This window comes from Chelmon rostratus, chromosome 22 (assembly GCF_017976325.1).
Source record: "Chelmon rostratus isolate fCheRos1 chromosome 22, fCheRos1.pri, whole genome shotgun sequence".
Lineage (NCBI taxonomy): Eukaryota > Metazoa > Chordata > Actinopteri > Chaetodontiformes > Chaetodontidae > Chelmon > Chelmon rostratus.
Genome location: NC_055679.1, coordinates 13,022,851 through 13,156,391, shown reverse-complemented (window position 1 = coordinate 13,156,391; position 133,541 = coordinate 13,022,851). Strand labels below are relative to the sequence as shown.

At 42.9% G+C, this 133,541-nt stretch overlaps 2 protein-coding genes and 1 long non-coding RNA gene across 5 annotated transcripts in view; 1 reads left to right on the top strand and 2 right to left on the bottom strand.

The window, feature by feature from the left end:
* hgfa (hepatocyte growth factor a) overlaps positions 1-4,984 on the bottom strand; it is a 21,065-nt gene extending 16,081 nt beyond the window's left edge. For both annotated transcript variants that reach the window (XM_041963980.1, XM_041963982.1), the window contains exon 1: positions 4,747-4,984. In XM_041963980.1, the coding sequence (XP_041819914.1) occupies positions 4,747-4,810 (64 nt within the window). In that variant the 5' untranslated portion in view covers positions 4,811-4,984. The remainder of the gene's footprint in view (positions 1-4,746) is intronic.
* Positions 4,985-19,347: 14,363 nt separating this feature from the next.
* cacna2d1a (calcium channel, voltage-dependent, alpha 2/delta subunit 1a) lies at positions 19,348-120,338 on the bottom strand. 2 transcript variants are annotated; one of them, XM_041964332.1, is made up of 38 exons: positions 120,062-120,338; positions 97,677-97,758; positions 94,486-94,602; positions 76,833-76,892; positions 72,456-72,491; positions 71,582-71,717; positions 60,891-61,022; positions 59,777-59,846; positions 58,943-58,993; positions 56,417-56,516; positions 51,322-51,480; positions 50,682-50,786; positions 50,506-50,584; positions 49,901-49,950; positions 49,642-49,731; positions 48,346-48,408; positions 46,962-47,054; positions 46,781-46,855; positions 45,982-46,053; positions 45,769-45,840; positions 45,610-45,671; positions 44,959-45,035; positions 40,110-40,170; positions 39,868-39,974; positions 37,801-37,885; positions 37,493-37,555; positions 36,795-36,907; positions 36,012-36,083; positions 35,512-35,579; positions 35,378-35,416; positions 35,217-35,288; positions 31,914-32,066; positions 30,717-30,769; positions 30,350-30,405; positions 29,054-29,180; positions 28,282-28,394; positions 27,447-27,529; positions 19,348-24,138 (listed from the first exon to the last, which is right to left on the bottom strand). In XM_041964332.1, the coding sequence occupies exons 1-38, from the start codon at positions 120,139-120,141 to the stop codon at positions 24,016-24,018; spliced, it is 3,249 nt and encodes a 1,082-aa protein (XP_041820266.1). In that variant the 5' UTR covers positions 120,142-120,338; the 3' UTR covers positions 19,348-24,015. The 2 variants fall into 2 exon arrangements, with proteins under 2 accessions (XP_041820266.1, XP_041820267.1); XM_041964333.1 differs by lacking the exons at positions 19,348-24,138; positions 27,447-27,529; positions 28,282-28,394; ... (11 more) ...; positions 39,868-39,974; positions 40,110-40,170 and adding an exon at positions 44,252-44,277.
* LOC121625994 lies at positions 102,443-104,636 on the top strand. The gene is made up of 3 exons (XR_006007933.1): positions 102,443-102,555; positions 102,816-102,858; positions 104,386-104,636. It is a non-coding gene; the product is annotated as an uncharacterized LOC121625994 (long non-coding RNA).
* Positions 120,339-133,541: the final 13,203 nt, after the last annotated feature.

Below are 133,541 nucleotides of genomic sequence, written 5' to 3'. Positions count from 1 at the left end.
GTTACAGTTCCTGTGTCCTGTAAATAACGTTCACATGAACATCCACGTTGCAAGCATGACTGATCTTCCTGAAAGCTCTGAGTGCTTAATAATAGGGGATTGGCAACAGGCAGAACAGGCAAGCAAGTATGCATGATCACATCAGCCACAGCACCGAGCTATAACCCACATTTTATGGATATTGTGCTAGAATGTCAGCACTTTTAACCCTTTACATGATCAGCTTTTCGTGAATGCTTGCAAGCCTTAAACACAGGTTTCTTCCCCATCTCTACCCTCCATCCAATATGGCATGAGCGCTGCATACTGTAAGTGCTGCTACAAGGACTAATATCAACAGTATTGAATTCTACCATATTAATGTTATTAAAATATATTTATATATATATACATGTATAAGATAAAATATTGTGTTAAAATCTAGTTAAGCGTTTGTTCAACCAAAGAAAAACCTTCTGTTTGTATTCCTTTCAGAGCCTTTGCCACTAATAATAATATAAATAATTGTGCAATATTGTATACAATGATACCATGAAACTGCTATTTTCTGAGAGAGTTATGATACCGTGAAAGTCTCTTACCGTTGCTACCACACTGTGCTTTACACAGTTTTTTTTAATGGATCTGACCAGGGTGTCTGGATTCCTCACCTTGCCATTTACTTCCTTGTCATCACTGAATATCACTTTCCTCTACAGGATTATTTCACGGCATGTGGCTCAGAATAACAGAAAAAATAAACCATCTTTCAAAGAAACCATTTTAGGGGGCGTCTTGGTAGCCAAGGGGATCCCTGATCTGGTTCTGTCCGAGGGCCTTTGCTGCATGTCTTTCTCTTCCCTCGTTTGCTGACTGTGCAAAAAGACAATTTCTAAGAAACCATGTGGAATTATTATCCTCTCCACTGACAAAGCATCAAGCATTACTCATAGCCTGGGAGACATGGGCAGACATTTCACTGCTGCTGTCAAGGCGCTGGGGATGAAGAATAACTTGTTGAATCGATGAGAATATCAGTTTTCTCTTGGTTTGACTGTTGGAACAGCAGGAGGCGTGAACACCAGCAACAGGGTCTTGGCATGGAGGAGACGGAGCAAAGATGAAATTATGTCACTGTCATGCATTGAACCGGGTGGCCAGCTGTCACCGAAAGCATCCTTCAATTACAGTTTGCCTCCAGCCCCGTGCTTGTTGGCACGTTAGCATCCGCACTGCTGAATCATACTGAAACACCGCCGTGAAAGTCCTGAATTCCTCAAAAGCTGCATGGCCCTGAGAGAACATTTCTTTAGATCCTGCTTTGATCGGCCAAACCCGAGTTCAACAAAGCATGCATGAAGTGTGTCCAGGATATAGACTGTGCGGAGCTTTGCTGATGCTCCACTCCTTCTAATGACCAGCAGGGGGCGACTCCACTGGTTGCAAAAAGTCCAGCTTTATGTAAAATTTTAAGTAAATGACTCTACTTCTAACTTGATTAATTACCTTAGAAAACAGTTTTCTAATGAGTTTATGGTCTCAGTCTCTAGTTTCAAGTCTTCTTCAATACAGCATGATGTTCTTCTTGTAAATTGAGTTCCTATGTAGAGCAAAATAGACGATAAAGCAGGGTATGTGTTAGGACCTGGCTACATTTTGATTGACAACTCGCTATTGCAGCGTGTCCTCGGGTTCTCACTCAGACTAGGATAGAGGTGTAGCGATGCGTATCCCCGGCTCCACCCTGTTGTCCAACTATGGTCACTTCTGGCTCCAAACACCACAATGACCATAACGCCAAACTTGAGGTTTCAAAACAGTAGTCCAGAAATGGATAGGTGACGTCACAGTGGGTTTACACCTCCTCCAGGATCAAAGTCCAGCTCAAAAAGCCCCCCAGCACTCCTGCTTGAAGCCGCCTGAGCACTGCAGAGTGGGCGCTGAGCTGTGCAGACAGCCAAGAGAACAGAGTGATGTCCATCCAGCAGGCTGATGTGCTCCGGTGCCTCAGTCGGTGATTTAAAGCTCATGAAAGCATATCTCATATTTTACTGCTTTCAGAAAGGGCCAAAAATCAGCTGTCTCTCCCCACAATTTTTACTACTTTGCGGCATTTGTTCTGCTGCAGTTTCACGTTATTGTAGATAAATTCAATGGACGCCCGTGATTCCTGCAGAAAGCCCTTTCAATAACTTGCATTCATGACTCCTTAACAGTCTTCTTAGGAGTCCTGCTGTTTAACTGCAGTGACGTCGTGTCGTCATTTTCATTTCAAGCAACGAGGGTGATGTTTATTTTCAAGGGAACAAAACAAGATGCTGTCAGAATTCCTTTTCCCCCAGGGGGGCTTTAATGTATTTCACCATTTCTACAAACTAACAAAGCTTTATGTGTAATTCTATCAATAGTCTCTCAGCTATTGGCATCCAAAACATAGTAAAAAACATACAGAATGTGGAAAAATGGAAAACTGTCATTTGTTGAGAGCCCCTTCTTTGGAAGACGTACATCAAGAGCGAATGCTGTCATTGCAAAGACATAGCATAATGTATAGGAGAGCCAAGGGGGTTCAAAAGCAGGACAAAACCATATTTTAAGGCCAAATCCTCTGTGATATACAAATCATTCATTTTTACCTCGTGGAAAAAAGTTAAGAGCCCATCCTTCAGCAGAATGGAGCTCTACTGTGAGCGCTGTTTCTGAGTGCCACAGCAACATCTTCACACGCATTACGTGTTTAGTTACAATACTTTTCCGTTTATAATTAGGGGCAAGTGCGATATAAATCACACCGGAAAATCTCATGCTACCGAGTTACAGCTCCATGCTCCAGTGCCAAGACCCGACACAAGGCGTTGTGTGTGTACTTAGGATACTGTAAACTGTGGAGCGTTTAGAGGCTCCTCATGGTTGAAAATGGTTTTTGGGGAGAACGTGTTATTAATGTTTGGCCTCCACTGGACCACATCTGGCACTCATCACAGTGTTGTTCCAGCCCTGATGTCTGGCCAGGCTGCTCAATTAGATTTCACTTAGTCTCTTCCTCTCCTTGCAGTCAGACTCCTGCTATCTCCAAATCCCAAACATTTGCTGAAGTCGGAGATTATAATAAAATGTGCTCAATGGGCGAGTGCGAGGGAGGCGAGATTTAATGGGAAGAGGCAGCAATAGCTTCGAGGAACAGGTTCGAGGTCCAGGTTCGGCTTGAAAAAATGTAGAGAGGAAAGGTGAGGGACTCTGACCTTCCTCAGAAACTTCCACTTGGGTGCCCTTGAGCAAAGAACTTAAGTGTCAGCTGGATAAGTATTTTAGTCAAGCTTTCCTGCAAAATAAACTGTCTGATAATCACGGATTGTGGAGGGCAGCGTTGAGGAAAAACTGTATTATATGAACAACAGGAAAGTAGCAGGTTAAAGGTGTGCCTCTGTCTGGGAATTAAGCAGACATTACATCTGCTTCAGAGAGCAGAATGTGGAGCTGGGCTCAGCAGCCAGATGTTATCCCCCTCACCCTCTCGCTCTCCCTCACACACATGCACACACACACACCCCTTTTCTATCTCTCTGTAGGGACAGACGCACGCAGGCCGGAGCGCGCATTTTATACTTTCCCCAACTCCAGAGCGGTCAGAGGTCAGGGTCGGCACCCCTGGAGGTGGTAACTATGGATTCAGTGCTTTACCCAGTGACATGTCAGCGGGGCGGATGTTGGCCGGGACACCCTTTGTAAGCACATGATAATCTGGGCTTCATAAAACGAACCGGAGCTCGTTTGGATGAGCTTTAAACGACGCGTCGTGTGAGCGCCCGGAACATTACAAGTAGACCTGCGCTGCGTCCCCTCAGCAGCTGGCGTCAGGCCAACAGATGCAGCGGCGTCTATTCCTGAAATCACCATGACCTATATAAAAAGTTTAATGACAAAGCAGTAACATCAGCAGATGCACTTCAAACCGAGCGCTCTGGCACGGGTTACTACATTTTACGCAGCTGGAATGGCACGGTGCGCCGAAACTTTCCGATTGTCTAACACCACTGCACAAAGTAACTCAGATGAAGCAATTACACTGATCTTTACATTGTTTGTTACTGGCGACTAGAGCTAATGCTGAACTGAATTAATGAGATCTGCAAGGGGATCAATATAAGGAGGCGCAGAGTCGCTCAGTTCATTCAAAGTGTCACTGTACAAAACAGGTACAGAGACTCATCCTCTTTCTCATCCTCTTTCTCATCTATAGAATATATATATATATATATATATATATATATATATATGTGTGTGTGTGTGTGTGTGTGTGTGTGTGTGTGTGTGTGTGTGTGTGGTGTGTATGTATGTATATATAGCTTTAAGTGAGTTCTCTTCACAAACCTTACAATAATTAAGTGTGAGTGAGCCGAATTAACAGTGCAAGACAGGGCTTCTGATCAAGTTCATATAATTATAATGAATAAAGAGATTATATTTACACAGCAGGGTGTAGATCTTTTTAAGTAAACTGCTTCAACCCCACGTCCTCACTGACTAAATCCAGTTTTAAAATCCCATTTTTTTTGCCTACTTTTGCAACTTTTATTAAGTTTCATTTCTTTATTTTTCGGTGTCATTTCTTGACTCTCTCTCCTGTCTGCTTCTCACTTTCCTGCACAGAAACTATGCAAGAAAAGAAGGAAACAAATCAGATTTCAACATGTGACTAAAATTAGTCACAGCATACACACAGATATTCAGCATCCACCTATAGAAGCACAGCTCTGCTTGTCTTACCTGTATCCATGATTGTGACCACAACACACACCAGAGCTTGGTAAATCCATACGTTTGTCCTCATGGTTTTAGGAACTTGAAAGCTGGTTAGAATCCGGATTAACTGGGCGACAGACTCGCTGGTTGTGTGAAGTCCAGAGTGGCTGATGACCAGCAGAAGACTCCCTCACGCAGATGCCACTCTCCCAAGAAGCCACACGTCCTCGGTTCAACCCCCCCTTTACTTTACTTCAGCTTGTGCTCCTCTGTGTCAGCGTCTCTCCCTCCAGCGTCAAGTCCCCTGGAATAAATACTGCAACTTCCGGTTATAATTTCAAAGTAAAACCGGATGTGACTCACGCGCCTTTTTGTTCTGGTGTGGTGATATCACTGGTGATCCGACCAACAAATATTGTATGTTTCGCCTGATGCATCTTATTTCTGTATGAGTCACTCAAAAATCATTAAAACACACCAATGGGCACAATCCCACATACTGCACTGTCAGTGGCACCAAGTGTGTATTAATCCACATCTGAAAATAGTGCCCAACAAATGCATGATAGACTACTGAAAAATACAGGTGTTCTAGGAAGTTTCTGAGCCTTTTCTAATGGTCAAAATCAATCTCTTTGGGACCCATTTTTAAAGACTCACATCTTACCAAGAATGCCAGTCTTATTTTCTAAGGCCATTGAGAGGTAATCTGTAATAAACGGAATCAAATTCTTTTTACCTCAAATTCTCCCTATCATCAAAAGAATTTTTAACATATTTCTATAAGCATGTGGGCTTAAGCAAGATTCCATTCATCAAACAAGTCAGCCAGAATAAGCCAACAGTGATAGAATAATGGTTCAGCTGTTCTGAACACCCCCCTCCTCCAATATGTGCAGCTTTGAAATGAAACTTTGGTGATTTGCTTTTATTTTGAAAGTCACATTTGCCATTTGCCAGCCATGCTGTATTTTGGCTAAAGGAACATGTTTGGAGAGCACTTTAATCGTATTGTATGAGTGTATGTCTAATATGCCAGGCATGTGTATGGGTGGGAACACAAGGCATGACTACCTAATAAGGGACTCTTCATAAACGGGTTTATAAAGGAAGGACACATTTTAGGTTGCCAGGTTTTGAATAATCTCTTTAGCTCTTTTGAGCTCTTTTGTTCATCAGATAGACCTCTCCAATGTACCTTGACCTTTGACCTTTTGGTGAAGGTCAAGAGCTGGACCAAAATCTATTTACTGGCAACTTATTAACTTTTATAATTAAACAATTTAGATATTTTTATGATCTTATTTTATTAATTTTGACTGTTTCAGATGACTTTCTAATTTTTGCTACAGGCTCATAAACAAGTGAGAAACTTGTGGCCGTTATCATCATTTCTTATTAACTAAAGCTCATTAACCTTTATTAACAAACTCATGAAGGACTCTCTCTGACTCCCCAGCCAGAGAGATTTTCAAACAGGCCATCAAACAGGATCTTTTTGACAAGATCCTCTTCCTGTCTCTGCTCACTCGCCTCACTTTGGCTCAACTGAAAAGGCAGATGGGATTCTTTACATGTTGCGCCAAAGAGCACTTGGCACAAAGATGTGATTGCATCCTCAAAGGATTAACCAGTTGCAAAATGCATAATGCAGTACCAGACAAAGTGCACAAACATAAAGCATACAAACAAGCAGGAAAGAGCCAACTGAAGCCTCCTTAAACAAGCCACTGCAGCCACACTAAATCCGGCTGGTGCTTAGCTCTGGCCAACTGGCCCCGCTGACACGAACAGGTCCCGAGTCCCGAGACTGAACTGCACGAACCCGAATGAGTGATGCGCTGCTGTGCCACATCATGAGAAGGCATCTTATTTTCTCACACGGGTCAGCTGTTCTAATGAAAGTCACGTCATGAAAAAGATGAAAAATATCTATCAGGGACTGAGGGAATATTTGTCCTGCCGTTCAAACAATCCCTCTGAGAGAAAGAGGTATGGAGGGTGGGAGGCGGGGGGCGGTCGGTCATGGCTTATTCCAATGGCACATTTGAGACTGACCTTATACAGCCCCCATAAAGAACTATAATGTTTATATTATATAAGGCTGCTAATGGATAGAACACACTACAGCATGCAACTTTATAATATCCTACATCTTTATTATGGGAATATTACATTGATTATTGGAGTTTAAAAGTACCATAAAGGTGCAATAAGGTCACTATAAAGACAACATTAAGCACCACAGACACAGTGTAAATCTCTACAGGGACATTATAAGAGTTGTGTGTGTGTTTTTAGGTGGGGCAGCTGGAAGTGATCCTATTTAGGTACCAGCGTACAGGACTTTTGTTGGGCTCTAACCCGTATTTGACAGGAAATCCACACTTTAGCCGTTAACGGGCGGCGGGCTTAAAGCCCTCCAGAGAGAGCAGCAGGGGGAAGAAATGGTTTGAGGTAAATGCCAGACGCCCGGCCCTCCCTCATTAAGACGCGTGCAGGTCATTTAATTTTTCTTTGGTCCCTTTTCCTCCCTTTGGTCTGCGTGTGTGTGTGTGCAGGAAAGTACCAGCAGGTGTAGAGGTGTGCGTGTGTGTGTGTGTGCTCAGGGGGCTGCGAACAGCGGCTCTCGGCCTTGGCAACAGGCACGGAGGCGCACTGTGCACCGCACACACGTCGCACCCGTAATGTCAATCAGTGTCAGCGCAAAGAAGAAATCCAGATGCTCAGAAAATCTGTCTTGGAGCAAATTTTTCTAGATTGGTACCTTTTGAACTACAGCTAGCCCTGTCCCATGTGCTTCACAAGTCTCAGGTAAATAAGTTAAGTCTGACAGCTGATTATGCATCGAGGGAGAAGATGTTGGAAGTGGGAGTGCTCTTTCATAACAGACCAAAGCAATGGGAGTATTAACTTCCATGATTTATTTTTTCACTCAAAGCCCCGGGCCTATTGCAGACGATTCCAAGATGTCACTCATTCTGCCGCATAGTTAATTAGAGCATGGGAAGTTTGGTAGTGCTACGATGTTCAACGCTGATGAGCAGCTTTATTTGAATACCATCTTAAGATATGATCAGTGCAAGTGACATAAATTTCACTACTGCCAGCAACAATAGGGTCCAGCTCTTTGAAAGCACAATCCTTCTCATCAGACTGCAGAGTCATTCCCAGAGCATTTCCAGCTAATTTGGGATCACCCTTAACAAAGTCCAGCAAACATTCACGATTCGTGATTGATCCCATTGTTTCTGCATGTTTCAAGTGTGGACAAGGGGAGGGTTGGGCCTATGACAGCAGAGAGGTGTAAAAATAGGAAGAGTAGTGTTGTGATAACAGAACAGAAACAGATGTGGTCAAATCATGATGACTCTGGGCTGATCTCTGATCTTCTTCGGCTGGTTTCCCTGCTTTTGGCATCTTTTGCAGTTTGTTGGAGTTGCAGTCCGCTGAACAGGTGTGTGTGCACTGGGTGACCAGGGATGGCAGCGTCCACCTCTGAAATCTGACTAGCCAATTGCCACACCATTATCCTGAAGTATTATTGGCTATCATACAGGTGCAAGTCCAATGCAAACGCCACTGGGCGCGTTCCAGCAGCAGAGCGTTTTGCCTGCCTGATTTGTTGACTTGCTCAGATTCAGCTGTTTTGGTCATTTTTCCTTAATATTTGTGCTTCTAACATGGGCAGGTAGACTTCATATTTGAATGGTTCCTTTTTTTGTTGGTTTCAATTGCATTTATTGTTGATGTACAATCGCGAGTCTGCACAGGGTGTTTTCATTTGAAAAATGACTGGATTCTCTACGCTGTTCCTGTGCTTGACTTCCTGTCTGACTGGATCTGCTCTGCGTAGATTGACCCGTCGTCCTTCAAAAATAGGCTCGTATCCTCTGCATAGTCTCCACAGAGCAGACCAGAGAGCCTCTTTGGGGACGCTTCTGAAAAGGTGGCGGAACGCACTTGGTGGAATTCAGGTGTTAGTCCAAACCAAGTGTTTGTTTTGTATGTAGCCCACTGTAGTTATAATTATAATTTCTTTTTCTTTTTTTTTGGTACGACAATTTGCCTTTTGGTTGATTTTTTTTAACGTGTATTTTGTTTGGGGGGGCCTCTGGAAAGTGTGCATACTCAACATACTCTCCAAACCATAAGTCTGTCTGTTTTTTTTCCGCACAGGATGGTTTTGGAGTTTTTTCTACAAAAACTACAAATCCATCAGAACAAAGAAGGATGTCAAAAACCCATAAAAAATCCCCACATAATGGCTTTAGAGGATCTGTTTTTGCGTCCATCTCTGTTTTGCTCTGGCTTTTTTTCTCGGCGTTGTTCTCATGCCCACATAAACACACACCTATTTCATGGCCTGCTGAGCCACGTAAAGAGGTGTGGACAGGGGGAGCGAGGAGGCGGAGGAGGGTGACCTGGAGAGATGGGTAGTGTTCATCATCGGGGAGAGCTGGGAGTTTTTCGACATGGTCGGCTCCCAAGGCCAGAACCTGTCAGCACCTACGAAATGCAGCCTCATTCGACTCTTTTTCTAACTTGTTCCTTGCAGGGCTACGGCAACATGTGTTATTCTAAGATAATTTTTTTTTTTTTACATGCAGCTGATGTGCTTATCCAACTGGCAGCTTCAAGACTTTGGTTCCCGACATTGAGAGCAGTTGGCAGTCCAGAGAACCAAAACCAAAAATTCCAAGCAACCAAAGCATGAAATTACACTTTGTCCCTGCACGATTAAAGTTCTTAGTGGGAATGAAAAGTCCAGTGCATGCATACGGATCTCATCATGTACTGTGTCAAATATCTCGAGTTGCAGACATCTCCAAAGCCTCGGCGCTTATATCTCAATTGCTTCTTTAGAGATTTAACGGATTTCACCTGGACTCACCTTATCAGGGTCCAGGTGTCCATGCCTTGACCTGGGGTGTCATTAACAGTGCTGACCGTCCTACATGCAGGATTTTATCCCTTTCCCTCTAATTGCTTTACACCCCAGCTGCCCAACAAACACTCCCCCTGTCTCCGCTTCCCTCCATTCCTGCACATGAAGGAGGCTAATCACCGGTGTGATCTCCCCCTTTTCACCTCTGACCCCGCCCCCGACACTAGAATTACAACCACCATACCAGCCCCCCAACCCCTCGACGCTCCCCCTCCCCAATTAGGAGGGCGCTTTTCCCCTTGCAGATGACAGATGAGGGGTCAGGGGGTTGTCAGACCCCCTTGCTAGTTTCTCCCCGTGCCCACCGAGGGATGAAACAGGAGGACGTCCTCGCCTTGGGGAGTGACGAGGAAAACGGCTTAGAGATGGAAGTTGCGCTGACATAGATAAATGACTGTCGGAGAACTGGGCACGGGGGGAAGAGAAGGGAAATGAGACCTGCCGAATGGAGCAGAGGAGGAAAAGATGCTCAAGAAAGAGCTGAAAGTTGAGAGTGAAACGGGGGAAAATGAGAGAAGAGAAAGAGTGAGAACAACTGAGACTGAAAAAAAAATGCTTCGTGAAGAGAATCGGAAGTCGGAGACAGAGATAGAGGACGGCAGGATTTAATGATCGAAGCGAAAACAAATGAAAAGAGAGAACAAGGGAGGACAAAGACGGAGCGAGATAAGGCGTCGCTCGCTGCGCCGAAACACCGCGGCGAGCCGTTTTCCTCCGCTGCAATAAAAGCAGAGCTGCAGTCCAATGAATCAAGGCGTTGGGGGGCTTTGCTCTCTCTGTTGTGTGTTATGTCCACTGCTAATGGCCAGCAGATGTGGAGGTATTTCACAAGTGTGGCTTTGGAAAACATTCCCGCACATAAATCCAATTAGGCCGGACCCTGCACACGAGCTGGCTAGCGAGCGCGCTCACGACCGCCCAAACGCTCCACAGACACAGTTGACTTAAATAATCAGATTTCTCACAGCAGGTAGAGGACGATGTAGACTCAGTAATGGTTAAAGACGTTCTAAGCTTATGTAAACCAATGTTCTAACTCAGGATTTTGGGTATTTGGGTTTGTCTGGTTTGGACGTTGTGGTGGGCGATCAGCTTTGACAGATCAGTGTTTGCCGTAAGGGTTTTCTTTACACAGGTGGTCTAAAAAACACAGTTAAACTACAGGAGAGGGAAAAAGATCCATGAGACAATGCCACAGATTGCATTTGAAAGCAGACCCGGGGCCTCAGATTTCATATCAGGCCAAAGTTGTATCATCAATTGGAAATGCTCCTTCTCCCGGGATCACCTGCCCTGGGATCAAATAATGCAGCTCAAGTAACTGCACATGAACTCCGCACCAAGCTAATATACCTCAAGGCAGCAAAACTCATGTTTCCTCTGGGAGACGTTCGACAAAGCAGCATCAACCTCCCAGTCAGTTATTTGTTCCTGAGAGCACAAACCCTTGTTCGGAGACGGGACTGGTAGCCAGATGACCTCTGGCTTATATCTGTGATTCCAATACAAATGTGATTTTATGGGGTGAGGTAAATGCCCTGCAAGCCATCAGTATTCAACACATTAATGAAATCACGCAAGAGATAAACGTAAAGCGCTGGTCATTAGGTTCTTGAATTACAGAGCTGGCTCGCCTGCTTCATCCACTGCAGCCTGAAGCATGAATACTTGCACGGGACAGGCATCATTTCAGATCAGCCATCGGACTGACCCTATTGCCTGACTGAATCGGCTGTTCACTAAGCTACGCCTGCTCAGTTAATGTTGCGACGCTTGTCGAACTGCACAGTTGTAATGCTAGCAGATTTACCACTAGAAGTTTGCAGTAATAATGGCTTTTGTCGGCTGTAGCTAGCTAACACAAGCTAATGCTGATGTAAAAAAAACTCTGCGATTTGGCTGAAAACTTTGTCTCCAGCTGATTTTTTCAATGCTTGATGAATTGTTTAAAAATCAGAGCAAGATGATCTTTAATATGCACTAAATGGCTATTCTAAAAAAATGAGGGTAAAGCTACACGTCTAAGGCAACAAGTCGAGGAAATAAAGGAGCAGTAATGTCTGTCTATTTCAGGATAGTTAGCTCAGGTATTTAGGCAGTATTATAACATTTCCAGCTTTATGATAGAGCAGATAAACAAAGCTTTAAAAAACTCTATAATGAGCATTGGTTGAATTAGGGCCTCTTGCATAGGCTTTAAAAGCTTGACAGGCCAAGCTACAGTTGCTAACATATGATTGGTCAATCGCTGTTTGGGGGCAGGGTTTAGCAGTTTTTCGGCTGGCTGACATTGGTCTAAATTTGATGTTTTTAAAACACAGAAAAATATGATTGCGGCTCAGGAAACATGGAATTACCTGACATTATGCAACAATAACCGTTTCTAAATAAAACCAAGGAGGAAAAAGATTATGCGATTACGAAATCATGATTTATTTCGTGTCAGCGAACTTGAAAGTTTCACATCAGGAAATTGCATCTGGTCTCCAGCTGTCGGGCTCAATCGTCTCTCAATGAATGTTTTCCAGAAAAGAATTTGATATTAAAACAAGTTTTTGTTGTCTGTCAAATAAAATGTTTTACTTGCAAGCTCTGAGCGTGCGAGAGCTTTTTTTTCTCACCTTTTCGACACACCTGCCCACCAAAGCTTTGATGCAAAGCCTGCAAACAAAAATAGCAACAAATGTTCAGCCTGGCATGGCGAGCTATGGCTAACATTGCTGACAAGTCATACGGGCTGAAATCTCCTCAGGATGCTTTATGTGAGATCCAGTTATTGTCCAAACACAGCGGGAGCCAGGTCTTAAAAGAGAGCTGAAATATTTTGTCCACATTTGGGCTTGACCGCAGCCAATAACTTGTATAATTTTTTTTAAAAAAAGCAACAAACTGACCACAGTTCACATGACCCAGACGCTAACAACATCTCAGCAATTACACCAGTGCATACGATCTGACCTAGAGTCAGCGCTCGGCAGTGACTGCAGCCTACTGTGTCTGGATCATGAGCTATTGTTTCTAGTGTGGCAGCTGCTGCATGCTTGTCTGGCACCTCATTCACTGCTAACCGCCTCCACGTGTGTGTAAAAGGACAGGTCCAGATACGTTACATGTACACACACACACTCTCTCTGAGGTCCATACATACGGGCGTGAATGCACACCTCGCCACACGCCACAGACAGACGCACGTGCGCGCACACACACTAACTAATCCCCCCGGCTTTAGTGGCACAGCGGGTGTGCGGTGGTCTTGTGTGGCTTTATTAACTGGGGTGGGGCAGGGAGAGGTGAGATGGTAGAGTGAGGGATGGAAGGGTGGAGAGGGAGGACAGAAGAGGGGGGCGGCGGGGGAGGGAGTCCCACCAGGTGCTAATAGATTTCCTGCAGCTTTGAAACGTTTGCTCGCGCCGGTCCCCTGGAACGGAGTCGGGTTTCATCTGTGGCAAATTACCCGGACCGAGGATTGACCTCCCTTCAACACACACCCGAGACACACGCCTGCGACACACTTTCTGACACACACTTACCAAGCGGGACGGACGTGTGCACACACCCACAGTTACGCCTACATAGCACCAACATATCTCCTCTGTAGTGAAATCATATTCATATACATTTTCTCTTTAAAGGAATGGCTTTGGAAACATTTTGGGAAATAGGCAACACTTATTTGCTTTCATCAAGGAAGCTAAATGTGAGGATTGATGTCAATTATGTCTGGAGCTGAAATCAGAATTAGCTTAGCATAAAGACTGGAAGCAGGGGGAAAAAGCTAGCCTAGCTCTGTCCAGCGTTCAAAAGGTGCGTTTTCTTGAAGTTGTACAGAACAAATTTGTTTTAAGGGGTAGTTACATGGAGTAATTTCTTAGCAAACAATAGCTGGGTATATAAATTCAGCGCAGCATCCCTAAGACTGGTTACTCATCAGAGTAATTGTTGCCAGTTTTGGTAGTTTTATGGACCAAAACAAAACCTGTGTTAATCTGGTTCCCCACGCTGGTCAAAAGCTGCACAGAAGTACTGGGCAGATGGACCAGATGGCCTCCAATGCATAACTAAAATCACAAATTTTAAATGTCTAACATTACATTCGTGTGTGTGAGTGTGGTTAAAGATGCATCTTGTAAATCTGGGTAGGTTTATTTTTTCACTTTGGACAGAGCTCAGCTAGCTTTTCTCCTGACTATATGTGAAAGGAATGAACATATAATGTAATAAATAACAGTTCAACATTTTGGGAAATGCACTTCTTTGCTGTCTGGAGTTTGAGAGAGTTATAAACATGAAGCTGCAGTGAGCCACGGATCAGCTTAGTCTCTCCTTCAAGAGACTGCAACTGTTCCTTTAACTCTGTCGGCCACTTCCACTGCACTAATTATGCATTTACACACGCTTACTCAGCATCTAATTACCCCAGTGCCACACACACACACACACACACACACACAGGTTCAGTGCAGGCCAGCCCTTTGATAGATGTGGTGGGAGAGGTGCTGCACTTGCATGTTTGCATGCTTGTAATTTCTACAGCATGTGTTTGTGTGTGTGTGTGTGTGTGTGTGTTTGGGTGGGTCGTCCCGACTGGAGGCGAGGGTTTGTAAGTGAGTCACATTTGCTCAGGCAGATAATGTATGAAATATGAGTGTTTACATTTCCGCACGTGTAGGCGTGAGGATTTATAGGTCTGTTTATCTCTTGTGCGGCCGTTTTCCTGGATGTATGCATGTGTGTGTGTGTTAGTGTGCGTGTGTGTGGGCTTGTAGGAACTGTGGGATGCAGCTGTAGGCTAATTTAGCCACAGTAGATGGGGCTTCGCGTGTCAGAGGATCTTTAAGAGGGTAGACTTTCTGCGTGTGCCAGACCATGGCGCTTAATCACGCACATTGTTATTAGACACGGACAAAATGCTGACTCGCTGTCCTGATCAGACACCTGGGGCTCGCGGCGGGGGAAATAACTCACGCTCTACCAGAGGAACAGACGTCTGCCTGACTCCACGGCTGCCTTATGTAACTGACTTATATCTGATCTATCTGATATGTGTCCGTCTCTGTAACGAGACGCTACACGACTCATCGTTCGTCTCGCAGTCTTAGTCATTGTTTGCGACCGAGTCTGTTTGGGCTGACGGTAAGTGGGACAAGCAGCCAATCAGTCAGATGGGCAGTTAAAAATCTGTCTGCCAGAGCAGAGGGAACAATAGTCACAGCAGCAGGGGCCAGATGCTGACAAACGCAATTCACTATAACCATTTACTCACTTTGCATGTCTGATTCATGCTGCATCACCGCTTCGTCAACTGATTACTCTTTATCAACAGAGCCATGATCATTTCCTTGAAAGAGTCGGCTCATCCAAATAAGCATTAATCATGCTTTCTTACTTTTTCTCTGGAGGTATCTAACCATGAGAAGATGTATTGTCCTGGTTTTCAGATTACTGTTGCTGATATTTCTGCCACCGACCTCAAAACACTGGCTGTGAATGGAAATCTGTGGTTTTAACGAATAAAAGTCGTTTGCATGAATCTTCCCCATCAGGTTTCAGGAGCCGAGCTGAATATTTTTTTTCCCCTTTCCTGTTCGGACGCCATCATTTAAAGACAAAGTTTTGACAGCTTGTTTCGTTTTCACCTCGGGTCCGTCTGCAGATCTCTGTAAGTGCTCTCCTCTCCCCTGAGATAAGGGCCACTCATATTTCCAGTCAAGGACAGCTGATACAAAACCGTGGGTGATGCTGGTGATTCAAAAACCACATCAAACCTCTGCTGCTGGTCAGCGAGCGTCCCACGTGTGCCCCGGGTGTTTTTCTGTTTTCCCGATAGGGCCGGAGCCTCCGCTGTAGCTGCACTTTCTCTGCGGAACATTAAAGGAACATGAAAAGCCAATGCTACCAGACTGCTGCAATTACAACAAAGTGAGTGCACAAATGACCAGCAGATGAGTCACAAAGTAACAGAGCTCCCAAGTGGTGCTCGAGACGGGGGAGCAGGTGAAGGAAATCTGGAAGTCAAGCTGCTTCGGAAATACGAGGGAAAGACTTTGACTTTGCCAAGCCAGTCGTATAAACGTACGGTTTTCATGAAGCTTTTTTCCAATCCTTAATGTGGTTCAGGTTGCAGGAGGCCATGTAAATAATTTCTTTTGCTAATATTCTAAAGAACTGCACCACTGCAGAGTTGTTTGTACACAGGACAATTATTCTGAAGTTGCTTACACCATAATATACGTCATCAACGTTGCTTCCATCATGCAGGCCACTTTTGTTTACTGAAAATGGAAAATAAAAGACACAATTCTCTCTTTAATTCCGTTACTTTAACAATTTATGATTTGATATTTTCTTTTCTACCTCTTGAAGAACACAATGTCCCCTTCCTCGCTGCTGTAGTTCCTAGGTAGTGATTAAAATGTAATGTGACACATTCATCCCATGACGTTACTCAGTCTCCAGAGGGAGCGTGTGTGGTCTCCAGGCAATCTCATACGAGTTCACTTCCAGTGAACCCCAGACCGCCGGTTTGAGATGGACCCAGGACCGCTTTGCTGGCTTACACCTGGACTCCAAAACAGTCGTCACAGAGCACAAAATATACCAGATTCTGGGAGTATTGGGTGCATGGGCTGAGGGTCTCAGTATGCTTCAAACAAAGTGATTGTTGCAAAACACACAGAACAGAAAAGGTAATGTGCCAACGACTCCCAGAAAGCCATACGAGTGCCAGCGACAGACCTTCACTGTCATGATCCATCCACCCCCACCTTCATCTTACATGGACTTTGTAGCTCTTTATACATCACTGCTGTGGCCACTAGAGGCCATAAACAATAAAGGTGAATATGAGCTGCTTGCACAAACAACCTACTGTTGTGGGGAGGACAGCCTGTTGGAACAGCTTCTTCCCCCACACCTTGTGTCAGAATTTGCTCGTTTCAAGCATAATGAACCCTGTAGAATCCAGAGTCTGGAGATAGTTGCTTATTTCAGAGTTGAGTAATGATAAATAATTCATCACGCAGCTCCACGTGGTTATTATTGTGATGACTAAAGCCAAACTGATAAACAGGGATGGATGCTGCATCAGTGTTTTACAGTGTAATCAAAGGTATTTTCTTGTTCAAACTACGGGCTAACTGGAGCTGCTTACTGTCTGTGTGCATGATGAAACAATGCCATACTTTTACCGTAATCTCCTTCATCATAATCTAATATCTAAAAAAACATGACTGCTGACCCTCAGGGTACAGACTTTCTGAATAAGAGAGACACAGTCCATCCATCCATCCATCCCACTTATCCTTCAGAGGGTCGCAGGGGGCTGGAACCAATCCCAGCTGACACTCGGCAGGGGCGGGTTACACCCTGGACAGGTTGCCGGTCAGTCACAGGTGAGAACCCATGCAGGGAGAACATGCAAACTCCTCAATGCACAGCCACACAGTGCACAACAGTGGTAACCACTGCACCACTGCCAGAGAGGTACAGTGAAAAAAGATATTCTGTGGGGAAGAACAAGATATGCTAAACATATCAATCTCTTCCCTTGAAGAGATCCCCTTGTTCCTCGTAAGTATCCCAACATGTATGCTACAGCAGTTGTGATTGGGTTTTGAGCCTGGGCCAAACAAATGCCTTCATGAGGTGTTTGAAATTCAGATTAAAGGGTACGAACTTCATTTGGGATTTGGGTGATTACTCACAGCCAAAGCACAGAGTCAAAGTAGCGACCTTTAAAATTACACAGAAGAGCTAGAAGACAGGAGATGTGGAGACAAACAGAAACCTCAACAATGCCTTGGTGGTCTAATTCTTGCTCTTTGTTGTCAGCTGAGGTTCTGAATGCCGTTTCTTTCCGACCACAACCCTCAAAGTTGTTCTTTCTTGCCAACAGACATGCGCCTACTGGATCCTCTGTAGCCTGCAACCGTGCAAAGTTTTCTCAGTGGTAGTCAGCCGGGTTTGTCCTCAGCCATGAAACAGGTTTCGTGTGGGGACAACGTGCTCTTCGGTAATCCAAAACCAGTCATTCGGACGGATTGGTTCCACAGAATAGGAAGGGAGAATGCATATCTTCTTCATCTTGCACGGTGAGGAATGTGAGAGTAAGCGTGAGCTGAGAAGAGGGTTTTGAGAGCAGGACATGCATATAAATGAAGCAGTGAGCTACAGTATGCGACCACTCCTGTTCAAGTATATAGGGTCCAATTTTATCCGTAAGCACTTAAAGGTTCACTCTGGTGCACAAACGACATGCGACACCACCTCCACGCTCTGGAAAGCCTGCTTTAAAAAAACAAATCTGCCTGTGTAATGAGACTTTTAATACTTACAAATGTAAGTACTGACATAATAAACTTTTAATATTTACACTAGAGGAGGTTTACTTGCAAGACTTCAGGCCAGATATCAATCAGTGACAGAGGGACACAAGCCCAAAGACTTAGGATAACAATCAAAAACACAACAGCGGTGAACTCTCAGTGTAAACCGACTGGGTCATGTTGTTGCCAGACGCGAAATTCAGAGCCCTCGGCAGGAAATCCACCGTGTGCTGTTGACATCACAACTCATCCGTGACAGACAAGGAATAACACTTTTGGAAAGGGAGAGTCCGAAAAAAAAAAAAAAAAGCATCCAAGAGAGACAGCGCTGTCACCAGAAAACCGTTTTTTTTTTTTTAGCTTGATAATAAATCTTTCATACAATATTCACTCAAGGAAAGAATTTATGCAAAAAAGAGATTACACATTCTACGGTTATAAAAATATAACCATTATAGGTCAATATCTAAGGGGATTGAATTAATTTTCTGTGTTACATTGCATGTTGATAAATTATATTTTGAATTCGGGTTCAGTTTCCATGAAATCATACTTACCTAAAATGGCAGTTTCACAAAGTCCTGGTTGATGCTGCTGTAATCAATTTCTGTCACATGGTCTGTAAAATATATAATTTCACATTATTGGTCTCCGTGCAGTCATTCACCAGCTGTGCTACCAACAATAAAGGCCATTTTTTATTAAAACTAAATACTAAAGACATTGTAATTGGTCTCATTTAAAATGTCCCCAAGCACCTGAAGGATTTCGGCTTTCCTTCGCGGGCCCTAGCAGTGTGCCATACAGGGCTAGGGTGAGTTTTTAACGTCCATAATAAAGAGTAAAATGAGCCTGTAGTTTGTCTTTGGGGGGCAGTGAGGAATAGTGACTCTAAGAATCTGGGCTTGAGCACAGCTGGTTTCAGGTTCAAGTGTAAAGCGGGCTGCGCTAACGAGAAAGTCACTTACTATTTGATCAACATGCAATGGGGAAAACAGGAATTACTGCAAATTTATGACCAGAGAACATTACGGGTCGTTGTTAATGGACGTGTCCTTCAGCCAAATTCAATGTTGTAGAGAGATGTGGCTGGACCTACGCCTCCAGCGGTTCTTTTCCTGGACAGTGTTGATTTTGGCTGGACGTCAGTTTCTGATGTTGGCTAGACACTGGGAGAGCAGACTCGGGGTGCTTCCTTCTCATTCTCACACACATTTGGATGGGAAATGTGTGCTGGCAATGTGACAGAAGTTAGTAACAGAAATCTGATCCTCTGTGGAAAAAACAGAGACATTTTGCAAGAAAAGGACATCAGCCAGAACTCTAAAAGTAATGCAACAGATAGTAATCATAAAGTTTTATTCTGAATATACCTTTGCACATGAATAAACACGTTTTTCCTCCCCGGGATTATAAACATTGTTCTTTTTTCTTTTTGTTGAGAACAACTTGATTTTTTGTACAAATTTTTACATGACTGATTCTGGAGAATCAAGTTCCACTACAGTGTAACATATTAAAGCACAATCGAGGGAGACCGACAGAGAGGCCCACCAAGACCGTCTCGCAAGAGTCTTGCAAGGGGCGACTTGGTGGACGCTTCCATCAAGAGCCTGCCTTAAAACCAAAGGCAGGGAAAGATTGACTGACAGGCCCGCCAGTCGTCCGCCAAAGAGTGGCAGCAAGGTAACAGACACAAAAAAACACACACATTAAGCAATCGTCAAGATTCCTGAAAAAAAAAAAGGCCAACCCACACGATCCATACAGACAGCACCAACAGAATCAAAAACACTTCATATCACATCGAGATAATATTATTCCTGAGGTGACAGCATCTGATTTTAGCACTTAAAGAGTAGAATGGAACATCTGGATGAGTATGGAGCTCATGTTCGTTCTCCAGTTTTTTCAGGGCATTTCTAAAAGGATCCGGTTGGAGCATTTTAGGTGGTGTTAATTTCCACTAATTTCATATCTGTACGATGTAGGTCTGCCGAAACAGATCCAAAGGACCAGTGTTTTTGCAAGTTTAGCTTCTTAACTACAATTCATTTATAATTTATAGCCTACTACTGCCGACATTTCCAATTTTCATCATATTTCAGTGTGTTTTCATATTTTTCAGGCAGCCATTGGTTTCCATTCATTTTTGTGCAGCTTCAAAATCAATTATCAATCTCTTCACACTAGCATGAGAGGCTTCTGGAATCTACACATTTTCATACTGTGTGCAAAAAAATGGAAACAAATGGTTGCCTAGAAACAAGAAAAGCAAGTCTAGAGTTTGGTCGTTAGCATGCTGACGTTAAGCAGGTTATCTTTACCGTGTCCTTGACCTTCATTCAGTGTGTTAGCCTGCTCACATATCCTTTGTTTTCCCTTTTTACGCAAAGTACAGCTGAGGCTGATGGGAATGTTTCTCAGGTATTCATTCAAAAACCAAATTACTGGACACATTGAAAGTGACATAAGATAAAAAAAAAAGTCCAGGGATCACAAAAGTGATTAAAATTCATAAAAATTTACAAATATCTGAGACATGTCACTCAAAGCTAAAAATGTGAACCCTGTGGTTGTGCTAGAGTAAAAGTCACGGGACCAGCGTCATCAGGATTCATCATCTGGAAACCATGAATGTCTGTACAAATTTTCACAACAATCCATCCAATAGTTATATATATATATATATATATATATATATATATATATATATATATATATATATATATATTTCAGTGTGGACCAAAGTGGTAGACTGCCTGACCCCCAGATGAAAATCCAAAAGCCGAAACATGGTCTGCAACATAATCAGCAGTAAAGCAAAAATATTCATGATTTGCAGTAATTGCTCTCAAACTTGCTAAATCACTGATCCTTAAATTATGGTGAATCATATGTGGCTTGAACCAATCAGACAGATTGAGCAGTGCATTCAAACGTCACGCCGGCCAATCAGGTTCCCTTTCCCCAGCTGACTCAGACCAGTTTGGAGCCAAATGCTGTCCCCCCAAGAGAAAGGCAGTAATAGCTGATCATACCTTATCATATCATAACACCCATTATATAATGCTTCCCAACATTACACACTGAAGCAGGAGCACACCGGATACATTTTTTTTTGTTTGTTTTTTCAAATTGTCAGCCACTACCATGCAGCACAGGGAAACAATTTATAAGACTTACATCTTGCCTTGGTAAATTGCATAAATGTTCTATTACGATAATAGGTTTCTCCACAAGAGAACAAAAGAGTCCTATATGGCACTTGATATTTTTGAGTGTTAGTAAATGAGGAGCATAAATACCATGGTTAGTCTCACCACATTGTTTTTGTTGGGAGGTTATAGTTCAAGATAGAGGAGAACATTGAGAATAAAAAGTGCACCTCAGACCACTTGGAAACTTATGATGGTGGTGGTGGTGGTGGTGGTGGCGGTGGAGACATGGACAAACAAGCCCTCCCTGATCTGACTCGGAGGAACGCTCATACTATAAAACATTATTCAGTGTGATCTCACAGCAGCTCTTTAACTAAAACAACTCAAACGCTAGTGGTAATGTGGCGCACACAGCTCAGTTTCTGTGGTTTTCACTTCCCCTCAGAATTAAGCAGCTTCCTGCAGGCATGTGTCAGTGTTTATAGATTAGACTCTAATAAAAAGATGCACTCCCTGGTTTTGTTTTAGCAGTGCGTATGACGTCCCCCCAAATCCCCAAATCACTTCCCTTGTTGATGCTATGATCAAACACAGTTGAAGCTGAAAATGTTGGTGATTTGCGGGCGCTATTACAGAACCAGGAAGTGTACACTTCAATCTGATATCACCGCAGTTGAGACATTATGGCTGCTATTCTGGCGGGTTTCTGTCTTCTCAGTGAACTGATGAGGTATCACACACACCCTGCATGTGAATCACTTTAACCTGTGATTGTCAACCCTTGCGTGGAACCAAGACGCCGAAATAATGATGAAATTGTGGGATTGCTCAACGACAGGAGTGACAAACAAGCCGCCAAGTGCAGCTGGTTCAAATCAAAATGACACTTTTATACTGAGGATTTAAAGCTCGCAACAATCGCACAAGTTTTATGCCTGACATATTATTTCCTGCCTAATCGAATTTATGTCTTTTAATCGTCAATAGTTTGTAAATACACAAACTGAGCACAAAAACATGTCATCTTTTTCCGCATGTTGCATCTTCAGGATGGATTTTAATCCTGAAACTAATAAAGTGAGTTATTTCCGAGTGTTCTCACTGACCTAATTAATATTGCATTGACATTCAGTGGCTTTAAGAGTCCGGATTTGGTCCTCTAAAATGTGTTACTACTAATTATTATGGCAGATTTCTTTTGCTATGCAGCAGTGGTTCGGCTGATTAGTGCATTTCGTCATACAACTCACTATTTAACTGTTCCGCACTCTGGCGAACAAGGTGACGCTCTTAATAAAAACCACGGACAGAAAATCGCCTGTAATGTTCACACGTAAGTTAGGTTGCTCTGTATAACTAATGGAAAAGAAGGCACACGAAATGAAACAGGGTGAGCTCACATTGGAGAAAATGAAATACAGCAGTGGATAGGATCACAAGCATGGACTGACTGCAGTGATTTCTGCTGGGTGATATCATAGCACAGTATAAAAAACTGCAAGAGGGAACCTCGGGACTACACAGAGATAGAGGGTATTCTTCAGTCAGGCGATCAAACTGTGAAGACAAACAACAGCTGCACTTTGAATTGCAGTGCAGATAGTAGTCATTTAATTTACAAAGTGACAGCAGTGAATACAAATGTACTGTTTTTACTGTTTTGCTGACCAAAATGTCAAATACAAATTCTGACACCCCCTCCCTCATTCATTTTCTTTAGTGGTGGCAATAAAACAAACAGCAGCATGCTAGCCACAGCCTACAAAGCTAAAGGGTTCATCTGAGTCACACAGTCCACATGGCACTAGAGACTTTGTCCAATGAGCATGCATAGGACGCCAGCCGGGCTCACCCTGATTGGTTTATGCGCACTATGGCAACAAAGTTTTCATTGGAGCGATCCAACACCAAAGGCGGGGAATTCCAGATAATTTACCACTCTTTTTATCCGATGGTTAAAATGATCAGCTACAAAGTTAAAAATCCGTACACTAATAACCAGGCGCGCTGTGGCAGTGGAAGGGTCGGTTTCTGTGCATAAATATAACGATGAATATGATTTCCACACTGCAAATACAGCATCTACATGAAAGAACACAGGGGCGAAAGTAAAGACGATCTTGTGAACCCTCAGAGATACTGTGAAAATGGGTAGTGCTATCTAAAAATCAGGCTGCGACAACATAACTATCAGCCACCCAATGGAGGCAAGTGAAGGGCAAAAGCTCGTGATGTAATAATTTGGCATCTGTTACTGCAATCTCAGCCGAATTCGCAACCACAAAACAATAAATACCTAATAACTAGCCACAGCAAATCGAATCAAAATAAACCTTACGCTTGCAAAGGGCAGCGCTGTTTCTGGCAGTGATGAATAAAACTGCTCAACATCTTCAATAAACACCAAGCCCCCCCTCCCTCCCCACCGTGATTTAAATCTCTCTGATACTGTAAGGCAGTCCGATCTCTTTCATCAATGACATGAAGCCAGAGAAAGTTCAGAAGTTGCCAATCAAAATTAATTTCTGGACTCCTCTAATCTCAGCTGGCGAGGGCCATTGATGGGATGAACGACAGGCGCAGGTCAAGTTCTTCCTCATCTTGCAAGCCGATTTCTTCCAGTGCACATTTCTTTCGCCACTTGTACCCTTGCACCTGATGAATCGCCTGGACAAACCCCTGGAAATGAACGGAGCAAAAGAAGAAGTAGGCCGGATGTGGGGCTCGCAGGTTTTTGTTTGTTTGGTACAAGCCCTTCTCATCGGCGTTCGTCGTTTCGGTGGCAGCGTCGCATGCTGGTTGCCATTTTGGACATAATAGAGGGAGGGGAGAGGGAGGGTGTGATCAGGATGTTCAGAGGTCATGTGGGGACGGCGTGGTGTCTGGAGCCAGTCAAAACCCAGAGGAGCACCAGCTGAAGGGCCACCGTTAGCCAAAGGGAGGGGCTCAGGCCGGACGCCCCGCCACAGTCAGGGTCCTCCTCCTGGTGCCGAGCAGGGAGGAAAAGAAGTGAAGTCAGGGACTGTGAAAGCCAACACATCAAGCACCTTTCAACTGGCTGTTCACTAAACCCCTCCCCTCAACAGCAATTGGCCAATCATAGATTAGCAACCGTGAGCAGGCACAACAAACTTGTCAAGCTTTGGATCTCTCCGCATGCAATGATGTGCGTTGACCTGTGGTGGCAGCAAGACTTAATATGTGTAAGAAATCGATTAAACAGTGTTTTCATCTCTGCAACAAAAGCTGCGATTATTAGCACGTCCGGCTAACTGACAACATTTGCTTGTTGCGTCAAAAAAGCCCCATTAATGACGAGCACATCCACAGAGTGGAAGCCAGTCCTGTCAGAGTTTAGGCTAACGTTAGCAGCCGTGTCCTGCACTCAAGCTAACCCTGCAACGGCTAGCTCTCATCCTAGCACATTTTTCCCTCTTGTAACGTCAAAATTGACTAAATGCAAATAACTACGTAAATTAAGCATGATTGACCAAACTGCAATGATGTGTATTTTCATGCCCATTACAGGGATTATTGGCTAATTACTGAGAAAGCAGACATGTATCTTAGCTTTAGTCTTAGTCTCTTATGATTGCGATGAAGAGCATATTTAAGACGTTCTTACCTGATCGTCATTTAAAAGTTAGCCAGTGACTGACTAGCGTTCTGTAGCTGTTAAAGCATCAGTTGTCATGTCATTAGCGATAACTGATTGAGCTGCTGATAATTTCTAGTTGTAAATCTGCCACCTTAACACTGTAAGCTGCATATTGTACTGTATGCGCTGTGCAGCAACGGAAAGCTTGACAAGCGTGGCACACTAACGGGGGGGCTGGGTTTCGCAAACGGTCAGCCGCAGCTATGCATGGATCAAACATGAGGTCAGGAATATAAGCAAACTACAAAGTGTCTGTTTTACACTTGACTGCAAAAATGTGAGCCAATAGGTTTGACCAAACCGAATGGGACACTCTCACTCTCTGCATGCTTTGCATCTGGAGCGGTACAAGGGAAAGAATGTCTCGCCTTGATTTGTTTTTGGAGAGGGGAAAAAAAAGTTGAGGATCATGAAACGGGACGTGCAAGCGTCTCGATGCAAATGAGAAGTGAGCGGCCTGTTTTAGCTCGCGTCTGGCTACATCAGTAATCAGATGTCAGCAGAGACAGACGCTGGAGCCTATTGCCTGAGACGGATGATGATAGATGGGGAGAGATACAAAGAGCGCGGCTCGAAGTTCAACGTCAGGTGAGGTGGAGAAAATGTTGGCGAGAGATAGAAAGACACCTGGGAGGTAAGTTGGGAGGGAGGTGAAGACAGACGGTGAGGGAACAAAGGAAAGAGTGAGAGGTGAGAAATATAAGGGTTGAAAAATAATGCAAAAAGATATGAAGTAGTGGAGCAAAGCAGAAAAAAACTGATGTAAAAAGAGTGAAAGATAATGACATAATGTTAATGAAAGAGAAAGAGCGAGCGGTATGGGACTGACCCGAGACAGCACATGAACAGTGGCAGCAGTAACATGAGCAGAGAGGCAGCCAGTGGGGAGCCTGCGCTCCTTCGGCACATGGCCTCATCCTAACCATCAACAGCCAATCACAGAGCGAGGAGACAGAGAAAACAGAGAGAAAGAGAGTCATGCAGCAAAAGGTCCACACAGTTAGCAAGAAGTTAGAAAGCAGGAAAATTAGTTCAGACAACAGTAGTAAGTGCAAGACGGATGCGCTCACTTGCAAGACAAGAGTGTGAAGGGAAGAGTTAGTGTGCGTGGGCGGATGTGTGGATATTAGTGCGTGTGTGTGAGCGAGCAACACAGTGCAGGCGTAAGAGTTAATTCATAAGGCCGGCAAACTCCAACACTGGAAAAAGACTATAGAGAGAAAACAAACAGAGCATTCAAGCACAGAGGTTTCACACGCAGAGACTCTGCGCTGCTAATGAAAATGTTTGTTTAGCTTAGTTATTCATAGTCGAGGAAAAACCCACTGTTTGTCTTCGCGTGGGAAATGTGCGCACACGCGGCTTTCGAGGGATTGCAAAAAACACGAAAAAGAAGTGACACGCACCGTGTAAAGATATTAGTGGTGGAAAGGTGCCACGGGTAGAATTTCTTCACTGATATATTGTTCCCATATCAGGAGCGCAGCTTCAGGGTTTGGGGCTCTGCCCAGCGAGGCTAAAAGCTTTACTTTAAAAAAACAAAAAAACAAAACTGAAATCCTTCCTTAATTTTTTATGGGTCCCTAATATGTTGCTGTTGCTTATTTTCCAGGTGAAATGTCAAAACAGATCATGCTGTTTCATCTGGAGTATACATTTGGAAGGAAGAATAAAAAAAAAAGATCTCCCAAGAACAGGCTCTCGAGGGTTAAGCTGGATGATATAAACTTTTATACGACAGTAAATTGTCACACTGACCTCGATAACGTTAAATGTAATAATCACATTACCTTCCCTCATGTTGGCTGATTTATGATGCATTTGTCCTGATTTATTACAGTCAAACACTGATTGGTTGCTTGAACTTCTGGTTATAAATCATTGGTTGCTGTAGATATTCTCAATTTAAAGCTGCTCAAGACTTTTATATTAACAATGAATCAAATGATTATATGCAACATGAAAGGGGTTGATTTTAGTGACAAACCCACAGACCGGCTCTGCGATTCCCCTCAGCTCTGCGGAGCGTTTTGGTGTCTTTCAGCTCATTGTTTTGGTCTCTTTCAGCTCATTGTTTTGGTCTCTTTCAGCTCATTGTTTTGGTCTTCACGAGCAGCAACTTAACTGCTCTCATCAGTCCTGTTTCCAGCAGCATCAGGCAGCAAAAAGCACTAATAAACCAATATTTGATGTAATGAAGTGTGTAAATACACAACTATTTGCGAACAACTTCACCATAATAAGTTCATAATAAGTCAGTGTTGTGTTTTGAGCTTAATGTTCAATAATACATTTAAGATTTGGATCAACAGATGATTACAGTTCTGTTCTGCAATATTGTCGAAAAAATGAGTGAAGTTCAGTCCTGCAAGCTCTGATCAGGCCTAAATGTTCCTTTGCGATAAACTTAAATGATTTTAGCAGTGAAACCCGGGACGGTAGCCTCGGGGCGCACACTTCAATTTGAGAGGCTACTCTGATTTCAGGCTGGACTGCAAACGTCTAATTCTTGTGAGACCAGTAAAGCGGCGGTGTTACGTGAAACCCTACGCAGAGCACCTTTAGCAACAAAATTGCGACAGTTAAAATTGTTCTCAACCAGGAACATTCCAGGTCTGATGAAAACAACTTACGTTTTCAGTGTTATCAAAACAGACTGCAGGCCCTTTCCTGTACCGAGGATTGTGAGCCAGTTCACAGGGATCAGGACCATCAGCTGGGTGATTCAAGTCAGGAACTTGACACAGGTTCTGAGTGATTCTGAGCAAGTAATAGCAGCAACAAATTACCATTTTGCAGTAGATATTACTCTGCTCACCTCATGGGAAATTATTAAATATAACATTTTGATTAATGGGGAAAATCACTCGGATATATTACATCAGCTTCCAATCCAAGCACATCCAAAGGGCTGTTAAACTTTAAGCATGCCGTCTCTTTTTGGAGTTCAAGCACATTGCTCAATGCCGCAATGATATTGCATTCATTTTCGGGCATTGTGTTTTCCAGGATGCTTAATCTCTAATTAAGCACAGCCCCGTGTGTTTGGGAGAACATCATAGATTTGTTTGTAAGCTATTCAGCTGACTTATTCCGCACTCCCATCTGCGTCACAGACCCAGACAGAGACCCAGTGCAACACACATCTGAATTCTGAATGTCATTTTCTACGGAAATGCTCACTCATTATTAAGGCTGGTGGATTTAGGAGATGCAGATGAGGGAAATAATGAACAGTGAGAATTACTGATAACAGAAAACAGCCTTTTACATAAGCTTGGAGGAAGAATATTCTGTTGTTCATTGCGAGTTCCCTTTCAGGAGCCAGTGGTGGAAATATCTGCTTACGGCTACGTGTCGTGATCAGCGCTCATCCGCCGTTATCTTGTCAAAAACACGCCAGTTTGAAACATCTGTTCAGCGAATCAAAAGCTCGCCTTCTGTTGCCAGATGAAGGTAAAAGGATACACTGCTGTTCGTCCTGTATTAACGGCCTGTTGTCGCAGGACAAGCAGGTGAGTTTCGCATCAGCGATGATAAAGACCAGGTTCGTCTTGGGCAGCTTTTCGGCGTGGTACATCCTGGAGACGAGCAGACACACAAGAGACGAGAGAGGAGCTGTTGACACACAGGCTTGAGTCCAGGAAAGAAGGAGATAAAATTTCAGAGACATGCTCACAGGAGATGTAGCAAAGCTGAATATTTAACCAGAAAGCGTTGAAAGGAGGACACTGATTTTGGTCTGCTGCCGCTGCCCTACATGACTAAGCAACATTCTTTAAAACAACGAAAAGCACACCGTCTCTTAACTGCCTTTATTCCTGAGGGGACGCAAACCTGCGGTGCCACCCCACCTCCAGGACCTGCGCTGAATCCCACATGTCGTTGGCGCACAAATGATTTTCTCTGCTTTTTTTTTTTATGGCGGTCGTTAAAAAGAAACGTGTGCGCGGCTAATGTGCAGGAACGCCGCGCGGCATGCGGGCAGGCACTCCATTAGCCGGCACGAGGGGGCCTTAAAATGGCGTGCGTACACACACATCTGCACGGCCGCAACATGCCAGGACGGTGGTCCACACTAGTGGCTTGACTTCACCTTCATGGCATGTGAATTTTTACAGCCCCCTCTTGGCGCCACCTCCGGGGACTTCATTCTTGTCTCGCGGATGCAAATGAATCGCTGCAGGTCTGGACCTTGACTATCCTCCGTCAACGTCTGAGAGCGGGTGGACACGCTTACCTGGTGCAGTTCTCACAGTCGATGTTGCCTCTGAAAGTCAGCTGGTTGGTCTCAAAGTAGTACTGAGTTTGCTCTGTGATGCAGACATCTTTCAGCATGGCATCCGACGCTTCGTCATCCATCTCGGCTGCAAAGGCACACACGAGAACACTCATCTGATAAGACACCTCAAAATACAAGCATACAGTACATATCTGACACGAGACTCAAACATGAAACTCATTGCTAACAGATACAAGCAGGTGGTAGATAGCTAGAGCTGCCTGTCTGACTCCTGCTGTACATCCAGGTGCACAAGAGCAAACTGGATTTCTTATTTGGGACTCTGTGGTGCTTAAAGGGGCGTTTTCATAGAACTGGGCCGTCTATGCAGTAGAAAGACAGAAATATCCTGGAAATTGGTGCTACAGCAACCAGAATGCACTGCAATGCTCTGCTGGGTGAGGTACTGTGAGCTGGGCGCTGTTTGGTTTTGGCCCGGTTTCAAGCTATGGCGGGCTGACAAACATTTTTCGGCTGAACAGTAAACTAAAATATGTTTGCGAAAACATTTGAGGTGAGAAATCACCAATGTGGTACCAAAAGCTTGATTCGTATTTCATCGGCGCTGCCTGGTTTGACAGTTTGATCTGGGTTTTGCGTTGTGTGCGGGGAGTTCTGGGTGGAGGCAGCATGGAGGGAAGTGTAACATTGCTCATTTGCATTTACAACCGACACTGTAATGATACAAAGCTGGTTGAAGATCTGAAAAGTTTTCCTTTAAAAGTCACTTTCATGCTGTAAATCCATTTCTGTGCATAAGAAAAAGTGCATACAAATGAAAGAATGAGCGAAGTTTTCCCATTCACTCCTAATTCGTCAGATAAGACCAGTTATTTTGTTTTGGGTCTGTTGGTAATCTTTCTAATAGCTCTTTGGTAACCACACAAAATGACACACGCAAAACACACTCGCACGGTCTGAGTCAGGTGTGCAGCATCTCGCACGCATGGAATCCTCTGAAGATGAATGAGCGTTCGACTGTTCCTGCGAACAATACCGTTAGTAACGACATGTTCTTGGCACGTGGAGAGCGTTGCACTTGAATGTCAAGATAAAGAAACAGTTTGAAAACAGTGTGTTCAATATCTTTTAAGGCCTTGTCAAAGTAACTAAAAATGAACATGTATTACTATTTTATTTCCATAACGAGGCCGCTCGGGCCGTCCAGAACTCACTCAGTGTTGCAATAAAAAAAACCTTACTAAAACCTCAAAGCGCTATTGTTTCCCATGTGTTAAATTGACAGGAACTCACCTGCGTCCAGGAAATTGGGGAATGTGATGCTGACCAGTAACTGTTGCAGTATTGACCTAGAGAGCAAAAACAAACCCCCGAGGTTGAAAAATGTCTGCATTCATTGGAACATAATCTACAATAAACAATCTGTGTAAATGCTAATGCATCAATAAATCAGGAGACGGTTTTGTGGAATGTCATCTGTCCTGGGAACAGTTCAGATGCTATATGGCTGTTTTGGAGGGACAAACCTGTGCCTGCTTTCCATTAGTATCTGAGTTTCAGGACTTAAAATGCTTTTAAAGTGTATATTTGTGTCGTTTAATCACTTGAAAAAACACCAATACCAACCATAAAAGGAAAAAAGGCATAAAAAAGGACTCACCAGGCTGCAGCCGTCGCCCACCATCCTAAATTCAAAATATCTGCAATTGTGGGCTGAGAGGGGGGCAAAATGAGAGTTAATAACAGAAAAAGACAAAATCAAGTCTGTAATAATCTTCTGGCAAATCAAGTTAAGCTGGCTGAGCCAAGCCGAACATCCTGCTTGTGTTTACAGTGGCTGCAGACGGTCCAGTTCTGCCAGGCGCAGAGACCAAAAGGTCCGGCCTGAGATTTTATTTTCCTCCCTCTCGGAGGAAATTAGAACACAATCCTCCGCAACAGATGCGGGCATAAATATGTAAACAAAGAGCCAGTGAGAAAACAAATCAGCACACGGTTTGAATCAAAGGGCCAGCATGCTGCTTTGATTACGGCTAGCATGCGAGGGGCTTGTTTTGGTGAATCGCTGCTGTATCCTTTCTCCTCAGTGGATGCCGTGTTGAGTCATCAAGGAGTCTTAACCAACCGTGTTGGAGGCATCGCCGCCTATTGACAGGATCTTTGATCAGGAGATGTCTGCACCTTTCATCTCACCTTGGTCACTCAAGCGTGCTGTACACATTTGTGGGAAATCACATGTTTTCGGTCTGCTAACGAGGGGAATTTTTCCATCTATAAATACCTGCGATTAAGTGAATCTCTGTCTTAGGTATCAGTTTATAACCGCTGCCTCTTATCACCTCTCAGCATCTAAGAGAAATTCATCAGCACCACCGTCTGCATGACGTGTTTGCGTCATTTCGCTGCGAGTTGTTTTGTACATGATGAAAAACAGTGCCTCTTTCTACATCACTTGGTGTGTTAGCCAAGCATGCTAGACCACCTAATCCTGTTACTGTTACTGCAACTCCCACTCTAACGCTTTCACCATACCCTCTGCTTCCCTTCTCATCTGCTCCGTCCAGATTTATGGCTCCCCGGTGAGCGAAGGTTTGTGTGTGTGTGTGTGTGTGTGTGTGTGTGTGTGTGTTTGACCATTTTAAAGCGTGTGAGTAAGCAGGTACGGCCGCATGCGTGCTCGCATCGGTGTGTGTGTGTTCGTGCAGGGAAATGAGTAAACTTGTATGTGTGGAAATCAAAATGTGTGAACATGTAAGTGTGGTTGTGTACGTGTGGGTGGCTCTGTGTGTGTGTGTGTGTGTGTGTGTGTGTGTGCAGTCGGTTGTGTGTGCAGTGGCTTCTGGCTTATGTAACTCACCACATAGACAGATCGCGGGCCTGCAGCCGCCGGGCTCTCTTTCTTGCGGTCACAGAGCGACTGGTAGTCGAAGGTCTTCTTAAAGGTGTAAAGGGACGAGTTGACCAGGTTTTTCATGAGAATCGGGTCGATAGCACCAAAGAAACGCCCGATCTAAGGACAGGGGAAAAATATACTGTTATAGCACTTTTGTATCACATTCAGCAGATAGATTTCCAGTGTTGCAACTTGATTCTAAACAAATCATTTTAGGAATATAGGAAGAACGGCATCGCTTAGAAAAAAAGGTCTTAGAACAAGATTTAGACTGAGGGCAATTAACACAGTGAACCCTGGGAATTCAGTGCCACTGATGATGTGGGAGTCAATCCAGTCATGACTATACATTCAAACAAATGTATAAACACATTTTAAATCTGCTCATTGGCTTAATTTCCCAGTGTTAGATCAACACCGCTCTCACTTTTGTATTGTAAATATGGAGCCGGAGCAAAAAGCTGCCTAGCTTAGCTTAGCACAAAGACTGGAAGCAGATGGAAACAACTAGCCCGGCTCTATCCATAAGCAACAAAAGCGGTTCCGGCACGTAACCAGCCGAGATTTCAGGAAGTTACCGCTCCCGACCGAGAAATAGTCCGACACATAACCCTGTCCAGAACAGCGAAATGGGTCCGAAGAATCTTAAAGTTCGACTTAAAAAAACATTCACATGCCATTAAGGTGAAACAAAATGGGAGAAGGAAGGAGGTATAATTATATGTGAGGAAGAATGGACGAAAATATGGAGGTATCGATGGAAGGGTACGGCAGTTTGGGTGGAAAAACCTGACCAGGTATTCTGTTACACTCTCAGAAATCTGACCATGATAATAAGCTTCCTGTCTGCTGGAGGGACTGTAGAAATCAAATGCAAATTGCCCTACAGAACATTTTTAAATGTGAAATACCCCGAGAAATCAAGACCATATATTTTTGATATATACCTCAAGAATGGTTGAAAAGAGATAAATTGTGGCTGGTAAAACAAATCTTACAAGGAAATGGTTAAACCTTAAATGCATGAATGGAATTTATAATGGACATTTAGAAAATGAAGAAGCTCATAAATCGAGCTAACAACTTGATAGCAGAGGGTGTTTGAACCCTCTGTATGAACAAAAAAACCTTTGAAATGCACATTGTAGGTGTTTCTGACTGAGGTTTTCATTTACAGAGCACTTAAACACTTTCATACAGTCGACCCACCATTGTTAAATCTACGTAAAACACATGCAGAAGAACAGTCAAGAGCGCGTGGACGTGTGCCGACAATGTTCACAGACACACACACACACATGCGCGCACACACACACTCAGTAAATCACCCTCAAACCAGAATGATGGACTTCAGTATAATCTGATTAACACAGTCCACCAGGCAGCCATAAATTTCTTCAAAGAGGAAGTAGTTTGTCTCGGCATCTCAGAGGTGCGACGTGACCGCATGCATGGGAGTGTTTAAGCACTTGTGTATCCAGGAGGGAGTGTGTACAGTAAGTAGCACTCACCGACTCGCGCGCGTGTGTGTGTGCTGAAAGATGTGCACGTGTGTGCGCGAGGAAATGCAAACTATCCCTTCCCTTCCACTTTGTAAGGTCATCGTTAACAAGCCATCCTCCGCATATCCATTCCTCTTTCGTCTAACAGCCAAAGGATATATAAATCTTCCAATCCATAAGGCAAAGGGAGCCTTCTCTCCTTTCCCCGTGCAATAACACAAATAATGAATTAACAGTCACAGCCCCGCCGGCTGCAGACTCCCTGAGGGTTTCGGAGAAAGGAAAGGACCGAGCTAGAGAGAGAGAGAGAGAGACATAAAGCGGGAGAGAAAGCGAGAAGCTTGCAGAGAGAGAAACGTCGCTCCTGTAGGAAACATGATTGAGGGCACGCAGGCTTCTCCAAACAAGGCCTCAGGCCCCCGAGTTTTAGTGCCGCTGCCAAACTTCAGAGGGCGACTGATTTATCCAGCGCACACCCAGGCCTGATTAGGAAGGAGCCGAGGCCGCATGAAAAAACATTTACTCAGATGACAGCAGGGGCCCGCTCTTAGCATTTAGCACGGGGCAACTGTGTGCAAAGTGTGTGCGCGTACTGTACGTGTGTGTGTGTGTGTGCATCTGTTAATAATACGTGAAGATGGGTCAAACTGTGGTTCAGAGGCTTCATTAGCTTAATTTTTTTGTTTGGATGTTCAGGCCAAACTGAGAATGATTTAAGGTTCACAACAAGTTTGGCTGATCACACTAGTGTGCTACGAACCCTTTGGGTCCAACTGGGTCCTGTTCAGGAAAACATGATTTTAAAGATGGTTTCAGTGCATTAATCAAAACTGCGTAAGTGCAGTTAATTCAAAACGTATTTTCAGTGTGAAAGTTCAAGAATTAAAACACTTTTTAGACTCAAACAACTCAAGTTACTCAACTTACTAGCTTTTTTTCAGAGCTTTTAATTGGATTTCTTTAGTCTATGGTGATTGCTCAGTTTCTGTCGTCATGTGATCTGCGGAGGTCACGTGATCACAGGTAATCATACATGATTTTGACCACTGTTTTCGCTGAGGTAGTCTCTGCGATGTGGCCTGAGGCTCTGATAAAAGCAACCAAGTGAACGTCATGCTTTTGTTTGTCAGAAAAAGTGTTTTTGTCATTTTTATCGCTAGAAAAAATAAAAGTGTTTATGTTCTACAGATGGTAGACTCAGGAAATGAATCACAAGACAAACCTATTTGATATAAAATCCAAAAACATGAATGAGGGAACAACAAAATTGTAAATTTTTCCCACATAAAAAGATAATTGATCCATGATGTCAATATATTTGGACAAAAATTAATAGCATCCATGTCTGCTCTCTTCTGGATCAAGAAGCTATAAGTTACAACTCATAACAATATTATCCTGATAATGGTTTAGAATTCATTTTGTAATGATTTATAGAGGTTTTAAGCCAACAGTAAGAACTTTTGGGTTTCCGGTCATAAAAACTCCAGAATTATTGAAAAGTTAAAACTATTTGACCACTTTTTTTTTTAATTAAAAAAGCGCTGCAGATGAAACCCTAAATAAATTAGTGATTAGTAAGAAAACACAAGTTATAGTTTGTTCTTATTTATTGACCTGACCTATGACGCATTGGTGAAGTATTCATTAGTCATCGGTAAAGCCATTACTAAAACCATCACTAACTAGCCATTAACCTTTTTAAAGCACGCCTTAAAGTGGTACTAAAGTTTATGGCAGCGCAGACTCAGACTCACAGACCCACCTTAGAAATATCCTCATCTTGATTGGACATCACCAGGAAGCCCCCGTCATCCAGAATGACACAGTCTACGTACTGGAATCACAAAGAGGTTAAACCAGTGCAGTGCGCCCCTGACTCTTATTCACAAATAATAGCTGAAAATGTAGAAATATGCCTCTTACCGGGTGGTTTCGCTGACAGCCGCAGATCTCATCATTGCACTGAAAATACAGGAGAGCAGATGGAATCATGAAAAGTCACACAGCGGGTCCGATCGTCCTCGCTCCTACACGTCACGCCGATAGCATCAACTCACATTCATCCTCTGCGTAGTGTTGATGAAGCTCGCCATCCAGGCACTGATGTCCAACTTCACGCCGACCACTGCGATCAAACACAAAAGCCAGACGTCCTAGATCATGTCGGACCTCTGGGTCAACTTTACTCTCTGAACTTGGAAAATGCAAACTTGGCCGAGGATCACAGGAGACCAGACAGCTTGATGTGTGTGTTTGTGTGTATATGTCAGACGGAGAGGGAGAAATAGACAAACGAGGAGTAGCCGCCTGTAAATAAGAGCCTATCTGTGTGTGTGTGTGTGTGTCAGAAGATATGAAGGCATGAATAGGATTAAGGCTATAGGGCTGGAAATGTCGGTGTGTAAATAAGACACACAGCTGTAAGTGTGAGTGTGTTTATATGTAGGCGGCAGAATGAGAGAGACAACTTGAGAAATGAGAAGAATAAATGTGTAAATACAAGCCCTTTTTCTCTCATTGTGTGTGTGTGTGCGTGCGTGTGCGTGTGTGTTCTTACCAGCTGGTTTGAGGATGATGTCATTAATGTTGATGTCGACTGCTCTGCTCACCAGGACTGAGTCGTCACTCGCTGCATGAAGTATAAGAAGGGAACACTGTATATACAGTATATACATACACACTGAGACACAGGAAAATATACACACAACACACACACACACAAACAACTGTACTTCTATGCTTGTGAGGACCCTCATTAATGCATTTGCTAGCCCCTTACCCCGAGCATGACAACTCAATGTCTAACCCCAAGCCTAACTCTCACCATAAGCCTAACCTAAAACAAACCTAACCCAACACTTAGAAGTATCAACCCTCAAACAGCCCAATTGTCCTCAGTTTCTAAAAGTGTCCTCACTTATCAAAACTATCCTCTGTTGGTTAAAAACTTCTCACCATGTGGCAAGTACAAGTCTAAACAAACACGTATAGTCACTTTTGGGGACATTACATTGACTTACATTCATTTCTTGGAGACTTACCCTATCTATAAACACTATTTGTGTACTTTTAACTACAACCTTAACCTAAACCTAACCTAACTTTAACCCTAACCCATGCCCTCAACCTGTATGTAAATGTAATGATATACGTCAAACCTTAACCCAAGTCTTTGCCCTAAAATGCATTGATATACATTATGGGGACTTGTCCCCAAAAGTAAGGCGAGTCCCCACAATGTGACTGTGTAAACAGATTTATGTCCCTGCAAGGTTGAGTAATACATGGCCACACACACACACACACACACACACACACACACACACAGGCTTTTACTCACAGTTCTCTTGAGAGTAGGGAGTTGGAGTGAAGATGTACAGATCATTGTCCAAACTTCTTTTATAGAAACTTGACTGGTACGTCTCCGCGTCTTCTACCCAGGACAGCCCAGCACTGTCAAACACAAACAACACACACGCACACACACATTAAGTTTCCATTACTTTTCGGGACATTACATAGACTTACATTCATTTCCTGGAGACTTACCCTAACCATGACGATACCCACTACTTGCCTAATCCTAACCTTAACCAAAGTGTCTCGAGTGTCATCGTCTCCCTTGATGTCTGCGATAAATCCCAAAACTCAATTCCTCCCATACAAAAAATCATGACATGTAAGATGTCACTGTTTGACACTGGAAGAGACTAGATTACCCTAGGCCAGGTCTAGAACTCGCTGAAGGGATTCGTTTTCCTACCTGGCCCGGGAAACGTTTGGCATCCCCCTGTAGTGACTGGAAGAAGTAGCTCGGGTATAGGGGTAATGGCCTGTGGCCTGCTTTGCTTAACCTGCTACCACCACGGCTCAGACTTGAACAAGCGGCAATAGGTGGCTGGAATATAAAGCATGGGCAAGCTGCAGCTTTCTCAGCAGACCACACCATTATTCTTTATCAGATAATCCTGAACATATTATCTTCTCCTTCCCATGCTGCTAAATCAACCCTGCCTCCCGCGTGGGCTAGACAAGTACCTTTTGGGGTAGACCCGTGTGATCCCTCCATCGGTGGCAACAAATCTGGCCAAGACACCGTGCCTGACAAGCAGAGAAGATAAAGCCATAAAACATACACTTAGGAAAATCTGGAATGTCCTTTATGCCTGCATGACATTTACTGGTGATGGTGAAATATTTGAACCATCTGTGTTCAGTCTCCCCCACTTGGACATTCATGACCAAACACCAAGCAACAAATAACCGATGCCACCGTTCAGTTTGTTTGGATGGATCACAACCAAACATTGACGGTAAAGTAGGCGACACGTTGGCGCTTCACTTACTGCAGCTCGTTTTCTTTCCAGATCTTGATCAGTTCTGAGGTGATGCCGGCATCCAAGAGCAACCGGTTCACCAGCTCCACATTACCTGAACAGCAAAACATCACGTGAGCCTCAACACGTTACCTTCGACTGGTCAGAAAGAGTCAAATGTTTAACTGTCTGCTCTTTGATCAGCTTTAAAGTGCCTCATCTTTATAAGCTCAAATTTTCCTTTTTGTTGTTTCAGACTTGGTAGCCTGAAAAAGTCTAAGGAATCTGCTGGAATATGGAGGATAAATGCCTGTGGAGTATCAAAAGCCAACACGGAACGAATACTAAGAGAGAAAAGGAAGGAAAGGCATGCAAAAAGAAAAACAAACCCAGAAAGAAAAATAAGATTGTATGGACAGAGTATATATATGATACCAGAAAGACAAAGAAAAAAACAAAACAAGGGAAAGCTGAGAATATTTTAGCATCTACATCACACTTCAGGCATTCAAAATGAATTTCAAAGTGAGTGCAGCCTGGGAATAAGCTTCACTTGATATACCGCTGAGCTTACAAGCACCTGAAATGCAAGAAAAGTTGAAGGAACAAAGCAGAACCAACTGGGCAGAAGGTGGGCCGGTGAAGGAAAGGCCACATCTCGACACTGTCTCGTGAAACAAGACCGAAGCAGAGTCAATCATGTAATGAAAGTGACGGAATTAAATATGTATTTAAAGGAAAGAAATCTCTGGATGAATGTGCCTGGTGCTGGCAAGGCGTAGGTGGCGGGTTGGTGTAACAAATTATTTTTCGAGACATCCGACAAGACCACATGACAAACATAACAGGCGATAAAAGCCGTTCGCCCATTTTTTGGGCCGGGCCCGCCGCTTTGAACTCTCCGACGACCCGCTTCAGTCCATTAACATCGAGGCTCGTCGATATGCCCCCCCTCTCCCCACCTCCTCCAACCTTTATGACACACCACACACATCAGAGAAAACAGCTGGTGTAACACTTTATTTCCCCCTACCCCACCTTCCCTCCTCGTCCAGTGGTTTTCATTAGGGATTCTTTATTGAAGGCAGCCCAGGAATTCCTAATGTACTTCAACTTCTTCGCCACTACAGTGGCTTAACCAAGTAAACCGTGTAACGATACTCAAGCTGCCACATGGGCCATAGTCCCCTCCCTCCCCCTCTGAACTCCCCGTGGACTCCATTAAACTAGCAGCTAATAACGGTGAAAGTAATATTTCAATTGGATGAAAAGTTTTACTGGATTGATCATGCTTGGACCAAGTTCTCCCACTCAAATCCTCAAACCAAACTTAAAGGGGGTCTTTTATAAATATCCGGGGGGCCTTTCGTTTTGCTCAGTGGGCAAAAAAATGGGAGTGATGCATATCAATGAGCGTATGCAAGACGTGGCAGGGATGTTAATGCGTTGGTCAGATGTTTGGGAGAAGGTCCGCCGGCCCCTGATTTGTGTTTTATTGCTCCTCTCGTGCTCCTGGCTTGACGTGTCCTGCTCTTTCTCACAAACACACAGTAATTGGATGAGGTCGAGCGGCTATAGGCGGGGTGTGGAAGGCATATTACTGGTGAATGCTGTGCGTGTGCGAGCGCGTGTGTGTCACATCTAAGCCGACGTGCCTCACACATGTGCACTCAGGCGTGTGATGGTCAGACTTTTAGAGTTAGCATCAAATGGGTAACACGAACACAGGGGTTCCACATCACAAAGCTTTGCCTGGTCATGCACACCAAACAGCCAGACCTGTATTTCGCTGGAAAGAGGGACCTCTGGGAATAGGTTTCGGTTGACACTCCTCCATTAAATTTCCAATGCACACCTTAATGCCAAGCCAGATGGCTGAGATTCATTCATATATACATACTACAGCAAATACTATGCAGCTTAGCAGCTGTTTGAGATGTAAATAGGAGTCTGGAGTGAGAATATGGTCCAAGTGTGCTGCAGAGTACAACAAGATCCACTAGAAAAGTTTTGATTCTGGAGGAAAATTTCACAATTGACGGCACCAGGAGGTGAAAGGCATTTCAGACAATATCTATTCATTGTTCTGATACTCACACAGGGGGTGGTTTGGAGTCTTTGTGTCAATGTAGTGGTTGAACTCCATGAGGAACTCGGTGTTGTTTTTGTCCTTGTCTGGCGGCTTTAAGTCCTTACAGTACACTCTGTGGGAGACAAAACAGCTTCGTGGTGAACTAATGCAAGAAGAAAACAAGGCAACAACAAGGCTGAACTTCTATGCTGAGTCATGGTTGTCATGCTCGAAGTAACAGGGTATCTTCTTCAAATTTGCGTCTTACCTCGGTGCAATAAACGTGTAGCCATATTCATCAAACTTGTCCGCCAGCAGGCTTTCAGAAACTGGTGAAAGGTATAAAATATTAGGAATTTTCCTCCCAAATATTAGACAGGTTGAAATCAAACTGAAGCAATCATTTTATGCAGATGAGATGGTGCTCCACTGGACCACTGACACCTGTTGAATATTTAACAGTGCACCAATAAAAGAGATCTCCTACAGGGACCAAGAACTGAAATGAGATTTCATCTCTTGACAGACAGAGGAGAAAAACATTAGCACCATGGCTCCATCTTTCCTTTCCAAAAAAAACCTCACTCTTATGTGGAAGGTCCTAAGATATTTAGTTAAAATGCAAGGCAGCTTTGCAAAGAGAGCAGTACTCACAAAGGGAAAGTAGGAAAATTAAGGCTATGTTTGCCACATAACTCACAAAACTGGACTAACTGAAGCACAAGTTACAGAAATGGAACACTGTAAAGAATACAGTCTTACACAAACAGCAGAAAATCAGGTATAAACAAGAAGGACTACAATAGACTTGGCCAGACGTGCTGGGTAAAAGACCGACAAGGCTCAAGAACAAGAGGAGCGAGATGAAAGTAAAGGAATAAATACTTGCCATTTTTCCCTGGAGTGGAAAAAAATCCCAGCAGAGAGAAAGTGAGCGAACGAGAGAATCATCCCCCGGGGAGGAAAAGACGAGAGGGGAAAGAAAGGGGGAAAAAAGGCAGGGTAAAACCACAGGGGTCAAAGGCGACACAATATTTTATTCACAGAGCGAGTCCTGAATAGAAATATTGGATTCCAAACAAAAGGTTTTAGGCCTTTGGATGTAAATGGAGACAAGGCTGACGGAGAACACAAAGACGGGCTTAAAATGTGGTCAGAAGCTTCTGACGCTGCGATTTAGGCGCGTATTAGCATTCTTCTGGTGATACAGTAAATCTGCGGAGTGGCTGCACTTCAGTGATGCATTTGCATTACAATACTGCACACAGCAATGAAGTGAGGAATATTAACCACAGCTCATAACCTTAACGTTCCTCTGACATTCTCCAAAGCATGCCGTGTCGACAGTTGATTATACTGTACAGTGAAATTTCTCATGACGACATGGGCTACTCCTTGTCCTCTCTGGTGGTCATGATTGGGAAATAATTGCACCCATGTGCTTTTTCTTTGATATTTGGTCACCGCTTACTAATCCAACAAAGTATCTAGTAATGATGGATAGCAGGGAGATTTGGGGAGTGACGACGGCTTATATTTTCTGCACTTTCACACGCCTTTTCACACCGATGATGACATTCCTGCCAGTATTGTGAATAACTGAATCAACATCTAAGACATGCAGCTACGACCCCTCCAAAATGTGAATGGATTTCAGCATGAATCAATCTCACACATCAAACATGCAAGACAAGGACCTGCACTGACTTAACAAATGCATGACAAATGGATGTGGGAATTGGGACACGACTCTTCGGTTCTCAAATTGACATTTATATTCTCCCTTTAAAAAAGTGTAAAACAGACACAAGTCTGGCTTCAGTCTCAGTTAAACCACAGAGCTTAAAAATGTTCTGTGGACATGTTTGATTCAGTGTCCACAAACAAGACAAAACTGATGACAAAGCACACAGAAGGACAAACAGAAGAGATGGAGCTATGTGTTAAGAGGGGTCCTGTCTTTCATTAGTTCAACAAGGTTGTAAAACTCAAAGTGAGTCAAAAAAGAGAAAACAAGGAAAAGCACCAACTCATGTTTTGGGTGCAGACTCACAGCTTTCTCCTTTATGGCTTCACCTTTAAATAATGCAAACATCCTGTCCTTCCTGCTACAGCAGGTTAGTGCCAAAACCACATCTGAGGGCCATTGGAGCAGGTGGGGGTTAAACACATACATGCGCACGCACACACACACACACACACATACACCATCTGCGACACTCTGTGTGGGCGCGTGTTGCATGCGAAGCGCTGCCTCTGAGAGCAGACGCCAGCTTGATTCAGCGTAACAGAATTGTCATTGTTAATCAGAATCGGCTAAATGGAGAAAACCAAATGATGAAAACAAAATTCTTCTACGCTGGTGAGCTGGCAACGCCACACAGGATGAAGCAAGTCAGAAGTAAAGTTACATCCAAAGTGTGCTGGCAGCGTGAGCGTAAGAGGACAGGGGCTGTGAGGTAAAGCACAGGAGGAGAATACTTGCCCACAAACGCTGCAGGGGGTCCAACACACCGGGAGTGGTCAAGAGTTGAAGGAGGGCAGGAGAACAGGAGGAGGGAGGAGGAGGAGGAGGAGGAGGAAAAAAGAGGGAATTGGAAAAGAGAGCAGTAAAGAAAAAAAGCCAACAGGGTTACACAATATTTTATTCAAATGGACATTGAATAAGAATATTGTACACAAAAAGTGCAAAACACTGAGAGTTTAAAGGTAAACTATGCAGGAGGCATGGACTCATCCCTCTCAATCATTACTTCTGGCCCACTGGGAGTGTGTTGTGGTGTATTTCTCTGCCTGTATTTTGTCCTTTCTGGGCTGCAGCCTTTGGGCAGTGGGTGTGCAGCTCCCTACCAATAACAGCTGAGGTCAGGACTGTATTAAAAGGTAACAAACAGACTGACTCTGTAATCTGTGTCGTCTGTGTCTGAAGCTCAGGAAGCTAAATTCTCCTGTCTGGACACAACAACAATTAGTTAATGTTGCTGTCTGTAACTTTAGATTACAAGGCATTATAATTAGGTTATTATCATGACATGTAATTATGATCTATTAATAAGCCTATTAGCAAGCAAGACTGAAGATGGGTAAACTCGCTGGCTAATTAGAGCCAGTAATCCAACTATTATCTTAGCGGTTCGTTTGTACGCACAAACAACACAGCTGCAACGCTTCAGAGTCGCTGCTTTATGTCGCCATGTGATGCAGCGGGTGGCGCACTGGACTGTGTGTGTTCTGGCAGCTGTGGTCGGAGGTAGGGGGCGTGCACATCTGGTGGCGTCTGAATGTTGTGTTTACAAACAGTAGCCGACAATTCCTGCATAGTGCACCTTTAAGTAAGTTACCAGTGGGAGCTACAAGGGGTGTTTAAGGTAAATTAGGGTAAGACATCCTGTGAGTGTGTGTGTGTGGTTATGTGTATTAATGCCATGGAGACAAAACCGATGCATTAGGGGGACTTCCCTCCTAGTTGGGGACAAAAACTGTCTTTACTAGATTATTTCGGGGTTAAGAACTGGTTTTAGGCTTAGGTTACAGTTAGGTTTAGAGTTGGGCTTTGGCTTTGTTCTGGCAGTTAAGGTCAGGCTCCAGCGGCTAATTGCGAGTCAAAATGACAAACAACTGTGTGAGCGTAGGATCAGTTTTCACCAAATAAACACAGTGACATGTGAACGACCCCATCACTGGAGTCCATGTTTTAACATTAACAACTACCTTCATGCTGCCAACTACTCTTTCTGTTGGTGAGTTCATGCACAAATCAAGATTTCAGCCCGCTGCAAAATCACAACCACTTTTAATCAAAAGTGACCAAATTAATGCTATCTCATAAAAACAAAAATCCATGTTTGTGTGCGGTTGATTTTACCAGCTTTCTCGAGTCAAGAACATCTAATTCCTGACTAAAGGTGGGAAATTGGACTTAAAAGGTATCATATGCTTTGGAAAATAGTAATAATGTAAAGTTTTTTAAACAATACTAAACCACAAGTATGGTCATCTTAATCTCTACAAGCAGAAATCTGCATCTGAATAATCAATCTGTAGGGAAGAGAGAAGACTTTGGTATTGGAGACTTTCTGTTTTTTAGCCATCCAAGTTGCACTGACCAATCACGTTTGAGTTGGCTTTAGTTGTGCTCAGGTTATAAGTCCATGTGGAGAGAAAAAGAGGTGAAATGCAATCTTGGAATATAGCAGCTGTCATCTGAGGTCAATTTAACTTTTTTTTTTTTAAATTGATTTGCATTAATATGCGGATATCTGTTTATATAGATCAGCTGAAATGTCGTCCGACTCCATTCTTTAGTCTCAAGTTGCTAATCGGGCTGCAGACAATGACCGGAGCGTGGAGGAGGAGGTCTCGGCCCAGATATCTGGCTCCACTGGAAGCCTGAAACACTGGTCGGCTAAGGCTCGTAGCGTCCAGAGGCTAAATCACTGTCAGAGGACAGACAGAGGGACACACTCTAACCAGGGACGGCTCCGTCTGAACAGCAGTGAACACACACACACACAGGCTCACATACACACTATAAAACTGTCCTTTGAGTAACACTATGAGTCAATGACATCTTTTACTGGTGGGAACAGACAGGGCTCAAAAGAGACATGTGACGGCACACACATGGACCCTCGGATTCACTGCATAACATCCAACAGGCTTGAGTATGAAAACACACACACACGTACACACACATCGAGAGGTACGTTGCTGTAAACGAATTGATGAGTGCTGTATGTGTGAAAGGGGACACTGGAGCCACTCGTCCTGCCGTCAGGCAACAAAAACTTTGAACAGCACCACAACTGAGGGTGTTTGTGTGTGTGTGTGTGTGTGTTGCCATAGCGCACAAGAGGGGATGGCATGCAGGGGTGGTGCAGATTTATTTTTTTTTATTGGGTGTATATGTATATGATTACGGGCCACTATAAGTGATGGATGGAAACCATAAGCTGGGCACGAGTGTTTCTCAGCCTTACATGGAGAGCAGTAATATCACTGGGGAACATTAGCGGCCTTGTGTCTACTGTCTGTGCACGTGAACGTGAGGTAAATGTTGCTAAAATGGAAAAACTAAGAATGGCACAAGCGATTGAGCTGATTTAGATGGCACTTACATTTTGCCTGGGTGATCGTGTCGCCGATGTTGGCCTGGATGTAATGCATACTGTACTCAGGAAGGACCAGGGCCAGGCTGAGGGAGGACACACAAACCATAAAATCTCATACCAAAATATTAAAACAGTACGTTTTTTCTGCCATCTAAAATTTTATTTGTACATCCATATCCATTGTTGAATCAAGTAAGCACCTCTTTGTCTGAGACTTCAACTGCATGCACACAATCTTGCTCAACCAACCAATCCACATGCAAAAACACACCAATAAAAACATTTCCCCTCTCTGATTTGAGAAAACAAAAATCATCGTAGCATCACAGCACCGAGCAAATCTGTCAGTAAGTCCTGCTAAGCGTGTTTTAGCACGAGGATGAAATTTCCAAAGAGTGCACACAAGTTGTGAACACTGGGCCCCCATGGCTTCACCTAGAACACTCTAGACTTGAGCCTGGACTTTGTCCTGGACTTAACACCACCGCCCAGCTCCAGTCCCAATGAGAACAAAATGATTTGATGCAATTATGACGAACTGTGTCAGTGCAAAGCATCTGGAGCTCCTCTATTCCTGCACTGACGTTTGGTTAGAAGTACTTCACACATGCAATGGATTTATCGCTACATGAGACGAACTTAACACGTGATATTTACCTGTAATCTGTCCCCTTCACTGGTGCAAAGGTGTACGTCCTCTGACCTAAGTCAATGTAGCGCTTTGAGGGCAACAGTTTGGTCAGTACGCATAACAATTTCTAATCAAACATGTTTATAACTGTCATAGACTCCAACATCCTCTCAATATAAAGTTACCTCATCTTGAGATTTCACCAGCGTAGATATTGTGTTATTCCCTGTTAGACCGTCGATCATTTTTCTTCTTATCTGTTGACCAAACCAGCAAAAAACAAATAAATTAAAAAAGGAAAACAAGAATGAATCATGCTATATTCAGACAACACAGTGCTATCTGTTCTAATATGAGCTCATGGAGTCACAAGAGTTGGAGTAATCTATTTTCCAAACCTCCACTTTGATCTCATTCTCCAGCTCTGCATCCAGGAAGTCCAGCGTAACAGGTTCATGAAACTTGGCAGTCTGCATAGAAACGCATGCAATTAGTCTGTGATACACACTATAATTCAGAATAAGTCGGCTTTGAGTACAAAGGAGACAAATTAAGCTGTAGACTAAGTAATTGATCTTCTGTTTCCAAAACAGCCTCGAACAGGGAAGTATTTATGGACTAATTTATCTGTTAACGCCGACTTTTGAATGCTGTGATCATCTGTGACCAATCTGTGCATGTGTAGTTTACAAGAAGTGCACACATCTCAAAGGTCAACGAGAAACATCTTGCCGTGTTTCTACAAACAGCGCAGTGGACCCATATAATCAGGACATTAAAAAAAAAAAAAAGAACAGAGAAGACAGCCAAATGATACAAGCACAGTCAGTGTGGTAACTCAGGCTAACGCTGTATCTGCAGGAGAGATGTTGTGCCATGTTAGTTTGAGACTGAAATCAGATTTTCTCTGCAGGACAACGGAGATATTGAATGTTTCTGCAAACGTGCATGTTGTAACATGTCACAGCAGGTTGCTAAAACTCAGCACTGAGTAACAGGACTTTCCGACAGGCTGCGGAAGACAAGTATCTTTATGTACTCTCAGTCGAAGATGACGTTTTTCTTGCCAGTTGAACCAATATTAATGAGCAGCTACCGTTTTTTTTTTCAGCAAAGCAACTGCAGTTGTGACAGGACTGTCCTTAGAAAACAAAAACATCTGGTTGCTCTGATTAATATTCCAGTGGTTTGGCCTACCATTGGCTGGAGATTAGGGTGAAGAAGCACATATCCATTGGGGTCAATGGCAAAGTAGTAGCCGTTTGGTCCAAACTACAGGAAAAAGGATATTAGAGAGGGAGACATCTGTGAAAAGAAACCCAGGTACCAAATATGACATTTACTAAATAAATCGGCTGGTTTATGCATGTGTTCTTACAGTAAACCGCGGTGTCAGTCTCTTGATATCTTCCAGGGAGACGTCGATAGCCATGACACCCAAGATGAGCTGGTTCTGAAATTTCAGAGATTTCTGGAAGAGAACCACAGGGGAACTGGAGTTACTGCCTCATGGTTGTTTGCCTCCGACAGCCAGTTGTATGTATGTTGCCGCAAAGAAGCTACAAACTGTAAAACACTGCTGCTTCACGCACATCTTCATCTAACAGCACAGAGGGTCTGTACAATCAGCACCGCTTCAAGGTGGACACCCAAGATTAGTGTCAACAGTTCAATATCTGACCAAATGTGAAATATGGTCCTGATCTCGCCTTCTGTTCCTGAGTTATGGTGTTCAATAAGGGACAGAAAAGTGTTTTTTTGCAGAACATTATGACGTCACTGTGAAGCTGACTTTTGACCTTTTGGATATAAAATGTCATCACTTCATCATTTGATCCTATGAGACACTTGTGTGAAGTTTTCATAATTAGCGTGAATGAATTCCTGAGGTTTTTTTTGTGAGGTCACAGTGACCTTTGACCTTTGGCCACCAAAACCTGATCAGAGTCCAAGCGGACATTTGTGCCAAATTTGGAGAGATTCCCTCACGGCGTTCCTGAGCTATCGTGTTCACGAGAACGGGACGGCCGGCCGGACGTACAGTACGGACAGCCAGACGAAAACAGAGCCACTGTAAGATCCACTTTATGAGCCCTGCTGTTCTTTCTGGATGAATCAGGTCCCTCCGTGCATTCTGAATGATTTCAAGGAAATGGGGTGCAATAGAAATCTGGACAGTCTCATTCCCAAAAGCTTTACATGCCGCCATGAGTCACTGACAAAGCATTTCCAGCCTTCGTCTTCAGCCGTAGCGGAGGTAACCCTGAACTCCGAGGCAGACGTGTAAGCTCATCTTGAAGCACTTAGCTACCGGATCATTTGTCTCTCTGCTCCGCAGGTTTGATCTCTTTTTGATATTTGCTTTATGACATCCCAGATTCTCTTCCTGTGGAGGCTTGCGGGAGAGCTTCGAGGGACTTCAGCGTCAACAAAGGATACGAGGAAGAGCCACAAGAAAGAGGAGGATGAAAGTAAAGGATGCGACGATAATTGAGAGTATTCGCGTTGCATGTTTATTTATTTTTTTGGTCTGGTAAACATTATGGCGTGTCAGGAAACCGCAGACTTCAATTCTCTCATGGGGTCAAAGTATCAGACAGTAAATTCAGTCAGCAAGTCAACTGTGGACTAGACGGATGCAAAAGAAAGCAGACGGGGCGAGTGAATCGAGGAACAATCCAGGAATAAGCATGCATGCTATAAAACAGGTAGGACTTGAAATAACTGTGTGTATAAAACAAGTGAGAAGTGTCATGTTGTACCTTTGAGCCTGTGTTGGTTTTGTTGAAGACAGGCAGAGTTCCAGTGATCACCAGGCCAAGCTCCTGGGAGATCAAGCATACGACATATTGAACAGACATGAGGTGTGGAAGCAGCTCGGCCACGCCAAAATAAACGTTCATGGCAGAAATCTGCAGAAAACTCCAGGGTGTGTTATCTATTTTTGTGCAATTCCTCTGATTAATTAATAAAACATCATTAAACAGCTGCACAGCACTGACACCACATGGGCGTCACCGGAAAACCAACAGCTCCAGCTTGAAGATGAGATGTTTGCTGTAACCAGACATGGAATAGTACATTTACTCAAGTACTGTTCTTACGTACAACTTTGAGGCACTTGTACTTCTACTCTACATTTCGGAGGAAAGTATTATTTCCAAACTACAAATATCTTCTAACTTTAGTTTGCAGTTACTTTACAAATTACATTTTCGTGCAAAATTTACAATTACATCTGAAACAATTAGCCCATGAATTGATAATCTGCAACTGTTTGATGCTCTTTTAGTAATCCGAAAAACATTTTATGGTTTGAGCTTCACGATTGCGGCGACATTTCTCACCATTTTTTCAACCAATCAATTAATTAATTGAGAAAATAGTCAGCAGATGAATTCATAATGAAAATAACCATAAGTTACAGTTCTATATAAAACAGTTGAACAACAGTAAAATCCTGCTTTTACTAATAATGATCTAATGTCCCACAGGGGACATTTTTTCTGCATGCAGCACCATTACTTCTAATACTTTATGTTCTTGATTCTAGTTGCATACTTTCACTGAAGTATTTTTTACAGTTTGGTATTAGTTCTGGATCTGAAAACTTCCTCCACCACACGCTGTAACACAAGGCAGAGACATTTCTGGAGGTGATGAGGTCGCTACAGTCACAACAGCTGACAGCGTCTTATCAGTAAACGGATGACAACCGTTTTCCAGACTGCTTTCTTATCGGCACTCTCGTCTAAAATCTTGACAGAAGCTTAAGCGCCACGGAAAAATGACTGATGCAGCGTTTTTGACGTAAAGTGAATCTGTCTTTTCACAAATACAACCGGAGCAGAGTTGAAGTTGAGTTTACCGGCGTGACAAAGAGCAAATGTTGAGCATAACAGAACGAGACTTATCAGAAATTCTTCATCTGACAGGAAACAGATTACTTCTCATTCTTGCAGAGCTCTACATGCAACTACATTTCTTTTCCCACACTTGTCTCGAGACGTCTTCTGTCCTTACATAAACTTGTGTGCGAGCAGGTCTGCATAACGTACCAGTGCGTCCAGGTAGACGTTGGTCCACTGAACCTGCTTGGCCTTTTTGTTATCCTTAACCATAGGCCTGCCCAAAACATCCAGGTACTCCTGTGCAGAGAGGGCGAGAGCAGGGTTACAGTTTTAAATTGCACATAGTCATTTCCACCACAAGAGGGCACAATACACAACTGGACAAGTAAGCCAGGAAGAGAGCTGGAGTGAATGCAGCAGCCATCCATGCACAGTACACGGTTGTTCCATATGAATTGCAGTTTACCTGAGTGTTGATCCTGATGGCACCTATTGATGGGATCTCATAGTAGTACCCTGAGACAAAAACACAAGTTTATTCTAACATTCATTATGAGAACAGGAGCTTCTTTTAGATGAGACAACCCCGTCTAGTGCAAAACAAACAGTTCAAAAGACCGGACATGCAAGCGGAGGACAATTTCCATCATCATCAAGACGCCATATTTATATTCATTTAGTCATCTAATGTCATCGACTAGTAACCTCCCCAACCAGACTGAGAACTGTACCGAAAAACAAACCCCCACACACCTCCTCCTCCTCAGGGTGGCTAAAACAAACTCTGAGATGAATGTTTTTGATCACAATAAATGAAACACTGGACATTTTGTGTCATAATTAAAACCAGGCCCGTTCTATTACAAAGATATTAGTGATATAAAAAGCTTTATAAGTTAAGATTTAGTTGTTGTCTGATGTTAGTCCATTTATCAGAAGATTTTGTTTACATTTGGATCACAGTTTCAAAGTAATCTTTAAATTAGCTCTTCATCCTACAGAAGGACACAAATCAGATATGTGATGACTTCTGTGTCACATGGACACCAGACCTTGAACGCAACCTTGTACCTTTATTGGTGCAGGCCATCCACTGTATTGGTCCTTTGTCGTAGTTGTGTTGACCTACAGAAAAGGTAAAGATGCGCACCTGAGAGGAGAAGAGAGTCAGTAAAAACACAGATATATGATGAAGAGCAAAGACAGCTGTGTTCTCCTCTCTGAGCACGTTGTGTGTACAGTCCTACCGCTTGATTGGGGTTGTACAGTTTAAAGATCTCCTCCGCCTTCTCTTCTCCTCCGTCAGTGAAGAGCATGATTATCTTGTTGCAGTTGGCCCTTGACACATTCATCTAAGGCATACAAAGGTGAAGTTTTCGTATTTAGGAGGAAGGAAAGGGAGCAACCACATTCTTACCTGAACAGAAACCAGATGAAGAAGGTTGCAAGGAGCACTGAATGCCTCTTAATACATGTGCAGTTATGCAAGAGAAACATGAACTGGCACTGTTGCAAAAACCTGCAATGTCCAAAACAACCAGCAGAGGTCAACATACTCTCACTCTTCATTAGAATACTGCTGGGATTAAGTTGTCAGTGTGTCCTATCTTCCATCATTATTTTCATAATTGAATGAAATCGATAATTAAATTAACCAAAATTATATCAGGCTGTTAAGCAGATTTCACAGGGTTTCGTCAAGCCTCTGGGATGGTTTGCGCTTTTTAGGGGACGCCGTCGGATAAAATAATGAAACACAACAGCGTCTTCAACGTTACCATCCCTTCCTCCATCCACCAAACGCACGCACACACTCCTACACCCTTATGTCAGCCAAACACGGATACCACACATATTCCACCACGCGTTCCCACACCGACACTTTACCTGCGCGAGCTGCTCGAAGGCCAGCTGGAAGCCGCCCCTGTAGTTGGTGGTGCCCTTGGCAGTGATGCCCTGCACAGCATCTTTCAGCATCCTCTTGTTGCGGACGTTGGCCTGCACCAGGTTCTCAAAGCACGACGCGTACGTGGCCTTGTCATTGAACTGGAGGGAAGAGGGAAGGAGGGATGACGGGAAGTGGAGGGAAGGCACTTGCACATATTTTCTGTCAAATATGTGGCCTGTTTTCCCTTCGTCACGGAGTCATGCAGTGTCCCTTAAACATATACACTGGCCTTAATGAGGTATTTTGACAGAGAGATTAAATTGATCCCATTTCAGATCAAATAAATAATTAAAATAATTATTCGCAAATGTTATAAAGTAAAAAAATCTACTGTAATAACACTTTAACATCTTTGCTGTTGCAAAAAAAAAAATCTGTCGTGTGTGAAATGAAATCAGGCTTAATCAAATCTGCACAGACCGAAGGGAGCTATAGGAGCAGAAGGAAGGATTGGCAGGAGAGCAGGTAGGGATGTGAAAACGGTGGCATAAGAGGGTAAAAAAACAAAACACAGAGCATGATTATGGAGGAATTATGCCAGAGACCGACACTACTGTAACTGGTTAAATTACGCTCACACAGCTCTACATTTAAAGTGTCTTCAGATTAATATTGGTGAATAGTTAATGTGGAGGAACAGATGGAAGCCTTTCAATTCATGCACACACACACAAATATAAACCTATACACACACACACACACACACACACACACACAGCATCTATGGAGGGCTGGGACATGGCTCATTAATACCCAACATCTGTTTTGGCCTTGACTGCAATCATGATCATGTTCACACACACACACACACACCCTTTGCAGTGCTTCTGTAATTTCGAGCAACACAAGCTGCACATACTCACCGCTGATCTGATTCACTGTTTATTTTTCTTTATTAACATTTGCTTACATCTGCAGCTGGCTACATGAGTGATTTGCACCTTTTGCTCGAGATCATCTGAAAGTCTGGCTGGAACTCTCAAGCTGGGAGACAAAGATCTTACTGTGCTTCCATTAAATGTCAAATACGGGTGACTTAAACTTTGTGATCCCTCAGCAGAATGAAAGAGCAGCTACAAAGACAAGTAATTTGGAGATGACTGACAGTGTTGTCAGCCTATAAAAGATGATCAGCACTTTGAAGCGAGTTGTCAAAGCAGTTTGTGCAGTCGAGGCAAAGTAGCCTAAATATCCCAGATGAAGAAATGTTTTATTGATACATGCAAAACCCTGAGTAAAGATATCAGAGTGGTGAAAATGACTGTTTAAGCATGCAGATATCAAATCACAAAGAGCACAAAATTCAGGATCTATGAGCGAAAAGGACAAAATTTAACCACCTCTTTGCTATTTTTTCTCTATTCGCATGAGTTTGTGTTTTCAGAACGCCAAAGGAGCTCATGATGACTGTTTCCAACTACTCAACATGTTGGCAGACGTTTCAGGGCAAATACTGCCAAGACATTCGTCCTCTAAACAGACTCACGCCTACACACACACTAATATAAACCATGGTGAGTTAGAACTTCATCTAACTTATAAAACACATCTTAAAATATCTCAGACACAGTGATAAAAGCTCAGCAGAGCAGCATACTGTATGTGGGCTTCTTCTATATATATATATATATATATATATATATATATATATATATATATATATATATATAAATATATATAAATGTTTGCATACATAAAAAAAATTTTCATAGCCACCTCTCTGGTCTCAATCTGTTAATGCCTACCTTTTAATGCACACACACATACATAAAGAAATAAATCCAACTAAATAACATTTAGCTGGATTTAAATTGCTTTCAGTTTTTCCAAGTACTGATATATTTGTTGTTTTCTCTTTTTAAGAATTTTCTCAAAAACTGAACTGCTTATAAACTCAACACAATTTACTAAACTCAGATTACTTTCTTAGAACATGGACTCCATTTTCCCTATAATTAGTACCAAGCTTTATGCTGTATTCAAGTTCAGCTAATTAAGGGCTGCACACTAATAGTGATGAACTATTTGGTTATGGAATTTTATTCACTTTGTCTGATTAAAGAGTTGTGTGCTTAAGTGAGTGAGACACTCCAGGGTAGTCACAGGAATATACTGGTAACGAGGAAGGAAGCATAAAGGATCATTTAGATATACAGACTTGCCGATATGTACAAGACAAAACTATTGCTTATACATATACCACCCGGATTCCTAAAAAGTTGGGATGCTGTGTAAAACATAAATAAAAATATAATGTGATACCTTGCTAATCCTTTATAACATACGCTCAATTGAAAACAGTACAAACATTTAATTGATTTTTGGAAATATATGCTTATTCTGATGTTTCCAGATGGGACAGGAGCGACAAAAGACTGGGAAAGTTGACAAAAAACAGGTATCCACAGGTATATTAGAGAGCTTAGAGCAGACCCTGTTGCTTTCATGACACACTTTTAATGTGAAGGGCTGTAAGAGATTGTACTTTCAAAAAAGAACGTCTAGAAAGTGAGCTGAATGCCGTCAATATACTTATTACACCGCTGCCTGATTTGATTAGCTTCAAAAGCCCGATAACTTAGCTGATTTTAAAGCTCCAAACAAAAACATAAACTACTGCTTTATTAAGGAAAGTGAAAGAAAATGTAATTAACCGTTCATCGGGAGAGGAGACAGGAAAAGTCATTTATGTTTCCTCCCATTAGGAAGAAGGACAAAGTAGACGCAAACAAAGATTAAGGGGATTTCAGATCGAGTGCAGGCCCGTCCAAGTACGTGGTGCATCCTGTGCCAAAGATACAAGTTACTGGTGCGAGACATCTTAGAAATCTGCATCTTTGGCAACTTAATAACTGATAAAAAAATTGGGCAAAATGTGCAATAATGGAAGGAGAGTGGAGGAGTTTGCAGCTATGCTGAAGGAGTGCAAATGATTATGAGAAAACACTGGTAGTTCAAGCGCAATTAGTACATAAAAACATGTAAATGTTAAGTTTGTGATGTGACATTTTGTTAAAAACAAAAACTGAAGCTTTTCTACTGTATGTGAAATCAAGTATTAGAGTTAGATGAAAGGATCGCTACCATGCTTGTCTGTGTGGTAAATACGAAACTACAGCTAGCAGTAAGCTAGCTTTGCTAAGCACAAAGACTAAAAACAGGGAGAAACAGATGGCTCTGTCCCACCCAGATCTCTTAAGCTCACTAATTAACATGTCATATCTTATTTGTTTAAACCACTAAAAAATATGAATGTGGAAATAGTTTTTACGGGAGTTTTTTAGAACTTAATGAAGCTAACTGGCTGCTAGCCTTCTATTTCACAAACAGACTGGTACTGTCTCATCTAAAACATGGCAACAATGTGAGTAAGCATTTTAGCCAAAATCTTTCTTTTCCATGAGAGGCTGCTAAGGTGAGATATAAAATGAAAAAAGACACCAAATCAATTCTATCCAGGAAGACCTTCATTTATGGGCAGTCCAAGATGGCTTGGACTGAGCCATGCAACACTATTTCAGCCAATCAGCAACAGTTGTGGTGCACAGGACAAGATAACCATGTGCAACGCGCTTGTGATGTTTGTGATTTGTGTGTCAGCTAACGTTAAATGATGCGTCCATGGACATTCAGCTTACTTTCTAGTTTGCCTGCATGCTAGCTGCACGTCCATGAGTTTGAGGGGTGTAGCTTGCGAAGGAGCACTGAACGGAGCGGTGTATTTTTTCAGGTGTTGAGTTTAAATATCATCAATCTTTCTCCAGAATGAGTCACCTCACCTTTAATTCAGTTACATAGAAGGAAGGTCATTTTACTTCTTGTGTAATCAAATTTCCCAGAGAAAGGACAAATGTTACAGTGACATTTTGGCAGCAAGAGTCACCTCCCTTTCTTTACTGTCTGAAACTTTTTCTCCTACAATCAGATGAAAACAGTGAAGGTGCTTATTCCTGCACATCGATGTAAACAAAGGAGACAAAAGCACACCTTGGCGGTAGTGAATTCACCTCACTCTGCTTCACCAGAGAAACAAAGTGTGTGCTTTTTAGATAGCTAACAACATCAGCTAGCATACACAAGCTACGCTCGCTAACCGACCGACAGCAGCAGTTTGGTGGTTACCTAGCAACAGCACAAAGAGGTGAATTCTAGCAGTGCTTCTAGTGGCTAAAAATTAAGCTAAAGTGGTGCTCTTCACAATTCAGTCCTACAAATCATGTCCATCAGTGTGATTGCCTCCAACGTGTCCTCTCAAGTACTCACAAATTCGACTGCAACTGGCTAAAATTGTGTGATTTTTCTTTCCACACTAATATTGCCAGGAAGCATGAATCTGCGTCATGCAACCTGCTGCGGAGCTTTAAATGATGATGGATGAATATTTCCTTGATCCCCAGGTCAGTAAATGCTTTGATGCCACAGATTCCTACAGAATTTCAAGTAGTCGAGCAGGGGCTTTTCCATTACATGCCACTAATGCAAAGTGTGGGTTGTAAATAAAGCACACATTCATTTGTCAACCTCATCTGAAGGCATTTCAGAGTTTGCTCAAGCTGTGTCATCTGTTTGCTCTATTAGGCACAAATACATGGATTCAGCCCTGATGCTCTTGAGACATGTCTCTCACACATACCTCTATATAGCCACACATGCACGCTCACACAAATATATTGGATATAACATACATGCATATGTACATGTACACATAGAGAGTCACACGAATGAGCACATAAGCATGTGCGCGGTACATTAAGTCACTCAAAAGGTCACTGCCATATTTAATCCAATGACTCAAACCTCAGAAGTGAAGCTACTCAAACAGCAAAGCCATAACTATGTCCACATTAACATTTAGCAATGTGTGAATCTGCAAATTCAATAAATACACAGCATTTGAAAAATTTTCTGGACAAAATCATATGCTTTGTAACTTGAAGTGATGGAAAGTTGAGTATTTTAGAAGTAAATGTTAGCATAAGCCGCACTTATTTCTCCTGGTGATTAAATTAAATGATTAGCTGTGTGAATACTCACATAGACCACGTTCACATAGTCATCGTCTGACAGGGTCTCCAGCATGTTGCTGACGGACATTCGGATGAGTTTGAGGGTGAGACCAGAAACGCTGCCGCTCCTGCAGTTTGGGACGAAGATGCGAAGATGAACAAGTGACCCACTGGTTTGAGTGGACGTTAACATGCAGGAATGAATCTTATTGAAAATTAACCTCATGCGACAATGGCACAAAACTCTTGAACAGCACCTCTGCCCACTTGCCACCACTTGAGCGCCACAGCGCCAAACAGATAAATGGATGAATAGACCTAAAAAAGTAGAATTAGATGCAGCTTATATTCATGTCTGTCCAGACATATATAATACATGTAGTGAAGACTTTAATTTTTGAATTTAATTAAAGGTATTAAGTGTATCATTTGGTGAAATGGAAGTAATCACTATATATGGAGAGCTCCATCACAAGGTACAACAACAATCACCTGAGGCTCAATATCAGCCGCACACATCAGCTTTTGGTGGACTACAATGCTTCAAATATGGATGTTTGCTTCGCACAAATCTTAAACCCAACAGCACAGAAGATCTGCACAATCAGCACAGTTTCAAGGTGGACGCCCAAGATTAGTGTCACCAATTCAGTATCTGACCAAATGTGATGTATGGTGCTAATCTCCCCTTCTGCCCCTGAGTTATGGTTTTCAATAACGGCCAGAACATTCATGATTCTGCAGAACATTATGAAGTTGACCTTTGACCTTTTGAATATAAAATGTCATCACTTCATCATTTTATCTTATGAGACACTTTTGTGAATATGTGTCATAATTAGCTTGACTGAGTTCTTGACTTACAGCTTAAAACATGCTTTGTTTGGTCACAGTGAACTTTGACCTTTGACCACCAAAATCTAACCAGTTCAACCTTGAGTCAAAGTGGACGTTTGTGCCAATTTTGAAGAAATTGCCTCAAGGCACATCTGAGATTTCGCTTTCACAAGAATGGAACTGATGGACGGACGATGCCGAGGCATAAAAATATCTCCATCAATTTGCCCTTTGATATTCTGTCTACGAGAGAACTGGACCTTTTGCCTGATCAGGGCACGAAAGAAGGGGTCAAATCACAATGCTACCATTAAAGCCTTCTGCCTGTAGGGCAAAACATCGGCTAGCAGCAGAGATATCAGACCTTGTGACTAAATTCCTTCCATTAATAAGATACAGCATTATTAATCACATGCCTTCACCATGTCTCAGTTAATGACCTGCACAAAACTGAGAAAACCTCAGCTCAGCTTTCAGAATTGTCCATAATTTTCTGTATTGTGCTGCTCTTGCTAAAACGACATTACCTGCACCGATGGATCTATAAATAGACATATTACTTGGTTCCTGCAGGTAAGAGTCGGGTTCCTTTAATGTTCTTTTTTCACCAAAGCTTTTAATGTCTAATAAGCCTCATCAATCCACTGTGTGCCAATTACCAGAGCTGGGTTAAAAGCTGCAAGTGGACAAATTTAGTTTTTCATTTATCATAGTGTGTTGCCAGCTAGGCCTGGTGCTGTGCCAACAGTGTCTTTTCTCATTAAACTCCACCTGAGCGGACAAATTCAGACAAATCACTCTGACCCTGAACACACCACACTCACAATCACGTGCAGCATATTTCTTGCACTGTATTTCCACTGGTATTGGTGATGAAGGAGGTAAAAAAAACTGATGAATCATCCCCAATAAAAAGAAAAAAAAGAAAAAAAAAATGCTATTAGAAAGGCATTAAAGGGCTGGCGTTATTCCATTTTTAATTTTATTATCGTCAACTAATTTCAGAAAAAGAATAAATGTAAATCCTTAAAAAAAAGATGACTAACTTCTTAAAACAACTGGGCATTGTAGTTTTCAACAAAAACGACTCAAACAGGAGGAAATGGTGTATTTGTTGGGGACTATTTACGGCTGCGGATAAATACACATTTCATGGCGTAGTGAGTATTTACAACCCTCATAGACAGCGTATGTGGGATTGACTTGGCTTTGGACATGCTTGTTAACAATTAATATGAATTCATTGTAAGTTTTGCATTGACCAAAATAAAAACATAGAAACTGCCAGCCTTGCCCTTTAATTCTATTAACCATAACTCCCCTTTTTCCACACAACAAAAACAACATAATGCCACTTATTCAGATGTAGAGAATTAACCTTCCTTCCTCAGGTTTGAAATGGATACTGTGAAATCAGGAATCTGATTGAACTGCAGCCCATGACGGCTACTGCTCCAGCATCCTCTCTAAATATTTAGCTTCAACTTTTAGGGCATAAATCACAGGAGGTAACAGCTGAACTGTAAATGATGAACTTGCCCAATACACTGACTGCTTTTTGTTTGTCAGTGTCGCACGAGCGCCGCGGCAGCCGCGAGCACGGCGCCGCGGAGCCCGGCAGGGTGAGGCCGGTCAGGAAGCTAGCATCGGGACCTTCTGGCGCCCAAAAGAAAATGAAATCTGACTGTAACGGATGAATCATAAGGTCGTCACTCACGCATCCACCAGGATCAGCATGTCCTTGGGTGACGCTGCCCCCTGAATGTACCTGGTGAGTAATAACAGACACACACACAAAGGTCGTGGATATTGAGCACATAAAGAGATGTACATGCACAGAGAAGTGGAAACACACACACACACACAGACAGAGGCAAATATTATAATGCAGAAATGCTTTTTAAAAGGAATCTACACAACACCCAGACTTCAGCACACACGAGTTATGAGACTGTATATTTTGTTCTTTTGTAACTCTTATGTCTCTCTCTGAGCGAGTACACAAATATCACTCTTAATCATTTGCATTTGAAATCAGTGCGACCTTTGTATCCTTTAATTAGATCTCTTTAATAAACAAACAGCTATGTGTCTTTGTTCAGAGTTTGAGTGCTCAGTAGCCAAAGGGTGCTTCTGAGGCTAATGAAATTTAATAACGTAGTTAAAAGAGAACTGGTGGCTTCCGGCCAGATTTGAATAACTTTTAGAAGACTAATGAAGCTTTTGTATTGGTACCCTTTGATCTGCAGTGGCTTAATCATCATAGTGCTCTGATGTGTTTGTTTGAGTGGGTTTGACTTTGGTCCTGGATTTGATTGCTTTAAACTGTGTGTATATGTGTGTGTGTGTGTGTCTACAGGTGCCCTTATGTGTAATCATGTTTCTGCAACATGCAAATACAGTTTTTGCAAATGAATGTCTAATATGACAATTACACAGGCAGATTGAATGAGCCACGCGTCTGCCCTTGACAAACACTGGGGACAGGACTGACATTGAGATGATTAGAAACACGGCGACTGCACATCCCACAAGGACTGTGGACACTCACCACGGTCGCCTGCGCACATCGTAGAGGTCGATCTTATTGGCTGAATTGCTCGAGTTCATCCAAGGAGATGCTGCAGTTTGGCAGAAAGACAGAAACGGGAAAAATGTTTACTTCACATTAGGCTTGGGTTTAAGGTACTTGAATATGTCATTGGCCAAATTCTCTTGTGTCTTATATCAGGTGTCTTGTGTCTTATGTGTTACAAAAAAGAACAGTTGGACATTTTTTGGTATTAACTTGGCTTAGCTTTGCGGAAGAAGGGGTTTCCCCCTGCTAGCCTGACTCCATAGTTCTCATTAATTACATAAATCTCATTGATTTAATCTATACAAAAGGTAAAAAAAGGTGTATACCAAACAATGAGTGATGAGGCATCTTGCAAATCTGTCATCAAATAATGTGTTTATTATGTGTTAATGGCGCTGTTTGTGTTTATGAACAAACAGCTAGGCTAAAAGTTGGATTACTGGCTCTAATTGCAAAGCGAGTTTAGCCGTCTTCAGTCAAGCTCGCTGACAGACTTACCAGGAGATCATGTGTCATGATAATAACGTAGTAGTAATGCCCTGTAATCTGTCGAGTTACAGACAGCAGCCAACTAACCAGCAGCAACGTCAGCTAGTTGTTGTTGTGTCAAGACTGGAGAATTTAGCGGCGCTTCCTTATGCAGATAAATTCATTGCCACACAATTCTAATGATCTTTTAATGAACTTTTAACAAGAAAGCAAGCGAGCGCATGTAATTCCCCCAAATTTCAAACTATTCCTTTAATACAATCTTTGATGTATTGAGCTCCCTTCAAAAGTAGACTGATGATTTTTGTGGTGATAAAGAGTTTACAACAGAATATTTTGAGATTAAGTGGTCGTGACTGTATGCACATACATGTTCAAAAAGTGATTCATGTGATTCGTGCCTCTTTCTCAGCTCCAAGTCACAAGAAAGAGTTGTGACAAAGTCTGACTGACAACTTACAAAAACTGTGCTTGTGTTTGCGTGCATCTGCCTGCAACATGATGAAATGGCCCTTAGGTGGCAATTTTTGTTCCCTTGACTGACCACAGGGAGGTCAGCGGGCTGTGGAGTAACCCCATTGGCTGCTGGGCTGCTCACCTGGGTAGTACCGAGCCAATCCGGTGGCAGAGCCAAACACCTGCCAGAGGAGCGACGGATCTTCTTCTTTGTTTTTCCGGAAAACCTCCTCCAAGGCCTCTGTCCAATTTAGCTCGTTCAAAATTATGGTAGCTGGCGCACACGCACGCACACACACACACACACACACACACACACAAACAGAAAGATTAAATGAGTCATATTTGTACAGAAGTACAACATCATAAAAATCACACAAGCACAAAATGTCAAGGATTTTCAAAAAGCATTTACTCTGAAAAAGCAATTCTGAATAAGGAAAAAAAATATGCTTGAAAGTCTCACACACACACACACACACACACACGCACGCACACAGATTTGCCTGTATTAGGCTTGTGACATTGATGGCTGAGAGAAAGCCTCCTCACAAATATTAAAACTGACGTCAATCTGCTGTGATGAGATATTTCCATTTCTTTCACTTTTTTGCTCCCAGAACACACATTCAAAAAAACAAAAACAAAACACACACACACACCAAAATGTGCAGCACTGGAAAGTGAGCAAAAGAGAAGAGAAGGGGAGGAGAGGAGAGGGGGAGGCAAAACAGAGTGATTCAATTTGATATTTCTGGAGTAAGACAAAATCGTCGTGCGGGTAGTGAGAGGACGGACATACAGTAAACGTTTTGTTTACCTGTTTGTCTGCAGGAGCTCTTACTGGCTTAATGCTTCAACAATCCAGTTTGATCGAAAAAGGCAGCTCTCTGCCTGGGAGAGTGGGCTGCATGTCAAAGTGATGCTGTGCATGACTCATACTTGCATGTGTGTGTGTGTGTGTGTGTGTGTGTGTTGTGTGTGTTGTGTGTGTGTGCGCAGATGCCCCCATCAATTTGTTGGGTGTGCTTTTGTGATAGCAACTGGACTAAAGGAACAACAGCGAACAAAGAAAAAGAGACAACCAGGGTGAGACGGCGGACAGGCAGGAGGTCAGACAGACAGCTGGAAGACGTGTGGCTAAAAGTGGGTTATAGCATTAGCGTGAAGCACCTGTAGATCTAAACTCAGCTAGACAATTATATCGACAGTTCTGCAGAAGGAGGCGCTAGAGAGAGAAGAAGAAGAAGAAGAAGAAGGAAAGAAAGAAGAAGAAAGAAGAAATTTTATTTGAAAAACAAAGAAGAAAACGCGCTAGCAGCTCTGCGAGGCTGAACTCAGGCTGAGCAGAGCTTTGCTTAATGCTAACGATAGCATGCTATGATGCTCACAGTGCTAGCATGCTGATGTTTAGCAGGTGCAGTGTTTAGCATGTTTACGTAGTTGTTAGCTCAGTGTGTGTTAGCAGGCTAACATTTGCTAATTAGCGCTGAACACAAAGCACAGCTGAGGCTGATGAGAATCCTTAGCTTAGTAAAATTTGCTTTCAGTACATTTTGTGTCATTGCTAAGGCAGAGAACTTCCTGCCAGCATGGTTCCTCTATTCCTGTGAGATGTCTTTCAATATACAGCAATTTAATTCGACAGCAACACAAACTACAAGACAAACTGAAGGAGGGTTTGATTTATTGCAGAGCTGTATTAGAATGCTAGCTTTAGCTCCGTGTCCATAATGAACTGGCAGCAGAGTGTTCAATCTTTCCTATGATAAGATCAAGATAAAAAACTTTCTTAATCCCAGGGAAATTAAATTATTGCGTGCAGCAAACAATAAAAGATCGACATAGGAAGACCAAAAGAGTCAATAAAAAAGTATATAATAATAATAGAATAATAATATAATAGACAATCAGCTATGTATAGGTACATTATATACAAAGAGTATGAGAGAGTATGTGTTGAAAACTTTCAGACATATAAGCAAAAATTGTGTGAAACCTCTATTCAAACATTTATAGAGACACTGACATATGATGACATTTCTGTAAACCCAACAAAAACAAAATGGGTTAAAAACTTTTTCGCCTGTTTGGATAAAAGCACCACCAAGAAAAACTTAGTGTACTCTTTTAACAAAGTAAATAAGCAATGTCCTGCCATGAAGTCTAGAAAAATAGCCTTCCATCCTCCCACTTGTGCCTTGTTTTCTGTGCTCACCGTCCTGTGGCTCTCATGCTCCCTCCGGCTCCTCGCTCCTTCCCCTCCTTTACCAAGGCTCTATTTCCCAGCTTTGTAGCATAAAGAGTCAGTTTAGGCCCGGCCTTAAATGGCTCCCTGCGGTATTGCAGAGGAAAACGTGTCCCAGTGATAAGTGGCGACAATTTGTTCAGGCCTGATCTCTCTGCTCCCCGAGGACGGCCCTTAATGGATTAGTCCTACCAGTTTCCGTGACATCAGTAACAAGAAGTCAGGATAACAAGACCTCGTACAAAAAGCATTGGCATTTTCCCCCATAGTGCTCATACTGAACAGTGAGCTAACAAGGAAAAGAGCATTCAGTGTTTCATCTTCATCATGTTAGTGACCAACCCATTGGTGAGGAAGAGAGACAAAATAAATGACTGACACCGACAGTGTGTCCTAACTCACTGTGTCTGTTTTCATGTGTTTCCTGCGTGTAAAATTGATGAAGCCATTCCAGCCTCCCACAGGAATCTGGATGCAGACACACATCACACACCCCCAAACGGGCAGGTCAGGCACCACCGGTGAGCCCTTAGCAACCGCATCAAAGGCGTGGCGAGACAGCGTCCTCTAATCTCATACTGAAAGAAATCACTGTTTCAGCGTAAACACATCCATCCATCTGCGGTGATGCGTTGCTTGCTCGAGGTCACCATGATGAGGGGAAGAAGTGAGGCTCTGGGCAGCTTTTGGCGAGCAGGGTGTGTTCGTTTGTTGTGTCTGCATACAACAACAAACATGGATATTCCCAGTGTTGCCAAGAAAATCTGGATTTCAGTTAAAAAGACTAAATAATAATAAATAATAACGCAATAGCTGTGATTTTTTGAATGTTCCACCAAAGATTTTTCTGCAGCGAGAATCTGTTTTCACTCTGATGAGATACGAGAAATGATGTAAGGAAGCCACTGGCAGTGGTTTTATTTCAAAAGGCACTTTTATTCAGCTTGTGTTGCAGTTCACCTACATGTGTGTATCTAACAGGTTCATGCATGCCTATCTTAGTTTATTGGCGATGGGTAATAATGAATTAGAGTTGAGCCAGTCATGAGCAAAATTCAGAGAAAAGAAAAAACAAAAACACGCAACATAAGTCACAATAAGTTGCAGTGTTTTATTTTCACCTTTGCCAGCATAATTAGAACAATTATAGCCAGAGTGTAGTGCTAACAGAAGGTGCTACAGGCTTGGTCACAAAGGGACTACTTGCAGAGATAGGTGAATATTGTTTTGGACAAGCTAACGGCTAACGCTAGCAAGTTGGGACAAAGTGCCATTTTGTTCTGATTATCCATAATTTTGTTCAACACAGCTTTTTTGTCACTTAATCTTGTGTGTGGCAATAAACACTTTTTGATGTTACATCTGCAAGCTAGCAAATTTGCTAGCCGTCAGCTAAGATGGCTACATTTTCTGCCTCATATTTATGTTAATAATAAACACCAATCAATATAATGCAACAAAATTCAACAGCTACACAAATTACAAGACAAACTGAACAGAGGCTTAATTTATCACAGGGCTGAATAAGATTGCACTAGCTTTGGCTACATGTCATTAATGACCTGGCAGCTAAGTGCACACTAGCCTGTTTCCTATGAGTTGAAAACTCTTTGACATACAGGTAAACAAAAACCCAGCAATACCAAACAGTAGTAAGTCTTGCTGACGAGCTAACGGTTAACACGCTGGGAAAGTTGTGAACATGCTAGTGCCAGTCAGTCGTATCCTGTTTACTCCCCTTTGACGTTTTGTTCTCATTGTACATTTTTTCATTCAACACAGACTTTTTGTCTTTTCATCTATTTACTTTGTAAACATTTACATAAAGTGTTTTGAATCCAAGCTAGCAAACTTGCTAGCTGTCAGCTGAGCTTGCACCATTTCTGCATCCCATTTATATGAATGGTGGCAGACTAAATTTATGGCAGTTAGCTAGCTTATTAGCCAATGGGACAATAAGTTCACACAGTTTTTTCAAAAATATTTTACATCCTCTTAGGTCGATGGTTTATATTTTGACAGGGCGGGTTAAAAAAATTGGGTGGTGCAATACCACTAATAAGGTATGACAGCTTCCTTCACTGTGGACTTTCTGCAAGACTCTGTAATTGGCGCTACCCTTTAAAACAACTCAGAGGACTGGAATATAATTGTTTCAGATGATAATAAATTCAGCAAACATGGCCAGCCATGCCAGCCCCATAAATCACACTATTCAAATGTCACATGGTTAACAAGTGAAGAGAGTGAGATAAGAAAAAAAAAAATGAATGATTCATAGGGTGAGAAGACATGGGAACTGAATATGGAAAAGAAGACACTAAATATTCCCTGTGAGGCATGTAGATGCTTTCAAAAACAAATCAAACAGGAATCTGGCAGTGACTGATGAGGGTGACAGCGGTGGGAGGAGGAGTGGGAGAGGAGAGAAGGCAGCACGGTGCCAGGCGATGCCCTGTGGTGTTCCCTGTCATCAGCTAGCTGGTGGCTGAAACCGCCTGTGCATTTGAAAGTAATTACACGGTGAGGACTGAAGTGATGAGAACCTGCAATCATTGTATCAGAGGGGGCCCTATATTCAATGCTTATTCGCCACTCACTACTAATGGTGACGTGAGCCCGGACGCATCCTTTTGCAGGCATTCACACTGCACTGACATCCACTTTAGCTTCTCACACACCTTAAAGTGATCAGTTTTACAAAGGCTGCACACTCACACACAATGCATCTTTCCACCAACACACATGCATTTTTATGGCCCACATTTAAACAAGAAGTCGTCAGTGGACAACAACAATCTGTATTTAAGGCAATGTGTACCAGTGGCGCATGATGCGTATCACACCACTTGTGCTTATTGTTTAAGCCCACAAGACTTGCCACTCTGTTACATCCCATCATCAACTCGTCACACGTCGCAATCAAGAGCCGCACAACCCATCCACGATGCTACGTCACGCAGCCGGTTTACGTTGCACTGAAGAGCTGCATCGCTGAGCACTTTAAAAACCCTTTCGTAATACGAATTCTCACCCTTCACTCGTGAAACAAATTTGCCTTGCTAATTAATGCTGCGATTTGCACTTAAAAGAGATAAAAAAGGAATATTTGGATGAGATTTTGGATGGGGAGATGTGGGCAACAAGAGCACTAAATGCTGCAGAGAGAGCTGGAGGTGAACTTCAGCTGCACACCATGCTGTTTTACTATGCTTGCCATTTTCAGCCACTTTTGAACAACAGTCAGGATTTTATATGGTTGGCCCAACAATCATGATGCGGTCCCAGCCTTTACAAACCCACGAGGAGCTGAAGAGTTAAGACGACAGAAAAGAAGGAAACGCTTCAGTTCCAGTGATGTAGATGTACGCGTGTGTGCCAGTGAATGGCATCTGACATATAGGTGATCGTGCTGCCGTGGAGTAAATTGTGAGTGCAGCTGTAATGAGCATGTGTGAAAACCACCCAGGGTGATATGAAAATGAAGAGACACACTCATCGCGGCGACGGCCAGGGGGGAGGGATAAAGAGATATGGCCACCAGCACTCGCACGTACTTGACCACCATAATTATATCTGTAGCGTTAGAAAGGTGTTGAGGTCATGAAGGTGAGAAAAGCCCTTTTGGTGATCTCCACTGCCTTCAGATTAAAACCAGTTACTCACCACACACACACACACACACACACTGGTGATGATAGTCTTTTTCAGTGACAGGAGCCTTTTTACGCCACTTGGATCAGGAGGTGCAGTTGATGTTGGCGACCACTATCGGGAAAGAATCCAACAATACAGTATGTGACATTGCAGAGATGTCGTTCATTACTTTCTGAGAGGTTTTATAGATGGATAAAATATGATTTCTCTGGGAACTTTCTGGCATGGAGGGGAATCAAAATGCGAATCCCAATCACCTGATTAGAACATCCCGGGAAGGCATCCAACTTGTCGCAAGGACGCAGGTCGCAGACGTAATGGCAGCGAGAGCGGGAGGAAGAAGAGGGAAGGAGGGACTAGGATGGAGGGTTTGGCAGCTAGCTCCGTAAACGAAACAGGACGTGAATCAAGTGGCACAAGAGTGCAAAAAGAGGGGGAAAAAAATCAATTTATACGCTGTGAGCTTTGCCACAGGGGCCGTTGACTCCAACACAAACACGCTCACACACACAGTGTCACAGTATCTCAGCACGTCACAGTGTGTGTGCGTCTCGGGCTGACAGGTGCCACACAGCGTCGATGCAAACGGGCATCAGATGAGCCTCCGATCTCCTGCCAAGGCCGCGACGCTCTCCTCTCATCTCCCCTCATCGCATCCACGCCAATCTGCCTAATGAGCAAGAAGACACGCATACGCGGGCATGAGACCCATGCGCAGTACAGTAGGTGCATGCCATGTGACACGCACACACGCATGGCGGCTCTCACACCCCAAGTGTTTCTTCCTCTCTCTGTCTCACTCACACACACACACAGATAAAACTCTGATTCATCTCCAGTGTGCATGCACGCACACACATAAACACGATAATGAATCCCAGTCTGACCACCCACACTGGATCAGCAGGGAGAATAGATTCCAATCAGCAGCACTAATGCGGGGGAGAAAGACAGTTTGTCTCCACACACCCCACTATTAATATGCTTAATAAAGTGGAGCGAGGCATGAGGGGTGGGTGGAGGGAAGGGGAAGAGCTGCAGAAGAAAAGAAGGAAGGGACGCAGAGAGTGAAGAGGAATGGAATAAAAGAGCGTAATGACATAAGCAGGAAGGAAGGCAGGGTTGAGGGGCTAAAAAGCAAATCAAGGAGAAGGAAAAAAGAGGGAAGGATGAAGAGGGGTGGGGGTGTGCGGAGAAAGTCTACAGCAATGTAAGCAGAAGACGTGGATGACACATCTCTCCTTCAGCATCAGTGCAAATCGCAAGGACGCCGGCATTGTCTGAAGAAAGTCCCCTAATCAAGTTACCAGTCTTTCCTCCACACAAGAACACCAGGGCGTGTCCAAGCATGTGTGTCTACCTCCGCACGCGCGCGCACACACACACACACACAAACACTCGGATACACATTGCCATGGCAACGCTGACAGTACGGTCCAGCCAGGGTGGCATCAGTGTGGCAGTCTTTGGATAGGGGAGAGGGCGAGCACCATCTCCAGGCTAGCTTAGCTGCTGGGCTAACAAGGGCTCCACCAAAACCCCACCCTCCACCACCAGTCTGCGACCTGAAGAGATCAAACACCCTATAAACCTGGATAATAACAACAAAAAAATACAGATACATATATATAAAAAAAAGCTTAATTAAAATAAAGAAATCAACAGCATTATTATGATTTTATATATTTCCAAAAAAACCCAATCTGCATAGTCAGAGATCACTGGAGGGTTTTTTTTTCCAATTAAGATAAAGCGACCATTTAAAAGAATATTAAATTATCAAAAATGATACATAAAATGTATTGTAATCAGAGAGCATTCGAGTAGCTGTTTCCCCTGATTCCAGTTTTTGTGCTAAGCTACGCTAACTGGCCGCTAACTATATATTGGGCAGACATAGCAGTGACTGAAATATAGTTAATGCATATCATGTCAGGTTTGAGGGCTAAACAAAATGTTTAGAAAGAAAGAAAGAAAGAAATTATATATATTTGCAGAAAAAGAGCAAAACACAGACTGATGAATCACACAATGAACAACCCCCCTCCTCCAACCCACCCCCGACCCTTTCATCATTATAACTGTTGCTTATAAAAATAACTAAGTGCATTTGGCCATTTGGCAATGACAGAGATGTCTGCACAGTCAGAGGCCTCAGAGGCCCGTCACTCTGCACATTTATAGTGCAAATTATGTGGAGCGACTCGCTGTATAAGGGCATGAAAGTCATGTGACTGCCTCCGCTGCATTTAGCAAAGCCAGTGTGACGGTCATTACGGAAATTGATATTGAATGCTCAATCAATGCCCATGAAGCCATTAGCTCATGCAGTGGGTATACCTAAATCATTTAACTGTTTTGATGCCTGCTGCAATCATGGGCTGTTAAATGTAGCGTGTAACATGTGAAATTATATCCTTTTAGTTATACAGTGTCATGTTAAGCAGCGTGAGAGGCCAATCACGTACTGTTGCTATGCTAGGTTTCCCTAAATCCCGGGCTGACAGGGCGTTTGTCTGGATTGATCTAGATTTCATTAAGATCATCTCATCAGATCACGTGCCAGCTCTAATTTAATGTTCGCTCGTTTGTGTCTCCGTCCCTCCACAGTAAGTGTGTGTATGTATCACATACACACACATGTCCGCAAGGAAGGACATGACCGCTGCTCTATGTTTCTGTGTGTATGTGTGTATCAAGGCATGCATGCATCCTTATCTCCATCTATATGTGTGTGTGTGTGTCACTCTGTCCTCGCGTTATAGTGTCTTCGAATAAGAGGCTAGAAACCCAGAGGATGTGATTGTGCCTGCGCATGTGTGTGTGTGTGGGCAAATGCGCTTTGCTCTGGTTTGTGTGTACAGTCATCCACCCATACATTAGCCTGCTTCTCTCTTCCAAGGGAGCTTCTGCTTGTTTTACATATTGCTGTTTTCAAATCACTGGCAAAAGGGCAAATGAATGTGTAACAACACACACGGTGAGCTAATGCACTCCCAGCAACCACTTTTTCCGCTCAAGCATAATCACAATAAACATAATGTATTTTGCTTGCATGCACCACCCTGACCCTTACAGAGATTTTACGGTAATGTCTGTTTCACGTCCAACTCTGTAAGCTCGTGATGGACAAAACTCGAATTATGTGACTCTTAAACTTGTCTAAAAGACTTTAAGGCTGGCCACATTCTGTGATCGCATTCTTCATTATACCAGATTTCATTACTGTGAGCCAAATCTAGTTTGACTGGTGGCCTGTTCAGTGTGTTTCCTGCTTTATGTCCAACACATGCAGGGAGAGGCTCCAGGAGGAAGGGATGGACAACTATCCAGATAAAGTTACAGCCATGTGAGCAATTAACTTTAGATCAGCTTGATGTGAAGTAAGGGGAATGTGACACAGCAAAAAAAAAAAAAAAGTACTGAAAGGGAAAGTATGGAAAGTAAAATTAAAGTAAAATTATGCAGAATAGCCCATATCAGAGTAATATGCATTGTATCACTGTCTTACAATTAGTGATGCATTAATGTGAAAGCATCACTAATGTTGCAGCTACTCCTTTATATGTTGCTGGGTATCTTAATCCATAATAATGCATCATAATCTATTAGTTGATTCATATTTTGCATTAATAATCTGCAAAGAATCCAATAATTAGAAATGTCAGTCAAGAGAGTACGAATTACAATATTTGCCTCTGAGATGTAGTGAGTAAAAGTATAAGTAGTATAAATACTCAAGTAAAATTGTACTTAAATTAAGTGCTTGAGTAGATATACGTAGTTATATTCCACCACTGCTCCAGGCTGCTAGTCGTAAAATGTGCACATGATCAACATTTCTCATTCAACATGGAAGGAATGAGCAGCAGACAGTCAGTGCTGATTAAATTTGGGCTGGTGTTTACTGCACATTTCAAATGTTCTCACGCTTTTCAAAATCAACGGTGAGGCTGCAGCCAAGCTAGCAGCTCTGCAATGCTATACTTAGACACAGAGGGGTTTTGAAGTAATTGCTAATGTCATCATGTTGACAGGTTCTGAATGGCAACGCTACCACGCTTACGTTTGGCAGGTATGACGTTGACCATGTTCACCATCTTAGCTTAGCACGTTAGCATGCTAACACTTGCTAATCAGCATCAAACAAGTTCAGCTCAGTTTAATTTGCACCATGGATACCTGCACCAAATTCCATGGCCATTTATTCATCAGTTATCGAGACGTTTCAGAAGAACAACAAGACAAAAACGGTGGCATTAAGAGGAAAAGTCTTTGGGATTCATCCTGGTGAGCATGAATGTCTGCAGAGATTTTCATTGCAATCCATCTGTACCAATGCCATCCCTACTGCCATGCTACTAACGTGGCTAATCACTTAAAATTAAACTATGCATAACGCTACCTTTACGTGATGAAAACATGACCAAGAAAATTATGATAGTGAAAGAAGCAATGACAAAGAAAAGCATGAATATTAGTGTGATAAACACACTGAAATAACTGGGAGCGGCTTCATGCAAGCACAACGGACCCAGAAAAAGACCTTTCATTAGCGGAGGCACTGCCGTTCTGTGCAACTGTCCCGAGAGGTCAGCAGGGTTAGCAATGAACGGGAGGGAAAGGAGCAGCTGGTGACCAGGGCAAAGAGGGAGCTAGAGTGTGCTGGCCATTGGGTTGCTGGCATCTGGGCTATATATAGACTAGAATGGCCCAGCCTCGGTGTGGAACTGTACACTGCAGACAGCGCTGGGAGGCTGAGCTCCACATGAGCTGGGAACGTACTGTAGATACAAGTGGTGACAGGGATAAAGAGCGACACAGAGCAGGGTGGGAGGTGGTTGCTATGTATTACTATTTATAATAGGGGAACGAGTAGATGAGAGAGATTTTGCATTGCATGCGTGTGTTCACGTGTTTCAACTCACAGCCTTCGTAGATATCCGTCGGGATGTGGACGGCGGTGGTGTTGTACGAGACGAGCCGCTTGAAGTCAGGGTCTATCTCAAAATCGTCTGGAATATACCGGTTCCTCTTTCTCTTTTCTTCCTCTGTCTGATTAAGCTGTGCAAAAGAGGAAAAAGTTTCAAAAGCATCCAGCAAAGCATTTCTTTTTTTTTGGCATCTGTGAATGTGTGCACACCCTCGGTTTGTAAACATACTGTATACGCAGTCAGTTTCTTGTTACCTTGAATGACAAGGTGTCAGTGTTGAGTACTCATTGAAATGTCACGAGTGACAGATACAGATTGAGAAACCGAATTTTAGGCAGTGAAACATAAACCCAGGCATCCAGAGAGAAGGAGAACGAGGGGAGAGGGGCTGTCAGTCAAATACAGAGTGACATTAGTGTGCTGTGGGTGTGTGGTTCTTTCCCACTGGGACAGTGGAGGGGAATTAGATGCTGATCCCTGTTTATAAGAGCAGACAGATGACGTCTGAGGCCTGGGGAGCATTCAAAGTCTCACGCTCGTACTCATGTGTTTCTGAGTGTCAGGCCCAAAACATGTATGGGTCCTTGTGCATAAAAAAACTGCTTATACGTGTGCGCATACCTTAGTCAAGTAGGAATATGACATGTATAAACCCCACCCATGCAACACATGCATATCTCCACATACAGTGACTTCCTTCTACAGATTCTTACAAGCTATCAATAAAAACTAATATCAGGTTCGTTGCCATGGTAATAATCTGGATCTGGAGGGCTGGATATGGGTTGCTTGTGGTGTTTCATTTGAGAATTTGCATATCTAATCACACAGAGAGAATATGAGAGTAGTGGGATCAAGTTGTACTTACGTCCTCTTTGGCATTGTAGTAAACAATTTTGTCGACCTGCAAAGAGAATGAGAGAGAAACAGGAGAAGATGAGGAAGGAACGACCAAATAGAGGAGGTATATTTGAAAAGGAACTCATTACCAGGCTGAAAAACAGCATTTTACACCCTCTCTGAGTGAAAGTTTCAATGTTTTACCTCTGACCACAACAAGCATCACTGTTACGTGTGGTTGGTTGCTGTTTCACCGAGAGTAAAAGCCTGAAGTCCCACTAGAGGCCGCAGAACATTCAATATCAAAGTGCTGGATAGCACAACATACCAGAAATGTTGCTATTCTTAGAGCCCTGGCAGTTGTGAGGCTAAAATGTGAGGTTTGCTCTAAAGATGGCAGTTGTGGAAGTGCCAGGGCACCATTAAAATCAAGTGGGTATGTCCTGGGAGAACGCACTCAGCAAACTGAATGGCAACATGTAGTGTGTGCAAAGTTGGCATTTTGATGGGTGGTGTAGGTGTGTGTAAAATGGAAAGTTTTTAACCTCAAAGGAGCAGGAACACGCTCAAGAAATTTCACAGAAGTGACAAAACTGTTGGCTCTCCACTGCTAATTTCATGGAAATTTGGCCAGTACCCTTCACAGTACTTTGTCTTGGACAAAACATGACCAAAGGGAATTAAACTGATGGACAGACTAACAGATTGCTGCAAGTGCTAAAGATAATGGCTTAAAAATGGCTTTTTTCTCGTATAAAAACATGACATGAAGCCAGTATAACTATCATACTTTGTTTCCCACTGTGGGTATCATTTGAATCTTGCTATATTTCCTTGCAGGGCAGTGGTCAGTGTTTGACACTGAGGATCAGTGAAGTAAGTGGTGTTGTTTTGCTCTCACACTGCTGGGCTTCCTGTCAGTGCACAGGCTAGCAGGGCGCTAACGAGCTAGCTTCGCTGCTGACATAAGGGTGCCCCGGAGCTACGGAGCTGGCTCACTGACTCCCACCACCTGCCTCCCACTTCTGGAGCTTCAACTCAAAGGAACCTGTGACTACTCCTGCCACTGCTACTGTTACCTTAGCTTCAAGGGAAATTTCACCACGTTTTATCTGGATACTTAATCAGTTTTGATACTGAATGTCAATTGAAGCAATTGCAATTGCAGCACCATCATTTGAGGTGTATGTTGACATAGTTGGGGGCTTCTAGCCTCCAACGCTGGGTCACCAAGGGGCTAGATGTTACTCAAAAACAAAACCTTCTCCTTGTCGCTTGTCTTGTAAACTGGCTACATTTCCAATAGTCAAAATAGCATCCCAAAACATAAGTGCGGAGGATGTTAAGGACGATTTTACAGCGTCCTGGCTGAATATAGCTGAAGAAATGCAGAGGGAGGCCAAGGCCGGAGCTACATTAGCCACGCAAGAGGATGCGGCCGGCAGGGACCATCCAGAACTTGTGCTGCCGAGAGCAAATAGCGGCCGATGGAGCCTTTGCTCAAACTGCCCTCTGATGCCAGCAGAAACTTGAATCATTCTGCTGCAATGCATTTCAGTGTGGGCAGTTTTTTGCCGGTTGCTGTCGCTGATGCCAGCCCCCCAGAGAGCCTGTCTGTGCATTACGATGCATGAAACTTCTCACTCGGACGGAGGTGTGCTGGAGACATTCTTCAGGACCTGATGGACTAGAAAAGATGATCAGCAGCGCTGAGAGGACAGATGACCTTTAAGTGAGTATTTTTGTCACCTAACGCTTTGTTTTGGCCAACAAAGTAATAGCTCTGGGCTGGAGTGGCGATGCACTGCAACGTATATCACCAACCTATCCTGGTACATATAGGCAGGAGCTCAGCTTTCTCAGTCGATAGTTCCCTTTAAACAGTTTGTACACAATAAGAATTTCACCAAAACTGCAAACTGTGCCAAACGCAAGAATCTGCTCTCTGTTGTGATATTTTGACTGACTAGCATATAAGTTCAATGACATGTGCAAAGATTAGGTCTAATGCACATATGCTGATATGCACATGCAAGCAAAAACATACACAAAAAGAGCCGATAAGAGGAGACTGTCCCATGATGTTTTCTGTCAGGTCATGTTACTGCAGACGATGTGCACCTTAAGAGGTGATGGTAGCACGTAGGTCACACCATCACACCCTTCAGGGGAGGCTACTGTGTGCAAGAACACCTAATGTGTGAGAGATGGGAGGGGTGGGAGGGGAAGGGTTGGAAAAATAAACTATGCTATTACTTATGTGGCATGTTGTGGTGGGTGTAATGTGTACTGCCAAATCAGTCTGGAAAAGAAGATGCTTGTTAAAGTACCGCAATCCAATCTCTAGCAGGTGGAACTGCAATCCACGTCTACGCTTGTAAAAACCAAATGACTCACTCAATATGCCATCCACTCACTGATAACTCCAACATGACCTGCTCCCACCAGTTACAGTGCTTTCCCCTCGCATTCACAGCAGCTGCAAACACCGCTCTGTCAATGGAGTCGTAAAACATGACCTTTCTTTGCCTCGAATGAAACTTAACATGGTTGCAAAGCATCACATTTTCTGATGTTTATTCTTGACAGTGCCACCTCCAAACCCACTCGCACATAAAAGTGAGATCAAATCAGAATGCAATCACACAGCAAGAACTCATTTAAATGTGATTAAATAACTAGATACAGCTTGTATTTTAATAACAAGTACAAATAGGGCCAAAGTCATTATAATACACTGAACAGCCTCATGTGAGCGTGTGGTTCTATTGCAACAGTAACACCTTTTAAGTGTTTAAAAGTCAGCAGGAAGAGGTGCCCAGTGGTACTGGCCCAGTTATCAAAGGTGAGAACAGACACATGCGCATAAACACACACACACAGGATTGTGCAGTATGTGCAATTATTTTTTTAGCTTTATGCACAGTATTTTAAGTGAAAGGGAAATTGAAATGAAAACTTTATTTACCTTTTTTTTTATTTACAACATTTTCCAAAGGCTGATGAAAAAGGAGCATACAGCGTGTGCAGTGATGGTGCACACGGGTTCATGTGTGGCTAACCTGTGTATAAGAGGCTAACCTGAGGCAGGCACAGCACTGTCTGCAGTTACACTATAGCTGTGTTCACTACATCCAAGACATTTGTGCAAAGATGAGATTCTTATCTGTCAATTTTACAGGCAATAAATCCTGCAAAAGTCTTATTGCTATAAAAAATACAAATCCATGAAGCCATTAAAGACCTCAGTGCATATCTTCAATCTATGTGGCCCTATAAACGTGATGCTAAAGCACGATGCAGCTTCTCTGTTGTTTAAAACAATGGATACTTCTTCCATCACATGATTGTGCCTCATCAGTCATGGATTTCTGATTGCTTCCACATTTTTCCGATAAAGCAAATGAATAAATGCCGGCCAAAAACACAGGCCAAGTCAAACAATGACTCCACCTGCAACTTAGCCTTGCATTGACATCACACACACATCACCCACCTGTGCCTATTTAGAAAGCTAAGGAGATATTTAATTGGGTCAAGTATTGCAGAAATCCCCATAACATTAACCAAAAAATTAATTACGATTGCTAGCCAAGCATGCTGGGCCAAAGGAATGTCTGAGTAATAAATTAATCTATTCCCAGAGAGGATATTGCCTTCCCTATTTTCAGCTGTTTTCTCAGTGCAAGACAGTGTGCACAAAGTCGAATGACGGGAAACCTTTAATGGAAAAGAATCATAAGGTTTGGCAAACAACACTGAAGACTTTTTAAAGCTAATAGGCTAAATGGCGAGGCTGAATTTCTTTGAAGTTCTTCCACCACAGTGCGTACACACAATATCATTTATCATTCGTTAAATGCCTGCCAACGGCGTGAGGGCTTTTCTCACTGCAAAGCGGGGGCAGGAAATTAGCAATTTGCATTTATTATGAAGGGGCCAGAGCTAAAACACAGCATCACAGGCCATCCAGCCATCAAGAGCTGCATTGTAGTTCTCAGACAGACAACTAGTGAGGAACAGCGCACTGAATTCACTGGAGCAGCAATCAGGAAAAGTAATTGAATGTGAAAAATAACACTGTGTTAATATTATTTGCTGTACATTCCCTTCTAATGTATTGTTAATACTATGATTAATGGACAATATCAGGGAGTGAGCAGTGTGTGCGCACGTGTAATCATAACCATGCTGGTTATTTTTGCCTATTATGTAAAATAATGAAATTCAGTCTTGTATTAAGTCATTACAGCAGTGTTGTCATTGTAATGAGATTTGCCGTCCAATTATTGCAGTCATATTGGCTCCTGAATAGCACGTCCCTCCTCTTATGGAGTTCACGGTACAGTTTGATCTGCACGTCGCGCAGCCAGTGTTAATGAACATATCCGATCAGCTCACTCACCTCGCTGTCGTCCCTCCACTTGTGCTCCATCTGAAACTTCTCCGCTTCTCTTGCCAGCCTCTGGGAGAGGAGAGAGGGTGGAGGAGAGAGGAATACAGTGCGTCAGAACGTGTTTTCAAAAATTACAATTTAAGATTGTTTGCCTCTGAGGCTGCTTTACTGTCAACGTCATGGTGATAGCTCTCTCACTTTGTCTCTCTTTGTGCAAGGGTGACAGCTTTTGCATTAGCCAGGCTAGAAATCTGAAAAGCCACGAGCGAACCAGCTAGAGATCTTAATTCAGAGGAAAATATGGATACTTAAACATCAGAGTTACATGTCAAGACATGGCATCTAACCCCATGCAGCTCAAAGAGCGTGCTTCTGATGCAGGACCAGTGTGTTCAAGGGAAAATACCCCAGTTCCACCCCGCACCTGCAGGTGTGAATTAGGACTAGCTGCAATGTTGCTCTATAATTAGACATCCACCTATTCCTTCTTTTCCCAGATCTGGTCCTAATGACTAGGTTAATGGGTTTATAATGGGCCCAGCTTTTAATCTGTACCTGGTCCAGAAACGTGCTGTACTATTAATTTCCCCTGGGAAATATCAAATCCAGCTCTTCCTGCTTACTCCTGGGTTTCAAGTCACACAGCAGGAGCAGATATTTGATGGGGGCAAGGCAGTAAATTAATTTATGAAATGAGAGGAGGAGGGGGGCCGAAACAATGAATGATTGAATTAATTCTGCTGTGAAATTAAAGAAGACGTTTCGCAAGAATCAGAGAAGCAGAACAAAGTCTGATTGTGAGTCGCATGCTGGGATGTTAGTCACAGTGTTTGGGTGCAAGAATCGGGCCTTAAACGTGACACCAACTGTGCTTCTTTCTTTGCTCACAATTCTGGAGATCACTAATTCAAAAGCGCTAAAAATCTTCGCAGCTTTGTTGCCTCACAGTAAGATAAAGTGCACGTTATTTCATCAATCATCCACGTTGACTCCAAACATCTCGCAGTCCTCCTCCTCTCCTTCTCAGAGAGAGCTTACTGCACCATCAGTTTTGAAAATGAAAGCCCCCACCTGCAGATCTGGCTTCAGATGACTCGTTATGCCTGTACACCCTGCCGTCCCACAATGCATGCCGGGGGCTCTTGTGGTCTGGAACCTGTTACCTCCACAGCCTCTCGGTTGTGTCTCATTAAGGGTGAAATTTAGCAGTAGCTGTCAGAGACGATGGGACCTTGCAGCTAGTGTGTGTGTGTGTGGTGGAGGCAGGGGAGAGGAGCTTCACTGCATTTTGAATACTAAACATGTGTGTGTGTTAGTGTGCACCGGCAAGAATGCATATGCCACTTAAGGGGAAAAATAATTGGGCTGTATATTTAAATGACATTTCTGGGATAAATCCTCCCAGTTGGTGTGTGTGAGTCTCCATACATCCACACACTCTTGCTTTTTGAGGAATATGGCTCTTGACAGGTGGGTTATGGTGGTCTCCTTCCTGCACATGTGCGCACACACAGTGCTTTGCAGATTTAGTTGCCGGTTACCAATGACTCTGCAGCTGCTAACGGGAAAATACTGTCGATTTCCAGTCAGGTCGTTATTGGTGCAGAGAGAGATTGGGGTGTGTGTTTCAATCAATCTAATAAACTGCTTATCTGATGCTGTGGTCACAAAGCCATCGATGGTGATTTAGTCTGGAAGGGCTCCTATTCAGGCTCAAAGCAGCATCAAAAGAATGAAATACATTAAGAGGCCAAAAGGGGTTTTTTTGTATTTCTGAACTCCGCTGAACAAAAGCAATTTGCAAAAAAGGGTCAGTCATTGCAGTCACATTTTCATCCATCTTTGGGAATCGTCTCTTCAGTTTAAGCAAATACTGCTGAAAGCTGATGTTTTCCAAGTCTAGCCTTCTCAGACTCATGCACATAACACTGATTTCATACGGGCCTGTGAGTGCCTGCAAAACGTTTCTACACTGTAAAACATTACACAGGAATCAACTAATATTTTACAATTAAATTAATATCGACATAATTTTGATTAATTTCAAGTTAATACAACTGAAAATGTGTAGTTTTCACTTCAGAGGATGAGCTCTTTTAACCCAGAATGATGAGTTGAGTGGATGCGCTGCTGCCACTTCACTCTGCTCATTAAATTAAGTTTCTGAAGAGACATGAGCAGCACATTAGCAGACTTCCCAGCATGCACTGTTTGAGAGTGAAAACTCTCCAGAGTATGCACGCGTGGAGGTGCACACGTGTGTCAAGTCATTTATTCATACAGTACCAGACAGAAAACTGGAAGACACCACAGTGCACCACATAATGTTTGTGTGTGTCCAAGTGGTCACACACACACACACACACACACACATCATGCATTACGTATAGTTTTATTCTGTTTACTTTGTTATTCAGCTTAAAGTAATGCATGTGCAGGTGTGACCTGCTGTCTTTGACTCCTCTTAACCAACAGTTGCAGCTGTCAGGACAGATTTGCAGCAGCTGTACACACGCACACACACCTGCCCACAAGCACACACACACACACACACACACACACACACACGCGCACACACACACACACACACACACACACACACACACACAGTTGTGTTTCCATCACTTTTGGATACTTACCATAACAAAAACCACTATGTCACAGGAACTCACAATTTGTCCCCATAGGAAAGACGAGTCCCCACAATGTGAGTAGTAACGTCCACACACACTCGCACACACACAGCGCTACAGGCATTCATTAATGAACGTCTCTACAGCAGATCAAGAGGTCAGAGAGTCAAAGGTCAACAGCTGCAGCAGCTTCTCTGCTCCTTCATGCTAATAAAACCAGCATGGCCTCGCCACACCTTTAAGTGGTGTCACATTTACAGTGTTGCGGTGTAGCGCCACGTCAACACATGTCAGACAAGTGAAAGAAACCGGGATGCAACACAAATTCACAGAGCTGTGATGAATCCCTAACTCAGAAAAAAACAACTATAACCTCACTCTATAAAGTGCTGGAAGTCATGAGAATTAATAAACAAGGCAAAAATATTGACTTGCTAATGAGCTGGCATTAAATTTTATGATATCAGCAAGCTGCTATAGAATGACTAATGAGAGCATATTGCTGCGTTACAGGACAGATAATGAAGATGATCTCTGCCTGGTTCATGCTGTGCAGCGTCATGCTTGAGAATGAAGAGGCAGCTTGTTGTTTTAGTTCCTGTGTGGAGAACACATCAAACCCTTTTGTTTCCTCTCTGTCAAATGCACTTAACGCGTGCAGTAGTTTACTGCCCATGCACTACAATATTAAGTATTAGAAAGAGGCAGATATAAACGGCAGAGAAAACTGGGCTGCATTACGAACAGTGAGCAAGTGGGGAAAAACTGTTTAACAAGCTGCGAGTGACCGCTTCAGAACAGATGCCTCATAAATCCACTGTATGCACATGCACAGAACGAACGTGTGTGTCTTCGTTTTTGGAGAAAATGAATCACATCCGCTGTAATGCTGTAAATCTTCTACTGATGTCACATGAATATTCAAACGGGATGATTTTTGCTATTAAAAAAAAGGGGATTCATACATAAAATGTGTAAATCAAGAATAAATCACATTATTGCATGTATAAATATGAGCCAACAAGGACTAGAAAATACTCATAGAAGTAGTTTTGGCGGAACGATGATTTAAATTTAAGTGAGAAACCGACTTTGTGCTTCCGCCTAAACAGGAGAATATTAAAATGAATAAATGCGACAAATAATATATGACCCTTGGGTGGCTATAATGCAAACACGTGTACCCACATGCTCAATCTCAGCACTGCTCTTGCACACAACTTTTATTTTGGATTTCAAAAGTCTTACTGTTTTGTTCTCACCACCTTTCCTGAGGACGCCGGCGGCGGCGCTGGCTTCCCAGTGATCAATCACAGCTCTCGCTAAGTTATAATGAAGGACAGCTTTGTCTAATTCAGATGAGTCTTCGCGTCTGAAGGCGGGAGGAGTGTTTGAAGGGATGGAGAGCGCTTTCTCACTTACTTGCAAAAATACACAAATCTCCCTCAGCTGCCCGAAAACATCCTTTACGTCTGCGATCTAAGAGCAGCGGATAATTGATTTAGAGCCTTAAAACACACCAAGGTGCACTGTGTAAACACGCTTGCTTTCCTGACACACGTTCCTGGCAGTCTGATTAGAGCATTGAGTCCTGCCAGGCCAGAACGCACACACACACACACACACAGACACACACACCTGCAATCTCACTGATGTGTAGGGAGGCACGGGAGAGCAGAGGAAACATGAGCATCTGCTGTTGTGACTGGCAGCACTTTAGTCAGATCTATCCTGCTCAGCCTGTAGGGAGCCAGGAGGAGAGTGGTGAGAAAGAAAAGGGGAGAGAGAGAGAGAGGTTTGCACTCACACACACGCACACACACACGCTCAGGCAGGCTGACACAAGAAGCTGTTCAGTACAGTAAGCGCATGCAAGTTAACAAGTTATCCCTATTTACTACAAGGCTGCTCTTTCAGACAGAAAATGACCCTCAACAACCAACTTCCCAGGAAGTGACTTCTTCTCCGAGACTGGCGCAAGTCTCGCCATCCACTGCTGTGCGCCGGTTTGACAGCTCATCCCTCCCGCAGCAAACTCTTCCAGCCGAGCACGCTATCTGTGTGCCAGCTGGCTGCAAACGTCCCCCAATTACAGCTGTACCCGACTGCCATGTTGTCACGGCGGTTCTGCACATGTCTGGATGTCACAGTTCCTATCACCTTGGATTTGGCTTTTTATATCATCTCTTTAGTAATCAGAGGACGAATTAGGCGCGATGCAGCCTCCTTTAGCTCCCCACTTTAACTGTGACAGAGCTGAGACAGTGTTTTGGCAACAATGCTCTGAGTGGATTTATTGTCGGCGATAATTTCACACCCCAATTTGCTTCAGTTTCGGCGCTCATCACACCGAGCTGTTGTTGATATATCAAGCCGCCAAGAAAAAAAAAGGATTCTGGAGACAAAAAAAATAGTCAGCAGTGTCAACCATCATTTTGCACATCGCGGGACGACACATTTATCCTGCAGCACAGCCGCTGCTGTCCATGCCCGGATGGGGCCGAATGTGACAGAGAGCAATAACGAGCGAGACACATCAAATGTACACACCCTCTCTGTATGCATATACTGTACGTCTGATAAGTCTCACGTCGGAAAACAGAGATGACAAACACAAAGCTGGAGCGGCGGAGACACACAGAGAGCGCGACAGCTGCCCTGACAAAAAACAGCCAGACACACAATACACACACACGGACCCACACACACTCCAGGAAGTGGTGAATAATGAGTCACTGGTGGCCAAAATCAGACACATATACGCTCCAGCTCTATCTCAATGATTCGACATTCTCTGCAACAGCATAGATATCAAATATTAATCGTTTTTGGTGAGAGGGACAAAATATGTTTGCACAACATTGCATCACACCAAATAAAAGATCCCCTTTAAAAAAATCCCTATTTTGCAACGTTTGTGTGAAACGTGACTCCTCGGTTCGCAGGAAAGTTTCTGTGAGCTGGCAAAATTACGCTGTGCAAAGGTTTTGTGGTTTTTGCCAAACCATCTCTTTAGAGCGTCTGTGCACAGCCTGCGTACTGGTAAGTGTTTATACATTGTTGACTAAGGTCGCTGTTTTTAAATATGCTTTATGCTCCTCTGGCACACAAATGCAGAGCAGGAAAGAAGCCACTCTGGCTCAAAGCAAAGTGGCCTGAACTATGACTGAGGATCTGTGATTGACACGGAGAGAAGCAAGCCATTTGGATTCTGGATCAACAGCCATATGGCAACACTTATAGCATGACAGCATTTAAGTTCTTAGCACGATTACACAACTTTTAATCTTACTTTACTTACTTTATTTTGAATAAAAAAATGAAAAGCACCAAATAAAATCATCTGTGGTGGCCAAGCGTGCATGAAACCAATACAGCGCCCTCTACGGCGCCCTTCCAGTGAAGAAAATGTGATAAGGTGCCATCCATGGTGCCCGACTAGCGGAGAAAACACGCTGCAGTGCACTATTAGGTGGCTTAAAATTAAGAAAATGCAATGCTTTAACCTCTAGGGTGCCTTTACAGTGGAGAACATGTGGAAGCCACTACGTGCCTCTAAATGGTTAATAGTTACCCGTACCTTTTTCAGAGGTGTAGTACTTCACTTTTTTATCTGAATCACACAACAGAGCAACTTTAACTGCTATGCTGGTGCCTCACTGCATGCAGCGGGTGGCCACGCAGCCCGAGTTCGCCACTGACATATAATATAATAATCTAACTATTCAGTTATGACAATACAATTATATTATGGAGTGATTTAAGTAATATGATGCAAAGTAAAATGAATGCATGCCGAATGCATGGTTGTGTGTTCAATCATATCGTTTTCTATGGATCCTTGAGTGTGCTCACTGTGTCCCTGAAAATATAACAAATTGAAAATTCAATCATTTTTATATATATATATTTTTTACTGTGTGTGTGCTCCATAAATACATAATTGATTATGAGCTCCAGTGGTAACATACTTTAGTGCATTTCAATCTGTCCTGCACTGAAGGAGGTCATATTTTAAAGTCTCAAGACTACTCACAATATTAGATCAGTCTGCAACGAGCCGGTCGCTCTGAGAGCTCCACTGTAGCCTGCGATGCCATCAGCATAAATTACCTGGTAATAATAACTCCCTGGCATGTGACATTAGCAGTAAATTTATGTTGTTTATTCAGCAATTTTGAGATAATAAATTTCAGCAGTACTTCAGCTTCTTCTTCTTGGAAAATGCATGATTGAGTAAAGTGACAGAATGAACGGGCTCTCCTCAGAATAGAGTCATTACAGCGTATGATCTTCGAGTACGAGTGGATATGCACTCGTGGGAAACTGAACAGGGGAAACTGTTTTCACTGTATTGTACAGCTTAATAAAATAAAGTGTGAGAGAGGAGCCTAATGAGCCTATGTGTGTGTGTGTCCGTCCGTGTGTGTGCGTCTACTCTGTGATTAGGGCTTTAACAGCAGTGTCTAATGACTCACAGCATGTCATCCAGTGTCGGCTTAATAACGCACTTCCAGACACTGGAGATCAGTGACTCCTCTGTAATTACGCACCACGACATAACACAACGCTTAAACGAGCTCTATTCAAGAGCTCGCACTCCCGCTCTCATCCTTTTTAGACAATTTAATGAACACGAAAGCTACTACAGAGGCAATCTTGTGTTTAACGCATACATATGGTAGGCTCTGGTGAGCGAGGGTGCTTGAATGAAAGCGCCCTATGAAAGAGAATGAAAAGTGATTCACTTTGGGAGTGAGGAATCTGTTTATGATGCCCACGTTGCTTAGCGACCAGGGTGTCATGGTAACCTGCCGCATCTGTGGTCCATGCACTGCGGAGAGCGAAGGCTCCCATGCGACGGCAGCACAAGGGACCCAAAACATTTTGTTCATTATCTTGCCATTGTAGCGCAGGCCATCTTTCTCCTCGGCAATTAAGACTCGCCTCAAACCTGCCTCTCTGTGCCGGTGCCAACAGCCCACTCACAATTAAGAACATTTGGTTTCCTATCGACGGAAAGCCCACGCTCGGGGTGATTTAAACCAACGCAGGAAGCCAAGTTTGCAAAACAACTGTTGTTTTTGTTCCTAAAACGGCCACCAGTTGTGGCTCAGACTCTGGTGGGCAGCCAAAGCCTTTTCGGATCTGCTGCCAGAGCGCTAATGCGATCCCAGGCCTGCGATAGCCCTCACCGATCAATATTCAAATAGCACAGTCCTCGGCTGTCTGCTCTGTCGTCCTGCATTGTCTCTTCCCCTTATGCTCTCCCTTTCTCTCTTGGGTGGTCACTTTCTTTATCTTTTGCTTTTACTTCGCTCAAGAAAAATGTCTCCGGAAACAAAGAGCCTCGCTCTGTCTCATCCCTGATTCTTCCTTTTATTCTCCTTCTTGCTTTGATTTTAATCACAATATTTTCCTCCGCAGGTCAGTCGGCTCTCCTCTGTGAAGGCGGTCTGTCTGGGGGAGGTCTTGGCAGGCCGCCATGTCCCCCGAAGCGGGTGCTTTTGTCAACAAGCATCCCTCAAGGTGGGCACAAAGCATTAGAGGGAGTTCCTTGAAGGCACTCACGCAGAATAACCTTCCCCTTGTCCCAACAAGTCAGGCCTCTCTCTCCAGTTTTGGGTCATCTTGGGACCAGCCATCAGCTAGAGTAACTCTCATTGGCTTTTTAATGTCAGAAGTATAGGAAGCAACGGATTTTACATTTACAAGGACAAAGGACGTGTCAAAACATTTGCAGTCTTATTATACTGGAACAATACGCAGCACCATTTCAGATTCCTAAAAATCTTTACACAGGCCCGACTGTTTTGGAATCAGGATTGCAAAGGAAATTAAATGTTTGTCTGTAATTACCTTCATTATCAGGAACGAAAGAACAAACATTACAAAGCAAAGCCAGTGGAACAAAACACTGAGCTTTCAGGTCATCTGAATCCAGAAAGAGAATGGCGGAGTCTGCCACTGCCAATAAAAACTACTATATACAGATCAATACTGATGTAAATTCACTGAATGCCTACAGCAGGAAAAATGCCCAGCATGAACAGCATCAAAACAAAGGTTTGATTTTATGATAAAATAATGGATTTTTAACTTTAAGGTGTAATTTGGGCTACAACAAACTACTTTTTGTATCAGTGTTTTCTGCTTTATTATCAGTTGGCAACATCTGCATGACATCAGCCCAAATGCTTTTATGTGGAATTATTGGGATGTGGATTTACACTATTTTTTAGATACAAATAATTGACCAACCAGATACTGACGCCTGTTTGATGAACAAGTCTGTTCTTGGTGCTAGAAACAAATGCAGCCTATTGGCTGAGCGTTCTCTCATTATAAGCTCGGACACATAACCTTATATAACCACCGCAAAATATGACTCTTTTCATGATGAATGAACCGTTCTAGAGATCTCTGCCGGTGTCACTGTAGGAAGACGGATGACCTATTCCACCGGTGGAAGTTAACCACAGGCCCCATCAAAGAGTATTGGTTAAGAGGAATGATTCAATTATTGATGAGAACAGAGTCAGAAGTGGCCTGGATATCAGGGAGAGGCGATCTGCTGTCGAGGCCAGTTAAAAAAAGAAGCTCAGGTCAACGTAATGAACAAATGGACTGAAGGCGCCGGTGTGTGTGCGTGTGTGTGTGTGTGTGTGCCATGTGTGTGAGTTCATTCACTATTAATCAACATAACACACCTCCACGGAACACTGATGTATAATAAGAATACAAGAAAAGATGAATGTGCTGTGTTAAAGTTACAGACTACATATACATTTAGTAATAACGGGGAATATTAGCAGGATTACAATTTTAAAACACATGTTAAAAAGCATGGTATACTACCATGTATATGCACATAGCATACTGAATAAAGTACATTTAAATGTGCATAATTACTGCTGTTAATTTAAAATCACGTTGGCAGATAACGTAATACATTTAACAACGTAATATTTCTTTTCTCTTGATTTTTATCTGAATATTTGGTATTGAGGTAATCCAAAAGCCTCAAAAAGCAATCAGGTTACATTACTTTAACTTGTATTTGTCTGTGTTGATGCAAATTTCCTGCCTACAATAACCAACTTCCTGTTGCTTTTGCACTTGCATGCATCTGACCCTTTCCACTCACGTCTCAAGTCTCTCCCTCAGCGACCCGCTAATTTTGCTATTTCGGTGAGCAGAGATGCACATGCAAACCTGCAAAACACACTAAAAAAAAGATGGGTACTGTTATACTAGGAATACAGTTTCCATAGCAGGAGCTAGGGTGGGTTTATACCTCTCTGTGGAGAAAAACTGTTGCTAACTTGGATGAAGAAAAGCAGATGCAAACTTGTAGCATCACACAAAAGGCACTTTTAATGGAACATAACAGCAGAGGCTTCAGTTTTCCACAGGAAAAAAAGGCTTTTCCTAGAGAGGTAAAAAAAAAATCCTTCCAGTGGCAAACAATGTCCTGATTTAAATTGAATTCATGTCTCAGGAGATGCCAAGCTTCCTCTCTACGCATAACGATGAGAAATTACTTAATATAATAAAGATTTCAATGCAGCTAGACACCAACTTTAGCAACTTCCGTTCAATTAGATATATATATACATATGTTTACATGTGCATGATAACAGCTCTGCTGCAGGTAAGAACTGCAACCGTCAGGTAGCTTACATGTACGGTAAACAGTAAGTTATGGTGAAAAAAAATTATATGCTGTTTTTTTTTTTTTAACCACACTGCAGTATTACAGCTGTGATGAACATATACGCCTGAAGAGGAAAGAGAAGCTGGAGATGCAGACGACAGGAAAGGGGATCAAATTTGTGAAGTGTAGCATTTCCTTACACACACACACACACACACACATGCATCCAAAAGGGAAGAAATAAGAAAGGACAGACAGGGAGAAAAGAGGAACACAGGGCAAGGCAAAAATGGGAAAATTGGAATGAAGAGTGACAGAGAATCGGGGTGAAGTTATGGGAGAGGAAGTTCTGAGGGAGTTCTGAGCAACGGGGACGGAAGGAGGAACGACAGAAAAAAGACGCAGCACAGGGGAAATAAAACACCATATGTGTCAAAAGGAGAGGGGAGAGAAAGGCTTTCAGGGACGTGAACAAAGGCTCGGGAAGGCTATAAAGGTAGGCGAGGTGATCGCACCTGTGTGTGTGAGCACGCAGACCTCCAGTTTGTGCAGCCTGTGAGCTGTATCAGCATGGAAGCTAAGCTACGACAGCAGCCGCCTGAAGAATCTGACTCATCTTCTGAAGTATCAGAGAGATCTGGGAGACAATGCTCAGTCTGGCACACACACACACACACATCAGTATCTCCCTCTAAAAAAAGTGAACTAATCAGCTATAGCACATTGCAGATGACAACAAGAATTTCAGGGCTTTTGTTCTGAGGTAAAAAGTTCTGCGGTTCTCGCGGTGGTTTCTTTCCTGTTGAGGATTCCACTTTCACTTGACGTCCTTTTAAGGACAATGCATACTGAATGCAGAACACTGTGGTGCAACATGAAAGAGGGAAATTCTTTGATCAGCCATGAGCGGCTTGGAAACAAAATTATTTCCCCAGTCAGATCACCGACGCTTTGGGAACAGAGACAGACGGGCGAGGAGTGATGCTCCAAACGCTGAATAAAAGAGAGCGAGAGAGCTATACATCGGCAGCCTTTTCATGCTGGCACATGGAAACTGACAGCAGATCTGTCCACATATCTATCTAGCAAAGAAAGGCCTTTTATTTACAGGCTACTGCTGCAGACTCAAACCCAACAACAGTGCAGAAACATGGCTGATACGAATCTATACTTCTAGGACATGTTTGATGGATTGTTCTGAATGACATATTGTAAGGTAAGAAGTTAATATCAGCAGCTGTACAGACGCCAGCAAGAACAATGCAAAGACAGTAAAAACTGATAGAACTGACATAAAGTTAAAACACACAGGAATAATTCTTTAAACTTTAGGAAGGAAGTTGCTGCCTGAGACTGGGGGCTCCCAACTGGGTGTACTTGTGCAGTTGCCTGAGGGTATGTGGGAAGACTGTGGATTGTAGACGGCTGCTCCTCAACTAATTTGTAAAAAAAAAAAAAATAAAAAAAATCAGAAATTATGATTTGGCAATAGGATCCTGATTCCACAAAAAACTCAATAGAAAACAGCACAAAGACGATATATTTAATGTCTCACCTCATCACCTTCAGTGATTTTTGTAAATATCTGCTTATTCTGGATTTGATGCAGCAACACGTTTCAAACAAGTTGGGACAGGAGCAACGAAAGACTGGGGAAGTTGTGGAACGCTCCAAAAACTCCTGTTTGGATCATTCCACAGGTAAACAGGTTGATTGGTAACAGGTGATAGTATCATGATTGGTATGAAAGGAGCATCCTGGAAAGGCTCAGTCATTCACAAGCGAGGATGGAGCGAGGTTCAGCACTTTGTGAACACATGATTCTATAAAGGATGTTACTACATGGGCTCAGGAACACTTTGTAAAACTGTCAGTCAGCACAGTTTATTTGCAGGTGATTTCATTCCATTTTTATTACATTATTTACCATAAATCTGCTCCATGTGATGCTTGGGTGAACTTTTTCTACAGTTACAGTTGCATTTAACAGCTGACAGACAGTCTTGGGAAGTGTGATTCTTGCCTTGTACACAACCCAAGACAGAGTTAGACCCACTCTGACTATTCTAATACATGAAAATGAAAAACCTGTCTCCCTCTAAGCAGCCACAGCCGCCAACATTTGAGAGATTGCATGTCAAGGGAGCACCGCCGTCAAACGCAGCGCCTGAACTGGAGTGACAGTATGGGCAGATGTCAGATTGACAGACAGCAAATCCAAGCGGGCCGCTGATCAAGTTAATGACAGCCGCCATCATTCTAATGAGATTGTGTTCATTGACAATCGCTGGCAAACACGCACAACACACACAAACACGAAGAAACAAACACTCGTGAAGCATAGCCAGAGGAGACAAGTCGCCCTAGTGTAAAGAGAAATGCCACCAGTCAGAGAGGCGGTGTCTGTCCGCCTTATTTCAGGCACAGCGCAGCCTGAACTGTACAGCTGCAGGCGCTGGAAATACACACGATTTCAGTGGGTTTGAAAGCGCTCTGGCACGACGTCTTACAGTATTCATCCCAAATTTAGTTTTGGGATGGCAAGATTTTCTTTTTTTCCGTCATTACGCAGATAATGTGACATCGTAATGAGGATCCAAAGGAAAAGAGAAAGAGATGAAAAGCAGCCTCTGTAGTTTATAATGGAGATTGGCTACATTTTCATCAAGGGGTGTGAATCACTGGAGAAACTAGTGGCACTACCTTGGAATGCATTCAGGAAATTCATTACACCAAAGCAATAATACTGGAAAAAAAAATAGTTTCTGCTTTTCAGGTGTAAATAATCTGACCACAGGTCTGTGACCCTGCTCCTGAGCAGGCTCCACACTGGCCTCACACTGTCTATATAACACTACCTGTACAGTGTTGCTGCAATGAACAGGTAAACTACAATACTTCCACACTGAAAAATTAAAAGCCTTCCAGCTTTGTGTGTGTGTGTGTGTGGTTTAGGCCAATGATTCCCAACCTTATAGGTTTGCAACCCCTTGAAATAAAGTGACTCTGAGTGTTGTATTTCACAGGAAAAAAAAACAACAAAATTTAAGAAAAGTGTAAAGCAGATTTTTCTTCTGACCCCTTTGGGGGTCTCAGCCCCAGGGTTGGGACCCACTGGCCTATGGGCTTAGCAGCAGGGTTTATGAAGATGAACAGAAATCAATCCACAAACAGCCAGATCTTATCTGCTCTTACACTGATCTGAATTCATAGGTTTGCACCAGCTGCAGTTGTTTGGTTCATGGCATCTGCCAATCTAAAAGGCCTGTACTCGGTTATTACTTATATGCACCCACTGCACCACAACAGACCCTTTCCACAGGAGATAATTTGGCTTGTCAAAGTAGGAAAAGCACAAGTAGAATTAATAACATTAAAGATGGCTCACTCACTCACTGATATTGCTTACTGGGACAGTGAATGGAATAAAGCCTAATGTCCTTCACCTGTCTGAACAAGCTCATTCATGCAGCTGCTAGAGTTCATATGAAAACCAAAAGAAGAAGAAAACAGACCACATCACTCACTGGCGTCCAGTAAGTCACAGAACAGACTTTAAAGCTCTGCTGCTTGTTTACAAATTACTAAATGGCACAGGCCCAAAATACCTCTCAGATATGTTTCAGCAGCACACACCTGCTAGACCTCTCAGATCGCCGGAGAGAAATCGGTTGGTGATACACACGGTCGGAGATAAACGTGGTGGAGCAGCTTTTAGCTTCCGTGCTGCTCAGCCCTGGAACCGACTTCCTGATTGTATCAAAGGTGCTTCAGCTGCAGCCATCTTCAAATCTAGACTCTAAGCTGTTCTCAGATGCTTTTTGTTAACTGATCGGATGAACTCCATATGTTCTTTTAGCTCATCTAATGCACTCGACCTCTTTTAATCTTTTTATCTGATTTAATCTTATGTTCATGTATTCCTGTAAATGTACCATATGTAACATTTCCATATTAGAATATCTAAAAATGATTGGACATATGTTATATACATTTGGTTAAATTTACATAAATGTGTACAAATCTATTCGAGGTAATGCTGCATTAAATTTGGTTGCAACACAGGAAACATCAGCTGATAGTACAGATCTTCATAAGCAATGGTTAACTGTGAAGACAACTCCCATGATCCCATGCTACTTCATCCTCAAACTACATCTTTTGTGTTCCCCTCGCAGCAAAAACTACAGTTTTTATTTTCTTTTATCTGTTCATTTGTCAAGCACTTTGAATTGCTGATGTGTATGGATCATGCTACATAAAAAAAACTTGCAAACAGGCGCAAGTGAAAATATCTGCCATGAAAATGGTGAACTGGCAACTGTTTCGAAGCTGGCTGGGAAGATGCCATGTTTCTGCTGCTTCAATGCCAAATGGGCTTATTGTATTCAAATGTTTATTTCCTGCAGCGTTCAGCTGGATTTATGACACAGATCACAATATCAATGGAATATTACAGCAGCGAGGGCAGTCTCTGGGAGAATGGGTGTACCAAAAATGCCATTAGCACTATCTAATCACAAAATAACTAGAGTTAAGTGTATTAGTCTCTGCAGGTGGAAACCTTCTGGTGTGCCACAGCGCATCGTGGTGCTGTGTGAACAAGAGCAGAGTGCTGCCTGTTGAATTGCGCACTGAGAGGCAAAGATCCTAATGGATGGGAGGTCTGTAATAGGCTTTTGTACGCTGGCTCATGGGAGGTGTGGCATGCTGCACTCACGGACTTCTTACCACTCTCCCTCTACTCATCATCATTTCTCTCTCGCACACACCGGGCCATTCAGTGTCTCTTTCTCTTAGATGGAAAGCTATAACCTCTCACACGATCGCTCTCCTGCATGATCGCTTCATGCTGAAAGCCATCAGCTCTTCCGAATGGAACAAGGGACAGACAGAGGGAAGGGGGAGGGATGACAGAAAGAGAATGATGATGGGAAATAAAGGAGCGAGGGTGCTTAACGTGGGAAGTCAAAGGGAGGGATTTTTTTTTTTTTTTACCACGCAGATTGAAATATTAGATTAGTGCAGGTCAGATCAAGAACATTACAGATGCTGCAGCCGTTCTTTCCCGACTCCAGTTTCAATTCATGATTCAAGTAAGTGGACACAGTAACTACTTATGGTCCCTTAGATAAGTGGATTGCCAAAAAGCTGGCTCAACTCCACTTCATTATAAAGAACACTATTTACAGTAGCTACAACGCCACCACGGGCCATCGCCTCTCCAATGCTAATGCAGTGACAAGTAAACGATCAATTTGAGTGGAACAAAGGACATCAGCATATGGTGTTTAGCTAAAAAAAGATATATATATATATCACCCCTGCCTCCCTCACTTTTTTCACACTTCCAGCAAAGAGCTCAACAACTGTCGTTAACTCATGCAGGTGAAATACACAGCAGATGGTGTTGATAAAATGAAAGAACAGAGCCTGTAGTTTAAATCTCTATTCTGCTGCCATCAATTCACCGAGCCGTTGTGCTCCTCTCCCGAGGTGCAACACAACAACACCAAAAACTAATTGTCTCTCATCCCTTGGCAATTATTGGAATGTAAGAAAAACAAAATGCTCAGCTGGATTGATGGGGTAATCAATGAGAACGTAGCTATGGCAACAGGCTGTCTGGCTTTAATTGGATATTTCTGGCTCTCGGAGCCAGACTGATCGACACCGGGAGCGCCCGGAGAGCCTAATTCAGTTGGCCAGATACTGTTGTGTTTAAACTAAGGAGCAGTGAAAGGTTGTATGGATCAATTTAGCTTGTTGTCCTTTGTAACTACATGCAAAAGACGAAGGGCCTATAGCCAGTGTAGGCAGCTAGGTGAGGCTTTACTTCGGCTGCTAACATCAGCACTCAATGAAGACATGCTGATGTTTAGCAGCCGATGTCCACAATCTTAGTTCTTCAAGTTAGCATGCTAGGATTTGCTAATTAGTATAGCTAGGCTGTTGTGAATAGCATTAGTTGTATAGGTATTTTGTGATAAACCAAGTATTGGAAAAAGTACAATTTTAACCTGATGGTGGTGCTAGATTCAAAGTTAAAGGCTCACCAGAGTTATCTGAATTCATCTTGAATCTTAATTGTCTGGGAACCATGAATGTCAACACAGAATCTTGCCAGTCCATCGGGTAGATGTTGTGACATTTCACCGGGAAACGTTTGTCCTACAGGTGGAGCTAGATGAAGAGTCAGGTGGTCAACAAAGTACTCGTATTCATTCTCTGGGCACCCTGAGCAAAATCTCCCGGCAATCCATTAACAGCTGTTGAGCTGCTGCTATCCCTGGAAATGCTAAGCTAAAAAATGTTGTCTTAGATAAAGTGTTGTGCCGACACAACCTCACAGCTCTTCCAAGGTCTCTGATTTGTCTAGTCAGCCATTCAATAAGGAAGAGCTCAGCTACGTGTGATGAACAGTGTCAGACGCGCTATTATAAAATGAATCTGGTTAGCATAGATTTCATAGCATTTTGTTTCTGTTCAGTTCAGTTCATGGCCATGAAAAGCCGCAGGTATGGAATAGGTATGAGGGCAGATTCAGCCTCAGTGCACAGAAAACAGACGAAGGACTCCTGAAAGCTGAAATATGGTCACAATCTGCCCTTCTGTTCCTGAGTTATGGTGTTGAATGATGGCCAGAAAAGTGTGTTTGCAGAACATTATGATGACACAGTGAAGTTAACCTTTGACCTTTTTCAATATAAAATGTCATCACCTCATCATTTTATCCTATGGGACACTTGAGGGAATTAAATTGTGTCATAATTAGCGTATGAATTCTTGAGTTATGGATAAAAACATGATTTGTGAGGTCACAGTGACCTTTGACCTCTGACCACCAAAATCTAATCAGTTCACAAAATAACTGGATGTTGGTGCTAAATTTGAAGGAATTTCCGAAGGCGATTCTGAGATATCGTGTTCACAAGAAAGGGACGGTCGGATGGATGGACAGAACACTTCATGCCTACAGACATGGCTGTCGCTGGTGGGGAGGCAATGACAACAAAAATGTTCAAAAACAGTAAAGCGATACAACACATAAACACATATGAAAATTCTAGCATTTTTTTGTCGTGTTGCAACGCAGACTAACTTTGAATTCACTCATCTAGCTGGAGGATGTCCGCTTATATCGTATCACTGCACGGCCTGAAGCAGTGGCTGCGCTCCAGTGTCTGTTCTGACGTGAAATGAGGGGAAGCAGACTGTTTCTGTGCGTTTGCATGGGCTCTGTGCTTGGAGAGATGCTGGATCTGATCTCAAAAACAGACCATAATTTGCATTTTATGTTTCAAACTGCTTCTCTCCTCTTAAGAAGCAGAGCTGCCACAAGAAAAAGTTTGTGTTCTGAGATCACACTTACCTTCAGGGCCTCGGAGCGGTTAGCCAGCAGTTTCTCTATGTTCCCCGCAGCCGTCGCCACCAGCTCCCTCGCATTGTTGGACTCCACCGTGAAGTGAGGACTGTGTTTTTTGTATATCTGAGACAATCAGAGGAGAAGAGCCGGGTCAGAGGTGACTTAATAAACCCATACTATATGTCCATGATGTCAAGTCTCAATCAGCGAGCCGGCCAGTTCGGGCAGGTTGTGGTAACATGCCCGATGATTAAGATAACGATTTAAACCACTAGTTGACTTTACATAGCCAACATTTTCACATAGACCTAACAACACAAACATTGAGTGCAAAATTCAAAGTGGCATGTGCATGATCTCCTAGCATTAAAGCTGGTGAACATCTGGAAATGACTTTTCGGGTGCTCTCGCTGCAGTCTAAACTTTCCAGTTACAGATGATCAAAGGATGTGGTCATCATGCCATCAGATGCAAACTTGCTGTATAGATGTGATCAGTCCTCAAAAGAACCTTCCTCAGGTTTCTCAGTCCTGACATATTTTCTATGCTCAGCCGGACTGTATCTGGTATCTGGCCGTCTTCTGTTCTTCATCGGACCTCGCTGACCAAAGCACAATGGTTTTAAAAAAAGGAAAGACAACATGTCCACTGATTAAATTGCAATGTCAGCTTACGTAACAAGACCATTTACTGTGCTGTGGAATATGCTCCAGCAAAAGAAATAAGAAACACAAATGCCAAACAGCCAATTATTTAGCAGCCTAGAGGGATTTCATTGTCCGACATTCAAACACAGAACTGAGGCGCGTGCATGTATTTGTCTTCATCCTCCAGGCGTCTGATGGATTTTACTTCAGTGAAAGAGTGTTTTTTTTTCTGTATTTCTGCTTTATTTAGATAGTGACAGCGGGAGAGAGACAGGAAATGCAGAGGAGATGGAGGAGATGACATGTAGCAAAGGGCCGGGCTGGAATCGAACCTGGGCCAATCTGGTAACAACTGAGCCTTAATACATGGTACATGCTACCGGGACAAACCATGAAAGAGTAATATTAAAGAACAATTGTACCAAATATTAAATTTCAATAATGTTATTACAAAGAATGGATGATTTCCTAAAAGGACTCACATTATACTGTGCATTTAGAGTGTCCTCGTGAAAACTAATACCATTCCCAGTGACAAACGGTACAACTGTGTGCATAACAGTCTACAAAATGAGTCCACCATTAACAATATTGGATGGCATTCCAGTTGCAATTTACAGGATGAACTGTACAGGCAATCTGGATAATTTCTCCCCATGTATTATTAACTTGCAAGCTACATAACACTCCCTTTTAAATTCTGCATGCTGCGTACAGTCCGTTTTCTTTAAACAAGGGCGTCGGCAAAAGCATCAGGTTCTTCTACAGCAACAACAGTTTCAGAGGATTCAGTTACACAAAGTATTGATACATTTAATTCTCATTTCTGCTGACAAGTCACGCCACCGTATCAAATAAAAACATGTTTTGTAATGATTTCTGTGATGCTTTAGAGCGGCTGATTTTATTCTCCAAGCGAGCGAGGAGCAAAAGCGCCAGATGCATTACGTCAATCAATGAGGATCTAAAAAGCTTCTCCTCCCTTGTCAGATGTGGGCTTGTGTGCGGGTGTGTGTGCGAGAACTATACCAATCAAGTCGTAGTCGTGATGCTGATCTTATCTGAGTGTGTACATTGGGCTGGCAGAAGGAAATGATGCAGTGTTATGTCTAATGAGAAGCTACTATATATAGACTGGTGATGTATTGTGACAGCTGAGTTCGTGCAAGGAGGGTTAATGAGTGGAAGTGAAACAAGTGACGGAGAGTACTCACGATAATTCTTTCAAGTCAAACTGAAATTAAAATTCAGCTAGCTAAGAAATCAGTTTATATATGTACATATCCATGATGTTTTGTGTGCCTATTTGGTCCAAATTGTACCAAAAAGAAGACATTTAAGTGATAATTATTTTCCTGCAGTGGCAGTATCCTCTACGATGTTACTGGTCAGTGCAGGGGTTCTAAAAATAGTTCATTATATCAATCAAAGGCATAAGGGCAGTTAATCAGCCTCAGGGCAAATGCAAGCTATTGTTTAGTCCCATCTGTGGGTGTTTGAGCCCTTCCTACTGTACATTACTTAGTGACTCTGTTATGTCTATTAGTTACTTAGCAATGTGCTTAATCTGAGATGACAACTGTTGCTTGAAACTAACCCTGAGTAACACCCGATGAATTCATACAATTAGACAAATGATACCATGATAGCCAAGTTAACATGACTAAAATCCATGAACCCTCACCAAACACCTACACACAGACAGGAAAAAAGACACCACAAACAGCATCGCACACCAATCAAAGTAATGTAAAAGCCTATACTCATAGAATCTGGGGTTACAGTACGCAACCAAGGCTTGCTTGGATTAACCACCACACACGACACAAAAAACGTCTGGACACTGTGTAAAACATGAATAAACCAGTTTGTTGTGACAATTTACTTGGCAACCCTTTTACAGAACTCCCCACTGCTGTGAGTGTTGACATTTGTCGCTACCATAAGTGGACCCGTAAAAGAGAGACAGCAAACACAAGCTACACCCCCAACCTTCCTATGTGGGAATTACTCAGGAGTAAGTGTTCAGGAGCTTCAATAAAAAAATGAACAACATTAGCAGGCTAGCCCAACTACCTTTCACTATTCAAGGGGAAGCTAGTTAGCCTAGCTTGCTAGCTTCCATCGTCTGAGTGGAATACAGTCCTAACAGCATGACGGGTCTTCCCAAATTCTGAATATTGTAAAGGGGCTGACAACTTTATTGGCAAGCAACACATAACGCTAACTGAGCTGCTAGAAAAATGGGGAAAAGCATTTTGTATTAATGTTCGTAAGCTGTATATGACTATGACGTGCCTGAGTCAGAGGTGTCAGTGAACTAGCAGGAGGCTTGACGCTCTCACGCTGTTTTTCTTAAAAAAAGATTTTATGTTAAAAACAATATTAATCATCGGTACAGTAACATTATAGCTTATATCTCCTTACAGAAAAAGAGAGGAGAATTCAATTAATTATGAACTTCATGGTCAATTGGAGCAACAGTTAGAGGCTGTGTGTGTGTGTGTGTGTGTGTGTGTGTGTGTGTGTGGGACAGAATGTCATGCTTACCTTTGTTAGGTGCTGTATACCGCTGGCTGTGTCTGTTAATGTGATCAAGTCTTTTTGCATCTGGTCCGCCCATTCCTTTATTCTAAGAACACACAAAAAAAGCAATCAATTAGCCAACCAATTCTCATGCAATGGAAAGCATCCAATTGGCCTGGATAGGCTAATCAAATTTGTCGAGCTGCCCCAATCTCATTCAGTTTTAATACAGCCCACGAGATCATGTGGCCTACACTGAGCCGAACTGCTTACTATCACAATATGCTAAAAAAGCTGTATGGATTCACAGAGCGGAAGCATGAAATAATAATGTTTAGCCAAGTGAATACATCGCTCTACTCCACATGAGCTGTGCATTAAGGCAATAGCTATTCATAGCTTCAGAGTGTCACATCCCCATGGGTGAGATGCTGGTTAATCCATTCTTCTGATGAGAAAGAAGACAGAAAAGAGCATGAGAAAGACAAACTCTTAAGTAAGTAAGATCAGGACACATCTGACGCTAACTCAAGTAAAAATGTTTCATTGTTGTTGCATTTCGGAAAGTACTACCAGTCGCATTCTGTGAGCCCCATGTGAATGTCTGTGTGTGCCTAAACATATCTAAATAGTGATAACCAGCACGACAAAGCTGCAATAGATCAACCTTATGCCCTGTAACTTAGCCATGAGGAGTTTAAGGACACCAGTTCCTTATATGGGATCCTTGACATCCAGTTCAGTTCAGGTTATGCGTGCGTGTGCATGAGTGTGCATGTGGTGTGTATGTGAGACCATATCCACCATACCCCCTTACTGTCAAAACACCAATGAATCTCTTTACTTGGCGGGCGAGGCTACACGCCCCACATGCACTCTCCAAAGTTATTTATGTTCATTTCCAAAATGTGCACGGTTGATTTACGGTGCTTTGGCAGTAATAAACTTGTTTTACCCTGCTAGAAAAACCAGCATAGACCAGCATCATTTCCATGCTGGTCTATGCTGGTCTATGCTGGATTGATGCTGGTTTAGCTGGTGAGCCAACATAACTATGCTGGTGGACCAGCATGCTGTTGCTAATGATGCTGGTGGACCAGCTTATGATGCTGGTGGACCAGCATGCTGTTGCTAATGATGCTGGTGGACCAGCTTATGATGCTGCTGGACCAGCATGGTGTTGTTAATGATGCTGGTGGACCAGCTTATGATGCTGCTGGACCAGCATGGTGTTGTTACTGATGCTGGTGGACCATCTTATGATGCTGCTGGACCAGCATGGTGTTGTTAATGATGCTGGTGGACCAGCTTGGTGTTGCTAATCATGCTGGGAGGATGAGCATCATTACCAACACTACCAGCATGCTGGTCTACCATTACCACAAGTATAGTATAGTTGCATGCTGGTCCACCAGCATGGTCTTTCTCGTGAAACTGGTTATAAAAGTGACTGACATTTAATGAAGGCTAGCTGTCTTACTGCAGTAAAGTAATCTAACCTCTCACTCTGCATTTTATAGCTGTAAAAAAAGCTGTAAAAGTATAGCCTTCACAGGCAGTCTACAAAGTCAACACTATGCAGCAGAATAACAATAAGTGTTTCTATTCAAATGATGGTCTTGAAATAGACCACTGGTTGCTACTATTTGATACATTGGGCATGTGAATTAAATGGCTCATATTTGTTGACAATCAAATAAAGTACAGTCCAACAATAGCCAACCTATGTTATTTTATGACAAAAACAACATTAAACATTGTGATCTCTGACATTTATTTATCTGACAGTATAGCAAACATTCATATGAGGTAGGAGAATCAAATGCAGACTGTTGTTTTGTCCATTGTCTGGCATACAATGGCATGGGTAACATACACACATCCTACAAGAAATAAGCAAAAACAGTACATTGCATAAAGAAAATCAGTTCATATGTACAAGATATAAAATATTAAAGTGTTCTAAAATTAACATCCTGGATAAAGGTGGGGTGTGGGGGTTGTGGGCAACCTAAATGCAAAATGTCAAGTGCTTCTCACTTAATAGTTTAATAGTAGCGTCCCCCACTTCAAAGGGCAGGTTTGCTTCAGAAGATTTGGGCAGGAATTCATTCAATGACCAGGATTTCACTTTGGTTCTTTTCTTTCTTTTATTTTGAAAGTCATCATGGCCAACAAGGTGAAAAACCTTGAAGTACAAACACAAATAGAAATTCAGACAAAAATATAACCCAAGACACCATAATCAATCAACATAATCCAAAATCAAATACTTAATTCAAATACCAATTTTAAATTTAAATTTTAACTACTACAAATTAACCTTGAAAATAAGAATAAAATACCCATATTTAAAGCACCCAAAATAAATCAAATACATTTTAAAGCAATGATTTTAACCTTAACTTTGGCAGATTTTACCTTCCATAAATACAAACCCCAATTTTCAAATTACTTTTAGCTTGAGCCTCTTTTTAAAATACACATTTTTAACTGCGACTGTTTTCTGTGACATTAAAGGTTAAGTTTGGTTTTTTGACACCTGGACTTTATTTTTAGGATTACATATGCTCATAGTCTCACCCAGACAATTTTGGTGGAGCTTGGAGCCGTTTTCGAGCAATTTAGATCCATCCGTCTGTGTTTTTTTCTCATGCCATAGTAGCGGACAGGGCCAGAAATCGAAGCCCCTAAATTAGACATTATCTGCTGCGAAACTCGCTCATCTCTCGTCGTCAGGCACTTCTACATCGGATAAATATTCTGCCATGTTGCACAAAAATAGCCGTGTAGCCTACCAACAACAGCTGCTCTCAGCTGCGCTCTTGCGGTGCATGTCTATGACGTCACCAAAAGTTACCCATCCTTGTAAAGCCCCTGATGACTATAACAAGGAAGTTGAGCTGACATGGTGATAACACTGGCCATTCATTTATAAAATGTAGGTGAAATGAGCGAGTTTCGCAGCAGATAATGTCTAATTTAGGGGCTTCAATTTCTGGCCCCGTCCGCTACTATGGCATGAGAAAAAATGCTCTAAAGTCCAGTTCTATGTCCTGTTGGCACAGGGTCAAATTTATGATGCAGCCACAAACGTGACTGGAGCTCATAGCTCTCTCACCTCATCATCTGTGCTGTGTGACCCTGATTCAGATACGCTGTCTTCTTCTCCGTCTTCTTCGTCTTCTTCTTGGTACTGCCGGACAGGAACACACACAAGCTCTACTTAGAAAACAACAACAAAATGCGGCTTCACGTATGATGGAGGGGAGGACAGTATGAGGACCTACCAGATCAGTGGTGCCAGCAGGAGGGCTGTTGTGCCGAGATGGAGACATGGTCTGTTCACAGGATGACAGGAAGTGATATAAGCACAGTGCTATGTCTATCAGAATTATGTCAAATTTATGATGCAACCACAAACACTTGTGGCTCTCTCACCTCAACATCCTCCATGCTTTGTCCTTCCCCACTATTTGTTAAAGGCACGGTCTGAGAATGCACAAAAAATATATTTTAGTAAAGTTTTACATTGAAGTAGCTTGTCTCAACAATAGGAAGAGATAAGGCTCATATAATTGCACAGTCAAAGGACTGTACTTTCTACTTAATTTTCGTTTCTTTTAAAGCAGTTTTTACATTTCAGTTAACTAAATTATTTTTTCACTGCTAGTTTTAGTTTTTGTCTTAGTTTTAATAACTATAATAACCCTGGACAGCAGCAGCTGTCGGTTTTACCGCCACTGGATTAGATCCCTCGCGCCCCACCTCAAACCATTAAGTAGTCGCGCGACCAGTGCAGGTTACCAGTGCTTTAACCGTTGGCTTTTTATCAAGCGAAATGTGTGCGTATGTTAAATATGTTAGCGACGATTGTAAAGAGATTGTCCCGACAACGGACATTAAAGATTTCGACATTAACCTCTTCAGCAGTAACAAGATTTACTGGGTGCGGTGGAAAGACGCTTTCGACAAAGTCCAAATAATATTCATCAAAGGTGAGTTAGCTACATCTCATTGATACCGACACCGTTTTGTCACATTATGTTTAGCTATATGACTGTCAAGCCCAAATTATATTCATCAAAGTTAGCTACATCTCATTGATACCGACACAGTTGTGTTACATTACGTTTAGCTATTGTCGAGCCCAAATTATATTCATCAAAGTTAGCTACATCTCATTTGATGCCGACACCGCTGTGTTAAGTTACGTTCAGTTATTTGACTGTTGCTAATGGGAGTCTTCGTAGTAGCTAAATGACTCGCTAGCTAGCCGTGAGCTAGTGAACAATTTAGCTAGCGTAGCTAGCTTATTAAGAACAGACCGAGAAAGCTCTCGCGGTGTGTATCATTGATACCGACACCGTTGTGTCACATTACGTTTAGCTATATGACTGTCAAGCCCAAATTAGATTCATCAAAGTTAGCTACATCTCATTTGATACCGGCGCAGTTGTGTTACATTACGTTTAGCTACTGTCGAGCCTAAATTATATTCATCAAAGTTGGCTACATCTCATTTGATGCCGACACCGCTGTGTTAAGTTACGTTCAGTTATTTGACTGTCGCTAATGGGACTCTTCGTAGTAGCTAAATGACTCGCTAGCTAGCCGTAAGCTAGTGAACAATTTAGCTAGCGCAGCTAGCTTATTAACAACAGACGGAGAAAGCCCTCGCGGTGTGTATTAATGTACGAGTAAATGTGAAATGTGTATGTATATGGAAAGCAAGTTTTTCCACTTACCATTTGTGTTCTTTACCCCTGATCCAGACACCAGAGAGGTAGTGGAGGATGAGCTGACCAAGGGAAAGCGAGTGAGGGTTCGGAAGGTCAAGGAGTCGAGCCCCACCTCCGTAGCTGATCCGTCTTCCGAACGGGAGGAAACCAAGGCCAAAAATGTAACTAACGTATGCAATGTAAATAGATAATAACGGAATGTAAATACTAATAAGGCTATGTAAATAGATAATAACGTTGTCATTAAAAATTCTGAAAACTTAAAGAGACACTATTATGCTCATCTCAGGAGCTTTTAATGTGATACTTAGTGGAACACTATTGAGGGGGAGGTGATCAGAGACTCTCTCTCTCTCTGTGTGTGTGTGTGTGTGCGTGCGTGCGTGTGTGTGTGTGTGTGTGTGTGTGCATAATCTGACAGTGGGAGTCCAATGGAGCCAGCTGAATCCCCAAACAAAGATGAGGTAAATTATTATTCTGTTTACAATATATGCTTGCATTGCTACTATAAATACAATTATAAAACGAAAAGGTGAAATTCGGCAATCTGATTGGCTGTTAACTGTGATATAATAAGGGTATATCACAGCTACTATTCTAAAAAGCCTTATCACAGCAGATCACTCCACTTCAGGGAAGCAGCAATGTTTGGATGTTTATTTTTTGACCTTGTTAACAGCATTTAAACATGTTGTTGTACACTTATTATTATTAGATTATAAAATCCTGCACTGTGCGTCAATGAGTAGGCTAATTAGGAGTCAAATAGCGGACCACAGACAGCTCCCGTATAATGACAGTCACAGGATCAGCACCTTGACAGAGACTTAGTGCTCTACAGGCTGATCTGTCACTGTCTGATTGAACAGCCTCATGGACATGATATTTTACAATTCTTCACATTACTTAGGCCAACTAACGAAATTTGTTAAGGCAAGTAATTTGGCGCTTTTAAAGTCATGATATTCAAATGCCGCTGCTGCGTCTCCAGGTGCCTGCCGCAATGTCACATATAGTCGGCTTAATGAAGTCAGTGATCACTCAAAGCTAAAGCTATTTAAAAAAACTCTCATTCATTGAGGCTCTGGGTGGATTCTTCCGGACTCATAGTTAACTGCGGGGGGACCTTGCATGTTTACGTTACGGGGCTGATTGTCAGAGAAGCAACAACGTCTACATGACAACAAACTAGGTAGCAAAAAGTTGCTGTAGTGTTTTGACAGCGTTAACAAATAGACTAAATTTGTTGAATTCACATGTTTAAGGTTAACTTAAGGTGAGGAATAGACAACATGCAGCACTAACATACAGAGAGGTGGGACTATTTTTTCACAGCGGGACTATTTTATTAAATAATATGTATTTATGTTTAATTAAAAACTACATGAAAATTATTGCGTATTCCTCTTTCGTATTGCCATTATTGGTAACCGGTTTGTAAATGCAAATTCACCAACACATTTACCTCCATATAAACAGTGAAAACTTAAATTGATAAGCTATAAACTTCACCAATATCCCCAGTTTATCACTCTTGTTGGGCAGAGAGTTGGCATTTCCCATGATGACTGACAGCAGAAAGGACAACATCTCCACCTCCAAGCCTTTACTTTTGCAACAGCATGGCAACATTAAAAAGACCTCTTAGTCTCAGCTGGATCAGGGTGGCATCCTACAGACTTTCAGTGAAAGAAGATCCTTTCCTGAACAAATTCCTCTCCCCACAGAATTATCCATCAGTAGTTGACAAAACACAACAAAAACATAAAAATTAAGTAAACTAAAGGTTGATTAAGCACTCAGAGCTACCAGACTTTGCTGCTACCTGTGGAAGCGCATATTTTAGAAATAATGGAGGATTTTTTTTCAAAATTAATGTATGTGATAATACAAATTTGAATTATTTGAATGAATCCCTTGCTGTATTTATAAGTAATGGATATTTTGATAGCATGTTTTTTATTGATTTAATAGTTTTTTAATCTTTTCAGTCTGTTTCAGGGAGTGGCTCAAGGCAAAAAAGGTGGACGACAAAGAGATAGAGGCAAGATGTGGAAAGGCTGGACATATATAACTGAAACAATCATGGACATTAACAGACAAAAAACACAAATCTCCAAATTGAATTGAATTAATCGCCTGAGATGTTCTAATCTATTTAATTAACTGTTCTAATCTGTTTTATGGTATGTCTAATCAGTTCTAATCTGTTTTATGGTATGTCTAATCAGTTCTAATTTGTTTGGTGGTACTGTATTTTTTTCTATGTATTATAGTTTTTAATTAAAGATAGATTTTTGTGAAACCCTTACATTGTGGGTTTTTTTTTTTTTTTTTTTTTAAATTTTTATTTCTAGTAAAGAATGGAATGCTGGATGCTGGTTATGCTGGTCCAGCATGGGGTATGCTGGTTATGCTGGTCCAGCATGGGGTATGCTGGTTATACCAGCATAGACCAGCATATGTTGTGTTTTGATGCTGGTCACCAGCAAAACCAGCATGGGGTATGCTCAAAACACAACATATGCTGGTCTATGCTGGTTATACCAGCATAGACCAGCATATGTTGTGTTTTGATGCTGGTGACCAGCATCCCATGCTGGTCACCAGCAAAACCAGCATGGGGTATGCTGGTTATACCAGCATAGACCAGCATATGTTGTGTTTTGATGTTGGTGACCAGCATCCCATGCTGGTCATGCTGGTCCAGCATCCCATGCTGGTCACCAACATCAAAACACAACATCTGCTGGTCTATGCTGGCCAGCATCCCATGCTGGTCAGGATGCTGGTCCCCAGCATGGGATGCTGGACCAGCATGACCAGCATGGGATGCTGGTCACCAACATCAAAACACAACATATGCTGGTCTATGCTGGTCCAGCATCCCATGCTGGTCAGGATGCTGGTCAGGATGCTGGTCCCCAGCATGGGATGCTGGACCAGCATGACCAGCATGGGATGCTGGTCACCAACATCAAAACACAACATATGCTGGTCTATGCTGGTAACCAGCCTTGCTGGTCTATGCTGGTTTTTCTAGCAGGGTAGACGAGCCTCCTAATCCTGATCAATGGAACTAAAATATCCTGAACAGTAAACTACAGCTAGCAGCCAGTTAGCTTAGCTTAGACTAGAGGACTGGAAACAGTGCAAACAGCTAGCCTGTCACATGCTAGCAAAATCCACCTAATAGCATCGCCAAAGCTTACTTTATCTTTTGTTAGTTTGAGACATGTATGTTTATACAGGGTGCAGGCTAACTGCTTCCAGTGTGCTAAGCTAACAGGCTGCTGGCAGATCCCTTCTCACTGTCCACAAGAAAATGGACAAGCTCCTTTACAAAATGCCAAAAACTATTACTTAAAGTTAGCAAAATCATTGAAATTCAGTCATTTTTCACTAAACTCTATTTCAGGAACCTTTGATTTGAACTTTTGTGCGATTGCAAATCTTTCTGCAAACACAATGGCCACAAATAATAAAATCCCTATTGCCACCACACCACTTCTGTCAACCCCCCTGCTGTCCAACGACACACAACATGTTCTGAACCCCCAGGAAACAATACACTGTAAGTACACCAACAAACCCTCCCCCCAGCTCCTTTCCAACAGCCAATAAAATATACATGACGTAATCCATAAAGAAAATTACCCTATCTCCCCCACAGTGTGAATTAACCTCTTCACCTGCCACACTGCTGAGCGGCCTCTGACACATGAACCCCGTCCATGTTGTCTTATTTAAAAAAATACAGCGTAACGTGAGCATGGTTAGCTCACGCTGGAAACGTGTGGCGTAGCGGCCACATAGTATATTTAGTGTTGCAAAGGAACAGCTGAGGGCAGATATAGGATGGTCAGCACATAGCTCTTCCTGGCCCCCATGCAAGCACATGCTTCAACATGAACTACTGTTTCAGAGTCATAGCTGTCATGTACTCTGACTACTGAGTCAAATCCAGGGTCATAAGCCCAGTTGGCATTAAGCAAGAAGGGTGGGTAGGTGTGTATTTATGCTTCATCCAAGAAGAACTGAGGTTCATTATCTGTCCGAACACACTTACCAAGTTGATGATCCAAGTTCAGTGTTGCATTTCTAGATATAGACAACACCGCTCATCGACTAGCTGACACTGATCCTGTGTTTGCACAGCTTCTCCCCTGCTGAGGAGAGGGCCGCTACAATAAAACACGGCCCAGGGAGGGTGCCTGGCGAGTAATCAGTTCCCTCATTTGTCTGCAGCAGCTGGGGTGTTTCTACATGAGGTCAGCTTGTAATATAATAAACCTCACTGCTAATGGCTAACTCTGCTTATTTTCGAAACCTCTCTGAGTTTGGTTTAATAAAATCTCTTGGGTAAAAGCTGAAAGAGCTGAGCAGTGTCCTGATTAGCCACTTCCACAACTAACCATCTTCCTCTTATCAGTAAAAGGCATGAATTCCTTGCACAACAGCAGGATGTGTGGCTTCCTCGTGAGCGATGAAAGAGTTTACTGTATGTTTTTAATGAAGAAAAGCTCAAAAATAGCACAAAAAAGATTCGATGAGAGAATGGAAACTTGGAGTAAGACATGGAAAAATTAGATAGCTTCATTATTCCCCTCCCATGCTCAGCTCTACTCTGTCCCCTTCTCATTCTCTCTCCCCCTCTCCTTGGGGAAATGGAAAGGGGGGGGGGCAACATGGAAAGGAAGGAAGCGTCCAAAATGGCTGGTAAGGCTTGTAGGGCTGCTCGGCTACAGCGGTTAGACTGCAGGGCTGGAAATGAGAGGACCCATGTGATGCTCAGCCAAGTGAGAGACCTGCTGGCATTCCAGGCCTTTTTTCTCTCACACTTGTCTCATTCAGTCATTAATATCACCCACTTATGAGGCAGACTGCTTTTTCTGACAGGCAATTGCTTAAGCCCCCTTTTTCCTCTTAACTTCTACTGTGCTTTATGTCAGCCGAGTCGCTTGTTTGTTCATTCACACCGAGACAGTCAGACTGTAAGTCTGGAGCTACTAGTCCCCTGAGTTTACCAGCATTTACCAGGCAGGGAAGGTGCTACTGAGTTGCATTATGGGAAATGTAGAATCCAACGTTTTTGGAACCTGACCTCTATTTGAGTCAGGATATCTCAGTTTCTGATGCTTCAATTTAAACACAACATTGCGACAGCCTTTTGCACCTGTCTCTTAAGTTTGGGCACTGTTTATTTTCACATTGTGTCTCGTGCATCATTTTTAAAGACTTTGCTGCATAATAGCGAACAGGCTAATGGCTAAAAATAGCTAATGCTAATCACCAAACTACAACAAAAAGGTACGTAAACTCGGACAGAGCATTATGATTAGATTATGATTAGTCAATATATACAAACATTATAACAAACACATGATAGCCCTCTTGCTAACTCCTTAATCAGAACTTGTGCTACATGATAATTTGTTGGCACAAGTTTAAAAAACAGCAGGCCTTCCGGACTCTCAGTCTCCCTTTCCCTTGGTCTTTGTTTCGGCTAGACAGGAAGTTGGCAGCATAACTGTTGTTTTAACGACAGTAACATAACATAATCCCGTCCTCAGTCCTTGCAGTGATACAAGCGACTGTTAGTGCTTGCTAGGACTCTGAAGGAATGCCCATATGTTGCAGCTTGTGTTTGACCATTTGGCAGCGTCCAGCACTGCACAGATCCAGCCGGCGGTGGCTCTCTCAGGATGAAATGACATGAAATAAAAGTGCTTTTCTAACATTCTGCTAGGCAGGAAATATCTGTCAAAGCAGACTAACAAATGTGTGTAAAAAGGTAGCTGGAGGTAGGCAGGAAGGGGCAAGGCCGTCGGTAACACCAACAGGCTTTAAAGACAGGTGACACTATGCGATACCACACACACACTTTCCTGTACTGAGCTGGAAATGAGCCACGGTCTCACACGTGCACACACACTTTGGGATTGGACTGCTTTCATACTTGTCGGAGCTGAGACGAGACGCTCTAATACCTGTCTGACTCTGCATGTTGTTCGCAACAGTGAAATGTGACTCAAGCGCAGCACAGATCATCGCAGGTTCACTGGCTTTAGAGCTGGAGACACACATGGTTGGAGTTTAGACAAACACGCCCTCTGATATGAGGGCTCAGACGCTGAATAGATGACATTAAAATTTCATCAAGTTCTTTCCGTGTCCTCAGTCACGACCATGAATGTGCCAGTGAGTTAGATGGTGTGAAATTAGAAGAGGTGCTGGTGAGCGGCGTCGATATTACCACAGATAGAAACACACTGCGACTCTGCAGACCAATTTAAAAAAAAAGACGACACAAAGGACAAAATGCAGAAGGCATGTGAGACTTTCTTACTCCTAAACTAGCCCACTCCCCGACACATGTGAGCGAACATGTCTTCATTTGACCCGTGAGTGGCTGATGGGTGCACATGGGCACCCCCCCCTCCTAAGCCTCCATCCCTCTAATGAGTGGAAAAGAAGCTGCCACCGTTAGGCCACCTGTCACGTGCATGCGTGTGCACGTGTGTGTCAATGCCTGTATGTAACCAGAGCAGTGGGTCTTTCAGAGGGCAGTAGGGGGTTGCCCAGGGTCAAAGGTCACCAGGACAGGTGCACGTCCCTTGCTGAAGCTCTTAATGTAATGAACTGAGTGCGACCCTTTTGTGCATGTGTGTTTTACAACCCGTCATTCAGAGTGATGGGCCAGAGCCTGACAATGCACTGGATAACACTTTAGAGTAGGAGAAATTAGCAGAGTATGACTTTAAAGCTTAAAGCTGCAATAATCAATACTTTTGCATCAACAGTGGGTCAATGAACTACGTGCAATGTGAGAGGTGCTGCTCGTAATGAAAACCCCAGGGAATTACCACCTAACTGCACTTCCGCCTTTCGTTTTAGCATCTTTAAGCTTATTGTTTTGGATTTATGGCCCAGATGCAGCAGCAGGCAGCTGTTTTAAGCAAGAGACACTCTGATACAGCCACCAGATATGTCCCTCAAACGTTGGTAGAGCTTAAAAAAGGGATAGAAGGCGAGTGAATATTTGACTTCCATTCATCAGGTGGCCAGAAACATGACTCTGTGTCTGCTGGATGTGTAAATAGAAGATTTTTTGCAAGAAAGTTAGCCATAACGACTTCATAATTTGATAATAAGGTGTGCCAATGATGTGTTTAAAGCTTGTTGCACTGCCCCAAGCATGTTTAGCAATATTTATTGACATACAGCCTACAGACTGTCCAACATGTTGCTATGATGAGTGGCACTAACTTAGTGCAATACTGGTTTATGATGCACAAGCCTGCTGTTATTTCAGATTTTAAAATGAAAGAGAAAGAGCAGAGAGGAAGATAAAAACGAGGCTGAGCATCCAAGACCACCTGTTCATCATTATTTGCCACCTTAGAGAGGTGGGAAAAAGAGAAAACCTTGATTTGAACTCCAATTTCCAGGGACCACCCTGACTCGCCATTAGAGGAACAACAAATAGCCTCGCTCTGCCAGTTAGGAGCAGGCTGTCCACGCTGAGGGGTGGACACAGAGGAGTGGACACAATCCCAGAGCAGAGAGCACGACTCAGCGTTAAGAGCACGGCTGTCTTACTTATGAACCCATAACCCCTCCGTCCATGCCGCGTGCGGCTGCCGGGGAGGCCGTTTACGTTCTCCCCGCCAAAAGTGCAGCCTCTGGCCTTCAGCCGCTGTGCAGCTGTTTCTGCAGGGCTAATACACTCGCAGGACAATCAGCTCAGGAAGTGAATACACTCCAAAATTATAAATATTTAGGTCCCTTGGGTCCCATTTATCAGGAAACCCTTTAGATTGAAAGATAAATCAAGGGTGTCACAGGAAGAGCAGCTTCAATTCACATCCTGGATTGAACTATTTAAAGGATAATTTCGTTTGATTGGAATTTGGGTCTTTATTTTTGCTGTTTTGGCCATTATTCCTATTCATTGATAAAGAGGCCACAAGCAGCCAGACGATCAGGCAGTCTTTTTTAAATACCACCATAAACACACTATTTTACAATGTTAGGATACAATGATTACAAGACTGAACTGTTTGTTTCAAGCTTTTTTTTGTCATCATGGACAAGAAGTCCTTAAAGTACTTAGAAAATATATAAACGTCTGAGCTGCAGGCTTGTTCACAACCCGTCTGAACCTCTGGATGCTCGTTTCTCACCCAGTCGCCACTTAACTTGTCATCATGTTTGCAGAATTCATGACCTGCGTGAGTACAATGTGATCGCTCAAGCCAAAACTATCAAAATAAGAATAAAGTTGCACTAAACTGGGGCTGTTTTCTCTTCTTTTTTTTTACATAAGCTGACCTCAAACTGTCCTTCACTAATACTTTGCTTTTACTTTTACCTCCATTCAAGGTTTAGATAAAAAGCAAACAGTCGCGCTGTCACGAGGGGCTTTTGCGAGAGTTTGTAATCCAACTTTAAAAAAATGGCTCCCAGATGGAGTTCATGCAGAGAAGATCGGGAAAGATTTTACCTTTAAGCTTTTTCCCGTCTGTACTCTCATACCAAACTTATTTCTGTGTCATTTCTGGAAAGAAAGCAGGGAGGGAAGTTTAAATAAATACCCCGCAGACTGTATTCTTACGCTTTGGGCTGTCAAAGTATTGGAACAGTTTGTCATAAAACACTTCTTCACGTCTCGCTGGTTAGCAGGCAGCAGTTGCCTCAAGTCCTCTCATCTCAGCTGCGACTCATGGAACGAATAGTCTAATTTCATGCAGCGTGCGTGCCGTATCTTTGATCAGCAGCGGAAGAGAGAAGAATACATCGAGGGAGAAGAGCATGATTTCTTTTTTTCACCACCATGACCTTACATTGTCACTCAGCTGCAGAGGTTTTAAAGTGCGCCCATGTTATTTCCACTGCTTTAGAACTAGTCTGTATTCTCTGCTTCCTTCTGCTTTTACCCAGGGGTAAAACTGACACCGCATAAACACCCCGAGCCAAGCGAAAGTCCATAAAATTGATCCGGCAGCGTTGGACTGCGCATCATTCCGACTGATTTCCCGAAAAAGTCGGCTCCGAGGCCCGACTCGCCCATGTGCGGCGCACTCGCACGAATCCAGGGCTCAGCATCCAATCTCGGCGTTTCCACTCCAGCGCCCTCTCGCCTTGTAAACATCCTCGTGTTTTTATACACAGAACCAAGTCTGCGGATCCACATTTGATCTCTTAATACCGTCGAAACTGTCACAGAGGAAACGCTGTCCTCTCGCCTCACTGTCTCATCATGCCGCAGCGTCGTGGTTTCCAACACCGGGAGACAGCTTGAAACCCTAAATCCTCCTCTGATAGCAGTAATTTGGGTTTCTAATCTGTTCTTAGAGAGAGACAAGGCTGACATCATTACAGGAAGCAGAGGGGATGCACAAAAAAAAAAGACAGGGATGTTTGAGGATGGCGGCGTGGATGTAATTGAGCCACCGGGGGATAGTTAAGAGCTCTGACTACGAGGCGAGGCATCTAATAAGCAGCGAGCCTGACAGAGCTTTGTGGAAGACAAACAGTCGCACTGTTCTGTTCCTGTCTTTTATCCTTCCTGAGTCAATTCATCACCGATTGCTCAGTTTATTCCTCCTTCCCTTCATTGCTTGGATCCTTCCTTCAATCTCAGTCAATCCTCTCCATTTCTTCTGTTTCCCTTCTTTCCTGCCGCCTCTCTCACTCCACTATCTGCTTCTTGTTGTTGTGTGTCATGTTACGGTGTGTTTCTTTTTTCCTTTATATGGCTACTCACATTTTAATCTTGCAAACTCCACATAATTAGTGGTCTTATTGGCCACCTAATGCTTCCTATTTTCCCTCTAAATGAACTCATAATGCTGGAAAGTCTTAGTCCTCCTCCCCTCTCACAAAGGAGACAAGTGATGATATCGTATCGGCTGCTTTATTGAGGTCAATAACGCCATAATTGCAGGCTTTGTAAATGTCTCGCAGCCTCATTATCCTCTATGGCAAGACGTTATTGATGCTTCAGCCTCTCTTCCACCATTTTCCTCTTAGCAAACCCCCCCCTCCTCGCCTCGATCTGAAGAGCGGTGTTTAAGTGAAGCCTTGACAACAGTATTTTCCGCGCTCTATCAAGCACTTATGTGACGGTGTATTACAGGTGCGGAAGAGCTGACAAGACATTGTATGAGATCATTACCAAATGACGGGGTGGTGCTGGTGTGCAATCATGCACTGATAGAGCAGGTGTGGGCTGCAGGAAGCTGACTCCAGCGGGACTGATTTAACCGGCGAGCTGAGGGCCAAACACAAACAGCTTCATATCGACTGAAGCTACGCCACAAGCTTTTACTACATAAAAGACAACTCAGGCCGGACGTGTCAGAGTTATTACGTAACCACCTGATCCTGATCATTTTGAATAATTAGCTGTTTCCATTCACCTGTAAAAAAACATCTGATTGCAACTGACACAAGCAATTAAATGTAATGCATAAAAAGACTAAGTAGATTTCACCAGTGGTGAAAGTAAGTGATCTAAACGACAAGTGAAGCAAGAAAATGCAGCACAAAATTGAAGAAAGAGCAAAATGTGTCCTAACTGAATCATTACTAGAATGGTAGAAGTTTTATTTTCCATCACGGCAGCAGTGGCACAGTGACGATTAATGACCAACCGAGAAGCTGAGAGAACCGTTATACCTTAAAATAACCTTATACAGTTAAATAAAGGATACAAAAATCTTCATTAACATAGCCTTTTTCATACTGCAGCAGAGTTATGAGGTTTTATTAAGACAATTCTATTGAGCTTTTGCTGTATTTGGGTGTTTTGAAACAGAAACAGACCCGTTTTGGTTGTTATCCCTCGGACTGGTGTGACTTTATTCATCAATAAATTAATCATACGGAGTAAAAGACCTTCACTTATTCATTCATCTTTTGTTTCCATTCCAAGAAAAGTTAATGAACAGAGTCAAACCAGGCCACTTGGTTATCTAAGCTCCACAGTCTGTCCACTGGCAACAGGGACTGCCACAGAGGGCCGCGGGACAGACTCTCCCCCTACCCTTGCCCACGTTTGACCTCGCACTCCGGACCACGGCTTGCCGGGATTGACTCGCCGTCCCCCTAGCGCCGCGTCTGCCTCGTCCGCACCCTCCGTGTCAAAAGCCATACACGTCCTGACGGAACTAACAGCTCCCATTGTATCACCTCTCCCAGCAGGTGTCAGGACGCGTTAAATCAGACGAAACTAAACTGTTGTGACACCTGCAAGTGTTTGCTGCTCGCTGCAGAGCAATCACACCTGCTGGTGAGATTCCAACACAATGCTAGAATAAAGGAGAGCGGCAGCAACTGGATAAACGTCATACATGAAAACATTTGGGCTAAGAGCTGCTCGCCTTGAATGTACTAGAATGAATGTAGGAGGTGTGTGATTATTTCTTCAAAGAATTGAGAGGAAGTCCAGGTTCTTAGTGTACTGCAATTTTACTGCAATTTTACATTATTGTCAAGTAGTGGATTAAAACTGCAATCTTATAAAGATGAACGAATTCTGGATCAGGGTTTGCACAACAAGGTTTCCCCTCACACTTTAATATCAATTAGATATATCTTAGTTTAAATCCTGCCGTCTTTCAGGTTTTTCTAGAAAATCATGAAGTGTCTATTTAAAATTCCACTGTTTTTCCTCCTCTTGCTCATCTTCGTCCCTCCGGCGGTCTTCCTCTCTGCTACATGCCATTTCGAACTTTCGAAATGACTAAACCTCCACGTCCCTGTCACCTTCACACTTTCTGAGCAAACTCTCTATCCATCCACCCATACATCAACCCAGCCCCGGCTGCCTCGCCATACGCGCGCGCGTAATCCTGGACAATGTGTATAAATAGAGAGATTAGAGAGCTCCCCCCTGGCCAAAATGTCCAATTAACGTCAATCTGGACGCCTACACAAGCAGACTACTGTTAGTGCTGTACTGAGTACCGGTCTCTCTGACGGCTACACACACTGTCCACTGTAGTGAGTAGTGTAGTGAAGTGTAGTCCAGAATTAACAGCTCGCTGCAATACGACTTCATTAAGGGGCTCAAGAGAAGCCATCACAGGCCATCATGAGGCCGCTTTTCTCTGCGTCGCTGTCAAAATATTACACATCAGATGGGCTCGTGGTGGCTCACTGGAGATATTTTTAGCACTTCACGCCTCTGGTGTGTGATTAGGAGTCCTTAACCACATTTCCAGATATCTATGGGAAAGTTTATTTCAAAACTGGCAAGAGGACACCTCCAGTCCACAAATATGTGAAAGCAGAGCTAGCAGATGGTTAGCTTAGCTTGGCAGGAGGGTAGAGAGCAAAACAAACCAAAAACAAAATTTGTGAGTTTTTGAGACGCTAGTGGGCTAATTTTTCCAAACTACACAGAGCCATGCTAGCTGTTTGCCCCTTTTTCCTGTCTTTAAGTGAAGCTAAGCTAAGCTAACCAGCTGCTGGATGCATCATGTTTGAGAGTGGTATCAATCCTCTCAAATAACTCTCTGCAGGAATATGAAAGAGCACATTTCCTAAAATGTCAAACTGTGCTTTAAGTACATTTTGAGCAGCATATCCGTCCAGATCTTTTTTTGGACGTAGTCTGTTGACATAAAAAGCGGTAAGCAGCGAGCTTGAGCTATTTTATTAAAAGCTCATGTTGTTCTTGTCAGGTACGTGCGCCTTGTTTTTAGCTTAACAATACATCTGTGGTGCTTTTTGAAAGGTTATAAAAGGTCTTTGTGAGCCCCGGCAGTGACAAATATTTGATCATGAACTTAGAAGACGAGAGATGACGGCTATAAAAAGCTGCTGATGAGATTAGCCACAGGGTTGGATTTTTTTTTCCATATTTGACTGATTATTGATTAGACGCTTTCTTCATGTCCTTACAAAAGGCTTGTAAATAAATAAAGCATTAAAATAAGGTGTGTGTGACACATGTGATTTACAGCACAGCCTTAAAACTACACTCCCCGAGCTTTATATTACGGTATACAGATGTGCTTCCTGCACCGGACGGGCCTCCAAACCAAACAGCTGTTAGCTATTCCCAAGGTTGCCTGGGAAACGCTGCAATGGAAAATTCTTGGGAATTTCCATGTGCCAAAGGGTTGTGGGGAAGTAATACAGCGCCGGGGCTGCATTGTCACTCCAAAATGCTCTTCTCACATACGGGGGGACATGACTTTTTCTCAAGAGGAACTTCAGAGGAGAGACTTGCACCAGGGGGAAGCCCCTCGCCACTCTACCCCCCTCTGTCCTGTATCTCTACCTACGTCTGAGTAAGGACACTCAAAAGTCCCTTCTCCAAACATAGACTGAGGCGTGCCTAAATATAGCCCTGGTTGAGATGGGGGCAAAGGGGAGTGAGTGGCAGAGGAGGAGGGCGAGAACTGGGGGGCGATACGAGTGGGGAAAAAGTCGGAACAATGTGATAAAAGAGCAAGAAAACAACTGTGAGAGAGGGTGAAAGAAAATAATGCCAGAGTGCAGAGCAAGCATTATCCATAGGCACACATCTTGCACCATTGCATGTGTGTGTGTGTGTAACAGATACAGCCGCCAGCTGCTCGTCTCAAGGCAGGAGCGCACCTCCTGAAATACCTGCTAGCAACTCCCCGGTGGCGGCGAGGCGCAAAAATCACAGCCAAGGAAACCCGAGACAGGCTGATCATTACCATCTGCTCATCACATATGATTCATCCTCTTCAAACCTCCCGGTATTATCAGTGTCGTACTCCAAGTTAGGTTTGACACTGGAATAAAAAGTTGAAGGGAAAGCTCTTTTATCTGTTTTTTTTTTAATAAATTTCATTCCTCAATTATATTAGATGAGACGTTTTTAAATCTCTCCGTCTCTCCCAAAGCAAGAAACAAGATCAAGGCTCCGTGATTCAATTGAGACACAAGGCCTGGAGCTTTTTCCACTGAAAAAAAAAAATCAAAAAACAAAATTTGCAAATATATTGGTTGGTGTATATATATATATATATATATATATATATATATATATATATATATATATATATATATATATATATACACAGCATGATTTTCCAGGGGCATAGGCACCTTTTCTGGTTCAAATCATCAGCAACCACAATGACAATGATAAAGCAAAAGTATATGCAAAAGAAAACATTTAAATCGTCACTCCAGTATTTGTCTGATCACAGCTTTGCAGATTAAACCCGTGATTGTAGCTTTTGTTATTGCAACATGCCACATTTTATGACTGAAGCGCTCGGAAGCTGTGCGTCCGAGCATCTGGGGTCCAGAGGAGGCCTGGCCATGAAATAAGATGCATATGGGTGGCCTCGAGTGGGACCGGAGCCATATTCGTTACGAGCCACTGGGGTGAAACAAGTGTCAAGACTGAGAGAAAGACGTCACGTGAGACAAAGTGAGGCGGAGAACTAAACTACCATCAGGGAACTCACACCAGAAAGAAAGCAATGAGAGAACATTAATCTTCTCACTCGTTTAAGTAAAAAGTTAAAGGGACAGTTAGAAATTTGTGCTTATTCGATCAACACCAGACTTATGTCTATGCAGCTGGAGCGAGCATACAGTTAGCTTAGCTTAGCATCAAGACTGGAAACAGGGAAACAAGCAAGTCTGGGCCCGTCGGCAGGGAATAAGCTTATATTCCAAGTTGTTGATGCCTTGTCTTCTCTCTAAGTCTGGATTTTGTTTGCATAGAATTCATACCTGCTGCATATTCGTATGCACATATCTTTACGCTCTCCCTGCTCACAACTAAGATCAGAAGCAGAGCCTCCTCACATCATGCCCACTGACCGCCGGAGACGAGGCCGCGAACACGAGAAGCACGGCTCTTTAGCTGGTGGAGCATGAAATCTAGTTAGCCTTTAAAAGCAAAAAAAAAAAAAAAAAAAAGCAATTGAGAATGGGAGAAATGGAGCAGAGGGTGACAGAAACTGTGGAAAAAGGGAAGATGGAGACAGAATATGTCCTTTTCGTGGTGACTAAGGCCAAAGCCGGAGAGAAGCATATGATCAAGTCTTGGATTGGGTGGCTGAATTCAGCACAATGGCCTGGCACGGGATGACACAACGATTTGGACGTGTCTTCCTGTGTTCCTGGCTGTGAGGGTGGTAGCAGCAAACAGTAGACATGCAGGATTTATGCAGCAAAATGTCCATAAACAACAGACATATGAGATCATGAAGGCCAAGCAGTCTGGGTATTCTCATTGTCTGTCCATCTATATCTTTTCTTTTTATCTCCCCTGATCTCGCAGCGCGCTCGTCGGCGCCGAGATCTCCGGGGCTCAGTCCATGACATCAGACTTTGCATTTCAGATTCGATGATGTTAATCATCCGCCCTCGGGCGACGAGGGAAAGCAGAGAGGACGGAGAGGGATGCGCGAGGAGCCGGATGGGAAGGGAGATGGACAGCGAATGAACGCTGCCGAGAGGGGAGAGCGATGAGGAGGAGAGTGAGAAGGGACGGAGGGGGGGCCGGGAGAAGGAGCGGGGACATGAAGATCTGGAGCGGACAGATGCTGGCATGTGAGGCTGGAGATGGAGCCCAGAGACACAGTCACACTTCAAGCCATGAGACAGGGAGGTGAGAGAGAAAGGCAGGAAGAGCGCGGCCGTGCCAGCGCGCACATACTGTATGGAAATTCGCTTTTTAGTCGCAAAGCACCGAGCTCGCCCGTCCACCTTCGTGGATTCCCTGCAGAAGAACACGCCGGGCCAGCCTCTCCATCCCTGCCCTCCTGGTTTCCCTGCGTCTCTCTGCAACTTTCACCTTGAGGAGTCAACTGGAAGCTTGTCAGTCAAAATCACCATCACCACAAGAGTGCGCCCAGAGGAAGACTGGCTGCAGTTAAAACCAGGGGCGCGCTGAGAATGAGAATGAGAGGCTTTGCACTTTCACATACTTTGCACTTAAACTTTCCTCCACAGTGAGAAATTGTCATGATTAGTTACAGCTAAGAAGCAGATGTCAAAATACAGACTACGTGAGCTGACTGAGGGTTTTTCCTGTTTCAGTCTGGCATGTCTCATCTACTAAATGAAGTTTGCCTAATTCAAACAAAGAGCTCCTGCCAATCCTGTTGTGAATTTTAATATTGTTTTTCCTGACAAATTGCCAGCTCTACTCAGTGCGTCAAGCGTGTCAGTGAAAGTGGGTCTGTAGCTCGCCAAGCCTGTGCGAATATCATGTACGCAACCCACAGATCAATCCACTTAGTGCCCATGAAATAGAGGGAGTGGGCAGGCCACTCTGCTAGTCTGACATCATTGTGCTCGGCCATTAGGCTGAGTGCCATCATGGCTCACCACCTCTCTCGGGGAACGATCTTGGGCTGCGTTCAAAACCAAACGCTGTCGTCCCGCCTCTTATCGAACCATCTGGAATATCGTAAACCTGTTGATACAGTGCGAGGTGCAGCGTCGCCCACCCACGTGTTCCTTTCATTTGGGACCTGCATTCTGAGGACGTATCATCTGTTGCATCTATTAATGCTGCGCTGCAAATATACAGGGTGGGAGTCAAATATAGGCAGTGACAGTGATACCTCGACCACATCTCAGGTTCACAACCCATCCTGCAGGGCCAGTGGAGAGCTTACAGCTCATAGCTGGAGGCAAAAATACTGAGACTTTGGCAATAAATTAGACTGCAAAGCATAACGACTGGTCCACATGTCAGAAATCTGCTGAGGAACCAGTAGGTTAGATCTGTGTGTCTGTCATGTCCACATGGTCTGCAGAAAAATGAGAAATACTAGTTTAAATCCACTATAATTTGATTTTAGGGCAGCGGCTCGCAGCTATTCTCATCACCGATTATCCTCTCAGAAATTTTCCTGATTAATCGGGTAATTTTTTTGTATAAGAGAGTCAATCACAAGTTCCCAGAGCCCACGTGACCTCTCAATATTGCTTGTTTAGTCTGACCAACAGTCAAAAAATGCAAAGATATTCAACTTATGGTCACATAAGACTGAATTCAACAAATATTCACACTTCAGAAGGTGGAACCTGAGATTTTTGTTGGAAAAAAGAACATTTATTTATTAATATTGGCAAAATTGCTGCTGTCAATCAATTAATTGTTTCATTTTGAGTTCTCCGGCAGACTCAGCATCAACCGTCATGCCCTGCAAAATAAATCAGGTTTATCCACAGAACCAAATCTCTGGATAATGATCCCTCGGGACAAACTCATGCAGAACATGCGTGCGTGGAGGTGCTGCAGGAAAAGTTTTGGGCGGCCCATGAGCCGCATCCGGACCTCAGTCTACCTTCATCTGACAGCAGAGCCACATGTCGCGCCGCAGCGAGCTGCCAGCGAACGCGGAGCAGCTCCAGATATCGCGTTTCACGAGGTAAAGTAATGTGCGATCATCATCAGCTGGCAGGAAGGAGTCGCTTTCTGCCTGCGCCGAGGCGCTTCGAGGATCGTGTTCCACCAACTGCAGTTTAAACGGAATATAAACCCCAAACACTCGCCTTTTAGAGCTTTAAAATCTGTGTTTTTATATCTCTGGCTATCAGAGAAGAAATCTGGACTGTGAAACATGAAACTCTGCAAAAAGCCAGGCTGACATTTCTGCTACACCAAGACTTTGAGGAGCCAACAGGCTGTTTTGAAGCCGTACTCACATCTGCGCTGTTGGGAATTGTCCGACCGACACAGACGAAATGGTTGACAGGAGTAAAAGTAGGCAGACTGAGTAATCCATCGCTTTGATTAGTCCTCCCCCTCCCCACCTCAGCCGGGATCCAGGCAGGAAGAAGGTGCACAAAAAACAAAAGATTCACCAAATCCACCGCGCCGTGCGTACTTCTCAGCCAAACGCCTCACACCGCCATCGGTGCGCGTTTGGAAACAAATCTCATCTGGTAGCTATGTCCCCCCCACCGGCCGAGTTGAGGAGTGGGCTTTTTTTTTTTTTTCTTGGTTGAGCCGCGTATGTGTGTGACCGTTAAGTGTCTCAGACTGCGATAGGCTATTAGAGCAGATCTACGGCGTGTGTCAAAAAATAAAAGGAGAAAATGGGAGGGCGCACTGAGAGGCTCAGCTCGGCCGGCAGAGCGGTGCCACTCCGCACACTGCAAAAAACATCTGAGCCGCCGTTTGGCTGCGAGGTCCTCCCTGTTGAACACGTGGGGGGAGTGTGTGGAAGTGGGTGAGACTTCAAACCATTTCTACATTAATTTTATTTGAATAAAGTGTCCTCTCTTGATCGTGCTGCTGTATTCTGCTCAGTGGAGATTGGCGATTTTTTTTTTTTTGTGAAAATCCAGACAAAGGTGGAGAAATGTAATGGAAGTCCACTGCGCTGGATTCACTCATTAAGAAAATTTAAAAAATGGCGAGAGATGGCACAGCATGGACACTTTTGACGTGTCGGTGACTGCTAATGACATTTTTTACAGTGTGTGTGTTTGTGTTTGTGCTCCTGACGCACAAACGCGTTTCCGGCGGGCGCCCTCTCTTCACACCACGCACATTAACTATTACGCGCGGCTCGGTCGCCGCTGGAGTCTTGTGAAGCGCCGGACACTTGGCACAAACACCGTTCAGCCGCCTTCCTGTCTACTGTCTGCACTCCTCATGCAGATTAACGGACAGGTCTCTGTTTATCAGCCTCATATGACCTCCAGCTGATCATCAGCACAGGGAAGCAAGTCAAGAAAGTTTTCTGTATCTACACATCCTGAGATTATTTCTTCCCCTGAAGCGTACAGTTGCCACCTAAAATGAGCTCAATTCCACAATGAATGAAGGGCTTTCTTCTCCCTCCTCTGCATCCTTCATAACAAGGATGTGCACCACAAACCAGGTGAGAGTCGGGATAAAACTTGGCTTGTTCACGTGTTGCTGAAAGCGCTTTCAGGCCCTCAACATGAGTGCTGTCCATGTCAGATTGAGCCAAACATCATGAGGAAAACCCAAGATTCTCATCCAATAAAGGTCCTCTCTTTCATTATGTATATCATCATAAGCCTTCATTTAATTTGCAACGGTGCATCCGCTTATGCAGAAATTTGATAATAAATTCCAATTGCTCCGAGGGCTGTGGCAAACTTAATATGAGGTGACATTTCCCTTCACTGGGACAGCCAGCAAGGTAAATACCAGAAGAATACAGTATACCGTATTTTCTAATGAGTTTTTTCTGCAAAGGCCCTCGTCAGATCCAAAACTAATCTCGACTAATTTCCTCAGAGCGCCTCACTTATTATGGAACCCCGAGTTATTATTCCTGAGTTTTTAATTTGTTTGTGTTGGGGAGTGAATATGGATGTGTGCATGCACATAAGACAAGGCTAAGTGTTGTTCACTCGCTGTTGTGTGAATAGCACAAGTAGATTTGCTGTGCAAATGGGCGTCCATGCCCCACCGACTCAGGTTTCACTATATATAGATACGCTAGAACACACTTTAGTGAGGAAATTACCAGTTAATAAGTAATAAAATGCCACAAGTCACTAATAAAATATGATGAATTCTGATTACATTATTCTGGCCAAAAAAAAGCAAAAGTCTTGTGGCCATGTGTTGCCACATACAATAATCCAGCACCAATCCCTCGTGCTGCTTCTGTTTTCGAACCAGGCGAGCAAATGCAACACTCTCTTAAATAGGATTAAATGGGATTTTCACAGGGATTAGTTTATTTTACAAAAGCTTCTCAAAAGCAGCAAATTCAGTTTGACTAAATACATCCCGTTCCCGTAAATGATCAGATTACAGACAACAAGTGTGGTTTTATGTCATATTTATCCTTAAAGGAGCTATGATCAATATTTTTATGCCAACGACAGATCAAAAGACTATGTGTGATGTTAAAGGGGTTGCTAGCAGTGACAAACCCACAGAGGTTTATCACCAAACTGCACTTCCCCTCAGATCTGTGGAGCATTTGAATAAAAGATTTTAATCTTTTAGCTCAGTGCGTTGATTTTACAGCCTACAACTTTATGGTTTTAATTCAGTCTCATTAGCAAAAACGCTTTGATCAAGCCTTTGTATGTAACCTGTCAAACAGCAAACAGTAGACAGACGACAAAGTTATTGACCTTTTAGGAGCTAAAGACTCTGATCATTTCTTCAGGAGTCCGTGGAGAGCAAAACAGAGCTAAAACGTCTCACATAACTTGTCATAGCGGGAAAAGCGAAGATGAAGCTAGTTTTGTGAACGATGTCTCAGTTCCATCAAGTGACAGTGAGCCCTGCATGATGCCAGGACCCTGGAATTAGCTCCTCTAGCTAACTTTTACTACTGTCAATTACACTTGCACGCCATAATGCCTGCTGTGAAAAAGGTCTATAAGTGCAGGTTTGAGAGTTTTGCAACATCAACCCAAAGAGGAAAAGCCTTCACTCCTTGACTCTTTATGTTTGTTAAAATGCTCACCTGTGCCAGTCAGCGTATTCACATCAAGCATGTCTGAAAATCAATAAAAAAACAAGTTGTTTTGTGGGGCGTGTTAGATTCAGCTTGGTGTGAACCTGTGTGGTTCTCAGCTGTGCGGTTCACTGCTCTTGCGTCTGAACCTGTTGACCACTGAGGTCGAGTTTGCTTCAGGTCTTGTTTCCAGAAAAGAGCAGCAAAAGAGGTGAAATCAAGAGTGCAAGTGTGACGGCGAGCGACAGCAGGGTTGGTGCAAAGGTGGCGTTTCTGTGTGAATTAGGAATGTTTGCATGTGTGTGTGTGCGCCTGTCGGGCAGCAGGTGCGGCCTGTATCACCAGCCCGCGACCCCACCCACCCGCCCGGGGAATTGCCCCGGCTGCCGTCGCCTAGCAACCCCCCTCGCCGTCTCCACGCTGACTCCTCGCAGTCGAGCCACAGGGCTGTTGCTCTCCCAACCGGTGAGTGCACATGTGTGTGTGTTCACAATGGGTTTGCTCAGAAAGCTGCTGTGAAAGTAAAGATGAGCTTACAAGCAGGCATTTTCAATTTAAAACATATTTCATGAGTTGTCACTTTGCACCAACTGACAAAAACCACAGTCTGTAATATTGGTTGCTCTTTAAGAAACTACAAAACCAGCCTTTTTAGTGTGAACCTCCCCCGTTAAGCCATTAATAATCAGCTTCAACCAGCTCCCCTAAAATCTCATTTTTAACACGAAAGCAGAGGAACTGCTGCCTAATAATAAGGTTTAATTTTCTAAAAATGTAGCAGCTCATTAAAGCACATTTGCAGGGCAAAAGCTTTTGCATTTTATTCAAATGACATCTGAAATGCACCCATGGCCATTTTTCACATAATTACACTTTAAAGTCAAGTAAAGAAGAAGAGTGTTTCTGTTCTTCTTAGCCAACTCCCACATTTGTGATTATCTTCTGTTTTGCGTTTAGTTTTACTTTACGCTGACATCAGGGGAAAAATGTAGGCCGTAAGCATTCGGAGAGCGACCCGAGCCTGGTGACGTGATGCAATATGATGAAGCATCTGTCAAATGTGACTGCAAACTTAAAATGTCACTGTCATATCTGCTCAGATTTTTCAGTATCTTGCAAGACAAACAAATTGATGCATACGTAGCTGAGCCTTCACAAAATAGAGGGAAAAAAAAAGGAAACTGCATTAATGCAAAAATTGTACCTACTGTATTTCCCCCCTACTCTTCCCCCACACGCTATCAGGCACAATTCATTTATTAATTCTTCTGGGTGAGTGTGTTACCCTGGCAACAAATTATTTCCAAGTTTAAAGTTTAATTACCATCTCCCCCACGCAGTGCCGTCTTGGCAAAGGTGACGGGACATGTGTTTTCTCTCCATAAAGGCTGACACCAGAGCATTCTTCACTGTCAGATCCAGCTGTTATGAGGAATGATGGAACGAGATGGAAGATGGAAAAAAACACTGTCACAGGAGATTTAGATGTGATTTAGGCGGACACAGTTTGGATGGAGTTTAAAGTAAATTCTGCTGAAGTTTATCTTAAAGGTAAAGTTGCGACGTTTTGGCTAATTTATCTTAGCTGATCACCTGCAAAGGTTCTGCTGAGCAGTGTCTCATCAAAGTCTTTGGAAGAAAGAGCATAACTGTATTTCCCAAAATGTCCAACTTCGTCTCTAAGAATGAGTTAAGCTGTGTATTTTTACATGCATCACGTCTCTGACTGCCTTTGACTGATCATCATCACTAATGGCACAAAAAGCTTTTGTAGGTCACCACAAAAAGAATAAAAAAATAAAATAAAATCTCGCACCACAGCCTTCTCCTCGGTGACAGCCGGCATGGTTGTGCCTTGTTGACTCAGTGGAAGAGAAGTGACGGCGGATGTGTGTGATATGATGTCTCACTCGGGACAGGGGCAGCCTCAGTCCCCTCTGTGCACTGACTGATCACATTACTATTAGGGAAAGCTATTCTGTCAGGAGGAGAAGTTATGGCCCAGCGAAGGAGGCCCTCAGGGAGAAACAGGCATCCAGTGACAGGAAGAAGGCTCCAGGCGGGATCCGAGGTGATTGGACATGAAGGGTCTTAGCTGTCCGGTTTGATTCTTATTTTACTTATAAAATCTTGGTTCCTTCCTGCAAAATTAAGTTTCTTCTTTTGCACATGTTGTCATTTGAAAGACACTTTAATTCTGAATGGAGCTTGCTTCAGCCATGTGCACAGCAGTCACACATGTAGCCCAACAGGTGGCTCTGGTGAATGTTTTATCCTGTTATTTATGTTGTCTGATGTGCTTTCTGCCTGAAATGTATCCACCCTGCTCAAACTACATGATCTACCGCTTTATCTTTTGACGTTAGCCAGGCTGTCCTGCACGCGTAATTCACATTTTCCAGAACCCGGCTTCATCTAATATCAAGACACTGACATTAGTCACTGCTCAGTAACAGCACATCCCCGCCTGTGGAACATCTGGACTTTTTCAGGTGCTCCTTTTGAGACAGGAGAACAAATTTAACCCCACAAGAAAACAGCTCTGGTCATTACATCAAAGGCCAGATGGTTTCTACGTTGCTGCTGCCCAACAGGTCCGTCTGTGATTGTATTAGGATGTCAGATGGTTTGGGACATGTAGTTTATCACCCGAGAAGAAAGTAAATCTGAAGATCAGACCAGAATATCTGGGATTTCTCTGCCAGCTTGAACAGGTTGAATATCACCAACTGGTACAAGTCGAGAGTCATGTTCACGACTCTGTATGCTTTTCACAATCTTAGTTTAGCTTGTTAACACTTGCTAATTATTGCTGAACACAAAGTTGCAGCTGAGGCTGAAGGGAACGTTCGTGGTTCTGCAGGTTAGGGTTAAAAAAAACTGGGAATTTTTGACTAGATTATGGTGCTAAATGAAAAGTCTGTCTGCACCAGATTCAATAATACATAATAGTCGAATGTAATAAGGTAGCATAGAGATGAGGGCAGATCGAACACAGCTAATACTGAATATTTAATAAGGTACTGAGAACCTTAAGATTTATTTTCATTCTTTCAGTTGCAGAGTATGGTGTGCAGATAATTACAACAAAAAATCTTGACATTTTTAATTACACAGGAACAAGATATGTACCGTTCTCCCCTTTTTACTCTGTAAGTATAATTCAACAACGAGGTACAGTTTGTGTCATTCTCCCCTTTTTATTCTACATATCACTTTGGACTTTAGCTGAATGTTGTTGCTGTTCAGCTATGTTTGAAGTGTGTTAGTGGAGTAAATTTAAGTGAACTTGACTGCACTTTACAGGTTGGGTTTGCTTTCTCTCAGTTGTTTTGCCTGCCTGCTAACTGTGGGGTTTTCCTCAAAGCAGCAGCGATTGTTGTGTAACTCAGGCTGATGTTGTTCACGTTCGTACGTTCGTCCACTTTCACATTCTAATTGATAAATCTGTAATTAACCACATTCTGAGGAGTGTCTGGATGATAAATACCTGCTGTGAAATGTGAACCCGTCTCAGTGGCAGGAGTCACAGCCGATAGATAGATAGATGGATAGATGGATAGATAGATAGATAGATAGATAGATAGATAGATAGATAGATAGATAGATAGATAGATAGATAGATAGATAGATAGATAGATAGATAGATAGATAGATAGATAGATAGATAGATACTTTATTTATCTCCAAGGAGAAATTTGCAGTTCCAGCAGCTCAAAAAGGTGGACACACAAGGGCATACAAAATAAGAACAGGAACTTTCAAGTAATGTGCAACTTACAAGTGATGAACAACTTTCAAGTACAAATCAACCTTCAAGTAAGGCACAACTTTCAAGTAAGAGGCAAAAATACAAAATACCAATATAAGAAAAAATAGTGAAATAAAAAATAAGGAACTAAGCTATACAGGATAAACATCTGAACCACAGGATGCAAATCACATCTAAGTACAATTTCCAGTGTGTGTTTGGGACGGCAGCTTCTTCCTCATCATCATCATCACTGACATGCTGATTGGAGGAGGAAAATAAAAATGACGAGAAAACAAAGGCGAAGAGCAACAAGAAAACAGGAAGAAATCCAAGAAAAGAAATGAGCCCTTCACGTGTTCTCTTTCACAGAGTCATGTCACGCCATGTTGCTCCGCCGTCTTTCCACAGTAGCCTGGAAAGCTGCTTTAGGCAGGTATGGTGGGTCGAGGCGAGGGGTCCTCAGCTGGTTACGATCTGCAGCCTCACCACCCGCTAATTCTAAACCTACAGCCAAGCAGCTTAGCACAAAGCCAGGAAACAAATGAGTGTGCTCACCTACATGTCGAACTACTCCAACTTTTGCCAAATATGCAAAATTTCAAGATGCAATATGAGTGAATATCTGAATGCAGCTGGATGAGATGTAAAACTTTTTGAACATAGCTTGTGGCAAGACCTCGGAGCTGTTCTATATTTGAAATGTTTTCTCTATTTAAAAGCACAGTTGAGACTCACTGCTGCTTACTAAGCCCGATACAGCCCTGGCAGCCGTTTATGGTGGGTGCAACAGGTGTCCATGCAAAGATTATAATTACACCAGGTCATCCGCCGTGATGAACAGTCCCAACATTAGTCATTATCGGGCCTCACACAACGGATTAGGTTTAGTTGATCACAATGTAAGAGCAGGCAAAGAGAATGAGCCAAAGGAACTTGGACTTGCTTGCGGTTCTAGAAGATGCTTCGCTTCTTATCCGAGAGGCTTCGTCACTTCTAACTGACTAGTGGGGAGTCCCAGGACTTTATCCTCTTGCAGGATCATTGACTTATCCAGCAATCATGTGAGTCATGAGTCATGGTCTTAGTGGGTCAGTGGGTCATGAAGAGATCTCAGGACCGCATTGTAAGTGGCCGATAAGTGACATGGATGGCTTCTTTCACGGTCGGCTTGCTTTCAAACTGTCAGTCCTCCCTGGCCAAAATATGCACACTATTGTCCCCAAATGAGTGTCCCTTGTCCTTAAGGTGTAGGTGGACTGCTGAGTCTTGACCTGAGGTGTTGGACAGCACACACTACACTGCTCTGCCTGTGCCTGGGTGATTTGTCCTGAGGGTGGACAAGCGTTTTTCCCACTTTTCTCCCCCGTTTCAGAATACATCCTCCTTCATCAACGCAGCTCTCCTCCATCCATAAAACACATTTAAAAATCTGAATCCTACTGGCATGGTCTTTGTTTGTGAAATTAGGTTTTGTAGGTATCTAAGTTCGGGTACAGGGTTGATGAGGGGTGAGGGAGTCCTGTTCAGTCCAATTGCATTTCAATCCTGCAGCCTGTATGTATAAACTTCTCAAAAGATACAAGAAAGTTGATGAAACAGTCGAGAAACTGTGACATCAAACCTCTTTATTCTTCTTTTTCTCTCTCTCCTCTGAACTCTGAGCTAACGTTTTTGACAGAAGGACAATACATGAAGTCAGAAGCCCAAAAGAAATCATCGCAGGAAGAGACCACTGGGTGACTCTGCCAAATGGGTTTCTCACGCCCCCTACAGGCAGAATTATATAAATGCTGGCACTCATACTTATCAAACTTTTTAAAACCAAATGTGCATGAAGAATGTATAAACATGTAGAAAAACATTCAAACTGACTTAAATCTGAGCTTCCATTCAGCAACAAGTTTTATTTTGAAGTCAGTGTAAGATATTAGTCTTTAAAATGCACAGTGGTCTTAAACAATATGACGACAACAAGGACCCATCAAAGCCATGAAAGCAGAATGGGTAAATTCATCAGACGATGTTGAGAAACCTCGCACTAAAATGGATCATTATCATCATGACTAAAAGATTCTGATGTTTATCTTATAATGTTGCATGAACACCTAAAGCGAAAAAATAGATCAGCTTGGAAAAAGAAACTCCTCTCTCTCAGTGCACCAGAAAGTTTTTCGAGCCTTCATATCATCACCAGGAACCAAACAAACCGAAGACACTTCATCCCAACACGTGACAGACTCAGAAAATAAACAGCACGTGTCCAGTCTTCAAAGCCCTTGGCTGCAAATCAAATGCACGATTAATTCCTTTTCATCAGTGTCATTATATTTAGTCAAGTATTTCAGCAGCTGCTACTGCACACAGGCTACAGGCGCACTGTTCAAGCCCATATGATTTTACACAGCTGGAAGTCCACCATGGCTTCGTCTCCGATCGCACTGCAGGCCAACACTCTGCGACCCCTGCGCTGGTCTTTCAGAGTCCCCTCGAGCTAATGCAACCTGCAGGACTGGGCAGTGCTCATCTGCTCATTTCTACCTTTTAATCCAAAATGCATTACATAACACACAAGTGACACAACCCAGACAACAAATTAAAACAAAGATAAACAACTCCCACTTGGCTTATCTGTGAGCTTGTAATAGTAATATTACTATGTCAAATAATTACATGCAAATGCTAAACTTCTACCCAATAATTAATGTTGTAAACACTATTTTAATATTTGAAATGATCCTGGTTTGCAAACAAAGATCTGGTTAAGTAATATTTTCAGGGATTTTATTGTGTGATATATTGTGTTTAAGTGATTTATTTTTTTCCCGCACCTACTTGTAGTACACAAATCAGCAGTGTTGATTCAGGACTGCCAGGGTAGAGGACCGATGACACTCAGATTTATGAGACCATTTAAAAAGTACACATGGTGAGTCAGATATGTACTCTGGCTGATTGCTTCTATGACTTGCCAGAGCAACACAGAGGACATCTTTCATTTGTACTGAGTGCACAGCGTGCGATCTTTAGAAACGAGTATACGAGAATAACCTAGCTCAAAGAAATACGAGGACAAGGAGGGGAGACCGCGAACATGTTGCAACTGATGCAAATGCAAGATATCAAGCTAGTATGTATGATGCACACGGGATGGATTGATGGAACATCAGTGGCTTTTGTGAAGCGTGACTGAGTGACCGATGGGCTGTGTGGATGTTGTGTGGTGCAGCAAACAAAACAAAACCAAAAGAGTGGAAGCCAGGGGAGGGAAAATAAAACTGGCATGCAGCTGCCAGTGCAGCAGGCGGTCATGCCAGGTGAACTGAATCTCCCTGATTAGTTGACTTTCATGCAGCAAGGAGAGATTATGGAGAGCGGCCTGCCCACGAAATGTGTCAACATGCCCAGGTGGAAACGATCAAACGGATGATGGCTGAATTCCATTCAGCTTCAGCTTCAGTCAAAATCTTTGCTGGGAAATGAGGCCCGCATAAGAAATGACTTTAAAACACTGAGAGCATCAGTGTTTCATTCAGCTTCATTCTTTTTACTGTTAGTCCAGACTGTAGCTGCCCTTACAAAGTACGCACTGTTTCACGCAGTGTGCTTACAGCTGGGACAGAACATTGCATCCTGAACTCTGACCCTTTTGCTCACACATCAGACGCAGTCCACGCCACGAAATTTGAAGTGAAAAGAAAAAGCACACGATTTGGAAGGGGTGCCAAGAGCTCGTATGAACCCTGCTCTTGGCGGCTCCGTCGATGTGACTTATCTTCCACTGCACAGAGGATTGAGGGTCAAAATATCCAGAAAAGCATGCTGGCTTGCTTTCTGCAAAATGCAGGCAGGTGCAGTAGGACATCCAGGTGTTTTTGGGATTCTGGACATACTGAATACAATCAACAATCATGAGAAGAGTTTTAATGAACCATTAAGTGAAAACCCCTGTGTCGTTGCACCACAGTTGTGCATCCGTCCTAAGCATGCAGCCATGGACTTGTACACTTCTCAGAATGAAAGCCCATGGCGCCACCTTGTGGTTTTATTCTGTTACTTCATATCCTCGCTGTCCCATCATCTGCACACCAGCCATGAAATCTGCCAGAAAGCAATCAAATAAACCACTGATTTTCAAAACACAACTCTGTCATGATCAATAATGCAGTGCACATCAAAGTCAATACACAGCAACGCTTCATTTGTACTGATGTTTAATATTTAGACATGGGGCAACAGCCATTTTTACAGCACAATTTGCATAATTTATCAATACCTCCTGTATACAATCACAAAACCATGACAGCAGTTTTTTTTTTTTTTTTTAGTTTACTTACAAGTGAAAAACCAGACAGGTTTTACAAGCATAATCTTTGTACAGTCAGCATACATCATCAATAATTTTAATAGGTTTCTCTCATAATCTCCCCCTCTATGACATTTTGTTCTATATCTTTCTCTACCTCATCCATTTTTTTTCTTTAATAATATCTGGACACAAAAATAGTATGAACCACCAACGAAACATGCAACATCCAGTGTGAGCACATTTAAATTCTCCTGCAACTGACTGAGTTGTTAAGATAGACTTCTGTGTAGTTAGACTCTGGTAAACCTTTAGTGTTTGGTGCAAAGGGTTGGGTAAATCTGGGTCCCTACAGACAAACGTGAGTCGTTTCTCCGTCTAGTCACTGTACATTGATCGAGAGAAAAACAACTTCCTTTTACTTCTATGATCACACCTTTTTTTCCCCACTTCTGCTAAAAGACCTATTGCTCCCCAAACCGCAGTATAAAAAAGCTATGTATTTACAAGGTTGGAAATAGAGAGATGGCATCTGTGTGTGTGTGTGTGAGTGAGTGTGTGTAATTCTTTGAGTGTTGAGAGAGATTTTAAAGTTGATATTTTAAGACAGACAACACTTAAAGGAAGAGATATGCGTTATAGCCGGTGACATGCATGGACTTGGTATGAAGATGCTACACACACAAGCACGTGGGTATAAAAATAAGGCAAAAGAACAAAAACAAAATAAACCCACACTGACCTTAAAACTACTATAGTTTCAGATATTATATCGATTACAATGTTGTCTTTTTTGGTCGTTTCTCATACACATACTGGAAAAGGAAACTATTCCAAGGGGGCGTGCATAAAAAGATGTGACCGAACAGGAACGAGATTTTTTTTTCTCATCTTGTCTCATAACTAAAATTCGGGATCTGTGCATGTTAATTTCCGTATGTGAGTGTGTGTTGGTGCACAAGGGAAAAAAAGTCGGTTCTCTGAGTTTCAGGCCTTCTAAACCTTGTAAACAAGCACTACATTGTGTATAAAACAAAATTTCTCAACCTGTTTTTTTATGTACAACTGATATGTACTGTAAACAAATATAATACAACATATGAAAGTGTCTTACAGGCAATAAATAAAGATTCATACAGCGATACAAAATAGCACGTCAAATTAAAAACATATTAAAGCAATAACCATTTCATGGAGGACATGTAAAAACACGGCAGTGCAAAAGAAAAGTCGATATAAATGTTTCCTCTCCCACGCGGTGTCACATTTCTGGCAAGTCAAGATGCAGTTACCACTTTAATACAGGAAGTGTTGCATAGAAATCCCTCAGATGTTAAGTGTCGCTTCGCTGCCGAGTTTGACTGAAAGCGGCGAATGAGCCAGCCGTCCCGCCTCTTGACCCCATGCACAGGCACGCAAGATGACCTTTCTCCACACGCGGTGAGCATAGTAGATTTTTAAAGACACAACATTGAAGTGGAAGTGGCAACGTCAAGACAGATGTGACAAAAAAAAAAAAAAAGCTGGGATAAAACCTCAACATGCTGCTGCAAAAGCACTGTCGTATCTCCAGAATGGCAACATTGACGGAAAGCTTTCTCGTTTGTTCGCTGCGATGTCTCCCTTTGCTGTCTTTGCTTCACCTCTCTACTTCCTGCCCTTGGAAAGACGAAGAATCTCACTTCCAGCAGGACGGTCGCGTCAGTTTTACATTCTAAGCAGAATAAGTGCAAAATACCACGGAAGCGTGCCTTGTTGAGTTGACTGCTCCTACGAACGAAAGCAGGACGGATACGCGACTCGTAATGTGCTCGGATCTCACGGAGAAAAACAAGGAATACTTAAATCTCATGTGGTAAATGTGTCACATTCTAAGGGGCATCGTGGGTAAATAAAAACTCTATGTCACAATCATCAAGACTCGATTGTCTGTGATAAAGATATCTATATATCTATCTATATATCTATATATATATATTATAATTAATTTCCAGCTATGACACTTCACTATATACAAAGTGAGCCTTAGAGGTGATTTTTGTGTGTGTGCAGAACATGTGGCACTGCATACCAAACAGATAGAGTCATGCACACAATAAATAGTGTCCAATTTGATATATATCAATATAGATCCTTTATCAAACAATAATAATCATTTGATAGAACTCAGTTTACACTTGCGGAGAGAAAAGATGGGGTCCAAAGTGAATGAAGTCATGCTTGCTGAGATTGTTTTTCTTCTCTTGCACTGGAATGCTAGGTAGTCTGTTAGAAAATATACTATGCTTCCTTCCAAGGATAGATTCCTAAGGACTTAAATAATCGAGGAGAAGACAAATGATAGAACTCTACGCTAATATCATAATACAAAAATAAATAAGAGGTCTCCGTAGCGGAGTCTTCAATATTTCTTTCCAAAAATGCTTTGTAAATCAATAAAACTCTGCGGTCATAATAAAGCAATGAGGAAAATCTTTCATGGATAAAACATCTAAATAAATCTACAAGTGTGTCCATTCCCTGTAGAATTAAAATTTCTCTTCTGCGTGAGTGACTGTGTGCAACGTCGTCGTAAATAATGTGCATGTGTGTGTCTGTGTGTGTGAATTAAAGTGTGTAATACCTGGTTGATTCCGCGCTTGACCTCTGAACCCTGCGTTTCCCCTCAGC

Excerpts from the sequence above, each read along its gene's own strand:
- cacna2d1a (XM_041964332.1), bottom strand. The coding sequence starts at position 120,141 with ATGGATTACTCAGTCTGCCTACTTTTACTCCTGTCAACCATTTCGTCT. Across the intron at positions 59,847-60,890 it reads ATTGGCTCGGTACTACCCAG|CATCTCCTTGGATGAACTCG; the intron begins GTGAGCAGCCCA and ends GCCAAACTGCAG. Across the intron at positions 45,036-45,609 it reads GTGAAGGGGACAGATTACAG|CCTGGCCCTGGTCCTTCCTG; the intron begins GTAAATATCACG and ends GTCCTCCCTCAG.